The 121896-nt window shown below is 41.2% G+C and overlaps 1 protein-coding gene across 1 annotated transcript; it reads left to right on the forward strand.

Annotated features, from left to right (window-relative positions):
- The first annotated feature begins 33119 nt into the window (after positions 1-33119).
- On the forward strand, positions 33120-121472 carry syngap1b (synaptic Ras GTPase activating protein 1b). Its single transcript, XM_070911490.1, has 21 exons — positions 33120-33455; positions 46954-47059; positions 82347-82438; positions 87415-87536; positions 92187-92340; positions 92759-92857; positions 95621-95860; positions 97121-97456; positions 97608-97752; positions 98979-99123; positions 99276-99512; positions 100408-100609; positions 101317-101519; positions 101973-102174; positions 102551-103144; positions 103924-104367; positions 104653-104826; positions 105129-105340; positions 110686-110758; positions 121101-121164; positions 121213-121472. The coding sequence occupies exons 1-21, from the start codon at positions 33438-33440 to the stop codon at positions 121470-121472; spliced, it is 4122 nt and encodes a 1373-aa protein (XP_070767591.1). The 5' UTR covers positions 33120-33437.
- Positions 121473-121896: the final 424 nt, after the last annotated feature.

Genomic DNA, 121896 nt, shown 5'->3' on the forward strand with positions numbered 1-121896 from the left:
GATGGGGATGATGAATTGCCTCACAGCCAAATGTGTCCTGTAGGAAAGATTAACTACTTTTTTTGGCAGAAAATCTACTACCGCTGCCAACGTGAAAGACAGATGTTTATTTTGTGTTTGTGCCAGTTACAGAGTTTTCAAGAAGGAATGGAAATGCTAAATGATGACTCAAAAGATTAATACCACATCACTGTCTAAGTCCTGTGACATGATATTTTATGATTTAGGATCCTCCTATTGTGCATGTGGCTGACTGGCATACTTGGACACTAATAATACACTAATAATGTTATTAGTGACACCTGTGCTTTTCCTGCAATGACAAGCATCTGCTGTGAAACAGACCAAGTACTGCACAGGTGTGTTACATTAAGGATTTAACTGAAGTAGACTCGGTTGATAGATAAAAATATCGTTTTATTTTCAGACTGGAGCAGACCCCTTTCTGTCCTCTTATTTGCATGCAGAAATGATGTCATCATAAGAATATGTGCCCCCTTCCCATAACCCTGTTTTTTGATATTCATAAAATGTGTGGAAAGCTGGACAGACAGAAGAGACTCTGGGTTGAATTGGCCTCCAGCTGTACGTGCAGCTGCTGGTTTTGACCACAAGGTGGCAGCCACCCCAAACCAAAGGCAGGCGCTACACTGTGCTGCCTTCAACTGTCCCTCTGAAGACGAGAAGTGCAGAAGTGACGATGATAGCCTACACATATTCAAGTGCTTTTGGTTGAAAACAACGCCAAAAGGTACAAATTTGGCTTGATTTGGGTTTTGAAATCAACCTAAACACAGGTGCGCTGTGTTTGAAGCAGGGACAGAAGCAAGAACATGCGTGTCAGACGGGTAAGTACCTGTAAATGAGCCAAAAGTTAGCCAACACTATCCCAAAGTTGCTGCCCTTATTTCCTTTTCAATTAACTGTATGCTGAATACAGCCGCAGTCAATACTTAGATCAAACAGAGGCTAACATGTGTCCACGGCTTCTTAGATATGTTTTACTTTTTCACATCCGTGTCGTAACCGCTAGCATTAACACTTCTACTTTCACCAGACGTTAGCGCTGGGTTGTTCATGTTACACATTGGCTCAACTCGTAATTGCTATTTCTCCCACGTCACCCAAACGCAGCACACTCCAGCTCAGGGCGCCATTTTGGCTCCGCAGCTTCTCCCCTTGATGCAGTTCCTGGTTGGTCATGTGCATCGCAAGTCAGGCATCGCATGATTTCCCCCTTTTCAGAAATGTCTTGAGGACAAGAGTGAATGACGGCAGTTGTAGTCAAGTAGAATCCAACTTTAATATTTATTGTGAATTTATTGTCAGTTCCCCGGCAGCTGTCAGAGAAGCTAGTAGCTAATTAGCTTATTTTCAACAGGTCTGTAAAGCTAGCTATGAGTTTCAAGAGCCGGAACATCAGCTGCTACCCTGTAATAGCATATGGAAGATAACCTGTGGGCCTAACCAGCTGTAGTAATTAAAACACTATACAATGTTAAATCTATGTTACCTTAATTTCTAAATGGGCCCATTAACCTGAGAAGTAACTTACATTTAATTTAATTTGGATAGAATAGGTTGCATTATAATATAAGAAGTAACGTATAATATATAAGCCCAACTCCTTAACAATAGTAAGTAAATTACAGTATGTAAAAGTAATACGCTACGTTTGGGGCATTAGCTATGCACACACACACACACAAACACACACACACTGTACTGAAGCCACTCTACTTTCGCCTGAAGCAGTACAGTGAACGCACTCACTGCAACATTATTATAATATCCTTTTTTCCACTAACTGTAAAATGCATAGTCTAAAGATAGGGTTATAGATATTGTGAAACGTGCGCGCCCACACACACAGAAACACGCACACGTGCGCGCGCGTGCTCAGTCCTCCACCCCCTTCTCTCTCTCTCTCTCTCTCTCTCTCTCTCTCTCTCTCACTCACTCACACACACTCACTCGTGTTTCACCCTCACACCTCAGCAGCAGCGTGCAAATAAACACACACACATACACACACACGCACACACACATACACATATTTCTGCATCCTGTATTTTTTTTTTACGCACCGGGAACCGGGCGCTTTATAAGCGGTCGTGGATTATGATGCCAGTTTTTATAACAGCGGAATATTGGCCTCTCCTTCGGCTCGAACTGTGAATAGCACTATATCGCGTGTTTTGTAATTTTTATTTCTCAGATTTATTTCTAATTTGGTTCCCCGTTACTTCTGAGCACCGAGAGACCGCCGAGACGCAAAGCCTACGTTCAATGCCGTTGGAACATGTCCTATGTTCCCTTTCAAGGTAAGACAGACCACATATTTTATATTTTTTGTCCTCCACTGCATCTTTCTTTTCTGTCCTCCTCCCCCGTTCCTCACCATCCTCTCTCTCTCTCTCTCTCTCTCTCCCTCTCTCCCTCTCTCTCTCTCTCTCGCTCTCTCTCTCTGTCCCTCTGGCACTATCATATGCAATAGGCATATCGAAAAGCACCATAGCCGACAGGTGCATAGAAATAGCCTGGAGTGCCTTCTAGATAGATGCCCACACACGCACACAGGCACGCGCAAACACACACTGGATCCAGCGCAGCGTGTGTCCGTATAGACCTGTGCATGCGGCAATTATAGTATTGTAATAAGGTATGCATGTGTACTGGTGTCACGGTCTACTCTTGCAAGTGCATACCTCCCTTTGAGAGCAGCTGCACGGCATTTATGGGAAAAATAAATGCTGTAATAATCCTAAAATATTCCTATAATAATCCATGTGGTACTCATAAGGAGTTTATGGCGACAAGATAATACTTGTCTGGTGTGGTGTCTCTGATCTTCATCCAATATTAAGTTTATACTGCCCTTGGTTTTATTAGATTCTTTGGCTTAAAATTCCAATAATATTCTTATAGGCACTCTCAATGTAGTATAAGGAGTTTAGAGTGTGCTTTTAATACTTACATTATATTTTTATCTCCTATGAAATGTTCCTTGTAGTTGTCTGTAGTGTAGTATCTATATAAATATATTTGGGATTTTGTCAACAGCCTGAATGGACTGTATCCTGCCTCCTGTGTGCAAAAACTCTGGCCCATATGTAGATGACCAGAACGAGAGGCTACTTCATTCTTGCTGGTCTTTTATTCCCTCATACTCAAGTGTGAGTGGGTGAAAGGCGCTTCAGTGTACGGTAAAGGCAGATTCCCCTTGGTATCACTGCACTGCAACTGTGACTAATGCTATATGTGAGCAGGCGTGCTGCAGTGAGCTGCCTCAAATCTATCCAGTCGAAACGTTCAATTTGCAATGTGTGTGTGTGTGTGTGTGTGTGTGATTAGAGGGGCTAAAAAGCGAGGTCCTCAAACATGATGGTCAGAGTCAGACCGGAGTGAGATGGAACGCCCAGCGCAAAGTTTGGAGGAACCGTGAAGGATTTGGGGTTGTCGTGGTTTGTGTGAGTACCTGTTATCAGGGAGGGTAGATGCCAAAAAACTGTAGGGATTGGGAGGATGAGTAGATGTGAGTGTGTGTGACAGAGAGAGAGAGAGAGAGAGCGGCAGTGTAGTCAGTGTGTGGGCTCAGGAGAGAGTGGAGGTGTGCTGCATGTGACTGTTAGAGTGAGAGAGAGAGTGATGTTTTATGTGTGGATACAAGCACACATTCCCAGACCTGTAACCCCTTGTAGAACAATATGGGTGCCTCCAAAATGGAGACTAATCTCGACGTGAAAAACTCAACTCTCCAGCTCCTGGACTTCACCGTGACCCCGGAGTCATCATCTGAGCTGCACATGAAAAGAGAGACCAAATTTAACTGTGGCAGCCCGCTCGGCTCCTTTTCACTCTGCTTTTTATTCCCTCGGAGCAAAGCAGATAATGGCCAAAATGCCCTCTTGTGCAAGTGCAGCTATAGAAGTTGGTTGCATAATGTTGGTGAGATGCTCTGCCACTGTGTGTGTGTGTGTGTGTGTGTATGTGTGTGTGTGTGTGTGTGTGTGTGTGTGCGCGCAAGCCCACTCTGGGAGTCATTGCCAGGAAATTGTGAGCACAGTGCTGCACCTTCAAAACCTGCCAGCGATGGCACTGAGTACTCTTTCTCTGTGATCGCACAGTGGTGTTTCATTTTAGACATTTTTTTTCCCGTAGCTAAGCAGTGTTTAGTCTTATCCAATTTGGTACAAATGCTGAGGGTTTAGCCGTAAACTGGATTGTAAGGCATATCGATGTGGAGACACACCAATCTGCAGTTAAGTTTGACAGGTTTTAACTTCATGATTGCAGCAGTATTACAAATGGTACCCTCAATGGAGATGACACCTGTAAACCTGTTTTTTATTCTAGCACTGCATATAATTTATATTGTAAAATCCCCACACATGACCCCTTAAATGTATGTATATGTTAAAAAATCAGACATGTTTATATGTATTGGTGCCAAAACTATTAGTCGCTCAACATGAAATGAATCAACACAGGAATTATACACGGAAATAAGTTTCTAGATTCATCCAAATTGTGAGAATTTGCTGGTTTTCTCACTTTTATATCGCAGTTAATTGAATATCTTTTGTTTTTTGGACTGTTGATTGGGAAAGATAAGCCATTTGAAGACGACACCTTGGGATTTGAGAAATTGTGATGTGAATTTTTCACAATTTTCTAAAATATTTTATAGACCAAACAATTATTTGGAAAATTAGCCAGTTGTGAAAATAATAAGCCCACGGATGTATTTTGGCCAACCAGCTCAATACACTCTACACAGATACTCTCTCCATCTCCCCTGTCTACCTATACATTAGAAGCTCCATGGTTACTCGAAGCGATTATGTAACACTGTGTGATATTTATTGCTGCACAGTGACTCAACATCTACAGATAAAATATGTGGTAAGATGGTTGATATTAGTGTGACATTGATTTGCGATGAGATACATACCCACATCACGGGACAGGAGGGAGGGGGTGGGGTGTGTGTGTGTGTGTGTGTGTGTGTGTGTGTGTGGGGGGGGGGGGTGCCCTCAGCGATCTTGCAGATGTATTTGAGCCCACATTGACGAGTGAGTTAAGCTAATGTACCAGGCAAGCCATTTGCAGTCATGCCAAGTACCGGCTCACATGAACAGGCAGTTAGTGGGAGGCAGGCAGCAGCAGCAGCAGCAGCAGCAGCAGCAGAGATGGGCCTTCCTATCTTGGCTCAATCTTTTTTCCTCCCTCATTCGCTCTCTCTTAAACTCACACCTCCTTTCAGTCTATCTCTTTCTCCTTCTTTTCCTTTCTCTCTCTCCTCCGCTGTGGTCGACCCCCCTCGTGCTGAACCACCCACCCACCCACCCACACACACACACACACACACACACACACACACGCTCTTCTACCTCCTCACGGTCTCTTCTCTCTCGCCCTCCATGTCTACAATGGCTGTATCCATGAGTGCAGATGGACACTATGGAAGCAAGCAGCCAGCCACTGAGCTATCCCTGGCCTTGTCGATTTTACAGTAGTTTGATACAGCAGCCCCTGTCAAGCATGGCCATAGTTAAAGAGACAGCACACCACCAATGCACTGCAGCACTCCTCTTCTCCCTCCTTCTCGTTCCCTCTTTCTCCCATGTGACATAAGGGACTGTCTTACACCCCTCCACTACTCAGGCTGTGCCAAGAACCATCATCTGTTAGGCTATTACTGTACTGCATGCGTGAGATTCATCTAGCCCTGCGCACTAGATGATCTGTCAAAAGAGAGAGCCCATTCATTCTCCAGTGGGGCGCTGAGTGTATTGGAGATGCGTTTGCGGCGGCTTTTTCAAGTGTTGTGTCGAATTAACAGCAGAGACGACCAGCGTTGAGCATTCGGGAGAAGTCATTTGCTTTTAATCACACATGTAGGGCTGAATTCTCCAGCCGGAGAGCTTCTCTGCTGGTGTTGACAGATCTTTAGTGATCTGATGTTTTTGCGAATCAAAGAACCCCCTGTCCAAGTTCAGGGACGTTTTAAATTTGCTGGCCGAATCCCCTCTAGATGTGGGAAGTCAGCACTTCTAAATGTCAAACCAGACTGTGCCTTCAGCTTTTTCAAGAGTCCCCAAAGCTTTCTGGTCAAAGACATGCAATGATGCCAAGTCATTGAGGAAATATCACTCATGTCATTATTCTCGCCCGCAGATAGGAAGTCCATCAGCGTTCAGCAGGCCTTCATTTGAGTACACTCACGTAATATTTTACATATTCATCAGCATGTGCAAGGATCCACACAGGGTGGTGCATAGCAGTTGCTTACTAAGTGTGTCTAAACGCGTATTATCTGGCTTCACACTTCAAGGTCTTTGATACCATTGAGGTCAATCAATAGCTGACCTTGCCGCAGCATAAAATATGTCTGTATTACACCAGGGACTGTGACCATGTAGACCCACTGATAATCTAACAAGTGGAAGTACTGATGCCCCCAGTTGAGATCTGCACATGATGTGACATTTCACTGGAGATGCATTCTTTATCACCTTTGGGGCCTTCTGTATTGTGGGCTCTAATAGCGTAGTGCGTCATCTGCATATAGTGTGAGGTAGGCAGGCCGCTTTTACAATCTTGCACAGACAATAATTTCATGGAAATGGCAAAGTCTCTGTTTTTGTGTTCAGTATCAATAGTCTTCAGCTGGTCCTCTTTTCCCTTTTTCATATCTGTTGCCCAACACTAAACTAGCTTTAGTAAAGAATGCCCAGACCCTTATCCTCTAAGAGCCCTTAGTGCTTTAGTGATGCTGGGGAAATCTACATGGGGGCTGCTGAAACTGAGTCGCTGGGAGGTGACTTTTTAGATTCAGCTACACTTTGGTGGGTGGGTAATTCAATGCTGCTGCTGTGGAATGACTCAATGGGTTTGCGCAGAGAGAGAATGCCTTGGCTTTTGATTGATCTTGTCAAGATTCACTCACGGCAAAAAGGTCAGCATGAGCTGCCTCCTCTCTCCTGAGCCAATCAGTGGGCTGCCAATCCGGGATAATGATCTCCCTCTGGATATGGTTGGCTCATAAGGTTTGCAGGCATGATGTCATCCAATCCCATGGATGCCCGTGATTCAGAGCTGTGAGGTTTTAGCCAAAATACCCTAGGCAGTGTGAGAAGTTACCGTACGTATGTCAGTAGTATGAGTCATGGGGTGACCAATGGATATACTATTTTTTTAAAACATGAATTCATTCAGAGGTATGTGTTAAGGTTTGCTCTGCGCTACGCTTGCAGATGCCTATTCAAAATATTTAATTGTAAGATATTGAACTACTGTGTCCAGCAATCTTTTTTCTACACTTGTATTTCCCTTATTTGCCATTTAAAAAAAATGTGAAACCTACCTACCTTTCACACGAAAGTAAACGTTTCCAACCTGAGATGACTTCACCAAGTGTACTTTCGGCCAAGTGATAACTATTGTAATTATATTAAAGTTTTTATCAAAAAGCCTATGTTAAATAATGTTGTGAGTAATTAAAAGTATATACAGCACACTGGCTTGATTTTCCTTTGACATGCACACTTAAAGTAGTATATTTCAAATACCTTTTAAAAATTCTCCTTGAAGTAGCTTGAGGGCCAGTAAAATAAGGGCCGCTACCACAGGCTGTAAAATAATGGCCTCTGAAATTAATAGAAAAAAACCATCTCCGTGCACTGACGCCTGAAGCTGGATTAAACATCAGTGTCAGGCTATCAATCTCTGAATGAGGAATACAGCGCTCTCTGCTCAGTCTAGTATTCGGCATGCTACACCACACTGAGCAAGACTATACTGCACTGTTGGGGTGTTTAATCAGGCACCTGTAGAGCCATTCATTTCAGGCATTTTTCTATTTTTACCTCTTTGTGTTCGTGTATATGTTTGCTTATGTAAGTTTTGTATTGGTGCGTTTTTACAGTGCATGTTTGGTTGCGTGTGTGTGAGACTGAGATGCTGCAGTCTCCTTCAGTTCAGTAGAGAGAAGCGGTCATATCAGGTTATGGAAATTATTGTACAGTACCAGCTCGGCTGCACCAAGCTCCATTCAACTCTGGAATAAGTGTGAAACATATGACCTTCACTTGACAATGGGAATATTCTGGATCCAGCACATTTTCTGCCTCAAATGAGGAACATTTACTTTTACAATTGACCATATTAGTGCAAGTGAACAGTAGTGGTTTCAGCATTGTTGCGAGCAGCATGATGCCCCACCCCTGTCCCCTTGAACATTTGCATTTTTCGTAATCAAATACATAGATGCAAATAGCATTTTTTTGAGGAGTGAAGAGGCAATTTTGGGCACAATGCCATGGCAACATGTAAAAATGCAGGTGTGACTGGTAAAATATCAATGAATATTTTATTTTTACTCAATAATAATTACACAGGGTGTTAGAATGAAAGCATTTTCATGACAAAACTGTCAGGAATAAATGAAAACCTGAAAGTAAAAGGATTGCCATTTTCAGGAAATGTCACTTGTGTGTGCAAGCACGTCCTGTATAGTTCCAGGGGGAACTTCAGGTGTGTGTGTAGATTGCAGTCTGAAATGCAGAGTATTCACCACTAGAGCTGAAACGATCAGTCGATTAATTGAAAGTTAATTAGTCGATGGACAGAAAATTCATCTGCAACTATTTTGATAATCCATTTTTTCAAGCAAAAATGCCAAAAAATTGGCTGGTTCCAGCTTCTAAAATTTGCTGCTTTTCTCTGTTTTATATCATTATAAATTTATCATTATTTTAAATTTTGGACTGTTTGACGGACAAAACCAGACATTTCAAGAAGTCTCCTTGGGCCCTGGGAAGTTATGATGAGCATGTTTTATGAACCAAACAATTCATTGATCTACTGAGGAAATAATCAACTGAATAATCAGCAATGAAAAGGTTAGTTGCAGCCTTACTCGCCACACAAAATGACTAGTCCTGAGCCAACATGTCCATACATTTAATTGGTCACTGTAACATCCTACTCATATCCAAAACAGTATTCCACTGCACTTGATGTGTTCATGAAAGTAACCACAGCTTTGGTAGTTTAGGGGTTTTACGCTATCGCCTCACAGCTAGAAGACCCAGATTTGATCCTTGGCTCTTCCTGTGCAGAGTTTGCACGTTTGTGTGGGTTTTCTCTAGTTTCCTCCCACATTGTGAAGATGTGCAAGTCAGGCAGAGTGGAGACTCTAAATTGCCTGTAGGTATGAATGTTGAGCGTGAGTGGATGTCTGCCTATCTGTGTTCAACCTGTGATGGACTGGCGACCTGCCCAGTGTCCTGCCATCCGCCCAGTGCATGCTGGGATAGGCTGTAGCCCCAGGTGTGCCAGAAAAGGATTAAGTGGGCAGAGAAAGTGAATGAATAAATGATTAACTAGATGCATCTTTCTCTTCATTAGAATATCAAATAAAGAAGTAGAATATTTTAAACATTAACAGTATGTGGGTTTTTGTGATTTTCTGCGTTCATCCTCATGTCCTGCGCCAGAAACCGACATTTCAGACATTTTAGGATGTAAACGAATTTAGAGCCGAAACAATTAATCAATGAATCAATCTTATATTCTTTCCAGCCTTTCAGATGAGAGGACGTGTTGCTTGTGATAGTAAATGTAATTGCTTCGGGCTTTGGACGGTCAGTCAGACAAAAAGGGAGTTTGAACTCAACTTGAGCTTTAGGACATTGTGATGGACATTTCTCATAATTTTCTGTACTTTTTTAGACCAAATGATTAATCGAGAAAGTAATCAGGAGATTAATTGATAGTGAAAATAATCGTTAGTTGCAGCCCTAAACTATTTTCTTTCGGTGTGAGTCATATGATGCAGCCAGCAGTGATCCGGCCTGTGTGCTGTCACGTTTAGAGTAGCAGTTATAGACAACGTACAGCAAAGCTAAATATGCAGCTGCTGCTTCTTCATTATCAATGGTGGCTTTATGGATGCCAGTCGCCTCAGCAGCAGGCTAGATTCAATTTTAATGTACATAACTTATTAAAATAAGTGAAAAGTGTTGGGGTGGAAACTTTGGTAGGAAGCAGGCAGCGCCAGCAGTACAACTGCTGTGTAAAGGCAGCGCTGCATATTTTAGCTTGATCTGTAGCTGTATTCTATTTGTTTTCCCTTGCCATCTAGTATAAATGTTGAAAAGTTGCATGGTTGCTTAATGACAAAAGTGAATACAGGGATTTTGGATTTTCAGTTTGTGAATTCATTTGTAAGATAGATGCACAGAATATATTTGGAATATATTTGAATGTGACTCAGTCTATCAGGCCTGAAGACCACAACTTAGCATAAAAAAAAAATCCTTATGTAAAGATCATTATTCAACATGAAGAGAAGTAACTGTTGAGTGTCAAACAATGACTATTTTCACAGTTAATCATTTTGTGAGTGTAGATCTGACTTTGAAATTAATCTCTTCTTATGCTCATGTTGTGAACAGACGGCAACATTTCAAAGTCCTCTATTACCATTTGAAAGGTTTTACAATCATGTTTTTTTAAATAGATTACGTAGGTTGTGCATTGATTTCAGATGTAGATTAGAGCGATTTGTTACCTGCAAGTTTGACAAGAATGGTTATGTTCACTATATTTGTCTGCATGCCCGTGTGTGTGCCTCTGTGTGTATTCATCCTCGTCATTGTGTGTAATATGTGTGTAGCGGTGTTTTACCTCCACTCAAAGGATCTCATAAAGGTTAGCAGGCTCACTCAACAGCTGATGGTAAATTTAGCCTCCTTTTCACACAGTCCCACACACGATTTGAGTATTTCTCTACTGTATCAGACCATATCCAGGCATGTTACGGCACTGAAGAGATGGGCCATTATTTGAAGGTATTAATGATCAGAATTAGAGATGGTTGTGATGTCGATGTTTTTGCGAAAGAGTTCCAATTTTGTGTGTCAGAAAGAAATGTTAAATTTAGTATTGGATGTCTTTTGTCTGTTATTATGTTCGGAGTTTGGCCTTCCAGAGTAGTGACGAGTTTGTCTGGATGGGATTGAATGTAATAGAACAACAAGACTGTTGTTGTTTTTTAATGGCACTGTCACACAGGTATGAATGGATGGTGATGAGAAGGGCTTGCAGAATGCCAAAACCACACTTTTAATTTTGGGTTCTCACTTCATTCTCCCGTTTAAATATGGAAATCACAAGCCCCACTCAAGAGCATCTAATATTTACTAGTGCCATTTAAGACCAGAAGGAAATACATGTTCCCATCCAAAGAGCACTGCACCAAAGAGGCCATTTTTGGCAATGTAATATTGTTTTTGTCATTCCAGACGAGAACGGTTTACCCACTGTTCTTATTGCTAACATGTTCTGAGGTGTTAAGATTGCTGTTTTTAAGGCCAGACGTGGTAGAAACGTACCACCTTGTGCACCTCTTTTATAAGAGGTCTGAAGTTACATCTAATGAGCTTCTCTTTGCACACACAGTCTTGTGCAAACCCCATTGCTAAGATTTTCTAACTGCTCTCAGCTCTGGCACACGCTGACATTATTTGCGGGTGAGAGGTTGCCTTGCAGATGTTACAATCCAAGTGGATTGCCACCACGTCATGACCCCCATGTCTTGGGGCCTGGCTTTATGTAACACATGCAATGTAGTGGAAATTGAACATATGACAGAACTACTGTATGCTAGGTTGTTTTCTCTCATAGGATATAATATGTTTGCACTCAAAAGGGTCAAAGAATACTGCAAGTGGCAAATGCTGGACTGATATTTTGCATATCTGCTGATTCAAAGGAGAATATTAGATTTCTGGTATGAAAAAGTTATAGGTGGTGTAGTCTGTCAAATGGTGGTGATTTCCAAGTGATGTCTTGCAGAGCTAACATATTGTTCAGTCAGCATTTTACACCTGGGTTAACACTGCTACAGCTTTGCGTGTTGTTTTATTAATTACTCCTTTACGTCAAGGTCTGACAGAGGTCTAACACACAAGACTAGATTTAGAATACGTTAAATTGTGAATGTAGTGGCCTTGTAGGAATTTTAAAAAGCCATATAACTGCAACTGTGGTGTATATTTTAGATTCTGGATTCTGACACCATAAAGAAGAAAAAGAGGTTTGGTTTGCATTGATCGTGGACAGCAAGTATTCCTGGGATGTCAGTTTGTGTCCAGCTATCTTTGGCCCGTCTGTTTTCATCAGTAAAGTCTGCAGGACACTTGTCACTTCAGCTCGCAGAATATGTCAGCAAAGAAAACATCTGATATGATAACAGGACTCTATTATCTGACTGGTTTAATCGAGGAAGGTGTTTGTGTCTGATCTTTCAAGTGATGTCATCACCTCACCCACTGAATAAACCCACCTAGTGGAGAACAGACGTGGAGTTAATATACTGTGGGGAAACAGGAAGAGCTGACTTGCATAAAATGAATGCCAAGCTGTCCCCAAAAGACAGAGAATGCACTTTGTTCAAACACAGTAATCTTCCAGCATATGCTCATTCTTGGACTGTATTTCTGTTGTAATGCAAAAGAAAGCAGGAAATCACAAAACAATGTGAGCCAGTGAATACATTTATGGAGTTCTTGACTCTGCTGGGGTTTGGCTTGATACTTTATATCTTGCAATTTATGAGTGAATTTTTATTTATCCAGGGAAGGTTTGCTGTGCATGCCCCGCCTGCTCATTTTGAGAAGTCCCCCAGCTTCTAATTCATATAGTTACACACTCAGGCACTTTGGAGATGCCTCATGCAGCTGCAGTACTCCTCAGGTGATTACAGAGCAGCCCTGCTGGAACTGCTGGGGTTTAGCCGCCTTGTCCGTCTGCTGATTGTTGATGAGGGGCAGGAGAGCATCTGTCATTTACGATACCCACGAAGAATTTCTCAGGCTCACAGATTTGAACCGGCAAAACTTTCAATCACAAGCGCACTTCTTGGACCCTTCAGGGAGGGGAGAGTGTCGCAGTGAACATGTGAACTAATGGCATCTGGCAGGAATGGTTGCTGCGCACTGGAAGCCCGCTGCTTATGTCTTGTTTGCAGTGAAGGCGGATGTGCTTACATTGGAGGTATACGTCCGTTTGTATTAGTGGCAGAACAGAGCGGTTGGAGGCCTGAGGTGAGCTCTCAAGGAGCTGGCAGTGACATCACTTTGTAGTGTCTGACATCATCAGTAACAGTAATGGGGGTGAGTGAATGAGTTCACAGTGACGCGTGTCTGTGCTCTCACATAAACACACTGATACTTCAGGCGTAGCTGATGTCTTAAACCCTGTATGCTGGCCTGAACACGTGCTAGAGCACTCACACACACATACGCACGCTCACATACATTGCTGAATGAACTTGTTTACATTTAGGCGGTTATGCTTTCTATTTTTTAAATAACGATGCATCAAATGGCAATGTAAAAACAAGGTGACGAAGAGGATTATCACCTGAATCTGCAGCTCCCCTCGGCTTCATGGAGCCTTATGGTGAGTTTCAGCTCATTGTTTAGCTCTCCGGCCCCCTGTCACTGCTCTCATAGCATCGTTTCCACCACAAACAAACACAGTTAGCAACTAGCTGCTAAAGAGCCAGATATTTCCCTCAGGAGTTGCTAAAAGAGAGTGAATATTGGACTCACATTCACCAGGTGGCCAGAATCAGGACTCCAATGAATATTAATGTTGCTCTGTAACTTCTGGATATGTAAATAAGCAACAAGTTCCTCATATCAACTTAAAAGTTGATGATATGTCAGTGTTGTGTTCACAACAAAAAAATCAGTTATTTCAGGTTTAAGTAAATCTGAATCTGAGTAAACTGAAATGACTTGATGTCATTATTAAAGCCATAAATGAGAGGCCTGCTAACGTTACCTGCATGTTTTCAGCGTTGGTCTGAAAGGTAAAAGATTTGTTAGCGTCAGGGCTTAACAAATCCGGATATTTTGCCAACCAGGAACCGATCCAAAATGGAACCGGCTATCAGAACCCAACTCTACTAATGCACACCTAAAAGATTTAGATATAACATTAAAAGTGTTATAAATAGAATAGATAGATAATAGTCAACTGAAGAGAAGCACAATAAAAGATGGCAGGTTTTAAACATATTGTCATATTGCGTTGACAAATTTACGTTGTCCAAATAGTGATGGTGATAACACCAAGCAAAGAAAAATAAACAAACTTATCACTTATTGAAGGTTTTGTTTTACATGTATGAAGAGTTTTGTTTTACACATTACATAACAGTGGAACAGAGTCCATTGCATTGAACATCTTACATTTTCCATGTTGTGATTATAAATTGCTATAAGAATAATATTCTTTTTAATATCATGATATTGATTTCAACCATATTGCCCAGCGCTACTTTCAAAGTGAGAAGTGTTTCTTTTTTTTCTTTTTTTCCTTCTGTGACCTGGCATCAACTAGACAAACACACACACACACACACACACACAAAAAGATGTGTGCAAAGAAACTCTTTAATCCTCAGGGTGCACACACAAAGACTGCTGAAAGCAACAACTGGAAATAAATAATTTGCAAGTGCAATGAAACAAACATGGGCCTCCCTGAGATGATACAAATACCCGCACACTGTTTCTCTAATTAAAAAGAACAGGTCATGAATTACAGCACTTACGTAAAGGTGGCTGCAGACGACCTCTTTCCTTTCTCCAGCTTCAGCATTTGTTGTGAGCTCAATATGTGTTCTGGCAGCTGAACTGCTGCTCTTTACCCATTCATATAATTGTGTGTGTGAGTGTGGGTCTGCGGATTTGTGTGTGTTTGCAAATGTCAGAGTATCTCATGTAGTTTTTTTTTTTGATTGTTTGCTTGTGAATGTGTGCTCATGTGTCTACTCTCCTGGGTGTATGCGAGTGAATGTTCCTTTTGTGTAGAAGATAGGAACACCTGCTCGCCTCTTTCCATACAGTAGACATACCAGATGAGTCACGTGACCCCTTATTAATTTCATCTGCTACAGCAAATCTGCCTCAACCATGACAGAGTGTGGATGAAACAGAGGAGGCAGGTTAAAGAGGCTGAAGGTGTTCCAAATATTTTGCACACTCTGTGTGTGTGTGTGTGTGTGTGTGTGTGTGTGTGTGTGTATCCTTGTGCATGTGTGTTTCATGCACCGTGTACTTGCTGAAAAGTGAGCTGTGAAGAATGAGCGAATGTGTTAGCCCTGCTGGAAGATGTATGCGTGAAAACATATTTTAGTCTCATACACCAATGGCTCTGACGGCCCCGTAGTTAATGGAGTTTGTGAGCATGTGCACTGATGAACTTTTATGGGAAGTGACAGTGCAGTGATGGCATGCCATGTAGTCCTGGATATCTAAGAAGTGTTGAGTGGAAGCTGTCAAAACACCCTGGTTAATGTCTCAGAGTTCTCCAGGTCTTAGTAGACATGGGTGCCTGTTGTTGCGGATGTGGATCTGTTAATGTACTTAACCTCTGCACATTGCTACGGGCTTTGATGTACCTCTAGGGGCTCCTTAGATTAGCACCTGGAACTCCGAGCTACCAGATGGATTGATCAACCCTGATGGTTTCTTCAGGGATCTCGGATGATCCCCTTGAACTTGTAGCCTACAAAATTACCATAATGGATTGGTGATATTGAGAAAGTGGAATGTCACATATCCTCGATATCCATATATATTGATTCGGGCTGAATCCATTGTTTTGTTATCTGTTGATTGACTAATAGATTCACTGACAAATCATTTTTGTTAATTGATTAATTATTTAAGTAATTTTTCGAGCAAATATGCCAAATAACCCCTAGTTTCAGCTTCTCAATTGTGATGATTTGCTGCTTTTCTTCTTCTTCTTCTTCTTCTTCTTCTTCTTTTCAACTTATGTGATTGTAAACTGAACGTCTTTCGGTTCTGGACGGTTATTGGTCAGAAAAAACAAGCAATTTGATGACATCAACTTGGTCTTAAATGGCATTTTTCACAATTTTCTGACATGAGAAAATAATCTGCAGATTAATCGATAATGAAAATAGTCATTAGTTGAAGCCCTGATAATGAAGGTCACTTCAAAGTGGCCTAGAGAGTGACCAGCTGACACTGTCATGATTGAGGCCATTTCAGACCACTTCTGTTCAGTGTCTTTCCTGCCCATTGTCAACGGTAACAGAGGAGGGGCGATGCAACACCCACCCGTGTGAACAAGTCTATCAACTTGTCGGTCTTTGTAATTGTATTAGGTGATTCTGGTGAGGCCTGCAAAGTGCAGGATCAGCATCTTCTGCTTTGAACGGGCCTTTAGAGCCGACACTCTCTCCAGCTGAGTTAAAGATAATACTTAGGTTTAAACTGCTCACACTGCTCAGTTAAACAACCAATCATCAGTTGGTCACCATCAAAGATTAATCAACCGCACAAAAGGATTTATCGTCCAGGACAAGAGATTGTACGAGGGAGGCCTTGTGGTACACGGAGGCACAAAGAGGCAGGAGTCAATATGTATCTTTGAAGGCCAGAACCACAGCACAGTAAAATGTCAATAAAGAATGGCAGTTGCCTAAATTGATGTCATTATCATTTTAGCGGTGCAAAGCTGGTAAAATTGATAAAAAATACATTTTACAATGCTCAGCAGCAAGCACTCAGTGCAGCAAGGCAGTCCACACATAATAATAAGTCCAGGAACACTTTATTCAGAATGCTCCCAATAGATAAATTTAATCAAGTCCATCGATGTTTCAGCTGATGGGATCAAAATGTTAGTGGAATTAATGCAATCTACAGTATCTGTCTATGAAGAGCACGCTGAACTCGGTGTGCAGCTCTTATCTGGAGCATCCTGCCAGGGAAGAAATGCTGGCTGCTCATTCAGCTGAGAGATGGGCCAGGTGGAACGAACCATGTCGGTCCTATGGTCATCATCTCACTGCTGCCACACAAATGACGGTCCGATAGATAAGAGTTTCTGAAAGACGATGAAGCTGCAAATCAGGTGATAGTTTGTGTACCAATATTCACTACATTAACATTTGATTTTCATGCCAAGAAAAATCATAAGCTCTCAGGGCCAGATTTGCCTTTCATTCAATTCTTCGCTCACAACCTGTGTTGAGTTAAAGTCTGATTTACTAAGACAGCAGCTAATTATGCAATCAGAGATTCAGACTGAGTTCTAGGCAGATTCTTTGAGTGAAGGAGAGCTTACAAGGTGCAGTTCAGACATCTGCAAGCCCAGAATAGAATCAAAATGTAGTTACGTTGTTGTGGATCCAAAAACAAGGTTTGATCAAAGTTGCATAATTTAACTGAGAAAAATAATGTTTATTTTATGAAGTTTTGTAAAACTATTGCATCAGGAGTAATACTTCCAAACATCCTTCCAGGGAAAAGGAAATGTCAAATATATACAGGTCATTGCAGTGTCAGCGTCTCACCAAAAGAGTGCAATCACTGTCAACCAACATGTTCCCTGCGTAACCACAACTCTCTGTCCGCACTTGGTTTAGTTTTGTTCAGATGGTCCCATCTTGTGTTCATTTAGTTTATCACTGCCCTCTTTTTATTCCTCATAAGCTGTTATTTTTTGCTGTTGAACTAATTCAGGTCAACCCCACAAACACTTTTTGTGTGCTCACCGTTTGTGTGCCGTCATTTAAATTTGTATAGGATGCAGGTTGAAAGCTGTGCTTCCAGGCCGGTGCACCTGTAAATGACCCAGAAATAACAAGTTTCTTGTGGCACAATGTGGAGGCGCAAAAGATTTAGTAAATGTGGTCCTCAGTGTTGTTGGTTAAATTGTATTTTTGTCAGGCCCTAAAACAGTATTCAGACTTGAGTTTACTGAAACTCCATTGAACTCAGATTCATGAAATTCTTTTTTTGTAGGATGGCACTTCCTTAAGGCATAATGGCCGACCTAATCTTTTCAGCTGTGCAACAAAATGTCTGATATGCAGAGTTAAAAATAATTAAGAGTCAAGAGTCAACAAACTGGTCAATTAAAGGAATGAATATAAAGCAAAATTAGACAGTTGTTGTGCAGCTACGGTAAGAGAGGATCCTTCATCGTGGTGGTGGCTGTCATTACCTTTCAAGATATCTGCAAAACGATTGTTGTGACCCTGGAAGTCACCCAATTTGATTAATCCACTAAGTGCATACGACATGGACTTGAATGATGAGTAATGGTGGCACTGTTACTGGCATGTTTTCTTCTTCTACTGACTTCTACTACAGTTACTTCCAATAATGTACGTCTGTCTTTGATATGAAGGTTTCTAAACTATTCCCTTTACATCAGGTTTTCACCCCTCAGTTTCTCAGTCTGTCTGTCAGCTGTTTGTCAGACGCTGCTGAGGCAACATGAGTTGAGGTGTGTTATGAGTGAGAAGTTTCAACGACAACCCTTTGGGTAATAAGACAATGACACAGTTCCTAGTCTATCTCTGGATTGAGGACAGATGACTATAATTGTTCTTTATCTCTTAGGGACAGCTTGGCTTGACCCGCTTTCAATCAGCATGGTGACACCAAGGAGGGAAACAAAAACACACAGGGGTCAGGGCACCAGGAGCGCGACTACGCTACGCTAACACGCTAAGTTGTGGTTCAGCTCAGTTCGGCTTAATGTCCTGCTTTAGAAAATGTGTATTACCAAATAAAACATAGTAAATGCGTGCATAGCAGAGATTCAACATCCAAAACATGCAGTAAAATGCCTACTTAAAAGGTTACACCAGGTGTGAGGCAGTGCCACTCAGCATTTGAGCACATAGTTACAGTAAATGCACGTGCTTGCAAAGACTAAATGAGGACACAGCAAAAAAACAAAAACAAAAAACTAAATTCTCTTCAGACAGTAGAAGAAAAATATATGGTTTGAGTGTATCCATCACCGGTCATTCACAATCAGGCAAAGTCAACAAGCTAGCTACCTAGCCTCTGTACAGTAGACAGTAGATGTAGATGGCCAGTATGACTCTTCAGCTACAGTTGAGGCCAACTGGAGCACCTCAATACAAAATGATTGGAGTCTATTTTCGTGAATCAGTGGCACAGAATATGGTGAACGGATCAACGTGCAAGGCAACTTCTAGTGATTTCATGGTGCTATATCTGTGCTGCAGTCAGTAAAACAGTGGGATTAGAATGCATACATTATCAGCGGCTGTGGTAAGAACTCAGCGCACCACAGCACTCTGCCGCTTTAACGATTGGAGGTTTAGAATATCTGGCACCATAAATTCAATTACCATGGGAGGAGATGACATATTGGCTTACCGTACCATGTTGCTCTCGTCCAAGGCGAACCCAGTGTAAGTAATGGCTCAATGATATTTCAGTGAGAAGCCAAACTGAACCAGCGGCAGTTTAACTGGAGGACGGGGGCATCTATAAACCTCTCCCTGACATCAGTAGTTCTGCTTTCTCAATCTCCGCTCTGTGCTTTATGGCACCAGCAGATGTCAGCAACAAAAAAAGTTATGTTGTCTTGCTTGAGGGACTTCTATCAGGCAAATTGTTATTTGTTGCTCATGCACAGAAAGAGTTTGTTAGAGAGTTGGCAACCCTGGATTATAAATTATATTTAACAGTTGTATTATCATAATAATGGCATTTCAAGGTTGGAATATAGCTACTACAGTTAACGTGGTGGCGTTAATGAGGTTTGGGAAGACGACTTTGTTTCAGTACACAGCCTTCAGTAACAGGCGCACACACGCACACACACGCACACACACACACACACACACACACACACTGCTGAAAATTGCAGAGTTTTTTTTCCTGGGAAATGAGAGCAGATTTGGGTGAGAAACCCAGTGAAATTCAATTCATTTCCCTGTATTCAACCTTAATGGACACTGGCAAGGAAAAAAAACTCAAACATTGTATGTATTTATCATAGTTTTTCTGTTTGTAGTAATTTTCCCAGGCTTTGTGATACTACTTTCTTCCTCTTTTGTGCTTTGGATTATTGAACGGACCTCAGTCTTATGTTTCTTAGACGAATTGTGGTTCATTGGCTTTTCTGATTGTTGTGGCCTCTGAGAAATGTTTATCAATAAAACGCATGATTTAGTATTTCCGTCGTCTGAAGGGCTTAAACTGAACTTTTGGGGTGCCAACTGGAAATACGTAGTGTTGTAACAGTTGAATTATATATCCTATCTTTTGCAGCGGCAGAGTTACTGCTGCAACTAGTTTAATTGAGCCATCAGACAGAAACACGGCTTTTGTGGTTGCCAATGAACATAAAACAGGTTCAGAATAATTTAAAACTGCACACAATTATGTGGTATTACTTGATATATCCATGTGAGCTTGTAAACACACACACACACACACACACACACACACACACACACACACACACACACACACACACACACTCTCAGAGCTCTCTTTCTCCCCATTCATCTTTATTTTTTCCTCTCAGCACACTGAATATCACCTTCACAGCCAGGTGGAGAGGCAGTACTGCATCTCTGAATGAAGCTGCAGCGGAGAGAGAGAGCTGTCCAGTGTCTCATTTTCCTCCCATAGTGTTTATTTATTCACACCCTGAGTGAAAAGGGCCTTACAGAGCAACCTGGAGAGTTTCCTGTGTAGCCTGTCAGGCTGTTTAGAGCAAAATGCAGGAGAGATCTAAAGTCAGAGAGAGATAAAAAAGATTGTGGACTGGGGAGTTATGGGAGAGAAGATAAGAGCGAGGGAGTGTAAGAGCAAAAATCACAGTGTGAGAGGGGGAGAGAGACTGTTTCCATCCAACCAGCTTTTGTGAATTATGGCACACCGAATAACTTTTATATTCATATCTAACTTAATATCCTAGCTTCTTGTAACCTAATTTTTCCTTTTTTATGTGGAAGTTAAAGATAAAAAGTGATGTGAATGATGACTTGATTACGACAGACTTGGCACGAACAACCTACAATGTGTTGTTCAGTGTAGGCGTACAACCGCACAAAGGCAGCCTGGACACTCTGAAGTCTTTACATATACCTGCTCACCGTGACCTTCCAGAAATATCAGATTCTTCTCCCATGAATGGGACGCTTATTTTGATTTTATGACCATTATCTCTTACATTATTGTATTGTATGTCATGTACTTTATGTTTGTGGACATGGACAACATTGGCAGAGACAAATAGGTTCATAAAATGAATATTTTAACGACAGGCAGGAAATACAGGATGTGATTCAGCCCCATATACCTGATAGGAATAACACACAAGTCGCATTTTATATCTGTGACATTTTAAAAGTTTGCAAGAAAAAGATTTACTTGACATTTTGATAGAGACATTGCAAGAATGAGAGAGCTACAGTTATAGTTAAAAGACATTAGGTACGTGAAGGAGAGATGGGAACAGAGAATGAGGGAGAGAGTGCGAAAGAGAGAGTTGTGGGAGTGAGTGTAAGCGAGTGGGAGACTGAGAGCGAGCGAGAGAGCAGTAGAGAGGGAGATTGAGAGAGAAGGCGGCTGTACAGCTATAACAGGCAAACCCAACTTTGCTATTGGCCTGAATGGTCTCAAGCTGTTCCTGTCATTCATCTGTATTTAGTTGCAAGTTGAGTCTGACTCCGGCCCATTCAGAATCTCCTCACCACATTGAAATGAAGAAGAGAAATAGTCTCTTTTAGATGCACTTTTCAGCTTCTGATTGATTTTAACAATGAAATCAAACATTTGAATGTCTTGTTTTCTGTATATTTTCCATTTAAGCATGTGGCACGTCTTTGTCGCATGCAATATGGTCAAGATTTCCTTTCAAATGAGTTGCATTCAGATTTATGCGAGTAAATGCAAATGAATGACGGGGACATCTTGAGGCTGTTTGCGCTACTACTGGCTGCAGTTGCCATTCCACACAAGCGATGAACATGGATGAACACCAAAGTGCTTAGCACAAAAGTTGAACAGATGGAGCGATTTGTATTTATTGTTCGTTGTGTAGTTATTATTAGCAGTCTGTTTATCCTAACGTGTGTGCCTATGTGTTTGTCTTTGCCAATGTTGGTTTAATATTTCAACATGAATTTAAATTTGGCTGGCAGATCAAGGCATGTCTTTAGAAAAAAGGCCACATGTAAGAAAAGGAGACATCAGACTAAAAGTCAGGTAGATGCATTTGAATTTAGATTTGGAGAGGGAGAGAAAACATCACAGAGATCTAGAAATAAAAATAGAAGAAACCGAGTGTGAGAGAAGATGGAGGAGTGAGAGGGAACGGGAGAGAGGTGAATGGTAAAAATGTGATTCTAGGACAGATAATTTAGTTTTTAATCCCAGATAGGGGAATATCGAGGATGAAAGGGTGGAAGAGTGACAGCGAATATACAAAAGGGAGGGAAGAAAGGCACAGAGATAGAGATAAAAGGTTTATGGCTGGGGGGCGGGGGTAAAAGAGGAGGCCACATCCAGGAAGAAGAAGCCAGAGAGGGAGCCAGAGAGCAAAGGGGTGGGGGGGCTGGGAAACAGATGGGCAGAAGGAGGAGGGGAGAGATGGATGGGAAAGGGGAGGGGAGGTTTGAGAAGAGGCTGCCAGGAGTGTTAGTGTTGAAAGTTGGACTTCATTAGGATTCATGGCGGGATGATGGCCACATCGACCCCCCCCCCACACTCTTTTAGACTTTAGTATTGCATTTTGGTTTTTATCTCGAGGTCTGCTCATGTATGGAGCTGATACCTACAGTAAATCTGTCCACCCCAAGCTACCCTTTGAGGTGTCAGGATGTGTCCAGATTCTTTCAATGCCATATGTAAGCGGAAATAGCTGTCGATGTAATCATTCCTCCTCGCCATGCTGGCTGTGAAGGGATCCCTTCTTACAGTAGCGCAACTCTTAAAGTTCTGTGTAAAAATGTGTTCTAAAGTTCACTTGAGGCTAAAATCACCAGTCTGTGTTTGCCAAATTAGTTCAGTTCAGTTTCCAGATTCTACTGGCTACAACCGTCGCCAGCCTAAACTACTAGTAGCCGCTAATGTAGCCTCAAGCAGAGATGAGGAGGTCTGGTAAACTCACTTCTTTCCAAATCCACCCCCCCAGATTGTTTTTCATTTTGAAACTTGTAGTCTTCAGCCCAACCCGCGCCGGCTCAAGTTACGTCACTTGAGGCAATTTATGAGACTTTGCACAGCTCCCCAACACCTGTAAACACACTTTGATGTATAAAATCAGAGTTCCCTTTAAGGCATCAACATGCTTCAAAACAAAGTGCTTGTTAGATCATAAAACAGTGTATGAAATCGCCCCCCCCCCCCCCCTCACTATACACGTCTCTGACGTTGGCGACAGACAATCATGCCCACTTCACGCAGCGGTTGTCCATGAATTAAAGCTCTCCTTTTTTGTTCTTAACAACTACTTCCGCCACTTTTTGTGTGAACAATTGAGTGCAACGCCATGATGTCCATTGAGGACAGACTCTCCTGAAGTGTGCACTTATGTACCCTTTTTTTTTGTTTTTTTACAATGTATTATGTCTCGCAGCTGGCTTTTCATCCCACCTTCGTGTGGTCATTTGGAATAAGTATAAACACTTTTGCCTTTAGACAGGTTCGAATGACACTTCCAGTGAACTACTTTGTTCCAGCCTTTACAGTGTGGTTGCTTTAGGAGTGGATCACTTCACAGCCAGTATGGAGAGGAGGAGTTATTACAGCGACCAAGTACTCTCTTAACGCACATATGGCATGTGAGTATTGTATTCAGACAGACTTCAAAAAATGTGAACCTATCCAAAATACGTCTACTGTGAGTGTAAAAACACAGATTACTTCCTGCGGAGCGATACACTGATGGTATATTTGGTACCTTTTGATGTGTTTGACAATGTTGCAGCGATTGGATTACTGCATACATACTCAGTGCCAACTTACGCTCACGGTGTGTGTGTATATATAGTTAGAGATGGAAAGAGAAAAGGAGAGGGGGAGGGATGGAGAGACAGAAACAGAGAGAGAGTAAGCGAGTGAGAGGGAGGTACAAGTCAGTATTTCATGGATGGCTGTGTTGCTATGGGAACAAGATGTGGGCTCCCTATTCCCAAAAAAGTGTCCTCCTTCCTTCCTCCCTTCCTTCCCTCTTTCCCTCTCTCTGTCTCTCATCACTTTATTTCTCTCTCTTCTTCTTCACAGCATCCACAGCATCTACACCTCTCTCTCTCTCCTCTTCCCTTTCCCCCCTGATCACATCCCACCACATGCCTCCTCTCTCTCTCTCTCTCTCTCTCTCTCTCTCTCTCATCCTCTCCTCTGTCATCCATCCTTTCCCCGCCCACTCATTCACCTCTCTCTCTCTCCCTCCCTGTCCATTCTCTTCCTCTCTTCTTCACTCTTCCCCAGATTTCCTCTCTGTCCCTCTGTCCTCCCCTCTCCGTCTCTCTCTCTGTCCATCCCTCTTTTTCCCTGTCTCTCTGATCCCTCTGTCTCTTTAACACTCACTTATATTCTATTCTTTTCTCGGTTGTCATGGCAATAGGCTGGGGGCGTGAGGGAGCGAGCGCGAGCAAGCGAGCGGGAGTGGGTGTTTCGGAAGTGACATCTCTTGGGCAGTAACCTTGTTTCCTGTGTGGTGGAGTTGGGGGCGGATTCAAGGCGCTAGCAGCGCAGCAACAGTGACGCCGTGTGGACGCTTTGGGTGAGCAATGGGGAACCCGGGACGTGCCGCGTGAGGGCTGGGTGAATGATCTGATAGGTGAGAATACTCTCTCCACCTCTCCTACTCTATCTCTTTCTCTGTCTCTCTCACACACATACACACACGTAAATACACACACACAGACACACACCTTTACCCCTATCCTTCCCGCTTCTCGTCGAACATCTCTCCTTTGTGGTTGAAGTGGATTCATTGTAGTAGGTGAAATTAAAAACGGATCAAAGCATTTGCCTGGATTCATACAGTAGGTTGACTATATGGGAAGGGTTTTTTTTTTTTTACATATTTATTGCTCTCGGTCTACACACACGGACAACTCAAAACCAGACTTACATGTGGGCATAGACATAGGTAGACACATTTCCTTACATGTCTTTGCATTGTAGTGGCAGTTTTTTACGCTTACAGTAAGACATTATGGCTACATTGATTAGGACGTGAATTTTTACTCCAGAATCCTGAAGTTTTGGCTCTATAGTAGGCCTGAAGGGAGCGTATAGTACTAAAAAGGAGTATAGCATGGAGGGGAGGTATGTACACCAGGGGAAGGTGGGTATAGTACTGTAGTATATATATATATGTATATATATATAATGTCTATTATTATATATTTAAGTAGTAGTCAGTGTGATCTGTGGGTATACTTTGAAGCTGCATCAATCAATTGCTTTGGCCACTTGGGGGCAGACGAAATCCACAACAAGCTGTAAAACCAAACATATTTTCACCGTATAATGTTGCCATGGCTAATGTGTTAGCAAACAGTTGCCTTATTACACATTCAGCAACATTAGCATTTATTTTGAGTTGTGTTTCTGGAAACCCGATGGATCTGAGTCCAATATTTACCTTCCTTTTTGCTTTGTTTTGGTTGCCACCAACTCCTGAGAAAATGTCTGTCTTTTTAGCTGCTAAATGCTCCGTTATGTTCATCAGCGAGTTATTAACGTCGTCTGTCTGCAATTTGGTGCTGAGAAGGTAGTGTACAGTTGGTTTATAAGAGCACTTTTTAGTGCCGTAGCGATCCATGACCTCATGTTACCTTACATAAAAATTATTTCAATTGCTTTTGCGTGGTGAAGAGTATAGTTTTAAAGATTGGGGAAAAGAGCGCTGGTATTGGGTTGGTACCCTGAGTTGAGGTATCAGTATCAGGAGAGAAAAGTTGGATGGGTGCATAGCTACTAAAAAGCTAGCAGAGCTGCGGTGTCAGGTGATAATTCTCTGTTGGATCGTCATTACGAGTGACCCTTCTTGCATTACACATAGATATTTGATCCATTGTTAATGTAAAAATATTGATAAGTGGTGCATAAAATGGCCAAATTAAGAGGTAGATTTAACTTGTATGGTTTGATTTCACAACTGCTCCATAGCTCGAAGTTGACAAATGCACACATACAGACACATAAAGTGTGGGCGTCATGCATGGAAATGTTAGCTCACACACACAACTTCATTCTGTAAATGTACATAATTGGCAAATGACACAATAGTCATCAAAAGGCAGAGGAGGTGACGCTTGATCCGAAAAATGTGCCAAAAATAATGTCTTCATATTCTCTGATTGTCTCTGACTACTCTCCTCTTGTTTTCATAAAGAACTAAATGTCATTGTCACAACACTACAATACACAGCCACTGGGAAACCAGACTGTGTTGTACTGTCAGTGGTCAGACCATCTATTTAAGTGCATTGTCACTACCAGTCACAAGTTTGTTCTTTCTTGCAGCACAGTTGAAAAAGATGTGAAGACATGTCTATCCTCAGGCCCGGGTAAGATGACGAATGGCAGCGTCATTCTGTCTCTGCTTTGGATCATCCCACTCTAATGATGATGATTTGTATGATTTATACAGCTGGGACAGCCATGTTCTGCTGTTTGGGATGTGTATAATCTGCACAATACTTCACTGAGGATTGCACACCAGAAGTATGTTTCAGTTTAGAAGGAAGGAAGGAAAAAGAGCCAGATTAACATCTTAAAATACAGATATATAAATACCATCATACTATAAAACCAACTAAAAAACAACACAAAATGAAGATACTGCCTCATTTGCTGATTGACTGTGACGTATAGCAGATAGATGTACTCAAAATGTGTTTTACTTTGTCATTATTAATTTAGTTTATAGTAGATTCTGCTGTTGTGTAATGGAACAGGCTTATTCAAATTATCATCACAAATAGTTAAACAACAGTTGTAGTAACAGGTGTTTAAGCATCAAATGAACGTGTCAAAGTCCATAATAAACCCAGTATAATTACAAAAACAAACAAACTAGCCTTTATAATGTGATCATTAAAATGACATTAAGTAATCAGCTGTAACTGCAGCAACACAGATGCGACTTATCTCCTACTCAAGTCTGACACCGCCTCCGACTCCACCAGTACCCCTGAGTGATGGTAGCCTGTAATTGGCACAAATAAAGTCACATTTTCAAAATGGAGATCCCTAATTAACGAAGAGATCCAACAGAAATGTCTGGTGTAGAGGTAGTGTCATGATGCAAAGTGCTGTAATGGCGCTGTTGCTGTCATTTTCATAGCTGAACAATTGGCCGCTTGTTGATTGCCTGTAACGCCTTACAGTACTTCATCTTTGAGCTATTTGGGGAGTAGCTGTGGTGGGAGGTGGCGAGGCTTTAAATTGCACTGGTTGGATATTGAGTTTTGAAAGCCAGAGGTCTCACCACCCTGTGAGGTAATCATTGAGTAATTGGTATTGATTAACAAACCTATCAACCCCCCACAGATATATTTAGGTAATTTTGTGCTGTGGAGCAGAAAAATGACACTGATTACCTTTTAATGAAACAACGCCTGATTTCTGAATGTAGATTATTATTATTTATTGTGCTGCATGCTCATGCCAATCCTCTACCATGGCCAAAACTAATGAAAGTCTAATGAGCTAGAGTTTCTCCTTCACAGCATACAGCAGAAGTTGAGGGCATGACCAATGTGCTTGTTCAGCGAGAAGCCTCGTACTTCTGGGCCCCTGTGACCCCGCTGCTGACACTTGACATCCCCCTTGACTCAGCACTGACAGCAGCTTACTGTACTGCACATATGCACCACTCTGACTCACAGCTTGTCAAAGCGCAGCGCTGCATCTATTCTCACTGCCATCCATACATTCATTCTTGGCAAAGTAACATCTGCATTCCGTTGGTATATTTTCCAGTGAGCCGTTAGAAGGCAATAATATGTGATGCTGGTGCAGCCGAGGTCACAGTAATGACATGTGCATGTCTGTGTGGTGCTTTCTTGCCTAGAAAGTAAGATGCTTTGGTTCGCCATGCTTGCAGGAGTACATTATCTGCCCCGGGCGGCCCGGGGATATTGCAAGCTTTATTTTTAGCGCTGTTTTGGAGCTCAGCGATGTGTATAAATCAACATTAGGCCTGTCGGGTTCCAGTAATGACAACGTTGACTAAGGCTGACCAGTCATCCGATTGGTGCAAGGCACTCTTCTTAGTAAACTGCTAAGGATGGCAGAAAAAGGAAAAGAGCCCACAGAGAGGGGAGGAGAGAGAGAGAGAGACAGGAACAAAGACAGAGCAACGAAAATACAGAGAGCAGACCGTAGAGAGTGAATGAAAGACAGGGTGAGGAAGAGGAAGATGAGCAGAGAAAATAGGCATCTCAGCATTTCTGCTTGTGCCAAATCGTTACAGTATGTGTGCACCCTGTACGTACGAACGGACAGACAGAAGAATGAGTCTGCTCATTGAAATTCTGTCCACTGCGCTTCACAGGCCCTTAATAGGCAGCCTCGGGGGTGGAGAGGTAGGCCTACAGTAGAGTAGCGCAGATTGGGCTGCGGATGACTCACGCTGCTATCCTCCAGTGAATATCTCAGCATCATGACTTTGCTCTGCACAGTTGCAAAGTTTGGATTCGAGGGCTTAGGTGCTTTTTGGAGAAAGGGAGAGCACGCCACACAGTGCTTCATCTCTCAGAGGCCCTGTGATAATGACCAACGGTTCGTAGTGCGCTCACTCAGCGTGTATCTCATCTGCTTTTACAGGTTTGCCTTTAAGTCGACACACCCGTCCAGAACGAAGAATCATGCATAAAAAAGGGTGGAATAAGTCAACAGTGATAGACAACAATAGAATATATAGAGATGATAAAAACTTGAAAATGATAGAATTTTGTTTGACGCAAGCTGTAAGACTTTTCAATTTCAATCAATTTCCCTTTGCAACAAAAATATTTTGCCGTGTAAGCTTTGAAGATAAAATTAACAAACAACCTGCTGTGCAGCAAAACAGCTCGGAGCATATTTATAGAGTGTAAAGTCTTGTACCCCACAATTGAAAGCAAAAGGTTTTTATGACATGGATGACACATCCATTCCATAATCATAACATATCACTTATCTACTTCACAGTACCTATTTCATGAGTTTTTTGTGAGTATCCTGGTTTACTTTCACCAGCTAGATGTGACCAACTTTAGAGAACCACAAGTGAAATAAGCCTTTGGACTTTATTGTGTTTTTATTCTTCACTCCACCCTCGTGTGTTAGAGAAACACTCCTCTGTCAGAAAGAAAGGTTTTTTAATTCATTTATATAGAAAGGGTAAAAGTGACGCTTATATAAATATATCTTTAAAAAAATGGATGGGATTAGAGCTGCAATGATTAATCAATTAGTCAATTGAAAAAAAAATAATCAGCAACTATTTTGATAATTGATTCACAGTTTAAGTACATTTTCAAGCAAAAAATCTGATGATTCCAGGTTCTCAAATGTGAGAATTTGCTTCTTTTTGTGGTCTTACATGAAAGTAAACTGAATATTTTGTGGTTTTGGACTGTTGATGACGTCACCTTGTGCCCTACTATATTGTGATTGACATTTTTCACAGTTTTCTGACTGAACGATAAATTCATTAGTCAGGAAAATGATTGGCTGATAAATCAATAATGAAAATAATCGTAGCTGCAGCCCTAGAAAGCCTTGAGATAAAACTGCTCTACAGGGGAAAATAAAAGATAAATCAGCCAGCTGCCAAAAAATCCCTAAATGAATTATGTACTTTTGGTGGCTTACAGAATTTTGTCATCCCACATGCTTCAGTCTTTCACACCCGAACATCCCTTTCGCTTTCTCTCTACTCCTCATGCCGCTTGCGTTTTTAAAAATTGTGCAGACACAGAAGGCTCAGCGGAGGCTATCGTGACCCTTCAATGCAGCACCATCACAGTGGCCTCGAGTCTCTGTCCACCCGGATGATTCATATTACATCGTTTTCCAAAATAATATGATGTTTCTGTATACGTTCAACTTTTTGTGACTGGACGAAATGGTAGCTGAGTGCTAAGAGGGATCATCCCGCATCAGAAAGAGCCCAGATTTTATTCCATAACATCTTCCATTTGTCTGATTGAAGTGCCCTGGAGCAAGACACCAAACCTCTCTCTTCCTCAGCGAGATGAAAAACTGTGTGACCACACGAGAGTGCACGTATGAAAGAATTCAAATGTTTTTTCATGAACTCAGTCTCCACGCTTCACTACTTTCCGTTCCTTGAATCGTCCATATTCATTAGCCGTGCTTGTTTAGGAGCTCATCTATATTTCAGAAGCTCGATTCATAATTCAAACAGGAACACGAAAGATCAACTGTTGTTATTTTTTCCACAATTAGACGATTGCCTGTTTTGTCTGCTTTTCCGCTTTGGCTGGGGACGGAGGAGCGCCGCGGCCGGCAGCTTCTCTCCTGTAAAGAGAGGGGAAGAATCGGGGTTGCGATGATGCAGTAAAATAATCGGTTCTGACATGCTGTAGTGTTGCATTGTGGGCCACAGGTGGCTGTTTGTGGCTTACTTTAAAGAGGAGAGAGTGCAGAGCCTCAGTCAGTCACCTTGTCAAACACAAGTACAAAAGTTCAGTGATCACTGTCAGGGATTCAACTGGAGGCCATAGCTTGGATCTACTATTGTAGTGTATGTGTGTTTTGGGTCAAATAAACATCTTTTTTTTCTCTCCTTGTCTGTGAGTGTGTGTGATTGTGTGAAAATGTGTATGTGTGTGTGTCCTGGCCTTGTAGTACAGCCTGCAGATGTTGTAAGTGTGAATTTGGCTTTTCTTTGGTGCAGGAGGTGTGAACCACTGGGGGAATGTTACTTTAACTGATTCACACACTGCAGAAGTCTTTTTTCTCAACTTGTTTACCCCAGGATTTATTTTAAGAATCACATTTATCTTATTCTTTTAACTTCAGCCAGCACAGTAAGATCACTTGTTTTCAGTGTAAATTAGTTGATGCATCTCCCTGTGTGGACCAGAGCATGTAATCATGATGCTAGTAAGTGGTGATTTGCCTTATAGGGAGATATTGCCATCTTTTTATTTTGGATATCAAGCAGTTTTAAACAAGTACAATTGATTGCCTGTTGGCAATGTTTGATGACAGTGTATTGTGGCTTACTTGTTCCCAGCTATGTTCCACTGGATTGTTTCTAACAGAGTGGAGAGTCTTTGAATTCCAGCATCAGGCAGAATAAAGTGTGAGAACTGCCTCAAGACGTTTGCTTTTGTATTCGTAGCTGAAAACTATGAAATGCTCAGTGGCCTAATCTGAAGCATGTGAGAGATGCTGCTGTTGCCTTTTGCTTCATGGAAAAGCAATAAATAATGTCTAAAGCTTAAACAGAGATAATAAATAAGGAGTCTTTAGAGGAGGGAGAGGAAATGCAAGGTCAGTATTACAACAACAGACGCATCAAGAGAAGCCCTTTAGATTTTGAACAAGTCACAGAGAAAGGAGGTGGAGCAGAAGTAAAATCTTTATAATGCATTTTTATTCTAATTGCATGAATTCAATTTCATGGAAAGAACTGATAAAAGCTTGGACAGATTGTACTAACACGGCATGGACACAGTATTATTCTGTGCCTGAAAGTTAAAACACAAGTTAAAACAGTGCAATAAGGCCTGAAAACTTAGACAGCAGCGAAGAAAGAAAAGACAAAGTGCCTCATTTACCAAAGGTCCTTAGCCACACATTTTTCACTTTAGTCGAAGTAAAACAGCTACCTGGGAAAAAATCCATATTAATGTCTCCAATACTGTGTGATCAATTTCTTAAATTATCCGAGGCACAGAGCCCTCAGATATCATTTTCATTTTTTTCCCCTCACATCTCCTTAAATGATCCTCGGAATCGGGGATAACGTCAAAGATAATTCTTACCCCCGCCGAGCAGATTATAGTTTGGTGTCTCTGTCTGTCTGTCAGCAGGATATCTCAGGAACCTCGGAACAGCTTTCTGTTAAATTTAGTGGACAGGACAGCCTCAGGCCAAGGAACAGATGATTAGATTTCGGTGGTGAGCTGGATCCAGGACTTCTTCAATTAGACAATTATCATTTTTAGCTGTGACTATAAAACTAACACAGATAGAGACTTGATTTCAAATCCAAAGGGCGTGTTTGCAGAGTCACTATCAGAGTGTTTGTGTGATGGGAGCTGAACCCTCTTTTGTTTCACTTTGGAGCGTCTCCAAATATCCCTTTGCTTTTCTCAGCTTAGTGGCGCTTCACATTTGTCTCAGGACCCAAGTTGTAGTCACGAGAAGTGCCTGTTCATTTGTTTTCTTTCTGTCCTGTTTGTGTGAATTGGATTGAGATTAAGAAAACAAGGGCAAGGGAAAAGCAAGGACATTTCCTCTGGAGCAGAGAATTACAGGAAATGATGAAAAGTGAGCTAGTTTTGAGGTGTTTTAAGCCTTGCAGGTGTGGGTGACAAAAAAAGTAAAATGGCGGAGTAGGATTGGAGTATTGCTGTAGGTCCAACACTTGTTCATGATTCATGTCCAGCCATTTTTGACTGCTCCAACTGTTGTGTTGGCTCTTTCATGGGTTGTTCTGAGATTTTGAGCTGTGCATAACCATCTGTTTGGATATTTTGCACTATAGATTTTGCGTTTTGTTGAAAACGAAATGTAACAACAAGAAGTTGTGGTTTTAAGGGGGGGAGGGTTACGTGCTGGCGGATAGTACCTTTAGACAGAGTCAGGCTAGCTGTTTCCCCCTAAGCTAAGCTAGCCGTTTCCTGGCTTAATATTTAAGGGAAAGATATTTCCTTTGAACCAGATCATTTTCTACCTGTTGTGTCAAGGCTTGCTGCTTCATTTTTTTAATGCTGTAGTTTTTTAAGGCCTCTTAGGTCCTGCTCAACAAGTGCTCTATAGATAAGATGGATTTTATCATTATGATTTAACACCCCAGAATCAGGTACTGTTTCTAGCATTGTCCTGCATAGTCTTAAGTAATGTGTGATGACCTCTTTCGAGCAGACCTTTCATCTAATGTCTGATGACACCTGACACTGGTCACAACATCACAGCCCTCCTACCGATGATCCTAACTGACCTTCTCTTTCCTCCCTATCTCTTCTCCCTTCCTACCCCCACCCGCTTCTCCTCCTTCTCTCCTGTCCAGATGCAAGGTGTGCCGTCCCCCCCTCCTATCATCATCACCATCATCGCACCCACGTCCACTCCTTCCACGCTCCCTCCTACGACCGTCCCGCTCACGAACGTCCCTCCTACGATCGTCCCTCCTACGACCGTCCCTCCTACGACCGTCCCTCCTTCGACCGTCCCACCTACGACCGTCCATCCTTCGACCGTCCCTCCTTCGACCGTCCCTCCTACAACCGCCCCTTGCACGAGCGCCCTATCTACGACCGCCCCTCACACGACCGTCCACCCAACGACCGCTGGAACCCCGCTCTCTGTGTGAGCTCCGGAAATCAGCTCTACATGTTGGACCAGGAAGAGGTATTGTACTCCACACACCAGGAATACACTGACACTGATACTGGTTTTGCACAAATGGGACACAAAATGGGGCATTAGTATTAGATAATCACAAAATTTTGACTTTAGAGAGGACCAACCACTCACCAGTTGTGAGCTGGTAAATTTTTCTGTCTGAGTTTAACTGGAAATATAAAGGTTTAACAAACTTTTGAAAATATATAAGTGGAATTCGTGGAATTACGGTACATTCACATCACACATTACAGGATGGTTAACTCTTTGCAATATGCCTTGCTTTACGTAAAAGCAATGTAATGTGTTACAGCAGCATTTCATGTAGGAAATGTGCTATATAAAGGAAGTGCATTATTATTAATATAACTAGGTTTTGGATCTGGTTCCATGTTTGTAAGAAACCCAGATTCATCAAGTTCTGAGTCTAAAAAAATGTCTTAAACCTGCAGTCATTGTTTTTCTTTTGGCCACTTGAGGGCAGTGCAACAAGCTGTAAACATGACCTTGACGTATCACCTTATAAAGTTACCTATTTACACATCCAACAGACACGGAGGAACATTGTCATTCATTTGGGTTTTTATGTGGTGTTTCTGGCCACTGGGCAAGAAACTCTCTGACGTCCTTTTTAGCAGATAATTTCAGTGACTTATTGATAATTGAAGGATTATAGGCAGGTATAGGTAGACAGACAGGCAGGTTCAGGTTCTGGCTCGAAAGCAAAGGCATGAGGCACATGGCAACTTTAACAAACTGACAGGAAGTGAGTGGAAAAGGGCTGGTTAAGTACTGCAGAGCTGATGAGGGACAGTGGAAACAGGTGAGCCGGTGGGCGGGGAAGGTCAGGTGACTGGGACTGGAGGTAAAGGGGTTATTGCAGGTCTGGAGGAAGAGGCTGGATGTGGGAGAGAGGAGACTGGGAGAAGAGAAAAAGACATCTGGTGGACAGGAAGAGAATGGCAATGAAAGGGTTCATCACCAACACGGGCACTGTAGTTTATTTTGAATCATTCCCACATACACCGTCTAAATACTCATTAGAGCCCCCAGTGTGTGAAAACAATGCACTATTTACTCCTTTTTGAGTAATGTTAAAAACTATACCGCTAAGCTTTAGGAGATTACTGAGCCTTTTTTAAAACCTATTTATTTGCAGCCCATTTTTTTAGATGTATGTCTTCAGTAGCAACCAGTTATGCTGACCATTGGTGGCTTTGGTCTTTTCATGGGATTTGTTGATAATTAGATTATTCTTAAATGGTGTAGAAGCTGAAACCCAGAATGCTTTCCTCTCCAGTGCCCTGACTTAATTTTGGACAGACTTTATTGGCATTGTAAACCAGAACCTGTGTGACCCATGTCTTAGAAGCAGAGTATAGAGAGCATCTCCAACCAGAGTAAATGTGTTGTTTCTGTGTTTTACAATACTCCTGTACTCCTTCTGACCATGCTACTGTTAATTAGTTATTAATTAAAAAAACATTACGGATAGCAGGTTTAAAGTGCTTCAGGGTCGAATTTTGCCTTAATGGTTTTATATAAATATAACTTACTGCTTACTTATTGGATAGAACATTAAAGTGCCTGTTGAAGACGTGGAAATGTTTTAAATGAACGCTGTTTTCTTTTTCAGCAGATTTCGCAGGAGTTCTGTTTGCCAGCTGTTTTAACACATTCACAGCTGGGGAGCTTCACAGTAGAAAACTGCCATCTTCTGCTGTTGAACCAGCAGAATATAATTGTTGAGGAATGAGAGAGAGAGAGAGCTCTTTCAGATTTCAGATTACTTGAAATGGGCAGTAAGTTAGTGTTGATTAACTTGACTATTAACACAGATAGTCATCAATGAACCTGCAGCTGGTTGTGAGTAAAATCTCCTCTTGCTCCGTAGGCCAGGAGAGGGTACTGTTCTTCAACTTTTCTACCTCTGCTTTGCAACAAAACTACACAGTTTACACACAAAATTACACAGTTTAAGCCAAGACTGCTAATTCATAACACCACTTATAACAACACCAGAAATGGATCGTGGCCAAGTAAAATCCATAGGTCACCTCCCCAAACTTAGCAGGTCTGTTATTAGACCATATATACGCTGTTATGCTGCAGTTTTTAATTTGCTTTAAAGCCCTAAACTCTGACACATCAGCACTTTATAGAAGTCCAGTGGGCTGCATGTCTGTGCACGTGGGGATACAGTTATTCTGGTGTTTTATCTCACTTTCATTGTATTTTATTGTTATCTGCCTCGCTGTTTGATGTATTTTATGTACTCTGTTTATTATACTGTATGCATTTGTGTATGGTGTTTGATTTAAGAGGCAAATTCCTATGTTCAGCTATGTTGGCGAGTCAATAAAGTAATGAATCTTTATGTGGCCAGTCAAAGCACACCCGTGGCAACTTCACTGTAGTGTGTGTGTGTGTGTGTGTGTGTGTGTGCACGGCTGCCAATAGTATTTCAACTTGTCATCACTCAGAGGAATAGAGCGCGCTATGATCCCGATAAGAGACCTGTACTGCTCTGGAGGGATTGAATGGAGAGCCCAGTTCAATTAATCAGAGCCCTATCCCTGTCTAATTGTGCCAATAAGGCGGCAGCTGTGAATGGATCGGAGGCAGGACTGATGTGCTGATAGCCGTCACCTCGGCGACGGCGAAAGGCGTTAAATATTCATGCCTGCCACTCACCTCATGCAGAGCGGTTGTCTCTCTCTTCCTCTCTTTTTTCACACATACACACACTCGCCCTTCAATTTATTTCCATTTGTTTTAGATGGCTTCAGTGGCTCGGCAAAAAAGCAATCATACTGTACATTTCCACAGTGGAGATGTGGAGGATCAGTGGAGGACCTCGCTCTTTTTCCTTCACCGGTGTTGCTGCTTCGTGCACATTTTGATATCGGCCGATCTTAAATACACACATTCCACCTGTCTGATTTTATGTTTGCGCATATATGCTTGGCGTCTGAGCTCAGCATCACCTGTCCAATCCCCTGCTCTCTCTTGTGTCTCTGCCTCCTCCATGCTCAGTCCGGGTTCTCCTGTTCTCTCTCTCTCTCTCCTCTGTTTATCTAATCCGTCTGTTGTTCCATCTCTTCTCTCTCCCTTCCTACCCAGCCCAATCTCTCACTCTCTGCCTCCCTCTCCCTCCCTCCCACCTTCTGTCTCCATATTCATCGCTACCACACTTCCTCTCTCTTCCTCCCTCTCCATCGTTCTTACCCTCCCCTCTATGTCTCCTTCACAGTTTCTCCCTCTTTTCTGCCCTCACCCTTTCACCTCATCCACTCGCCCACTCTCTCCCCCTTCTTCCTCCTCCCTCCCTCCCTCCTCTCCCTCCTCTCTCCCTCTCTCTGGGGTGACTGGCAGGAGTCTCTGGCTCTCCCTCAGGCCACCTGTCTCTGTCCTCCTCACAGCTCCATTCACTTGCTGCTCTGTTTTTTCTGTTTGTTTTATGAATGACGGCCATCAGAAAGAGACGTCCTCCTAGAGAGCCCGAGGTGTCGCTTCGGGGAACAAGACTCCTCTGTTGCGTCTGGAATGTGTCACTATGAAAATGTGTGTTAATCGTGCGCCTGTGTAGCTCTTGACTCCTGGTGTGTTTGGTTCATTGAACTGTTTCCTAGTGATGGAGTGGAGGCACTTCATAGGGCTAGAATGGGATTACACCCTCGCTGACATGTCAACACCCCTGGCTCTTTTCAATTGCCAAGGATAATAGATATGCTGACAAGATGTGTTGTCTGAGTGCCACGTTTTGACACTGTGTATCCAGGGCAAAAGTTCAAAAAACGCCTGTGAAATTAATAATGACAAGGCAAAACATGCCGCCTATAATTACAGTGCCCTCTTTTACTATTTTACTCTTTTTTTTCTTGATTTGTCATTCAGTACTCACAAGTGAATGTGACTTCTACGCTATCCCCCTTGAGCTTCTGTATGTGATTGGTAGAAAATTCTTTCCAATGCAGTCTAAGCAAGAAAAATGGAAATGTGTTACTTAGAAAACAAGCGCGCATGCAGCCTGAAGCAGCAGAAAATGTTGCTGAGTGTTTCGTGTCTGTGTGATCATATATTAAGCGTAGAAGAAAAATATCGTTATGGTACAAATGGATGCAGACCAAGAACTCAAAAATGACCATAGAGTTGAATCAACACTTCCATAATGCAGTCGCAACAGAAATGTACAGACTTCAGAAACGTACTCATGTATGCAATGATCATGCATTAGATTTACATGAGATTATGCAGCTGTGCTGCTTTTTTCTACTTAACACTTACTCTACTTATCTGCAACTATTTTGGTAATTGATTAATGGCATAAATCAACATTCACATGAACGTTCACTTGCCTCAGCTTCTCACTTGTGAGCATCTCCTCCTGTGTTTTGTCTTATGTGACACTAAACTGAATATCTTTGGGCTTTGGACTGTTGGTCAGACAAAACTGTGAACTTTGAAGACGCCACTTTGGGCTTTATGAAATTGTAACATACATTATTCACAATTTTATACACCAAACGATTACTTTGTTTATTGAGAAAATAATCTGCAGATTAATCGCTGACGGGTGATCATTGTTACTTGTGGCCCTAGTCATAAGTGTTGTGTGTGACTCATCATGAGAATTTTAAACAAATTCATAGACTGACTGATTATTGATAATAGTTCTAGCTCTAATGTAATAACTGGGTCATATTTCACTTATTTTAACGTCTAACACATTTAAAGACATTTGCAGTAGTTGTTAATAAAGCAGGCTGGTTATTGACCTCCTCAATAGCTGGACCACTTGGGAAAATCTGGATTGGAAAAATCAATGCAGGCAATGATGAGAATAAGTAATAAGATTTCTGACTTTTTTTTAATAATCTGTGAGCTCTTGATCTGTGAGTATTCACTCCCTTCACTCCCATCGTCCTCACTGCTGAATCTCCCTACAGGCTGCTCTGCCTCTCTCTGTCCTGTAGGGGGAGCGAGAGGGCTGGCAGTCATGGCTGCCTGCCATCCTCTCCTCCTCCCCTCAGCTCACATTAATCTGAGGTGACAGAGTTTCATATACCACCGCCACGCACCAGTGCCCTGTCCCCCAAGTCATGTGTTCGGGCTGAGCTCCCCCAACTGTGCCAGTGTTACGCAAGAACAACTGATGGGGGGGCACAAGCCTTGTTTAGCCTGCAAGTTTTAAAAGGAGCTGGGGAATATCAACACTGTAACACACTGAGAAGTAAATGTACTACTGTAGCAATTTAAAATAAATAGGATTGTTGAGTACATGTTCCTCTTTGGTAAAAACGCTGCTGTTGGTGGTCCCATTTGCAGCTTTGATACTGAATTTGAAAGCATTAGTGCATGAGCTGGTCTGTAAACAAGCCGCAGCACCTCAGTGGCTTGAGCCTGTAGCTACTGTTGTCACAGTGCATGAAGAGGTACATAGTATGTTTGCTTATGACCCTGGAGAACACATTCAGGTGGCTGTCGTGTGGGCGTTGGAGGGATTAATTATGTAATAAATGTAGGTGGGAAGTGACTCTCAGAAGAGAAGAGAAAGGTTGATTGTTTTAGTAAGATGGCTGACCTGAACCCCTGAGGCGACGTTAGCAAAAAACTCTTGGTATTTGAGAAACTATTACATGCCATTTGAATTAAAATTGTCACTCACTCAGAAATAAAACATTTTTCAAAAGGTCATCCTGTACATACAAGGGTTTAAATGGCTTTTATCTCAGCGTTTGATTAATTCGCCTATCCCTGTGGATAGTGTACATTTTTTTTTCTTCAATACCTCGGAGGCACCTAAAGAAAGAGGGAAAACTAGGCCTAATTTGTCTCCTGCCAACTTACCAGGAGAAACTGCCAGATCTCGATGACCTTAAAAGCAATCCTCTGCCATTTATCAGTTTTATTAAGAAGAATTGTTCTTGGCCAGGTCTGTCTCTGTGGGACGTGGACAGTTATGGGTGGTTTGAACTTTTCCTGTGCACTTAGCATCTACAAGTAATAAACCAGCTAAACTAACACTTACATTCTCATAATTTTGTTCATGTTTGCTTTTGTCTCTTCTCTTTAGTCCCCAAAGTTCTTTTCAGACATGCAAATAATAGCAAATTATCATCCGTTGGTTCTGTGTGTGAAAGGCCAAAAATGGTCAAAATGTCAGCCCAGTGGGCCTGCTCACTGTGTGTGTGTGTGTGTAAGTGTTAGTGTATGTGTGTAATTCTGTGAGTGGGATCACTGTGTTTTTTTTATGAACGCTGTAGCCAGTGCCTGAGGTCAGGAGGAGGAGGAACATCTGTCCGTGAAAGAACGTTACTGACGGTCTGAAGGACAAATTGTGCTTTTGGCCAGCTCATCCGCCTATCATGATGCACGGGACTCTGTGTGTGTGTGTGTGTGTGTGTGCATGTGTGTGTCCATGCTGAGGTGAAATATATTTCTGTATTTGCGCAGGTGCATGGGCAATTGTTATTGCCTTCATGTGTGCGTGTCCTGATGCATGTTCATGTGTTTGTGTGTGTTTGAGTCAGAGTTACGACAGCCTGCAGTGTTTGATTACTGCCCCGTTAAGAAATAATGGATTGCACCGTTTTTGCACATTACACACACTATTTCTTGCAGTCTTACATACACATACACACCCCCTCACTTTTCTTTCTTTCTCACACAGACATGTACTTTCTCTCTTTTTTCTTACACACACACACACACACACACACACACCCATACACCGTGTCCCACCATATTTCCCTGCTCCTCACAGCTGGGCCTGAGGAAGCAGTAGTGACATATGGGCAAGCCAGCCTGCAGCATCGCTCAACTCAACCTGCCAAGCTGAACAAAAACACCCTCCTTCCTCTTCAGATCAATGGCACTCCCTTCCCTCCCTTTCCCTTCCTTCCTCTACCATCATCTCTTCCTCCCTGCCACCCTCGTCCAACGCCACCATCTTCTCCTTTCTCTCCATGCCAGGACTGGCTTCTGTCTCGTGCAATGTGGCACAGTTGTTGGCTTCTTCCTGACAAGCATGTTCATTTTCAATTTTCTGATTGTTAAAATTCAAATCAGAAATGGATCAATTTTAACCCTGCCCATTACAACAGTCGTCATGGATGCTAAAATCCATCAGGCATACAATTTACAATTCAAACTGGATGAAACTGATTTGCTGCACCATTAGTGTACCACAACAGTTGCCAAACATGGCCCAGAACCTTAAATGAAATGCCCAAGTGCAGATTCTTACACTTGCATTTGATTTATTCATGGAACTATAGTGTAGTTACAGGGAGAGTCAATAAAATGTCTGTCATGTTTGACTGAAAACAAAGCATGTCTTGGGTCTGTGTTGCTGTGTCTATTGAGGGGACTGTTTCTCTTGGTTTCTGGATTTAATAATGTAGAGTTTCTGATACTAAAACATACCATTAACTCAGCTGTGGCTGCTGTAAACATAGCATATGAGACACCATGCCATCTACACCGCCAGTCGAGCTGCAACATCTGGTGATAATAGTGGAATTCAGTTGGGAATTGATGGACACATGATTTAGATCAACATTGTAAAAGACAGTAACGCCTTGCTAAGAGTCTGGTCCATCTGGTCTGTGTACCCATCCAACATTCGGTCCAGAACAAGATATCTCGTACATGTTACTGTGTGTGTTTAAAAAGAGCTAGAGTAGATTATACAGTAACAGTTAACCACCATAACGTATTTTAGTTTGGGTAAATAACCCAACAGAAATATAAAAGATAATGCTAACACCGGGTCAAAACATCCTCTTGGGTGGTTTTCTACCCATGGATACTGGGTAAAGTTAACCCATTAATGCGTTGGTTGCCCATTGCCCATTGCCCCCATGGTACCACTCTCAGGATAAACTTTACATTGTTAACCCCACTACTGGCAAGGCTCTACACGCGCCATTATGTTCTAAACAAAGTCAAACAGCATCTGAAAACTCCTCCCAGGACACCTTTCCAAACTCGGAATTGGGGAAGGCTGCATCCGCATTTTCAAACTTTCCCAAACAGATAATCCCACAAGTCCACCCACTTCATGCAGTGTTTGGCCAGGTGTGCAGAAGTGAGAAAGTATGCAGGATTTGAACATGTCAAGCTCTCTACAAATGAGTGAAACACCATGAATGTCTCTGAGGAGATATTGTCCAAAAGTGTGTGTCGTTATCCCAATTGTGCCAATCTCGTCAAGTCTCAAGTTTGGCATTTGGGACAGGTAACAACACCGGTTCATTTCAAGCCTCGCCTTAAGAATTGTCAGTATGTGGTTTGATCTGTCTAGTGAGGTGTAATGGACATTGCAGCTTCCAGGCGGCGCCATACCAGGCCTTTCTACAGTAGTTTATTTTAGTAGTGCTAAATCGTGTTCTGAATTAAAGTGTTCCTTTTGTGTATGAGGCATAAGTGCACCATCTGAGGTGGTTTAAAGTCAGTGAGCTGGCCTAATGCTGCCTCTCTGTGGATGTGCAGGCCTGCCAGCTCCCTGTGCCCACTCATGGCAGCGGGTGTTATGTCACGTCTCCAGCTGCAGACCCAGCGACATCTGACCAATCAAATCCTGCCGCACGCGAGTAAAAATACCCTCCAGGTGTTTCCCCACCACTGGAAGCAGAAGTGGGATGCTTATTGGTGGGCTGGTGTGTCAGGGTGGGCTAAGAAGGTATTCTGGGTCTTTTCCATGAGTCAAGTTGTCAGTGATGAATTGCACTGGGCAGGGCAGCAGTAGGGGAGAGAGTGAGTGGGCTTGTTCTTGTTCAAGTAGATGTGATTAAGGAAAATTACCATATTTAGCTCTGTGTAGTTGGGTGGTGTTGACATCTAGATGGCTCGACAAGAATTTAACTTTTTAAGACTCATGGATTTAAGATCAGTTTAGCTATTTATATGTACAGCTCATGTTAAGAAATATGTGTAAGACACATATGTAAGAAAAATGTTTGCACCTTGTTATTTTGATTCCAGTACGTAAAGAGAAAGAGTTGAAGGTGTTGATATGTTTGGAAAAGACACAAACCTGTGCCTCTGCTCACCAACCATGTATTTTGTAACCATCTCACAACTCATACTGTAGATAAAAGTAAACGCAGCCCATTTGTCTCCTCTGGATTCCATGGCAACAGCTGAAAATCTGGACAGAGAGAAGCATCACTTTAACCCTGCTGAAAATCACCACTATTCCTTCAATAACCGCAAAACCATTCAGTGAGATTACCTGAGGTCTGAGTTTGCTACTCCTCCATACTCCTTTTCCACGGAGTCAGAGCTGGCACAGAGCTCAGTCAGGCATTATGAAACCACTTCGCTTATATCACGTATATTTAGCAACACTATAAAGCAACATGGTCGCATACTGAAGGGCTACAGTATGCAACTGTGGCTTTATTTGCGTTCCTGATCAATGAAGAGTTTGTAGGATGTTAGGTTAATTCAGGTTTACTGTTGCTCGTTGGCATTAAAGCATATTCAATTAGTCGAACAGAGCGCTCGGCCGTTCTCTGCTGCTGTTTCCTACATTAATCTGGCAGAGAGAATTAAAAGAGGGTTAGAGAAAAGCTGTGAGCACTGACGAGACTTGGATTTAAATCGAAGCAGGATGAACTAAGAAGGCTTGAATTTAGATTGAAGCTGGGTATCTGGATATATTTAGTTTTATTTCTGATCTAATAATGTCACGCTAGTATGAGGGATATTCTCACTAGGGTTAGGCAATATTGTGATATATGGCTTATTTACATGGTGCGACCATGTAAATAGCTATCACTTTTATATTTCCTGGTGTGTTCAGCCGTTGTGAGCAATGTTGCAAATCAATTAACAGGACTGCTGTATGGCAATATTGAATTTTCATATGAACAATTTTTTATGTTGTATTTGAATTCAACCTTTATTTGTCAGATATTTTATTTTCTGCATTAGCAGATATTCCTGTTATTTTGTCAATAAACAATAGATTTTCCAGATAATTTACTATATCACAATATACAGAGTGAACAATATATAGAACAATATGTAGAATATAAAACAATATAAGAGTGAAACACACTCAAACACATACACAAATGACAAGTAAAAAAATGTTGCATTGTAATATGTAATATATGTAATATTGCATTATAAAAGTACATGATAGAGGATTAATAGCACATATCTAAGAAATGAGGGTCATTATTAAAGGATGATAGGAATCAAAAAATGTTGTTTGACTTAATTTGACTTAACAACAAACATTGAAAATTACTTTGGTGAGCTTGTAGTTCAAACAAGACAAACAGGACAGGAACATTCAACACAATATAAATTAATGATAAAAGAGCTCATAAATATTTCAATACAAACATGATTTCTGCATGACTGCAATTCCAGTCTATCGTACCTCACAGCACAGTGTTGCCGTATTACAGTGCCATCTTGCACGAAATATGTTATTTTGTTTGACACCATGATTTTTAAATAAAGTTTGGGTCACTCATTGTGCTTTCAAAGCTGAAGTCTGTCCAGTAACTTCACGCATGTTGTCGCTGCCCTCTGCAGCTGTGAAGCAAGTGATGGTGAGGACATCGTCACAGCATGCTACGCTAGCTCGCCAACATTTACCATGATAGCATGCTGTGCCAGCATCAATATAACATGTATCCTACCAAGTACTGGCCAAATCAAAATTTTGACCTGATGGCGGCACTCGATGAAAAGTTTTGACAGATTTCATTAATCATTTAGATTCTTCTTCTGAACGTTTGAAGCTACTTTTGAAGCTACTTTTATGGCAATCCATCCAATGGTACATATGTCATTCAGAGGACCGACAGACGGAGTGACAGAACGCCAGCAAGATAGAAATCTTAATAAATTGCACAACCTCTCATTGCATAATTGCCCCAACAAAAGGGAAACTCTGTCAATTAGCATACACGCTCTGTGCATTCTCAAACTGGACTCATAAAGAATGGATGCTGCTTAATATATTTTTCATCAAGGAGGTTGTATTGTAACTTCACCACGGTAAGCAATATGTTGGTATTACAATGTAGTTTAGTGCACTTTGGTTGCACAAGCAGCAAAGTAGAACGTAATCATATAGGCAGTTGATTTATGATGCTTGTTCGTTATTAAGTTGGATATAGATACTCATATAAACAGGATCCTTATGCTGTGATGTGAAGCATCTTCTGCTTGGCTGTTCTAACGAGATTATTGCAGCAGAGATGTGCATTTATGTGCGTGTGTGTTCATGTGTCTGATGCGATACAGCTGTAGCGTGATAGTGGAGAATATTAGTAGCTTGGAGTGGAGCAGTATCTGCATTAAATTTTCATGTGTCCTCACTTTGATGGACACACATCTGCACATACAAAATAGTAGTAAGATGCAGGCAACACCCACACACAAAGAAAACCACACACCCACTCTGGCATGTTTTCATCTTAACAGAGCTCCTTTTAGAGTGAGTGGCACTCGGCTTCCTTGTGGGACATATGGCTCAGTGTGACCTGCCAGTGTCCTTCACTGTTGTTGGCTTCGCCCCAAAGCCCCCCAGGCTGCACTATCCTGCACTGCTCTGCAGTTAGTCCCACCTTCTGACACTCGCTCTCTGTGTTCACACCAGCTCTTTTATGTCCCTATGTTGCATTTCTGTTAGATGCTAGTCTCAATAGGACACACTCAAAAGCACAGCAGTGTTGTATCAGAACACAAACAAGGCTGCTATCATTGCCACAGACTCCCTGACTTTATGTCAGTAAGGATACGTAGAGGACAGCGGCTGCAATTCACTTTCTAAAGGACTGTACCTATATCCACGTTTGAAGTCATCGCTTTGAATTCATTATTCAGCATTTATGAAAGCTGCAATAATGGATTTTTTTGGCCACTTGGGTGCAGAAGAACACCACAACAAGCCGAAAAACATGTTGCATACACACTCAGTGGCCACTTTATTAGGTACACCTGTAAAATGGAAAACAATCGTCTGCAATGTCTTGTAATGTCTTGCACACCACATTTACGGAAGAATGTTAGACACACATTTCAATATAATGCAGTCCAGTACAACACCACCACCACTAGCTACGATCTCAGTGATAAACATATAGTTGGATTAAAACCTCTCTGAAAAGTTTTAACAAAAAAATGGCCATTATAAGCTTCGTAAAGGGAGAATATATGGCTGAGCTGTATTGTCACTTCTTGCTTTTTACACATCGAGCAACATTTACATGCATTTCAAGTCATGCTTTTCTCCACCTGACAAAACCACGTCTCCTTTCAGCTCTGCTTTTGACGCCAACTCCTGAGAGAAATATCTGGGTCTTTGAGTTGGTACATACTCGACTTTCCTGACTGTCTTCTGTGCAGCTGTTTGGTGCCGGGCAGATGGGGTACAGTGGGTTTATCTGAGCATGTTGGCTGGAAACAGCTGCCTGCTGCTGAAAACTGTGTTAATAAGAGTGAAATTTGCTGGCCATAAAACCAATCAGCTAAAAGAGGCTAGAGGTTGCCAGTTTATTAGGTCCACCTAATAAAACTAATGCAGTCTAATACAACAGCCCAGCTTTCACCTTTCAATGCATCACAGTGTGTTATTTTGAAAGGAAACTCATGAATTTCTGCAGTCACTCTCTTTTATTTCTTTGTGTATTTCTTGGTGTTCTGGGGCCCAGTGCCAACAAAGCACTAGCTTTGGTGTTCAATCAAGATTTATAGGGCTGTACTTTACAGTATACGCTGTATTTTCTGAGTGTAACTGTGATGTTTCAAAAGTTTCTGATTAGTGTGGCACATTCTCCCATTTATTTTCCCTCAAGTCTCACTTTTATGAATTCAGGGACTGTGGGGCCAAATGTAGCAGAGCTGTGAAATGTGGTTTATTTTTTCTATATACATTTTTTTTTTCTTTTCTTTTTGCTTTCAGTTTTCAGTTCCTCCAGATCAGACATAATGTTTCATACAGTGAAGTGCTGTGGAGGATGATATCTTAGAATTTTTTCATTCATGCATTCTAGCCTTGTCTCTTACCAGATAAGCCGCTCTTACTTTTACTTTTGCTGAATGATGTGCTAAGACTTATATGATGTAACTGGTAGCCTGTTTGTTGCATCTGACCCCACGTTAACCTTAAAGATAGTTCTTGGATGAATTTGATCTACTAGGTTGCAGTTGGTAGTTGATTTAATCAAAGGCTTATTAGTTCATTCATGATTTTAGGAACCTTACTGGCACCTATTATACATCTGTTTTGCATTTGTTTTGTCTGTTTGTTATCAGACACTTGAATAACGTCTGTCCGTAAAACGCTAAGATAGATTTAGCCGCGGCTGTTTTCTACAAACTGTTAATGTAGCTGTATTGTGATTATTTATCAAGCCCAATGTGAACACAATGGTGCAGCTGCACTTGTGTGTTCATATTGTATACAGAACTTCAGGATGCAGCACTTCAGGAGTGTGAGTTTGTGTGCTGACCTTGTGCTCTCTCTGTGCAGGTACACCCTTTGCTGATGCGCGAGAGGCGCTCAGAGTCTCACAGGAACAAGCTACTGCGGCGAACAGTCAGCGTTCCTGTTGAGGGAAGGCACCATCCCGAGATGGGTAAGCAGATTAATATTCTAATCAAGGTCCAACCTGCAATTATTTTCTATTTTCACTTTTTAAAAATGACAAAATGGTATCAAATCCTATTCAATATCTCAAGGACGTTTTTGAATATGCCAGCCTGACTTTATGGAGCAATGTTTGGGTGATGCTCTGAATGCGTCTCAACTTTGTTCAACTTCTCTGCCTTCTTGTCCATTTTGATTTTCAAAAACATTATCACTTGTATTACTTTAGGTTAGCTTGCTTAAAATAATAGGATAGTTGCATAGCAACGCTGATGATGTAAAACTCTTTGCATCCTTTGAGCCATTACTCTCTCTGTTGCTAGCAATGCCCACAGCAGCACCCTGTATCCGAGCGGAGATAAAAGCATCCCATCTGATCAGGGCTTAAGGCAGCTGTTTTCTTTCTACCAGATTTATATTCTTTTGTCAGGTTGGGTGATTTATCAGTGATCTCGCTTTGAAATGAAATTCATTTATTGATATCTTGATAATCATGCATATCTTTTGAGTTCTCTGTCTCTTTATTTCTTCCTCGATCCATCTTGAAGTTTTATTTTCGCAGTCATCTTTTCTTCCTCTTCTTTCTCTTTATCCTCTCTGCTTCAATGTTGCTGTATTGTCCTCTCAAACTCGCCTTGGACTCTGTGAAACTGACCCTCTGATAGCTGCCTTCCTCTGTTTGTTTTGCCTGACTCAGTCTCTCTGGGCCCTCTACAAATGTCCCGCTCAGTTTCTCCCTCTTCCTTCACCCTCCACCTCTCCGACTCACTCAGCTATTTTAAGGGCCTCCCTTGCGACGTCCCCCGTCTATGATTCTGCCGTTGCTGCCACCTCAACATTTGTGCTGATTCAACTGGATAAATATTTCCCTCGGTTTTCAAATGAGTGGCTCTCTGACCTCGAAGTGGTCAAACACTGACACATCAGTTGACGTGGTCCCGCCACGCTTTGACATATGCTGACCTAGCAATGCCAGTTCATATTGCCCACGTGTAAGCGTCGTGTAAACACATTCACATATGTTAGTATGCTACGTTACAGGCCATAATGCACTGACACCATTATGGGCCATCTGTTGTGACTACGCCCAATGAGCCAAAAGAGATTTATGTGCCCCAGGCAATTAGTAATTATCAGATCAACAGAAAAGCAAATGAAGGTTGTCATAAGGCCACAGTTAAAGATGAAGTCTATAGGGAGCCACATGACCTATTTCTTAAAGTCCCTGACATATAACGCTGAGCTGACAAAGGTTCAGTGATGATACTAATCCAGTGTGAATAAGTGTTTAGAGTGCACCAAGATTGTTTAATGAGTCATTGTGTGAAAATATATTGTATCATCTATTTATTTTAACTGCAATTGTCCACATTTTCGACTTCATAGTCTGATTGGAGGTGTGTGTCGCACTGGTGCTGCTCAGTGGCCAACAGATCACACTGGGGTTGTACTGGGCAGTTTCTTGTTTTGAATATTAGTATCTGTATTAGTTGGAGGAGCGCTCGTGGAAAAGATCATTCGTTCTCAGTAAGTAAATGAATTGATGAGTAAATAGTTAAATTAGTAAAGCCCATAATCTCTATGGCTTGTGCCAGTGTGCCGTCAGTGGAGATTGCGCCCAATATGAAGCTACCAACAGCAGCTGCCTAGCTTAGTTTAGCACAAACACTGGAAACGGGGGAAACTGCAAGCCTGGCTCTTTTCAAAGGTATCAAAATGTGCATACTTTCTGTCAAAACGCTGCTTGCTGCATCTCATTAAAATCTCTTAATACAACCGTGTTCTCCAGATCTCATCTTTCCAGATCCTCTAATAAGATCCGTCCATCAGCACCTCTAAAGCTCACTTGTTAATATCACTTTATATCTCGTGTGTTAGATTATAGTCCACAAAGTCCACAATCACCACATAGTTATGGGGGGCTATATGTCAGACCATTTTTGGCTGGGCACAGTGACTTCCTGGAGTGGGAGTTAAGCTGACCAGCTGCTGACGGTAGCTCATATTTACCGTGCAGACATGAGAGTGGTATTGATCTTCTCATCTAACTCTCCCAGTGTGAGGTTTGGGTCCAGTGCTGTGTCAACACTGACACGCTTGCTTCCAAAATTTAACCAAGTTGAACTTCGAGTTGTTACCAAACCTCAGCACATCTATTATTGAAGGGGCATGGATTATCATTCACTGTCCATATCAATAGCAGTATAGTATTTAATTTTCACAGCTTTATCTGTCTTTCTTCATTTAGGTAATTCAGTTCAGTATGCATTTAGAGTGTTCATATACCTCTTAACTAGGCTTATATCGAGCACATTTTGAAAACATGTAGCATCATTCATTCCTTTCCGAAGTGATGAATGAATTGCATCTTTCATAAAACTGAAAGACAAGACCTCACTATCATCAATAGATTAAAATTCTGACAGTTCAGAATATTTCCATGTGCTGAGAGGAGATTAAACTGCAGATACTGCAGGTGCTGCAACACCCATCCCTGTGTTTGTGACAACACTAACTCGTCAGCCTTGATTCATTATTCATCAGAGGGGTAAAAACCTACATTTTTCACAAGATATTGATGATTGGAGACATTTGACAACAATCCCAGCTGGATGTCTGATGTAGTGACACACTCATATGGAAGATGTTGGGCTCTACAGTCGATCTGCGATTAGTCAAACTCACAATGCCTCAATAGGTTTTTTGACTCCTCTGTCGCTGTCATAACACATCAAGCGATGCAGATCATTTTCCTTTTTCATTCACTTCTGTGTACCTTTAATGTTCCAGAAAACACTGTAAAGTTGAGGAGGTAATTAACGTATAATGAAGACATTAATTTTGCCGGATAATTACAGTGCAGCATAAGCATTTTATGCAAATATGAGGCTTAATTAACATTTCATGATTGTGACAGGGGAAAATGACTTTCCTTAACTAGACAAAGTTTGTTTTATGTTTGGTTGCAAACTACTGACAATTTGTTCTATTACGAAATGATTGCTTTAAAACTTATTGTATAGGATTATTGTACTTGACCAAAATGATCAAAATTAGATGTTACGCTGCACTTGTTTAAATTTCATAGCATGGAGATTAGATCCCAACCGAACCTGGACTGATTAAGTTTAATATTAAACTGATAATGATGAATTGGCTGATATTTACATGTATTTTTTTTAGCATAAACTCATTACGTAACCAAAGCTTTTGAGAAGGATCCCTCAAATTTGGTTCATAAAAAGTTGTGGCAAAATTATATCCTGCAGAATACGTTAAAGTTCAACAATAGATATTAGTTATCTCTCCCTTGATTGGTAGTATGGCCAACAGTGCAGCTAATTTCCATAGCATTATGAGATGAACAGTCCATATTTCAGTAGATGGTGTTGTAGTTAGATGCACAGCAGGCAAACAAAAAAAAAACATTCACATTCTCCCCCTCTCTCCCTCATTAACCTCCCCAGAATGCGATGTGATAATCCCCATTAATGAATTTGGCCCTTAATGTTTTGTGTTCAAATTGTAAATTGACTTCATCTAAGTCTGCTCTGTTATTGAGAGAAACCTTATTATCTGAATGACTTAGCCACAGGGAGAAAAAATGTTAGCACTACAAAGCTGATTGGTTGTTAACTTCGGCTGAATAGTTTTTCAGCAACAGCAGTTTGAACATACGACGCCTTGTCCTCAGTTTGTCCTTGTAGATCTCACTTATTCCTTTAGCCATCTCAGCTTAGCAGACGATTGTGATAAAGCAGGCTCAGCTGAGCAATTGTTCCAGTGCCCTTTTCAATGTGTGACCTTCATACAATATTTTAACAGTGTATTTCAGCACGGACGCTGCATTCTAGGCGTAAGGCATTGTTTTTTCAGTGTCAGCTCATTTAATTTTTTTCAAGATTTAGATATAAATAATACAACATCAGCATCAGCATGGATAGTAGATCTTGAACCTCCTTCTAACCCTCTACTGTCGCTCTCCCCATCCTGCACTTCCTATTCGGTCTCACCACCCGGGCCTTTACCCTGCTCCCCCCCCTGCTCCGCAGTCTTGACACCATACCACTCCACTCACCCACTCAACAAGGCCTGCAGGCTACATGTTCCCTCCATAAAAGAGGAGGATAAAACAATGACAGTAAATGAAAGACAGAAAAGGCAAATCATGAGAGAAAAAAAAAAAAGGTGTTAGACTTTCGACTGTTGTTAGTGTTGAGACAAGCATCATGAGTCATTCCAATCTGTCAACTCAGGAAGACTAAAACAAAAGGATATAGATGATATCTCTGCATTATTTTAGTTTCTGTGTTTGAAGCCAAACTTTTCTCTTTATCTTTAAAGTAAACACAACAGCTGATAGTTCACATGTAAAAAAGCTACCACATGTTCTTGTAACCAGATAGCGTTCTCTGCTTATACAGTTTTAACTTTCTTCCCCAGAATACATGTAGACGTGGATTCCACATCTAGTTGTTGTTTTGCCAAAATAGACCTAAAATACTGTCTGAGGAGCTTCAAGGACTGCAACAATAAAACACAAAAGTAGTGTTATTTAGCCTTTTTGCAGAGTCGCGGACCAAACATACTGAGGCATAGATGACCAGCAGCTAAATGGATTTGGCTGCTGGTTTATTAATTTTGCACAGCTGGATCTGTGGATGCTTTTTTCCCCTCTGTGTTAAATGTGTCTACTACAAACTTCTTCTTCAAACTTCTGCAGCCTACCGAGGATGCATGTGTTTGTGAGTGCATATGTGTTTGCGTGGAGGTAACGTGCCCCTCATCTTCAAATGTGTTGCTTCTTATGTGGTGCTACTTACTGGCACAAATTCACCCTTAAAAATCTGAAAATGACAACCTACTTTCAGAATGAAACTTATGAAATATCAAAACAGGCATTAACTCAAAATGCCACTAATCCTGTATCCCATCTGTCATTGCACCAACTGTAGTCTGCTAACCTGACGATGCCGTATTCTGACTTTGAATTTACTTGCATAATATTTCTGTTTTCATATGATTACATGAGTGAGCCTTACATACATGTAGACTACACTTTGCTGAAGTTGTCTGTGGCCTTTAATGTGCAGTAAAGTTACCATGTGGATTTTAAGGGCCTTAGTGAGGGTTGGCAAGCTGTCAGGCTGTAAGTGTAGTTATTACATTCTTACTCTGATTACGAACAATCTAAAAAACCTGATTGATTTATTAAGTAGGTCAAGTAGGAGAAGTGACAAAGGGACGTTTTTGAAAGATAATTTACTGCTTAAAAGAAGAGCTGGATTCAAAAATTTAATTTAATTTAAAATCTATTGCCATGTGATATAGACCCGCATAATGAGCTGCTTCAATTCATTTAGAGTGTTATGACAATAGAAGTGTTTTGCGTCAATGTGAGCTGGAGTAGCAGTGTTACTGTGTAGGGTGACAGTTTATAAACCTTGTGATTCCAGGAAAAGTGAAAATCTGCCCCTAAGAGGCCCGGGCTTGTGTTTAGAGAGATTTGCTGAATCATCTGGCTGTCTTGCCTTTGGAACAGCGAATGAATACAAATGGTTTGCTCCAGTGCTGCGTTTGATGGACGTGGACACAGAGGCCTCCTGAAAACAAGTGCATGCACTTTATGAAGCCGCATGTCCGCTGGGTTGCATCAACAGACTGTCTGAGGAATAGGAACTTTGCTAAACTGTTTTGTATGTGTTGAATATTTTACTGAGTTGCATATTTTAGCTTATGCAAACAACAATTATCATACTGGAAATAGAGTTTGTTCTTGCAAGTTGTTGGAATTTACTGTTTATCCAGATTAATTCAAACCAAAGGCTGGTATAACTTGACTTCAATGAAAATTAGTCATTAGATAACTAACGATAAAATAACGACATTTGAATATCTTTGAATTGTACAGTTTGCAATATTTCAAAACAGATTTGGAAACTGCCTGAAGGTTTCATTTTGATACTGACCAGTCAAATACAAAATGATCATATGCTTTGGATTATGGCTTAAATTAACTAGTGGATCTTACCTCTTTCCCTACAGGTACACCACAAATGTGGTGTTGCCTTCCTGGGACTTCCATGTAATTGGAAATGCTTCATAGGGCGCAGAGAGCACTCTGATCAATGTGAAAAAGTATTGCTCTGTCTGTCAGATCTTTCTGATTGAAATACCTCAAATGGTTGAGTGGGTTGCCATGATATGTTGTACATGGTCCACATACGTTTAATCCCAATAACTTTGTTGATCCCCTGACTTTACCTTTAGCGCCACCATGAGGTTGGCATTTGTGGATTGCCATGAAATTTGGTTCAGACGTTCATCATTCATGTGATCCTCTGTCTTTTCCTCTAGCGCCATCATCAAGTCAAAATTTCAATTTGTACAAAACCAAATATTGATATCTCCATCAGCTTCAGCTGTACTTGGTGCTAATTAGCAAATGTTAACATGCTAACACGCTAACCAAAGATGGTGAAGATGTAAATCATTGTACCTGCTTATCAGCATGATAGCATTTTGACGTTAGCATTTAGCTCAAAGCATCTCTGTACCTAAGTACTCTTTTTCTTGTTTTTCTCTAGATGTACAAATGAAAATAAGACCTGAGCTGACATTCATGATGCTGCTGTATCTGTCTAACTAGCTGAATGTAACCAGCAGTGACTGTAGTTACTGTAGGACAGTTGTAGTCTATTCAAGTGGAAATGAAGCCGTGGACCTTATCCAGGTCTGCAGAGGATAAAGAAACATGTTACTTTAGATGTATTTCTTAGTAGTGGAAAACATTACTGAACAGCTTCATGCATCAAAGACTAAAACACAGAAACAAATACAGTTTAACAAGATTGGGGGGGGGGCAGAGCTTCACATTCGAACATTCAAGGTCTTTTCAGTCAGTTGAGATGAGAAAGTCGGGTAGACCAGAGATATCACTCCTCCTCTGGTGTTTGGGTGGGTGGTTGCAGTCAGTCAGATGGAGCGATATCAAGTTTGTCTGACATTATTAGAAAACAGCTAAAGAAGAAGACAGATATTTCAGACTGAAGCGTCTCACCACCTGACTGACAATCAGATCTCCTTCACTTCTTTCTTGAATGTGTTTGCTCACAGCTGGCATTTTGAGATAATATGGCAGGGCACTCTCAACAACACCATGCATTAAGACTTTTATGCAAAACGATATGTAAATGGAATGATTATATAACATGAAATGTCTTTCTGAGTGATACACCCCGTGGGCTGGTGTGACATAACGGACAGCTATATTATCATACCTCAGCAACATGGATAAAGTGAAAAATAGCAAGAGAAAGCAAGCAAGCCCGGCATCGGTTTGAGTGACAGCTGGCCACCAGCTCTGCACACACGAAGGTCTTCAGCTCTCCAACACTGCAGTTCTTAGTCAGCTTCAGGTGTGGTAGTCAGTTTACACACACGCACACACATGATCGGGCATCCTGTCGGCTCTGTAGTCCGTGGGGACTGCTTCTATCTGCCATGCCATGATGAGAGGATTTAAAGCCTCTGTGAAAGGTTCACTCACCAAACGCTACTTCTCTACAAGGTGTTTGAAACAGATGATTTCAGACCAGTCAAGTCGTCTTCCCTGAGTGTTTGATGTGTTTAGGCTGCATGCACCATTAGTGTAACATATCCATGTATCTATATAGTATCATATATAGTATCTGCATTCATTAGTTTTCTATATATGTCCCAGCAACGTTGGCGCGGAGAGATGCTGACATCACATTACTTTGCTCTTTTATCTTGACGGTATGTCACTGATTTGAAAGCTCAATGATCAATGAAGTACCCTCAACCAGGGGTACTTGTAATCCAGGCGTTTCTATTGCAGTTTCCAAGGGGCACCATAATACTTTAAAACCATGTCCTGTGATTTAAAGTTTGTGAAAATTAGTTACCAAGAGAGCAGAAAGTAATGAATAAAATTGATAAAAGCTACCCACAGATCATCTTTTCAAGACCAACAAAAATAATTGCTGGAGCACCACATACTTTTCACGTTTCACTCAGTAACGCAGCACTCACTTATAAGTTGGCACTGTCACTGCTGCCCCTGCAGTACTTTGGCACTACGACCATTTGCCTATATTTTTTGACAGCAACAGCTGGCTCTGCAATACATGTACACACCAATACATCAGCAGGAACTCGGGTGTTATAAATATAAATTCATATTCTAGACATTAAATATTCAGTTGTATTCAGTTCAGTGAGACAAGCATCTTTAGTATATTGTGTGCAGGCCTTGAAAAGGTCTTGAAAAGGTCTTGAAATACATTAATTGACAATACTTTTTAAGGGTCTCGAGCTTTTGCTCGAGGATATCCAGTTAGGTCAAAATGTAAGTAAAGCCAATGGACAGGGGAGCTTGAGTTTTAATGTGCAAATACATTTCACCATCTTACACTTACATTTAACAACAAGTCTATAAGACCCTGAAATCCCCTTTTCTCAATCTGCTTTTTTTTTTATTATCATCTATGGGATTCTATGAGAAAACACAAAGTTGGATCAATTTTGGTTATTTCACATGAGAGATTTTCTGTAATTTTTGTTTTTGCACTTCTTGCTGGTTTGCAGTGGGCAGGGCTAAGTTAGGGAAAGCTAACATCACATATTTCCATGCACCAATCAGGATTTAGCCACATTTGACAGTTGTGGGACTGTTTGTTTATATTATGTGATAACGCCGTCAATCAAATCTAAAAGAAAACAAACAAATTTGGAAAAAAAACAACCAAGGGAGTAGTTATTACCCATCTTAACAGACCGACTTTGTGGTCCAACTTTAACATACAGTACTTGACTACATGCAGTTCACTTTTGGTTTTACCTTCAAAGTAGTTTTAAAAAACTTGCTAAACTGCTTGTTTACAACCTGATTGTGTAACTGCTCGTGTTTCTTGCGCTGTCACACTTCGTTTTAGTGATGTTGCCGTGCTCCCAGATCTTAGCAGTTACTTTGGTGAGTACAATTTTATCATGCCTGATAGAAATGATGGCCAAAACTCTAAATCTACGGAGTAATAAACCAGAATTAGCCTTAAAATTCAGATGTCAATGTAGATATCCTTACAATTCTTATTTTCATTTTTACTATAGGGTTGGCTGATACTTTCCTGTTAGCATCAAAAATGTCTTAATGTCTTCATGACGCGTGCATCACATCGATGTAGACATACATCAAATAAGAAACAGACAGACGGTCATGGCTGCACATACACCACATCAAACCTCGTCAACTCATTTGACGATTTCCCCTGGGGTGGTATTATGGAGATGTGGCACTTCAGTATATATTCCTCTGAGAAATAAACCTCTTCATACAGCTGTTTAATACGTTTAAACTCCCCCAGGACTCAAACTAGTTAGCATCAAACACTCACCAGTATCACCTCCAGACAAGATGGCAGTCATTTTCTCACTGCAGTTTTCTTCTTTTTCAGTTTCAGCAGAAGTGCATGTGCTCACTGACACCCTGCCTCACACTGAGTTACACACATTCACACCTGGCAGATGCCCAGAACAACCAGTCTTTTACTATTGGGCACTTCACAGCTCTTCAGGCAGAGTTTTGGGGTGAAGTGTTATGTTCAGGCTCATCTCAATAGTAGCTGCAGGTGGGAGCGTCTCTAATTCCCTGCCGTACATTTTGCCCAAGTTTTCCGGCTTTTCCACACTTACAAAGTGTGTGCTAGCGTATTATGAGTGAGAGTGCTTTGCATAAAAAGTAAGTGAATAGGTCTGAAATGTGTACATACAATATCGTAGAGTCTCTCCACTGACGCTGGATATCACTCCAGCCTGCATATTACCAACATTAGAAGCCATTCGTTTTCAGTAGTAGTTTTTCTGTCGTTCAGTAACATTTTGGATGGCAACTGCTGTTTTCAATCAGAATATCTCTCTCATGTTCCTCATCAAAAGCTTAATCCAACACTCATCTGCTTTCAAAGTATTAGGCCCATTAATAAACAAACAATATCTAATATCTTTTCCATTCCATATTTTCTCAACATGAGGGAAAGGTGTTAACTGATGTGTCTCACAAATTATAAAATGTGTGCACCAGACGAAGATGAGCTCACATCTTGCACTAAAATTACTTAACGAGACAAAGGTATATATTTACTAACCTGCCGCAAAGTTAACACCATTTGGTATCACCGCAATTTTTCACATATATTATTTATATGCATTATTTTCACAGGACTGAAGATGTAAATTAGCCCAGCCGCAGTTTCTCAGATTTGGACAAAGTGCTGCTGAATAAGATCTAATGCTGGGCTATTTTGATGTGTGTTGCATGTCTAAAAAGCAAAGGAGTGCAAAAGAAAGTATTTTCTGCTGATGAATGATGATTAAACAGTGATTGAAGAGCTGCAAGAGGAAAAGAAGAAAAGGCATCCAGCTCAAGAAAAAGATCAGTGATTAAATTAGTTGTGAAAGTCGGTGTGAGATTTTTGTTAAAACTCTTTTGAAGAGATTATTTCTGTAAACAGGTTAAAAAAAATAGCCTAATGTAAGCTAGCTGAGAACCGTAAATATCTGTACCAATAGATAGATGTTGAGATATTTCACTGGATAAGTGAAAACTTTGACCTGCTGGTGGCACTAGACGAAAAGTATGCAGATCACCAAAGTCCTAATTTATTCTTTGGGCACTGTGGATGTTTGTATCACATTTCATGTCAATCCGTCCAATAGCTGTTGAGATATTTCAGTCTGGACCAAAGTGGTAGATCAACCCCTCGATTGTCCGACCAATCATTGCCATCAGCACCTAGCGTGGCTAAAAATGAGGGAGGTCTGCCCTCTTGTGTGAGCAAAACCACCTTGTATGTTTGATGTAGTAAATTTAAACATCAATTTCAGGCTACAGATGTGATCCAGCATGAACACAGAGAAGCAGAGAAGCACTGTTGACTCATCAAGAAAAGATGGTTTTAAAACGTAGCTTTAATTTATGTATTTCTGTCCTTGGTCTCTCCCAGGCTTTATACAAACCAGCCACCCTCCATATACAATCCCAAAGCACTTTTCTAACCTTTAGCTTCCTGCCAGCTCTCAGTGATGCATCAGCCACCCAGGTGTGAATCATGAATAGCTTGCTAACAACTGCAATATTAGCACTGTGGTGGCACAATGAAGTAGATGTAGGGATGCACAAAAACATCTAGGTGCAACAACCTTGACAGAGCTGCTGGCGAGCAGGCAATACAGCCGCCTTGACAAAAGAGTAAAAATAGACTTGAGGAAGCGGTGGAAAAATGTCCAGGACAAGGTGGTCAGCATGACGACAGCAGTTACCAGCTCTGTGACAGAAAGATACTGCGTTAATGGTGTTACTGTAGATCATTTCGCAGCCAAGCAACTCAGAAGTTTGGGGATGAGCTGAGAGTGGAATACTCTTCTGCCAAGATTGTGTCTCGCCCTAAGTGTCTTCTCTTTTTCCCATTTGTTACTTAAATGGTACATTAATGTGAAATCCACCGTGCCATTTTTAAAGTAAATCTCCAAAACACTCTTCAGTTTGGAAGCACACTCACCTAAATGTTATAATAAACACCTTTGCCAAATATATAATCAAATATATCTAATGCATAGTGTACAAAATATCCAACATTTCCTTCACCTGAAAGCCAGGTCTAACATTATTTATTAATAAAAACATTTTTATTGATATTGAACATTGTTGTCAGTCTGTCACCAAAGGAAAGTTTGTGATTTTAATTATAATGCAATAAAGTGATGTAGATGAATTGCACGGTTCAAAGCTTCACTGAGGGATTCTGTTGAGGGAGTGTTTTAAATTTAGTAAGCTGTTGTTCAAAAGAAAGACAATGATGGGGGATGTTACTGGAATTCAAAGTAAAAACACTCACACACGCACACACACACACACACACACACACACACACACACACACACACTATCTGCAGATGTACTGTCTTTTAAACATTTTTAAGCTACTTCAACAAAAAACATAAATTCCCTGCTGCTTTAGTCAAATGAAACCTACATGTGCTATTTAGTTCAAAGTCATCTCATGAGTTTTAAGATTGAGGTAAGTTTATTGCACAAGTTCAATTCACTTCAGATATTAAGTTTAATCAGCAACTGTTCAGTCAAACTGGGATGCATTAGACTTGTTTTACATTTCCATTTTCTCAGTCAGCAGTCAGTTCTGCTGTTAGTCTTAGTACAAGGGCAACATGCCAGACTGCTCCCAGTGACCTTGTTAAATTGTAAGTGGAAGGGTGTAGGACTGAATTCAGTACTGACCTTCATGTTGATTAGCATAGTTTTCACTATTATAAGAAACAACCACGTCTTAACATGAATTAAAGAAGTTTCCATCAGATGTGTTTTCTACAAAACTACGAAAAGAAGAGTCTGTGGAGAGTTTTAAGCTGAATTTAATGAGTTTAGAGAATCAGCAGCACATTCATTCAACTTATTTATAGTCAAAAGACTTCAAGTCAGAATTATAATTCTGGTCTGAAAATAAAAAGTAGAACTTTTACGGAGAATTAACTTGAAATTGATAAAAAAAACGTACTGAGATTAGATTAATGACAAAAGATTAGTTGATTCCACAAAAGTTCATGTTTGATGTTTTTGTTATGATGAACAAGAGGGACCTAAGTGCAGAACACAGACTCAGGTTTGAATCGATAAGAAAAAGGTTTATTGGCTGGATCTCTAGGGAATGGAGATGGATGGGGTAGAGGAAAAGTGGTGGCTGAAGCGTGGCGGAGCAGGAATGATGGCTGGATGTGAGCGTGGCTGATGAAGCTAGTTTGGAAGCCAGTCTGGATTGCTGAACAGGCAGGCAAGGAAATGAACAGGCAGGCAGGCATGCAGTGATCCTGCGGCACAGGGAGACAAGGCAAACCAGAAAAACACACGCGAGAATAAACTTGAATACACGATTCAAGATGCCTGAGATGTGGTTTACCTCTATGGCTGAAACAACGACCCGGTGATGAGTGGAGAGCTGGGGTAGTTATGCTGTGAGATGATGAGCTGATGTGTAGCAGGGGTGGCTGGTTTATATGAAAATGTAATTATTGTTGTCCGTCAAATTGAAATGATTTGCTTTGATTTCCACTTGTGGCCAAAATGGACAAAGATTTTGTGAGAGACTGGTGTTAATTTCTTTCTTTTTTCTTTCTGATCGGTTCTGTCATACCCGTTTTGGGACATATTATAGTGAGACAGTAATCAGTCGCATCACAAATCATGCCCTACGGTGGTATTAAATTTGGAAGTGATAATTTATGAATTAAAAAAGAGAATGGGACAAGAGAGGGAAATAAAGAAAGCAGCATCACGTATTGGCTCAGCCAGAATTTTATATTTTCCTCGCAGGCAAATCAACTTCTCAGATGAATTATTCTTTATCAAAACAGATGTTTGCACACTGCTGAGATGAAGAGGAACAGCTGGACATAGTAAAGGAAAGTTTACTTTTTTCAGAAAAGAGTTTTCTTCAGATGATGAGCCATAAATAACTGCACATACATGTGCTATTCTGGTGGCTCTGTAGACTGTAATACAAACCGTGTCGCAGAACTCCTCTCCACTGTGCTCCCATATACATATCAAGTTTTGTGACCTGATTTTCATTTATTTCAATGGACCTTGCTGTGAGTGTGCACAGTGAATTCACAATGTATTGATTAGTTAACTATTAGTCAAACTCCTGCAGATGAATCATGAAAAAAAAAGGTTGTTCATTGCACTTTTTATTTTTTAGGAAACATAAAATGCTGCTGGTGAAGCAGCCTTTTTTTAGCTTTTAAACTTATCACCTTGGGCTTTTGTGAGCTAAACTATCCCAGTGAAGACTTTTACCAAAGTCCCTGAGACCAAAAAGGAGGCGGCTGTTAGGTAACACCTGGCCTTTGCTGCCCTATAGACAGTTTCCTAACTCTGCATAATGAACGGACTGACTGTGGGTCAATACCAGGGCAGTCTGCCAGAGAAAGAAGTCCACTACTGATTCCAAAGCAGAGAAATGCATCTCAGTAGTTAAGGGAGGCTGTTGGCTGTGCTGAGAAACGTACCTTTAGACTTTTGTACTGAGCTTGTCTCTGCAAGCTTGTTTAGAGGAGGAGGCACTACAGGAGAACGATCTGTCCCTTCTTATTTTCTACAAATAGCTGGGGGAAAAAACAACGCCATGCATCGTAAAAAGGAGAGGGTGTTCGTGGGCTTTGCAAGATTACTGTAAATGAATGAGATAAATATGATCTCAAGCTTGCCTCCACATTATCAAAGAAGACAAATGTTCTTTGAATTCACTCCCCTGTAAAGGATTTAATAAACATCAAATTTCAACAGTATGCCAATGCCATTTATTCTTTGATTGATTTAAAAATAGATTTAAGCCTTTGCTTTATCACAGGAAATGAATCTGAGTGGAAAATAAAGCAGTCCCTTAGCAAGTGGTGTTCTTTGTGCTCACTATATAGTAAATTAAGAATAACAAAACTCTGTGGAATGAGCCTGATAAAATCTGCAGCCGTGTACAGTTCTCGCATAAATCCAATTGTATCTCAATGACGAATATCTCAAGATCTCCCAATCCCTTTGCACCTACTGGTGTGTGATATTAGTCTGCATCTCCCTTTCACTCTCTTCCCTGGTGATTTGTGTGCAAGTGTGTGTGTGTGTGTGTATATATATGTGTGGTACCATTAGGCTTTCCAGCTTGTACTCAACAGCCTTTTAATTGAATATCTGCACACAGCAGTGTAATGCAGCTTGGGAAGAGAGAGACGGGGGGCCAGCACCAGCTCTGTGTCTCGCTGTCACCTCAAGGCTCTGTGCTGTTCTATGCTGATGCACACAGTCTTCTTCACCCTGAAGTAAGATGTGGCTCTCTCTCTCTCTGTGTATGTGTGTGTGTTTGCTATGCCTCACTCCTCAACACAGAAACCCAGGTTTAGTGCTCATTTCTGCAAGCACTTTGCTTCCAGTATGTCAGCTATATGTACCTGCATGATATGTAATATGAAATATGTCCAATCACCTGTTTGTGCATTCATTTTCTTACCTGGCGACAATGAAACTCAGTACGTCTGAGCCATGTCTTGTACAGTACATGCAGCACAGTATTCCTACAAGTGGTTCTTATCCAATACATATAAATGTGTAGGTGGATGTGACAAAGCCAGCAATATGTTCATGTTGTCGTGCAGGTTTAAAATATGTCAGTGCTCAGAAGCTGTGTGTGTGTGTGTGTGTGTGTCTTTAGGAAATATCAAATACAAACAAACATGTCTTGTTTGTGCTTCACACCTCATGATGGGCGTTCTTTGCAACTTCTCTTGGAGAGAACAAACTTCATAAGGATCTCAGTGTCCTTACACTTTAAGTTTGACTGTGGTCGATGTCATGTGATCAGTTAAGATGCACAGGTCCTGATTTCGCCATCTGTTTGCCCACAGAACAACAGACTTGAATAAAATTGTGATGTGATGTATTGAAGAAACAATTAATCAGTAGTCTTCCCATTAAGTCTCGACGTGGCTCAGTGGCCAGAAGAGAGAGTTTGGTTGCACTCAGGACAGTGACATGTTTTACTCCTTTTTCTCAAAACACGTCCTTGTGTAACAATGTAATGTAATTCCAGAAAAAAAAGATGCATCAGGGATGACTTGACGGAAAGAAACACACAATAAGTCTTCAGCAGCACATAACATCTAAACTGATGGTATCTGCCTAACCGTTCAACCAGTCGGAGTGTAGAACACACTTCCTTGAGGAGATCGTTCTCTCCATGACAACTCGGAAAGATTGCTTCCCACGACGACGCACCTGAAGATTGACTTGGCATTGTTGGATTTGATAGTCACCTCTTCATCTCCTGGCGCAGCAGTAGTTGGCGAGGCATTGATGATTCACAAATGACTTTGCAATAACTGCATAGCAGAAAACAAGAGCTGCAGAGATGTGATTGTGTGGGTGGTCAGTGCACCATTGGCAGGTGGCAGTATTTTAAAGGTTAAAAATGTGGGCTTTTATTTGGAAATGCTATGATTTGAATCTGCAGAATGGCAGTGAAAAAATATGAAATTCAGGGCTAAATAATGAAAAACAGTGACTATTGTTGATGTGATCCTGACGATGGCTAAAACTGGTCCAGAACTGCTGACATTTAAGGCTGTGTGTTGCTGTAAGACGGAACGAGACTTTATCATACCAATCGCTAGTTTATTGTCATTAGAATCAGCCGATGTGATACTGATCACCAATGAGTTCTTCGCAGTATTGTCTCACGTAAGAGACCCTGTAAAAGACACCACTTCACCTCATTTCGTTTTACCCATTTTGTTTTCGAAGTTGGACTCACTACTTCATTAACTTGAAGCAGCAATTCATTACACCTTTTCTATTTTTTACCTCAAAACTCGACGCAAATGCATCCTTTTAAGCACCAATCTTCTGGATGAGTTTCTGTCCCTTGTATTTCTTTCTGAATAATCACAGAGCACCCTGAGAGATTGAAAAGTCCATGTTAACATAAACTGAAAAACAGGAAATTGCAGTCACTGTTGACACTACAGGACTCACACTTGTGAAGTCTTGAATCTTACTGTAGTCTGTCGTTTTTGCAGCTGCAAAACTGGACAAAAAAAAGGCTGTTATATCAGTCAAAAGCCTGTTTTCCTTTAGAAACAAGGCTAAGAGTCTGCAGCCATGCTAGCCAATGTGAACGTCATGGTGGCACTACAGGAAAAGTCAAGGGATCACCAAAGTTATTATGAAATCATGAGTGTCTATGCAAACTTTTGAGGCCACTCAATAGATGTTGAGATATTTCACAGGATGAGTGAAAAGTTTGACCTGCTGATGGCACGGCAAGAAAAGTCAGGAGGCTTCACCCTCTGAGAACCACGAATGTCTGTACCAAATTTCATGGCTACCTATCCAGTAGTGGTTGAGATATCTCAATCTGGACCAAAGTGGCGGACCAACCGGCTGACAGACCAACATTGCCATCCCTGAATCCTCGCTGCATAGCTAGATTATCTCTTAATTCCACTAGCTAGTAGCATGCACAAGCCCCAGCATTTGCATAGCATTAAAATCCTAACAATATTACCTACCTGACTACATCTCGGGTCCTACTGCAGCCAGCATCGCCGTCCCTGTTAGGACAGCAAGAAGTGCCCTTGACGCCAGTGTGGTGGAGTCAGGGGCAGCCATGATGGATTGCACAGTGTCTGAATGACATTTACTTATTTGCCCTAAGCTGTTTTATGATCTTTTTCTGTGATCATCTAAGTCATTAATAATAAATACTGTCAAACTCTCATTGCTTTCCTAATCGATCAGAGCGTCCCTCCTGGCCTGATGCAAGTAAAAAAGAAAACAAATATATACCCATGTTCACATGCCAGCCCATCCCACACTGGCATCCTCTACACCTCATTGTCATCCTGCCTTGGCATTAGGCCCAGCCAGGTGGCAGTGTGCACATGCCTAGTCCTGTCCTCCTTGTTCAATCATCCATCATCCCGTCACAAAATACAAGACTTTCTCTGTGGCACTTCTTACAATGCAACACCCGGCCCGTCCCAGCTTCCCATTCTCTTCCAGCACTTCAGGGGTCTGGCTGTCACAGTGTGTTTCCTGTTACAACTCCTCGGGTTCCTTCATCTGCCGTCAGCCAAAACCTCCCGTTATCTATCCGTCTGAAACATGGAGGCTGACACAAGCTGGGTGTCCACTCTGCGGTGGTTCTCCTGGACGTGGAGCTGATGGTGCTTGGTCAAGTTTGGACTGACAGGGTGGAGGTGGGGGAGGTATGAAAGCACTGGTTCCCATGGAGCTGGACTCTGGGTTGTTAGTAGATGGCTAATGGGGTTTGAGAGACTATGTCTAAAAGAATTTACAATACTTAATGATGATGAATGCCTTTTTCTTGTGGAATAAACAGTATTAGCACCCGTAGTTCTTTCTTCTAGTAATAAAATAAGCAAACTAGCCTAACAAGGGAAAATGAAAATCAGCATGATGGCAGTCATTGACATGTATATTAACCCTGCACCCGGGAGTCAGAACATCAGTAAGCATGACTTTGTTCTTTAGGAGCAGAAAGCAAAACAGGTTACAAAAGAGCAAGAGACCTCACCCAGACAAAATGACTAATAATACAATAATTTTCACTTAAATACACAAAAGAGAACATAGTTAAATCTCGCTGTTGATTTCTACTGGTCTAAATGGTATGAAATTTTCATTGGAGAGAGGCAAGCATCCTGCAAGATTAACAAGATTATAAACCTTTGAACAAAGTCATAATGTAATATTTAATTGATTTGAGTGCAGGGTCAGGCTCAGCAGAGCTCATGTGGTTTCAATAGAGTTGCAAAGCAGGAGAAACCTTTTACACTTTGTCTCTTGTTCGGATTAAACAAACAAAGATATATTGTATTAATTAGTGAGCTTTAGAGGTGCTGTTAGGCAGATATTGTTACCACTGGACAGAGCCAGGCTAGCTGTTTCCCCCTCTTTCCAGTCTTTATGCTAAGCTAAGCTGACGGACGCGGGCTGTAGCCTCATATTTATCGTACAGACATTAGAGTAACATCAGTTTTCTCATCTAACTTTCGGCAAGAAAGCAAATAATTGTATTTTTGGGGACGTTTTTATGCATACATTGTTGTACCTTTGACTTTTTAATCCAAGAACCAGTTATTTTCTCGCACCGTTGCTCACTGTTTGATACTGATGATTCATGCCCATCTAAGCCTTGGAAGTGTTTCAACTGCCAGTCACCTCACATTGTCTATATGCAGAAAATGAAGGGACTTTTATTTTCAGATTCCTGGATGCCCATAATAAGTCCCCCCACTTTGCTACGGCTATGGCTCAAGACCTCTTCAGCAGGGTGGGTGTTTGTCATGCACCTTTAGCTGCAGATCTACAAGCCTCTTGCAGTGTCTCACCATGCACACTGAGAACTACAGCAGTATAACACGATGTGATTAATTCTTATGGGACAGGTTGACTGCCTGACTTGCTTACATATGGATTACATGGGTATGAATTTGTGCATGTACTGGAGCTGTATAAGCTTCCAAATGAAATGTTGGTTTTAAGCAGATTGCGCATGTAGCGACTGAAAAGTGGTAGAAATGAGTTTGCGAGAGACGGCTGCAGGGACTCATGTAGCAACGCAGCATAAGGAGAAGAAAAAGAAGAAGGAGAAGCGACAGATGAGAGGGAGAGGACACAGGGAACAGGCGGAGGAGAGGAAAAGATTACTACCATAGTGCATCAGGCTTAGCCTCACATCCTTAATGGTAACCATGGAAATAATTATAGAGCAGACAGACAGGCTGTGTTGGAGAGAGAGAGAGAGAGAGAGAGCTACAGAGAAAGAAAGAGAGAGAGGGAGAGGAAAAGACAACGGGAGAGGAGGAGAGAAAGAAAACCGTGGGGGGTAAAGTAGCTGAAATGTTTGTTGGAATCCCTAAACCCCGTCTCTGCAGTCTCTGATGTTTAGGAACTATTTGAAGATGGCTTGAGCAGGCATGTGGTGGAGGTTAAACCCACGTGAAGTCAGTTTAACCGCCCTCTTACAGAAGCTGCAGAATAGAGTTTATCATCTTTCCAGCCTGACGTAAATCTCTGTCTTTGATATGAAACTACGTATAGATAGGGGCATCTTAAGGTGGAAAAAAGCATGCATGAAGATGTCCACCACCTGCATGGAGGTCATATCATTTTTTTTATCCACCTTTATATCTCACCAGCGATAAAGGACTCTGGTGCGGCGAGTACAGCTACAGTACAGTGACATAATACAACGATGGTTAAAAAAGTTGCTTCAAACCCACAGTTGTCATGGAAACAGATCTGAGATACCCTTTACCCCTCTGGAAGTGCTGATTGCTTATCATTGCTGAAAGCCCAATCAATGATGATGTCCTTAAGACTGAAATTAAAAAGTGCTTGATGTCGCTTGCATCATTTACACAAAGTCAGATACAACGTACACTGAGACGCAGAGTAAAGTGTGGGGTTGATTTACATAATTGGATATATTGGCAGCCTGGTTATTATATGCATTTCTGAGCAGTATTTATATATTTATGTGGAGAAGCATGTGAGCTCGTGGGAGATTAGCTAGGGTCATGCAAAGGCTTGGGTATAGAAATTAGCATTTTAATTTTTTAATTTCTGATTGGTCATGATTCGCCTGTGGGTGTGTAACAGTATGCACAGGCAGGTGGTACTGTAACACTCTGGGCTTTGTGGATGTATACTGCGTGAGTAATAACATGCTTGCATGCTTCCCACACATTTGCCCCTGGCTCTGAACTTCACACTGTGCTGCGTACATGTGTGTGTGTCAGTAGAAGGTGAGAGGGAAATAGAAAGGGGAGAAAGGAAAAGGAAGAGAGGAAGAAATAGAGAGAGAGGATAGCGGAGGAAAAGTGATGGGCTTAAAATCACTCCAGGTCCCAGTAGGGATCCGTCAGCCCCACCCCTTCTAAACATCTCTCTCTCTCCCTCTATGTCTCTCTCTCTCTCTCTCTTACACACTACTGGAAATAGAGAGAGAGAGAGGGAGAGAGGGAGAGATTGAAGCGCAGGGCATCAGTGTACTGCCGCTCCCTCCCTAAACTGTACTGCTGTCCACCTGTGCAGGATTATCTCCGTCCAGGCAGGAGACAGGAGACACTACAACAACCATCGCTTGCCAGGCGGATTACTTGAGGATGAACCGCCGTTTGGTGGGAAGGAAGACGAGGGACTAAGTTGCCATTATCGCCTCGTTTTTTTTTTCTTGTGCTGCCCGTCAGCTACTGGCACACGTTCAGTTTTTAGGCATTGCAGTTTTGAGACTACTTTATTCTGTGGCGTTTGCTTGTTTCTTGGCCACTCCGCCGGCTCACTTCGTTTTTTCTCTCTTCCCACAACGCTGTGTGGTTTTTGGTGCTTGTCCACACATTTCCGCCTGCATTGGAAATTACAGCTTCCGTTTTAATTTTCCCTGCTTGCTCGCTGGCTGCCCCGTTGGAGGGGTCCGATCAGGACGAAAAGGCGCAGTAGAGAGCGGAGCGCGTCTTCTCAGCCTTTACATTTGGCACACATATAGAGAGGCGGACCCATTGCGCACCGCACCGCTCCTTCACGCACACATGGGCATGGATACGCACGCTCACACGCACGTGCACACACATGAATGCACATCCAGGCACGCAGCTCTTTTCCCTCTGCGTGCACACCTAGCGTTTCACTGCGATTAAACACCAGTTTTCTCTTGAGTCCAAAGCAGAACCGCGTTTACCTCCCCCCCATCCACCCTTGGCAAGTTAATTTTTGACATGCACAAGGCGGACACCCACTAAGGAAACCATCGCAGAAACATTCCCATCTAAAAGATGAGAGAAATTGGCCTCAGCGAATCTTCCGTCGGTCACCGGAATTGCGAGTGCAGGGTCGGGGCGGAGGGCACCGGGGAGAGAGGACAGGGAGAGGCCGGGGAGGAGGAGCTCTCAGCCGGGCTGCCCGCCGCGGAACAGCCGCTGCTGCCGGTGCTCAAGAAGCAGGCTGCTGCTGCCGGGGGGAGGCGGGGGGAGGATGAACAGTGCCTCAGTGTGAAATTATAACACTCAGCTGGCTTTGGGAGTGTTTGTTTTTCTGTCGTTTTACCTCTCACTAATTAGTCTGAAGATGCGAGATAACGAACAGTGGCCTACTTAACAACTGTCATCCTATACTCTTATCAACGTGGCACTTTTGGGTCACCTTAAAGGTAAATTCAGCACTTTGGAGAAGTAAAGTCCTGCAGTTGCGAATTCTACCTGTGCAGTACCCTCTGGAAGGACATCCTCCCACTTACAGGCCATTTACACCACTTTAACTTTGTGTGATGATTACTTTTTCTTGATAGCTTAAAGTGTTTGTAGTTGTTGAAGTCAGATTTACCCAAGATAAGAATAATAATATATTCCTGTAATCTTTATATAGGGACTTCTAGTGTGTCTGTGGTGCTCAGTAGTGAGTTTATGGTCACCATATTGCACTTGATGGTATTTTTTATGTCTTAAATATTACTAGACTATAATATTTCTTTAAAATAGCCTATTATATATAAATATATAGTTTATAGTTTTCTGTGATATTTGTATAGCATTGTACTTTACATTTATTATAAGACCACTATAGTTCTTTTTCTATTACACCTTAAGAATTCACTTATTCTAAGATATATCCAGATACTTTGAAGGAGCCCTGTTTCCAGGTGCCTTGGTAGTGGAGGCTGGCGATTTATCATTTATTCATATACCTATTTGTCTATGAAATATTTAAAGGTCATGGATTGAAGGCCAACATTCATCCATTTGCAACATGGAAGTGTTTTGCTGCATTGGGCTTTTGTAGTGGAATTGATTTCACTGGCTTTGCTTTAGTTAGAGTCCTCTTGATCCCTTTTTTTTCCCTAAGCTAATTTGAGCGCCGACTATCTGAGCAATACTTCTGTCTGGAACTTGAACACGGCCTTATAAACCCTCCAGAGGATGGTCACCTGCTTGTCAGACAGTCAGACAAACACATGTGTGTCATGACACTTGTTGGCAGGTGCCATTTGCAGATACACCAACACGCTCAGTTATTTATAGACGTTAATATCACTGTGTGCTTTTGGAGTGTCGATTCAGAAAGAGTGTCGATGCTCGGTGGAATGTAACACAAACTACGGAGCTGCTACGGTTTCAAACAGACATCGAGACTCAGTGGAATACAGGCTGAAGTCAGCGAATGCATCTCCAGTCTTAGCTGGCGTCAGCTTACTGTGGGGTCACATAGACTGGAAACCCAGAGACATTGTCTCTAGAAGTCTGGACCCAAAGCACAACAAGCCCCACCTGATCTAGGTAGGACACATTTGTCTTCTTATATGACTTTTGTTCCCCTTAAAATCCATATACATATATATATATATATATATATATATACATATATATATATATATATATATATGTATATATATGTCAATCCAACTCATTACATCATCTGATGCAAGCATGTGTTTTATTCTCAAAAACACCCAGTCGAAAAAATTTTGCATGATGATGTTTCACATTACTGAAATATACATCATTATGTCCTCTAAAACTGCAGTTTTGTAATTACAGGAAAATACATTACACTGACAATGATAATGTTTAACAGTGAGCCTTTCATACCAGCAGTTTTGTTTTTTGAGTGGGCGTATCAATTGTACCAATGCCCGATATCTAATTTTGGGCATACTTTCTTTAAATTACTTTAAATACTACAGAGTCCAAGTAAATATAGTAATAATCTTCACCCCATTTGCACCCATCTCTTGTACGATGACATCACTTTTCTCTGTGGGTTTGTCGTCAAGCTCAAGAGCACAAATAGTCCACTGCTTCCCATCTGCCGCTTCCTCACATGCACTGTAATATATTCAAGCAAAAAACTCTGCATAAAACAGTATTTATGCTGTTGCTTTAATGCTGGACAGTTCTTTCAATCTTTCCCAAAGCCAAAAGCTCAATAACAGACTAAAAGAACTTCATGTACAGTAAATAATGTACTATGACAAGCATTAGCCCAGTAAATCAGATCAGACTGTACTGTCTTCTCTTTGCTCTAAAAATCAAATAATTCCCAACGTGAAACACAAGCTTGATCCAAAATTAGACCTTTCATTTCTTCACGTTAAAGCTGCAGTAGGTGCATTTGCAGAGAAGCAGAAAGACACTCGCTCGCTCTCCCGTCCCTTCGCTTCCCACCGAGGCAAAAGCAACCTGCAGGCAGTTGATTGACGCCCTCCTGCTCAAACGTTTACCTCAGCTGCCCAAGACGCAACATTAACGTTGACAGCAAAATAGCAGAGAAATGGCACCATAGATATTACAAACATTCCAACATTATCGCTCTCATTTCACTTCTCACCCGGCATGAGATTTACTTTAGCCTGAATCAAACAAAATGTCAACTTATAAAAATCTACCCCAGACAACTTTAGCATCATAAAAATAGTCCAACAGCAAAAGGCAGAAAAAAATAACTTTTTACTAGTGGCTTGTGGATTCTGAAATTCAAAAAAACCATTTTGCCTGGCAAATCGGCTTTGAGAATACAAAGGATTGTCCAGAATTTTGGTTATCTGCCAACTTGGCTCCTACTGTTCATGTAGAGTAGAGAAGCTTGTGATCAGCAGTCAAAATGTATTATGATTGGACTGTTGGCTGGTGCTTCTTTCTCACTGTGTGTGGTTTGTTTTAGTTTTCAGTTACAGTGAAAGCCCCATCATTCAACTGTACATTTGAGTATCACTGTACTGTATGTTTTGTTCTTTCAGCTGTTGTGTAACGTTCATACTAGAGATGTTTGACTTATTTATGTAACAGTGAGTTCATTTCTATTTTACACCAGTCTTCTGTGTTTTTTCCAGTCAGGGTTTGCATGGCATTTTGTATATTTATACGTAGTGCTGAAATGATTTGACAGAAAGTTAGCTATTTAATATTGCACATCCATAAAGTTGAGGGGGCTCGACGGAGACTGGACAAAGTTGAAACAGTAAAGACAGATATATCCTGACTTTTAGTCCTTCGTATAGAGAGCCGGAGACATGGCGTCGGTCCGGGCTAGCCTCTGTTTCATAGCTTCATAGCTTCTGTAACTCAATGCAGTCACTCATTGAGGGTTTCTTTCGTCTGTGTTTCAAGTGTGTTCCTGGGGTTTACTTTCCAATTGGACTCAACTACAGAACTATTAGAAGTTTAAATGAGGATTTTAACAAAATGAAATAACGATTATGAACGAAAGAAACTAGAGCGCAAAATAACAGGTACATTCATTGTCATAAATAGTTCGATTTTTTGTTCGAAGTTTTGATTTAAACTTTTTAGCTGTGATCTTTCTGTAAAGAGTTGTAAACGTCTACATTATCCAGTCCTCCCTGTCCTGCTGTCATTACAGACACGTCTGAATAGCCGTGGCCCCTCAACTCGGCCCTCTTCTGCCGAAATGCTGGGAAATTATGTCCGTTAAAAGGCTGCTAAAAATAGATCAAATAAACTATGCTATTATGGTCCTTAACCAGACACGTGGAACGCACAAACATACTACAAGGCTGTTCCCAGGCTGGATTTTTAGTTATTAGCGTGTGATTTTGAATTGGAACAGATCCCGTAAGTTCCTGATAAACACCTACATCTTTCAAAGTCACACCAGTTTGTAACACAGACTTCTCTCAAAAAAGAATGAGATTATTTCTTTCAAACTTTAAGAAGATCCTCCAGAGCCACAGAAGACATTATACGACTGAGTAGTTCTCCTCAAGACGAGGAATCCGAACTTTGGTGGAGTGCACCTGTTATTTATCGAGCAAAAATGCCAAATGTTTGCTGTTTCCAGCTTCTCAAATGTGAGGATTTGCCGTTTTTCTCTTTTTTTATGATTGTAAATGGGAGCGTTGGTCAGACAAAACAAACAAGCATGAAATTGTGATAGGCATTTCTCACAGATATTTTATGATGACTCAATAATTGTTAGTTGCAGCTGTATTTATATGCTTCACCATCAAAAGCCTTTCACATTAAGTAATATGGCCGCTCAGCAAATGGATCCTGGCACAGTTAACTTGCAGACTCTAGAAATCACATGCATCATTCATGGAAACATACTGTAGTTATTTGCACACTGTCCATGAGTGATTTGTTCAGAAAGCAGAATGGACTTTGACAGAGAGGTCAAGATTTACAGAGAAATGCTGCTCCGCTGCTGTATGAAGGATTGAAACCGTGCACGTTATAAATCAGCTCTGTGCCAGCGTTGCTCAACATCCACACGCATTTAGCTCTTTCATATCGGTTCGAACAGCCACTGCAAAGCTTTATCAGCTCAGGGAGGGACCAAGACTTGTCCAGATAAATGTTTCCACAAAATATTATCACTGAAAAATGTTCTGGCATTTAGCTACTGCAGGGAACGAAACCCCAAACCCCTTGCAGTGCTAGTGCCTGGCTTTACCTGCTGGGCTCTGGATGACTACATTTATACATTAAATTATGTAATGAGAGTCCCTGATGTAGCCGCTGCATTGTACTTTAAACACGGGAGAGACTGCCTTGCATTTGTAGTCACAGTTCATGGATCAAAAGCAAACAGGGAGCCAACCAGCGTTCTATCATAACAAAGGCAAACATACAAAAAGCCCTGAGCGTTTCAGCGCTATTAAGACACCCACTCCCTCTCCAGCCTCCATCTCTGGCTCTTGTGCTCCCTCCCTCTCTACATCCAACTCCCCCTTCCTCAGTGCAACTCCCCCACCACCCTCCTTCTCTTGTTACCGCTCCCCCAGATGCATTTCCTCCATTTCACTCTCCTCCTTTTTTTCCTCGATCCAGATCTCTCTCTCTTTCTGTCGTCCTGTCTTCACTCCATATAGTCTTGCTCTTGCGCCGTCCCTCCTACTCCTACACGAACACTTACCCACCACCCCCCCCCACACAGTGTTCCTTTTCTGTTTTTTTAACCAACCTCTTACTCATGTGTGTCTACATCCCTCCCTCCCACTCTTTTAACTCTGTCTCTCTCTCAGTTCTCTCAGAGGGTCTAAGCTGGAAGCGATTGCCACCCACACATTCCCTCTTCAGCTTTCAGCTTGACATCAGATTTACATTCACAATGAGCAAGCGCAGCATTTCACATGTTGCTTAGCACATGGCCATACATACATGTGAGCACAGGAACTGGTTGTTTACACATGTGAACGCATGCACCTGTACCATGTTGTACTATATGTAAGCTGTAAGGTTTGGCTCTTTGTGTGTACATGCTGATCCAGTAACCAGTAATCAGTTAATCTTTTATCATGCATGTATGATTGTAAATTGAACATTTTTAGGTGTTGTTGGCTGGACAAAACAAGCAATTGAAGGATGTTACCTTGGGCAATTGTGATATGCAATTATAACTATTTTCTATTTTAATCAAAAAATGATTAAAAAATAATAATTTATTAATGAAAATACATTATCGATCAACGCTGATCGCGTGTGTATTTCTGATCTGACCTTCAGACCCCATTCATGCCCGGTATTGAAGGAACAGTTCGATGCGTTTGCTTTATTGCCGAGAGTTAGATGAGAAGATCAATACCACTCTCATGTCTGTACAATAACTATGGAGCTGGATCAGTGAGGCCATTAGCTTAGCTTATCTTAGCATGAAGACAAAGAAGAAACTGGCTGCGTTCAAAGTTGAAAAATTCACCTATCAACACCTTTAAAGCTCACTAATGAACACGTTGTATGTCATTTTGTACATAAAATAATAAATAAAGACTCTTTTTCACTTCTGTTTGTACAGATTAAAGAAACCAGATACAATGTGTTAACAAGTGAACTTTGCAGGTGTTGGTAGGCATATGTTTTAACTTTGGACAGAGCCAGGCTAGCTGTTTCCCCCTGCTACCAGTCTTTATGCTAAGCTAAGCTAATTGCCTCCTGGCTCCAGCTTCATATTTAGACACTTTTCATCCAACTCAAGGCAAAAAAGCAAATTAGTGTAATTCCCAAAATGTCCAAACTATTCCTTGAACACTGTGTTAAGGTGTAAAGTCACACAGAACACATTGCAGTCGGAAGGCTATTGTATCAGCCAGACCACATCTAAATCTCCAATCTGTACAGTACTGGACACTCAAATAAAATGTCAGACAGTAAATATAGTAGATTTGGTGAGACACTTTTTTCTTTTTTAATTTTTGGCGTGCAGCTGGCCATCTTTCCAAAAGCCAGAGTAACATTTCAGCACAGTGATAGAAAGAGTGAGCAACTTGAACAATATTATTTCAGTACATGCATGACCCCAGCCAGACTGAATCACAACCTCCCATGACATGATGATGCCTCGGTCGGGGCTGCATTTTTCAAGTCTGCTTTTCAAGCCTTTACATCATCTCTAAACAATAGTTACATAATTCCACTTTTAAAATAGGCACTGCAAGCAAATCACAACGAATGTCTTCACACTTTCCGCTAGCACATCATGTCAGTCATCAGCAGTGATCCCAAGACTAGCTTTTAAATGATCTACTGTGAGCTATTAAGTGTGTTTGTGGCTGCTTAACACATTCCTTAAGTTGTGTGTACGGGTTTGTGTGTGTGTGTGTGTGTGTGTGTGTGTGTGTTTATGGATGTGTGGCTATAGCATGTACATTATAGTATATACAGTGCAATAGTGCACAAATACCCGAGCGCTTTCTCTATTCAGAGCTTTGTTGTATAGTATGTTTGAAACTAAAATGTAAGATACTTCGGGGGGGGGGGGGGGGGGGGGGGGGGGCGTTGCCATGGTAACGAAACACAGTGCCTGGGTTGGGATCAAAAAGAGAGTGAGTGAGAAATAGATTTAAATGGACCTGTCCAGACCTTTTTTTTCCCCGTTCCAGGCTGATGCTTTTGTTAACACTTTAATAAACGGAAAGCTTAATGGCTTCGATTAATTTAGACAACCATTAAAGTGAGAATTCATGTGTTAAAAAAAAGCCGTGCCGTTTCTTTCGGGTTTTAATTTGTCTCTGCTCGATCCCCCTGCTGAATCAACCCATCTCACATCCTGCCATAAAGACTGTGGATCAGATGATTTATACACTGATTCTGAATGAGTCTTTGCACAAGCTGTCACCCCTGTTTCTCCACTGTTACAGTGTAAAAAGGAGCAGGTACGGTGTATTATGCTTGAGAAGTGAATTTTGGTCTGAATTCAAGTTGAAGAGCACCATTTTCCAAAATGAGAAATCTGCTCTCGGGCGCCTGCTCTTACCAAATAATACATAATGCAGCATGTGGAGTAAATCCAGGTGCATGTTAAGAATACAAGAGGCATCCAAACACACGTAACTGCTTCATTCTGGGTTCAAATATTTTCCAGCAGCTTTTTGCAAGTCACACTGTCTCATCTACTTGCAACTATCTTATGAGGGCGAAAACTGACAATATCATTTAGAATTTAAACAGGACGTAACTTAATGGCCAGGTCCGAGGCACTCTGACTTTGTTGGATGTAGCCTTCAGCAAAAACCTTTAATGATGTTGTTGTAATTGAAGCCATTTTCTCTCTGAAGTATTTTATAGTTGAAGAAGAGAAAATGTCAGCAGGTGTAACCATCAGAGATAATTCAACATGAGAAACAAAGGGTGATGGTCAAGTGTTGGTAGCCCGTCCACCCGTCAAGAAAGCGATGTGAAGTAGTAATGTTGTGGCTAAAAGCATGTTAATACATTACATGAAGCTGGCATGAATACTTACAGGAGCTTGAAGGTAAATGTAAAGGTAACAGATCCACGTTTAAGTTGAATATTTGTTCAGTGTTTATAAAGCTGCATTCTGATTGGAACACGTCAGGTCTGTTTCTAGAGCATCATCCTTCAGCTACAGGTGGATTGTGGGTCTGGGTTGCTCAGCTACCAACTTGATATAGCAATAAAATGGTATTTTGAGAGCATCATGTTTGATTAAAGTTCTATTGTATCCTATGAAGTTCAATCAGATCTTAATTTGTTTTTCTTGTCTAAGCGTTACGTTTGTTTGGGACAAAATGTAGGAGGGCGACAATAACAAATGTAAACCAATGGGATATCCGTTTAGCAACGAGCAAAAGTTATGTTGATGATCTGTGATAGTTTTGATCCAATAAAATTTTGTTAAAGACACAATTCTAATGTTTCATTTCAGTTGTGCTTGATGCTTCACAAAAATTAAAAGCTGAATCCTAGATTTTGACAAAACAATCTCAGTTGAAGGTCCACTTACTAGCTTTTCAGAGCTTTCAACCATATCTCACAGTCTTTATCAGGCTCAGATTTTGCATGCACTGCAAACACAGATCAATAGATAATTTTGCAATTTGATCTTGAATAAGCTATCATACTAAATCATATTTATGTTTATCTTTACTGACATCAATATTCTGTTTTTATTATTGCTCTGCCTACATATTCACTTTAAATAACTGCTTTAATTTTCATCTTAAATTCTTTTTTAGAGTGACTACAGATGAAAAATGGCCTTTAGACTTATTCTGGCACATTTACAGCAATTTTTAACAATGTGTACCTTCCCTATTAAATAAACCAATAAATAAATGATTGAATAATATACTTTAACATATTAATTTGTTGTTAGTTAATTGATGAATAACAAACACAGCTCCAGATGGAGTCACTGCCGCTTGTTACATTGCCAGCAGTGCAGGAAGGCTCAATGCATGAAGGAGCATTTAACCTTGTGCACTGTCTACCACTGCAGCTGAAGAGCATCTTGTGCTCACAGTAAGGCATTGTGTTGCCGACCTATGTGTCTTTAAATTATAGTCATGATTTATATGCTGTATACTGTAAGTCAGGAGTAATCTGCCCTCTGTGGCCAATCCTATAAATTACAAGAGGAAAGGATAGTAGTGTTAGTATTCCCCGTTCAGATCTCTACCCCATGTGTGGGTAAACAGAAGAAGCTGAATAAAGCAGACAGCGTGATCTCACTGGGAAAGTCTAGAAATATCATGTTTAAGAGGTCAAACTGCATTTAAATCCCAGCACAGCCTCAGAGTCTCTTTGGAGATTAAGAAAGTAAATGCTTACATGGCGCAGGGGATTCTTGCTCAGCTATTTTCTGAATGAAATATAATGTGAACACAAACTGCTGCAAGTGGCTCTGTATAAACATAATGCTTAGTAAGAGAGTTTATCGCTTGTGAGTATTAATCATCATAGAGTTTTGTTGATGATCACTTGATAATTTAACAACATACTGTGACTTTGTTTTCTATAAAATCATCCACTGAATGTATCCATGTTAATCACTGAATACCTGTACATACATTTTTTTTATCTTTTAACTTTCTAACTCACAAAAATGCTGTGGTTAGTAGGGCTTTACCTGATTTTTTGTCCTGTGGCTCCCACTGAACTGCTGAAACAACTTACATGTGAACTGTTTTGGGGTTTTTTTGAGTCACGTTTTAGTGACTTTGATAAACTGTGATGTAGAAACATCAGATTTACAGACAGACAAAGAAATGAAAGTGTGCATCCTGGTCGTGGTTCAGTTCTAACATCCTACTCTCCTGCGTTGCTGTCAACCAAAGATTCGATCACAGTGGACGAAAGTAGAGGAAGTAAAGCTAGCGCCTTGTTGTTTTATTGCAGGAATTACTGTAGAGGGAGATGGCCATGGTGGGTGAATGGTTGGTTAATGGCAGGAAGGAGGGAGAGTGGCTGGTCGACGTGGCGGCAGAGGAAGCAGAGTTAACGGACTAGCAGGAAGGCAGGCAGGATTCCTGAAGAATAGGTATCAAACACAGGTGGAGAATCTACTAGCAGCAACACTAGAGTTGGGGCCTGAGCGTAGCTACCACAGAGACTGGAACAACGATCTGCTGGTGAGTGGAAGGAAAGTCAGGGTTCATATACTGCGAGGAGATGAACTTGATTGTAGACAGATGTGCAGACAGGCGGGAATCAATAGATATAAACATACAATTTCAAACATAAAAAAGTCGGTTTTTCATTGTACACACTTGTACTTTTGTATATAAACAACAACAGCTGCTACTACCTAAAGCAGACAAAGACTTCCAACAGAAATCAAGACTCCCGCCCCAATGAAACCCTCCATTGGAGGACGTAATCAAACATTTGCTTTCTCCAAATTGGCACCAAAAGCACCAAGTGTTTTTTTATTTTTTTTATTTATCACCCTAAGGGGTTAGGATAGTACACAAACTCACAGACTGCTTGTTTTTCTGATCTCACTGTCTATTGCAAAACCCACAGAAACGCCCCAAACTTTTCGTACCGTAAGACTGATGCCAGTTGAGCCCTAAACCAGCATTCTCTCCTTGGCACAATCTTCTCCTCCAGGAGAAACTAATTACTTTGGGAAACAATATATTCTGAGGTGGATCTTGATATCACTGTTCTGAGACCTTTTAATTGAGACGGCTACAGTTGTGATGCATAGATAATGATGGCATAACCTCCAGCCGTGCAGGGCCTCACCCATGATAATTGCTGTTGATAAACACTTCTTGCAGAGTAACAAACACCTAAAGAAACGAGGCGATGAATGAAGAATATTTGAAGAATTCTTCCAAATTCATGAACTGAAACTCATTTAGTCATCTCTAAACTAAAGAAGATCAATTCCTGGAACAGTTTAGCCAATCAGAAGTTTAAAATTCTTGAAAATATACCAGGTCCCAAACAGTAGCATTTTCTTTCTTTTTGTGTCAATCTTCCTGTAAGCGTAGGTTTTAATTTTTACAGATGAAAACGTTATGTAACGCTTATTACAAAACACAAGTTTGAGGGAATCAAAATTAACTTTTCATACAATTACAATCATCTGTCAAAATCACTCTTGGCACCTTTTTAATGGAGTTAGATGTTGAGTTTCATCCCTCTGCTGCAATTTGTCAGTAACCTTTTCATGTAAGATTTCTGCTCTCTCAGATTTAATTTAGAAGACTCTTCCACCAGTCAGTCATCCAGCCTACAGAGTTTGATTTGGTAGTTTTGAAGCTGTGGGCAAAAAGGCACTGGCATAGTTTGATGTCTCGGCTGGGTGACAAACACCTTCGTGGTCATCTTTTTCCCTCCTTGCGTGGGTTGGAGAAAATGTTAGGATTGCAGACAGAAAGACGGTCAGGCTTGTGGTGAAAAGATTGCCATTTGGACAGGTAAATGAAAGAGAGCGAAAGGAGAGGGGCGATGAGGATAAAAGAGGAATACAGATAAAGGTAATATGGAGAAAATGGAGGGTTCTAGATGCCACACATATCTGAAGGGATGGCAATGAAAGGACGGCATGAAAACAAGAAGAGGGTGCAAGGAGGAGAAAGAAAATGAGAGAGTGGAGAGAGAGGGGAGAGAGATCAGGGGCTGAAGAGAGGTAGAGGAATAAATGCACTATTTGAATTATGTAAAATAGCTGCGTGGGAGAGAAGAGGTGTGTGTGTGTGTGTGTGTGTGTGTGTGTCTGAGTATTAGTGTGACAGAGGAGGCTGAGACAGGGAGAGAGCAGAGACAGACAACATGATAAACATGAAGAGTCAGGGTGAGACGGGCTGCAATGCTGCAAAAATAGCCAAGAAATTAGAACAAACCCGACAAATGTAACCAACTTATATTTATATGAGGTTTATCATGCTGTAGATTTTATAGGACCATGCAGCAAAAAAACAAAACAAAACAAGGAAAGGAAGACATGAAAAGAAAACAGGGACAGAACAAGATGTGCAGAGATGGAAAGAAGGCTTTGATATCATCCTGCTGTAGTTCGGAGACGATAAAAGTGTCTTTATTAGACAAGAGATTGTTTCATCTTCATCTGGTGGAAATGTGCAACATGCTGTGGACTTCTCATAACTTTACATGCTCACTGTGGGCGAGGAAGTGCAGGCAAAAGCTAGAATCGTATTTGTACTCCTCTTCTCACCATGCTAGCTGCATGGCTGTAAGGATGACAAGGTCGGTCCGTCTGAAATGTCTCAACAACTGTTGGATGGGTTCCTATGAAAGTTTGTGCAGGCATTCATGCTCCCCAGTGGATGAATCCCAATGACTTTGGTGTTCCTGCTACTTTTAGCTCCACCAGCAGGTCAAAATGCTCTCTTATCCAGGAAAATCTACCAGATGGATGGGTACTAAAGTTTGTACGGACGGCCGTGGTTCCCAGATGATGAATTCAAAAGACTGAATTTTCCTCGAGCGCCACCATGAGGTTCATGTTTTTAAGTGAAATGTCTCAACACCTAGTGGGTGTCATTCATGTTCCCCTCAGGATTAACTGTAATCACAGACCAAATACCTTCAAAACCGACTGACATTCCTGCCAGCTGTACTTTGTGTTCTGATAGAAAAAAGCAGCAGAAACAGAATTTAGGCCAAAGTGTGATATGAAACCCATTCAGTTATTTCAGTTATAAAGCCCTCAAAACCCAACATCATTCAATGGCATACTGCTGTTAAGGTGAAAAATAATGTAACAAAATATCATTGAGACATTAAACAAAACGTGTGTGTTTTCATGTAGCTGAGGTCAGAGAACGACGTCCATCATTGTGTCACAGACGATACTAACTTGTCATTATTTGATAAAAAAGGCAGCATGGACATCTGGTAGCGTAGTGGTTAAGATGCATACTATATGACCGCAAAGTCTGGAGAATAATTTGGGTTCTAACATTTTTACAATTTCATATTGTACAAGCAAGTCAGAGAAAACCATTTATTGATTTATAGCCCCGCAGTTATGTTGTACTTTTACTCTGTGAAACCGTGGGGCCATTTGTGGCTGTCTCAAAAGTCACTTTCATCATACAGTGCATGTACAGGATGATGCCTTGAGGATACTGGTGCAGAGACAGACATACAGTACTGACATTTCATTGAGTTTTTCAACATTTGGTGGGACCAGAGGGACGGGGAAGTGAATGACATACTGGCCAAAAACAGCATCAACATTCCCTCTGGTTTCTGATATAATTTGTTGGTAAACAGGCCAACCAGGTCAACCAGGCCTCCTGTGTTTTGTATCCTGTGTTCTCTAACTACACATTTACACTCTCTCCGTCATCCATCAAGAGTAGGACAGGAGTTTATTCCCTTACTGACCAATTCAGTGCATTAGGTACCGACTCGCTGACGGAAGTCAATAAGTGCTTTGTTTGTTTAATGCTTGCTCCTTTCTATCCATGCATCCCTCCCCTCCCCCTCTCCCCTCAACATGCACACTGTTAACATTCGCCTCATCTGACGTCCAGACAGAAAATCTATCTGTCCAATAGTCTCTCGCCCACTTCGTCAACCTCTTCCCCTCCACGGCTGAAGGTGTATTTGAGTTTATGTGTGTGTAGCAGTAGAAAAAGCAGCAGTGTTGGTGGATGGGTGTGACCCTGCATGGTTTTATTTCTGCCTCGATAACCTTTGACCTCCATCTAGCTCTCATATTCTTTCCTGCCCTCTTTCATTTCTTCAGGCAGACTGTCAATAACTGCTCTGTCGCAGCTGTTTATTTCCACATTGCCTCCGTCTTTCTCTCCCCACATCCCCTCGCTCTACCTCTGTCTCTGCGCCGCCATGTTTTGTCCTGTCCCCCTTGTTTCCCTTCCGCTGATGTGCATTAGTGTCTTACCTGTCAACCTCTTCTCTTTCTCCGTCTCTTAGATCATCGTGCCCGGCGGAAGAGCATAGCCACCGGGAAGCAGCCCAGCATGGAGGTCCCTCCCACTGCCCCCCTTCAACCCTTTCGACAATCCGTGAGTAACCCCCCTTGTTCCCGGCCTCGCTCCCTGCCTCCGACCCTCTCGCTGTCCCTCCTCCCTCCTTCCGCCCTGGGCCCGCCGCACACCTGTGGCCGCCGGGCCAGCGGCACCCCGCCTCACCCTTTCCCCCTCTCCCTAGCTGTCTCCCCCTCCCTCGCCTTGTGCCAGCAGCAGCAGCAGCAGCAGCAGCAGCAAAAGGGCTTCAAGAAAGGGCCCGGCACGCCCCCTTTGCCCCGCTCGTTGCCCCTCTCCCCCTCCCTGTCCTTCACCCTGCCCCACTCGCCTGCCGCCTCCTCCTCCTCCCCCCCCTTCTTGTACTGGGGCGGAGACTGGAGGGCTGCCGGTTCGAGTCCAGTGGCGGGAGGAACGTTTATTGCACCACTGCCCCCTGTTGAGGTATGTGACAGAAACATGGCTGAAGCAGAGACATTGGCTACATTTACATGTATGTTTAAATCTTCAGATAACTGGGTCTTGGTCAGAGAGGGGTTAAAGTCCTACAGCATTTAGCATTAAGAAAACATCTCACTCTTTTCAGATGTGGTCTCTGAAGTCTGTGTAAACTCATAATATCACAGTTTTATTGGAACAGTACATGTTAAAGGGCCATACCAGCCTGCTTGCAAGTTTTAGCTCCTTAAATACAAACTGACTGTAAATTATGTTTTCTTCCGTTCTAGGCAGCCAATGCTTTCCATTCATTTCCCAATGGTTTGAAAATCAGTTAGCGGACTCTTGAAACGTGCTTGAGTTGTGTAATCTGCATTAATGTTTGTCAAAGTTGCTTACATCATTGTGTGGTAATGCAGTTTAAGTGCAGATTGATTTTAAAGTGCTGCACTGCATTTTGTTTGTTTGTTTGCAGAATTAAAACTTCATCATTGAGGACATAAAATAATAGAACTCCATCAATATGTACAGCACAAAAAAACTTGCAAATTCAATCAAGTGAAAGCAGATGAGATGAAACAAACAGAAGAGTGGAAAAAAAGAAACATACAATCAAACACGAAAAGGCCACTTAATAAAAGGCCAAAATGAATAATGTTGCTTTATATTCTATTATTATGCTAAAAACCCACTTCTTAAAAATTGCTTTTCAGGGAATTATTCATTATTTTATGGTGTTTTGTTTTTAGTTTGAAACTTTTTGTGTTTTTATTATAAAGCACTGGTATATAAACAAAGTTTATTATTATTATTATTATGTAATGTAAGAAAGAAACAAAAGTAAACAGACTTGGCGTTCACTATGATGAAATACACAACTCAACCAAGGTTCAAATTGTGCTAATAGAGATTCATCTTATTCAGAAATGAATGAAAACCAGTGGTAGTCTGGAATGGCGGGAAAAATATGCTCCAGTTTGTAAAACATCAGTATGATTTACAAATGGGATGTAAAAGTTAGTGTCAACAAAAGAGAAGTGATGTAAAAGAAATCATCATCATGTCTCTTTTTTAAACCAGAGATAACTTCAGTCAAAGAGGGAGAGCTGGCAGCGAAACACGTTCTGTCTGTGGACAGAAATAATCTGTTTATTGTTTTATTCATGGCAGCAGAAACTCAATCACAAGGAATCAAACGTGCACATGAAAGGGCTTAAAGGATAGTTTGGTGTTGCCCATCTCCCTTCCATTATTTCTGCTGGTGTTTGCACACTGTCGCTGGAGCTGGAAATAGCAGGACTTGTTTTCCTCCCTTCCCAGGAAACTATTTGCTGCCTATTCACTGCTGCAGTATGAAAAACAGCTTCCATACACTTGAAAATCACAGAAGCCACATAATCCATTAGAGTAAAATGTGAAGCCTCAATTTGGCTTGGTCAAAGTTTTTTGTGTTTCATCATTATTTCATAGCGGCTTAGATGAGTTTTTTCATATCAATATTTCAGGTTCTCTGATTGGATGAGTAAGCCTGAAGGGCGGGAGGAATGTCGCAGTGGGAACTTAAGATGTAGACAAAACTTTTCAACAGTCACAGACAGCCTTTGTGATTGTCCTACATTTTCCTTAATGTAAATCAAAAAGCGTATTGCCTTATACAGAGGTGTAGTGGTACCTGCGTATACTCACCTCTGGGCAGATGGGGAGTGGGGGGGTAAACGTAGCCGTACTGCGATATAGAAATACTCCATTACAAGGGAAAGAACTCAGTTGAAAATGTCACTTATGTAAAAGTGTGTATTATATACTGAATTATAGGGCTGCAACTAATTTTCCTGATTAATCGATGATAAAATGTCAGGAAAGGTTCAAAGTTCCTGTTTAACTTCCCACAGCCCAAAGGTGACGTCTTCAAATGTCGACCAACAGTCCAAAACCCAAAGACATTCAGTTTACTCTCGAGTACGACAAAGAAAAACATCAAATCCTCATGTTTAAGAAGCTGGAACTAGCAAATGTTTGACACCTAACACTTAATAAAATGACTAAAACGATTATTTGATTATCAGAGTAGTTGCAGATTAATCAAGTCAATTAATCAACTATAGTAGGGTAGAAGAATAAATACTCAGGTGAAGTACAAGTACCCAAGTACCTCACAGCACAGTGTTGCAATTACATACAGCTACTAAATGTGGACAGTAGCAAATGGGCTGAAACACTAAATGACACCAGTGTTCTCCTTTAGCCTGAAATGAACCCTCTGAAGATGAAGCTTCTCTCTATTACCCCACTTTATTGTGATTCAGGCTTTTCTCTCTTTCTCTCTCTGTATTGAATACTTTTACTTTTTGAGACTTTAAGTGTCAGACGGAGCGGCTAATCAAATCAGATTTAGTCATGCAGGCTATTAGCTGGGAACCAGCAGATGGAGCCAAGTCTTTAGTCATATCCTCAAGACATGCTTCAAAGCCATTTGACTCATGCAAGATGACGAGGTGTCATTTCCCTCCAGTCATTCTCCCACTGAATAATGCTGTTATGCTATATGATATTACTGTACCACCTGAAAGCTGAATGGGAGAAGCTCCTTGAAGGCACAGTGTTGCATAAGAAAAAACATAAACTGACATTTCATGCATGTTTTGGGCTCTGAAGTTACCTTCATAGTTAACATTACAAGGTTTAGGGTGTGAGAACAGCTTTGAAATTTGACATTCATGGTCTACAAATTCAACAATGTCATTGTTTAGATTTTAAAATGCTACTTCTGGCCTGAAAAATACGTCATTTGGTTGGGAAATGTCACATCTTTTTAATGTAGTTTCACTTTTTTCCAAGATATTTGACACATTATGTTGAAATGTTAATTGAACGAGTGAAATTTGGTACATTTAACACAAAGGTCTTGTTTCACTTGGTCCCCCTTTGAATGGATCAGTTTGCAGGACACTGCTGTAAGAACCGGTCACGGTTAAAGTCATGGTTCAAGTCTGTCTGATCGGGTTTGTTGTAGGTTTGTTGGTCCTGCAAACCAAAGGTCTGTCCCAATACCCACACCTGCAGTCCTGAGCACTTCAGTCCACATTCACACATGGCCAGGTAGAAGACAAGTGTGTCCCATGTCGATGAAATACCAACACACAGTACACTTAACCCACATGTGATGTGCATTTTTTCTAATATCAAGATAAATATCAAGATAAAACATGTTATCCTTTTATCAAAGATTTTGAGAAATAGATAGAATAATGTCTTTTTTTGTACAATAGACTTACGGCCTTCTAGATCAGTGGTTCCCAAAGTGGAGAGTAGGGTGCCTTGAACACTCAGGTCAAGATTTATCATATCATTGTTCTTATTGTGCATTTTTAATAACGTTTCACCGCCATCGGCGACATTTACATTCACTACATTTTATGTTAACGTTTTCAAACATTTCAAAACAGAAGAAAAAGAGCAATAAAGTCTCCAGTGTTGAAAACTGTTTAATATGCAGTCATGCTGCAGCTGTGACATGAGGACTCACGGTTGCCGAGTTGACATAGTAACACAACACACTTTCCAGCTCGGGAGTTTTTCGGGAGCTCAGCAGTGAGAACAACTGCGACCATCAGAGCAAGCGATGGAAAGATCTGAAATGGTCAACAGAGCTGCCTATATTATTCAACTTAATATTGATATAATATTATATAATAAAACATTCTTAAAACTGATAAGCATCTGTGTACATATATGCATGTTATATTGGGGATTGGGAGGCTTTGCTGTGGTCTAAAAAAGTTTGATAACTTTTGTTCCAGATAACTCGATTTAATTACTTCATTAATTGTATTTCTCCTCTCAGTTCCTGAATGTAACTGCAATGTAATGCTACTTATTTGTTCCAACAAATCATCTGAGCCAGTATCTGTATTTCCTCATTAATCGGGCGTGTCCTAGTGAGCTCGGTAAACGTCAACACGCTCGCGGTCTGACCAGGCACTTGGAGAAAATGCCACAAATACTTGATTACTCTCAAATACTGCAAGCGTGGGTATTGGGACAGACCTGGTGTTCTCCCTTATCAGGGTCTCAGCTTGTGTTATTTGACCATGTAAGGAAGCTCATGTTGGACAAACTGCACCCCTGTATGAGACTTGTTGTTGGACTGTGTGGCCCACCACTGCCCACCACAGGATCTGTTACAACACTGCAGGTCTCTGTGGCGAGTGGACACGTGTGGGTGTGTGATTTCTTGTTGATAATAAATTTACCTTGTGCTCTCCCCCATCATGCATCATCTGTTTCATTTGTGTGTGTGTCTCCATTTGATTTTGGTGTTACTTAAACACATCTGACACAAACCACACCGACTCCATGGGAATCATCTGTCGTTATTTCACTATCACACTTTATACACGTCAATCTCTCTCCTTAAACCATACCGGACTCTTGTATCCTCTCTTCACCGCTCGACCCATCTTTTTTTCCATTTCACGTCGACCACTTCTTCTTCTCTGTAACTTCGCCCCATGCACGTCCTCCCTCTCCTCCTCCATCTGTTTGCCCTCGTTGTTGCTCTCCTCCTCCACCTTCTCCAGAGTTTCCTCAGCAGAAGGTTGAAGGGCTCGATCAAGAGGGCTAAGAGTCAGCCCAAACTGGACCGAACCAGCAGTTTCCGCCACATGATCCTCCCCCGCTTCCGCAGTGCCGACCAAGACAGGTCAGTGAGAGAGTGATTTGTTAATTAATCTGCTGTGTTCATCTGCAAACTCTGTATGAAATCTGTTTTTGTCCGTTTGTCACAGTTTGTGTAAATGTTACGGCATCACGAACAAATTTGCGTAAAACAATCTAAAACATCCTACTTAAGTGAGAGTACAGAAGTGCCACCAGCAAAATGTGCTTAAAGTATTGAAAGTAAAAGTACTCTTTCTGCAAAATAATGTCCCCTGTGACTGATATATTATTGTATGTGACTGTTGTAGCTGCTCGAGGTGGAGCTGGTTTTATCTTCTTAATGTACAGTTGGTAGTTTAGTTCAGTGGTTCCCAACCTAGGGGTAAATCTGAGGGGTCATGAGATGATTCATGGAGAGGCATGAGGGATAAAACACATTTTTGCAACACAAATTTATAATTTTTTAATGAGAACCACTGGTTTAATCTTTAACAATGGGTTGAGTTCTATAAACTTATATGTGCTTTAATGTAAAATCTTAATCTATAAAGTAACTAGTAACTACAGCTGTCAAATAATGTAGTGGAGTAAAAAGTACAATAGTTCTCTCTGAAATGTAGTAGAGTAGAAGTAGAGAGTCACAGAAAATAGAAATTAAAAGTACCTCGAAATCATAGTAATATCTGTCTGTCATTGTTATAAATTGTTGTTTATTTTACACTTTAGTATCCCACTGCAGTGTCACTTACAATTAAAACACTCAGCACCATCGCTGTTTCTCTGCCGGGGCGATGAGAAAAAGCCCCCCCCCCTCCATGGCAACCAGCAGACAGCCATATGGCGGCTGTACAGACCATAATGAGTCAGTGGGAGATTTGCTTAATTATACCTCCTCTGTATCTTGTACGTAGTTGTAGCAGCAGAAGCACAAAAGCTACACGGCCGAGTTTCGGTTCGGCAGAAGTTTGTACAGGAAAGTTTTTATTCTGAAGGAGAAAAGGAGAATGAATGAAAGAATATGATATATTAAATTTGAAGTCTCCAGTTTTCAAGTAATGCTGTCTAGCCGTCGCAATGGAAAATTCCGCAACACTGTTTAACAATTAGGATGAACTAAATTGTAAGTGTGACAGTTTTAGCCTCTATAGTACAAAAACAAATTACTTTCCTCCTCTTCTCTTTATCTACAGCTCCACCTTGATGAATGGTAGAGATGTTATTAGAGGAATAAATGAGGGAGGATGTTTTTTACCTAAATTTGCCCCCTCGGTAAACCTAAACTTTGATAAATGTCCTCAATGTTTTGTCTAGAGCTGCAACTAACCATCAGTTCATTATCGATTAATCTGCCAATTATTTTCTCAATTAGTAAATTATTTGTTTGGTCTCTAAAATATCACAAAATACTGAAAAATCAACCTGATGTCTTCCAAATCGCTTGTTTCGTTCAACCCACCGTCCAAAAACCCAAAGATATTCAGTTCACTGTCACATAAGATGACGAAAAGCAGCAAATCATCACAAATGAGAAGATGAACAAGAGAAAAATGACTTTAACGATTAATAGATTGTCAAAGTGGCTGCCAATTCATTTTCTGTCGATCGAAAAATCATTTAATCGTAGCAGTGATAGTTCTAAGCTTTAATTTTGTCCATTCAGTTGATCTATAGCTCCCACTTGACAGCTACAGCCAAGACAAACTCAAACTTCAAATGTGGACAAGGTCATCTCGATCATCGAAACACAGGGCAAAAGTGCGTTCAGGAGAAAACTTCCTCTGAGCCAGGTGTCTGCCGAGGTGTGTTTCCACATGATTTATTCATCGGGGAAGGTTGCGGGTGTCTACTTTCCCCGGCTGTTCTGAGGAGACACAGAACGGACAAAAAAGTCAAGAGCCTCATGAAGTCGAGCTTGTTTGCCATTTTCACAGCTCCTCGTTTACTCTGGGTGTTTCCTGTCAGGGGTGTCGGCGAACATCTGCAGCTTTGTTCATTATTATTCTCTTCTTTTTTTTTATCTTTATTTATCCAGAGAGGGTTTGCTGAGCACACATACCCTTTTTCAGCATGGACATGCAGCCATAAATGTGCCTCTGAGCTCCCAAACAGCATCTAAAACTTGCAATGGTATACATTTTTGCACGTTTTTTTCAATATTTACTTTAACTTTGTGTTAAACTTTATGTAAATGCCCAGTGGGTCTCAGAGGTCCCTCCCCTTATAATAGTGTAGGTCACCCTGTCGTATAGCTCTTAGCCCTTACATAAATATACTGTATGTCTTAGTTTTTCAGCAGAGTTTCAGTGTCCTGTGATGACCTAAATGCAATTTAAAGCATTTTCTGTCCTGCAAAGTATAATTTTCTGTATATTTTCATTATCGATTAATCTGTTGAGTACTTTTTTTTCAATTATTAGATTAATTGTTTTGCCTACAAAATGTCACAAAATAGTGACAAAAGGCCTGTCATAATTTCCCACAGCCAGAGACAATGTCTGCAAATTGCTTTTTCTGTCCAAAACCTCAAACTATTCAATTTGCAGTCGTATTGAACAGAGAAAAGCAGCAAATCCTCACATTTGAGATTCAATTGGCCTCACATTGCTGTCACATTAGTTAAACCAGATGAGGGCTGCAACTAACGTCTCTTTTAGTTATCATCTGCTGATATATTTTTTTTAGATTTGTCGATTAATCGTTTAGTCTATAAAATGTTGGGGGTGGGGGGGGGTGATAAATGTCCATCTCAAGACCAAGGGGCAAATGTCTTGCTTCGTCCAACTAACAGCCCAAAAATCAAAGGTGTTCCATTTAAATGAAAGCAGAGTAAAGCAGAAGCGGCAAGTGTTTGACCTTTCTGTCGATGGGCTAATCAACTCATCATTTCAGCTCTACTTGTACATAGTTGTTCAGTTCAGTTAACTGTCTTCGCGTTGGTTGTCAGACCGGCTGTAGTTCACTGCAGTCTGTCATCACTGCTCAGATGTGTGGTTCATCAGTCATGACGTGTTGAATACAATTTGCACGTGTGTGTGTGTGTGTGTGTGTGTGTGTTTTCTTTTCATGTTTGACTCTTCCTGCGCTTCAGCTCCCCACTGAGACCTTCTTTTACCTCCAGCACTCTCGCTCGCTTCTCAGTCCCTCTATCCACCCAGTCTTTCTTCCTCTCCAAAGGATCCACTGTTTACATAATCAACGTGATTTTCTCTGAGAGGTCGTGTCTCTCGATCCCCCCCACCTCTCACCCTTTCCTCTCTGAGTCTTTCCTTCTCTCACATCCTCTCATGACCTCCCTCACTCTTTCTCGCTCCTTCTTCTCTGTATTCCCCTCAATCTGACTCATTCCTTTGGGTCTATTTTTATCTCTCCCTCTCTCTCTCTGAGTTTCTCTCCCCCACGGTCCCCTACATGTAATCAGTGCTCTGTTGATGAACGTTATGATTGAACGTAGAGAAGAGCGGTGCGAGCGCTGCGAGGGGAGAAGCTGAGAGTCGGACGCAGCACGGAGGATATACAGTATCTTTTCTATCTTTCCCTTTTTTTTCCCTTCATTTCCATCCCCCTTTTCTTCTCTGAGGGTCTTCGTCACACCTGACCGTCCCTCCTCGCTCTCCGGTTGGACTCACCGTGTCATCATACGTCTGTCTTAGTGACTGTGTGACTGTCTGCTGAGCTAGTCTGTGATTTTACATGTGCATGCATGTGTGTGTGGGAGTAAGTGTGTAGGTGAGCATGATGGATGGGCTTTAGCGGAAATCCTGTTCACTTGTTTGTGCGAGCCATCTGCCTATGAGTGTCGGGATTAATGATATTATTAAGAATCATAAAATATTGTGTGTGGACTTTAAAATGTTTTGCCTGGAGGGAAAAGACTGGATACATCTGTAAAGACAGCTACATAAAAACTGTAACGCTTTGTGAGAAAATATCCTTTTGATTGTGCTCAATTGCTGACAGGATATACATTTCAAAAAAAGTTATAATCAGCATTTCAGAATAAAGTCATCCGAGTCGCTTTGCTGTCCATTCAGTCTACAGGGGTTTTCTTAAAAACTCAACTAATGAACCCTGTGGCATGAGAAGCTTGATCAGTCTGTCCACTTTACAGCTGCCTGTTAAATAATTTAGGATGGATAGTTTTAAAATGTTCATTATTTTTCATCGCCTGAAGTGTAGGTCTGCTCTTCCTCTCTCTTTGCCTCTTAGCGATAAAAGGTTCATGGCTTTGAGTAACTGATAATTACTTGCTGCCAAAATGTTGACAAGTCAGAAATATTCTAAAGTCAGTTTAGGCAACATTTTAGCCGGACCAACAGAAATCTAAATTATATGTCATGATCTGTCTAAACACAAAAGTGTGGTTTGGTGTTTTTTTGTACCAGGAAGTTTTTCCTTGTTATTACTGCCTCTCCATGTATGGATGTCAATAGTAGAAGTTTTCACCATGTTATATGGAGTTATATGTCTTTTATTTGGGAATAGCTCTTTTTATTACCGTAGTTCAACATATTGTGCAGCACTTACACAAAAGATAAATGTGAAAAGAAAAAGGCGCGGAGGTTTAGAATTAACACATCATTTTCATACATTTACAAACTGTAGTTTCTTGAACACAGAACTGAAGCGTGAAGCCACCTTCAACAAAAGAGTCACTCCCCTCCTCACATCTAACCACAACTATCACTCCTCCCAGGACCCGTTTGATGCAGAGCTTCAAAGAGTCCCACTCCCATGAGTCCTTGCTGTCTCCCAGCAGCGCTGCCGAGGCGCTGGACCTCACTCTGGACGAGGACGCCATCATCAAACCTGTCCACTCGAGCATCCTGGGACAAGAGTACTGCTTTGAGGTGAGAACTGAGCTGCAGGGTGTGGACCAACAACAGCACACACACACACACACACATACACACACACACACACACACGTGCAGTGTACAGAGCAGTAAATTGCACCAAACATGTTATTCCATCCTGACAAGTGACAGTGATGTGAAAGAGACTGATAACTGAAAATATATATTTTTATATATATTTATTTATATTTTTTACATGTGAGAAAATGAAACAAACAAGGACACTGAAATGAGCCCTAGTCCCTACATAATTTGCTGCAGGAGTCTGTCAGCTTTTTTTCCTTCACCTTTCCATTAGTGGAACATGACAGAGGTTGAGAGTGAATACAAGACATTGTTTTGGCGCCTTAGTTGCAGTCTCCATAGTTACTAATGGCTGTGGTTGTTGAATTTACCATTGGCTATAACCTCAGGTGACTACGGCATCGGGAACCAAGTGCTTTGCGTGTCGCTCAGCTGCAGAGAGAGACAAATGGATCGAGAACCTGCAGAGAGCTGTCAAGCCCAACAAGGTGAGGGGAGAGAAAGGGATGCGGTAGAGGAAGAAAAAAGGCTGATCCCTCTGTCTGTGTGTCTCTCTCTCTCCTCCCCGTCTCCCGTTGTTGTCTGTTTTCAATAAGAGCGCACCGCTTCATTTCTCTGTGTGAACTCCATCCTCGTGTCTGTGTGTGTCTGTGTTGAACAATTTAGTCGCTTCTCCAAGCAAATATTAAAGCTGCATGAGGTAATGTTGCAGGGTGGAGGATCCAAACTGCCGCTTTTGAAAAACTTTGATAATATGATGTCAGTAAATTGCACACAGCAGGCTCATGTTTACCAACCGAACATGTCTGTGATGCTTAAAGGACACTGAAGAGGTGAGAGATCAAAGATTGGTGAGCCTCATGCAAGAGCCATTTGTAGAAACAGATTTGTTCTTAAGTGCCATGTACAAGTAACTTAAGAGATTTATGGCATTCACCAATTTTCTCACACTTTGAATTTTCTCGTAGGTAGAAATGAAACGAGTCATGAACAGACTGCTCGTAATACCTACCACATATAATATGAATTTGGAGTTTAAATATGATACTGAAATAAAAAATTAAATATGTATCTAAGACAAATTTAATGCAAAATGAATATTCTGTTCACCACATCATCAGCATGGCTTCCCAGTTTACTGAAAGGTTTTGGCGTATTTCAGCAAAGCAGCTTCTGCAGTTCAACAGGAAAATTCTGTCAGTGCGACAGCTGTCTCAGGGTCAGTGCAGGTCGCTGTCCAGTCTGATCCTCTGTTGCACCTGACGGTGTAACATCACCTACTGTAGGCTGTAGTATTATCCTGTCTAATATCTCGTCCCCTTATTAGTCATAGACGTAAGACGTTTTCTAGCATCTAACCTCAGGTTAAATTACTCCCTCTTTATTTCTGTCACAGTACAGTGCTGCTCTGATGACACATTGTTGGCAACTGTACTATTAATATTTTCCAATTGTTTCTGGTCCTCTAATTCAACTACTGACTCTGCTGAACTTATTGTGTTTCTGTCTGCTGATTTCTTGAAGGACTTGAAGCTCTGCGGAGGCATTGATTACGCTAATGATCAAGTCTCGTGATCATGCACCTCCTCATGAACAGGTGGCATTCCTGAAACAAGCAATTTAGGACAGATTTAGTGAATCTGATTTTAAACTCTTGTATGAACAAGCCTCAGAAAAAAAAGAGCGGCTTAGGATGAGAATCCGGTTCTTGCGTGAGGCCCAATGTCATTGTGTCCATATCTGACCAGATTATCACTGCAGATGGGATCCTCTTCTTTTTTGCAGCTCTGCTGTGTGAGTTAAGCAGATATGATGGTGTATTTTCACATAAAAATCTTTCCTAGTGCAGCTTTAAGGTGCTGTGATTTTATTTCCATCCTCACAGCTTAAAAAGACAACAAATCTCAGCCCTTCATATTGGCTCTGAGTAAAACCAATATCCTAATTTTCACCCAGATTTCATAGTTCTGCAAAATTGTCCCGTATCTCTCCTCTCTGTTATTAAAAAAAAAAAAAAGTGAACAGGCATGCGAGATATGCAGCTTTGATGGCAACCAGGGACTAGGAGTTATTAAGCCAGACTGAGATGAAACATCGCCCGAGTTGAATGCCTCGTCCAGATGCTCAGGCCGCGGGGGTCCTGGCTGAGTCATGGAGCTCCAAGGACTCCACACGGGGGCTCTCTCCAAAATCGTCCCCCTCCTACCCCTAAACAACACGCACTGTGCATCTCAGACCAGATGCATCGACAGAGATAAGACTCACTGCAGAGACAAGGATTATCATTACGCTTCTTAACTTTCTGGAGCTTTTTAATTCCCTCTTTGAGCTTTGATTGTTTGTTTTTTCAAAAGGAGAGCAGCCACTTCAACCTGCTTTACTGTTTTATTAGTTTCTGGGTAGTAAAACCGAGATATGACAGAAACTAGGGAAGATGTAATGTGATATCAAGACAGAGGACTCGAGCCCATGCTGGTGAAGCTGCACTGTATGTGCACTAGCAAACTGAGCCACCAGATGCCCAACACATTCAAACTCAGAGGTTTGGAATTAATTACGCCTTGTATTTGGCGCTGGTTATCAAAGAGCATACAAATGGAGAACTTAAGAACTGTGGATCTAGCTGATGCTCACATATTGAGCCGTCTTAAATAGTCTGAAACAAACAGGGGGCTAACAACAATGGCATTTGAGCCCAATTGAAGTGACTCAACCCCCGTTTGCACGGCACTCTCTCCTCCCATGGGGGATGTCAAATATAGCTTGAGTTTTGTGATCATGATTAGGAAGTGTAGCTGTCTACAGAAACATCACCACCATTGTTTGTCCCTCGTCTTTGCAGCACATGTGCATTGTGTCATTTGTGTCTTTTTACGTTTAAGTGGATTACTAAATTCATCCAGTAAGACCACTCTCCTACTCCTCTCCTTCACATTTTCTGTTTCTCTATCATGCTGTTTTCTGTCTCTGTATTCACATCCAGAGTTATGAGCAATTTATCAAGTACAGCTTACAATCCACAATAGCTCAACCGCCATTTCTTTCCTGTCATTGACTCTGTTCTCCTGCAGCCTGACCTGCTGTCGCCTTTTATTCACACACACGTCTCTTTTTCCATACCTCTGAAGTTTTTTTCTTTGCTGTTTGTCATGTTTTCCCCTGCATTGTCTCATCTTCTCTTGTAAAGCGTTTTAATGATTCTATTATTAGACGCACTTGACCTTATTTGACCTGACTTCATCTCCACGCAGGACAACAGCCGGAGGGTGGACAATGTGCTCAAACTGTGGATCATCGAGGCCCGCGAGCTTCCAGCCAAGAAACGCTACTACTGCGAACTTTGTCTGGACGACATGCTGTACGCACGCACCACCAGCAAGCCCCGCACCGACACCGTTTTCTGGGGCGAGCACTTTGAATTCAACAACCTGCCAGCCGTCCGCAACCTACGCCTTCATCTATACAAGGAGACAGACAAGAAGAGACGCAAGGTGACAGAGAGATCTGTGGGGTAACACGGAGGTCTGAGAGTGGCTAGTTTGTTACAACAAGACAGAAGCTTTGGAGTAATATTTAGTTTATTTTATAGTTTCAGCTCATAGTTTAACCGTCCAACCTGCAACTTTACTGTTTTGGTTCACTCTTGCTCCTCCCATCGCAACGTTTTTGGCCACAGCAGGCCGCTGTTTTCAGCAAAAAAGCTCTAAACACCCTCTGTACACAACCTGCTCAGCACCACACAGTTATCTGGTAAACATAGTGGAGCATTTAGCAGCTAAAGAGCCAGATATTTCCTTTAGGAGTTGGTGGAAACCAAAAACAGACTTCATACATCATGTGGCCAGAAACGACAAATGAATGATTATGTTGCTCTGTAACTGCTGGGTGTGTAAATAAGAAATCATATCAACTTCTAAAGTGATGATGATGTGGTGTTGTTCACAACTTGTTTCTGCTGTGCCAAATTGGCCAAAAGGGGGGAATATGGGAATGAAATTAAGCAGAAGTTAGTAGAAAATCTCCTCCAACAGAAATCAGTTCAACAAAAACAAAGAGATGAGGAGATAACATACTGTAGGGAGGTTCCTTCTTTGTCATTCAGTGGCTTTATAATAAAATAGCCAATATCAAAATGGGGTCTTGTCTGTGGTGGCACTGCTTTTGTCTTTGTCATTTGCTCTATTAACACTGTTATGGCTATGCAACATCCATAGTTTGGGTTGGAGGGAAATGGGAGTGTCTTCAAACTGCAGTGAGTCTGTTCAAAAACAGAGTGCACGCTCGAAAGAAAGACAAGCCAGAAATAATCGTAATTGATGAATTAATCATTGAGTCATTACCATGGATCAACAACCCTATCAGCCCCCTGCAGATACACAGCATTATGGCCATTTTGTGTTATTTGGTAGTAAAAATCTTATTTTTTGCCCCTTAATGTTTTGTGACTTTTAAAATAATACATGTTTTATACAAGATAATGAATAGTGTGTCACAAATATGATCATTTCTATTCTCAGTTCAGTACAAGAGAGCACCATTATAGCAAAACAACTAATTTCAAGCTTTAAGTGACACTCCGGGGATCCACTTTTAGTCTTGCTGCTCATTATGTATTTAGTGCTAAATCTTTAAATGAACTTTTTTTGACATTTCAGATTATTTTTTAAAAATCCGTACAGCGCAACTTTTATGACACACAAGTTTTCTTTGACACAAGCTCATCTCGACTTTATTTTTTTTTCTTCTCAAAGGAAAAGAGCACATACTTAGGACTTGTAAGCATCCCCATCTCAAGCATCACTGGACGCCAGTTTGTGGAGCAGTGGTACCCGGTCATCCAGCCCAGCGTCCTCACCAAGGGTGCTGGGGTCGGAGGGGGGAAGATCATCAACGCATCTTTACGCCTCAAATCCCGCTTCCAGACCATGAACATCCTGCCCATGGAGCTGTACAAGGAGTTTGCAGAGTACGTCACCAACAACTACCGCACCATGTGTGCAGTGCTGGAGCCCGTGCTGAGTGTCAAGAGCAAAGAGGAAGTGGCCTGTGCATTGGTGCATATACTGCAGAGCACAGGGAAAGCTAAGGTAGGGACACTTCTATTTGACTTACCGGGATCTGAAAATATAAAACTGATCTAAAACAAGGCTCTTTCAGTCCTTATGACCAGAAAATCTAATCCTTTTTTATTGCTGCTGTAAACATTGTGTGTTATAATTTAGTTTTCCTGTTCTCCAGGACTTCCTGTCAGACATGGCGATGTGCGAGGTAGACAGATTCATCGACCGAGAACACCTTATCTTCAGAGAGAACACTCTGGCCACCAAAGCCATAGAAGAGTACCTCAAACTGATCGGACATAAGTACCTCAAGGACGCCATAGGTGAGTCAGAACAGTGACATTTGAGTTTGCCGCTGTATAAACTGAAGCAACTGTGCATTATTCACACCAATATGAAATTCATTTCTAATTCAGGAGATTAACTTTTGGAATAGCAAAACTTTTAATTAAAGGAAAAAGCCTCCCCAAGATACTGTTACCCACTTTCTCTTAGCCTGCCTCATTGTTTTTGCTTGTAGAGGGGAATTTTACTGTTTTCCACCATACCCAGACTTTTTTTTTTATATCACTGCACAGTTTGATGATGTATTGAATTATGTGATTAGCCAAGTTCAGCTCAAGTGCCTGATCAAGAGGCAGCACTTCTCAAAAGTAGAGAAATACAGCTTCCTTAAAGGAAGGAAGGGTCATGTAATGTATTGTACACATTAGCATAGCTTCATTAATAAATGTTCTCTAAATGTAAATGTTCTTCTAATCTTAACAGTTACATTGTAGTTTGAGACTACTATGGTCAACGTTAGCATATTCAACCACCGTTAATCTGGATACTTGTAAAGAGGAAGTGGAAACGAGGCAAGATCATTTCGTTTCGTAGTATAAGCAAAATAATAAAAAAATGAATTCGTAATAATAATAGTAATACACTTTGTTAGTATAGCACCTTTCATACATACAATACAGCTCAAAGTGCTTTACATCAAATTGTTTATATATTAAAACATTTAAAATATCTAAACAAATAAATTAAAATTTGGAAAAAACAACATATAAATATAGAATATAATAAATAATATAATATAATATGATAGATATAAGAAAATATTAGAACAGGGTAGAATGATAAGAATACTATTAAAATAAAAATAATTCATAAATTACAAATAAAAGCAAGATGAAGGTGGGAAAATGCATTCATTTTGTCCCCGTGTAATTTGGGTGTGTTGGCTTATAAATAAATGCAACTACAGCTGATCGAAGGTTTGTCTTCTAGCTTGTTGACTAATTAGCCTGCCGCCCAGGTTTCCCAGCTTTGTCTTGGTTTTGCGGCCATTCCTCTTCACCCAATCTGCATCATGTCTTGTGGCAACACCGCATTTGGTCTGTTGAATATGCTGCTGACGGAAAAGTCTCTTTCTCTCTCACAATGGATTTCTTTTTGTATTCTATTGGTTTATGTTGTTGTTGCTTTGTGTATTAACAACACCGAAGGGATCTTGCTGATTGTTTCTACCATTTTGCTGTTACTAATGAAATGTCATTTGTAGGGGAGTTCATAAGGGCCTTGTATGAGTCAGAGGAAAATTGCGAAGTGGACCCCATGAGAACACCACCCTCTGTACTCCCAGACCACCAAGCCAATCTCCGAATGTGCTGTGAACTGGCACTCTGCAAGATTGTTAACTCCCATTGGTGAGTAGTTAGCAAATGCACAAAATAGATAAATAAATCCTTTGTTTTGAGTATGTGAATTCCTCTCTGCTGTTTTAAACATACACAAGATTTCAGATTCTTTCACAGGGAACTGAAGAAACTTCTGAACCTGTATTATATCCCCTTCACAGTGTTTTCCCTCGTGAGCTGAAGGAAGTTTTTGCCTCCTGGAGAGTGCGCTGTGCTGAGAGAGGTCGGGAAGACATCGCCGACCGTCTCATCAGTGGTTCCCTTTTCCTGCGCTTCCTGTGTCCTGCCATCATGTCCCCGTCGCTCTTCAATCTCACCCAGGAGTATCCCGACGAGCAGACGTCACGCACGCTCACCCTCATCGCGAAAGTGGTGCAAAACCTGGCTAATTTCTCCAAGTCAGTTTTACTTCATTTTATTTACAGCCTTTACACAAGTACACTGTTTGCAAGACGGTATCTAAGATGCAAACAGCAAGCATTCAGTCAAAACTCATAATCAATGAAACATAAAAACATAGAAGCAAACAATCTCTTCTTGGGTTACAAGAAAACAGGCCTTTTTGCAGAGCCCAAAATGCTTATAATAATGATATTTGAAGTCGGTAACAACAATAACATAAATACAATAACAACATAAGCTTAGTTTACCCACATTCAAAAGATATTTAGACCATAATAAGACATTAAAACAAAAGGTTTCAACAGGCACATGATTGACTGAGACAATTGGCACAATAGTAAAAGACAGTGTCATCTGCATACAGGCAGAATTAAACATTTGTAACATTTGTTCTCCGATATATTGATATAAATTGTGAATGTGGGCCAAGGACTGAATCCTGGGTTACACGTCCAGACATATATACATGAATTTAGATTGTAATGTGTTCTTGACAATGACTGAAAAACTTTCCCTGTTTTTCCTTCATATTGTGGTAGAAACTTCTAAATGCTCCATGTTTACCGACTAAAAATCAGTTAAGTTAGAAGTTGCTGGACTACAAATAGTTTATATACAGGACACGCTGTGCTTTAACTCCAGTGTGTCTCAGTTTGGTTTATTTCCACATAACCACATAGTAAACACACATTTATTTACATTCATGGATTCACACTAAATGTGTGTTGTAATGTTTGGTCTTGACAAGATGGCAGTGGACATGAAGGACATTTATGTGTAAAAAAAACAGAACCTTAATTAAAGAGTTATCGCAGATCGTGACTCCAGTTGACATTTCCTTTTTTTTCCCCCCTTCTCCTCACTGGCCTTCCTTCACTTTCCCACCTGCAGGTTTGGCAGTAAAGAGGAGTACATGTGTTTCATGAATGAGTTTTTAGAGATGGAGTGGGGCTCCATGCAGCAGTTCCTGTACGAGATCTCCAACCTGGACAGTGTCAGCAATGCAGGCGGCTTTGAGGGATACATCGACCTCGGCAGGGAGCTGTCCATACTGCACAGTCTCCTCTGGGAGGTCATGGCTCAGCTCAGCAAGGTGAACCCAAACACAACACCTCATTTGTGCCATTATAAACTGCAATTTTACATCGTATTTTGTTCCATAATAGTAATTCTAATGGTTATTTTAGGGACATTATTTATGTAACATCAACATTTTTGTCCCTTTTTATTTCGTTTTTAGATTTGTCATCTTTTTGCACAGGACGTCTCTATCTATCAATTATTCATTTTTCTTATTTGGTAATACTGCTGTATTTTTAATCACTCTGGCATACAGGGATTGGACACCTACATTGTACCCTCTCATGTAACTAAGGTAAAAAAAATAATAATAGCTACACATGATGATATAATGCAGTCCAGTACAAAACCACCAGTAATTACGGCTTAAATCAAATCAAATTTCCATAGATGGATCAACACCTTTCAGAGCAGTTGCATTGCATTGAATAGCATTATAACATACAGGTTGTCATGTTACTATGTCCACCCCATGACTGAATATGTCATGAATTTCAACAATTCAGACTTATAAAATGTCTCACTGTTCTCTTACGTCAAACTTTTTTTTGTTAAATGAGGCTGTAAGTCATTAATCAGGCTTGAGCTGTCATTAACTTACAAGCGCCAGGTGAGTGGAGGTGGATATATGGCATTTTAATCGAACCCTCACATTAGGCAACCCAAAATTTAAATTATTTCTTAAATCCCCAGCTCAGGTTCTTTTTCTTTTAACCACAGGATGCCATCATCAAACTGGGTCCTTTGCCTCGCCTCCTGAATGACATCAGTATGGCCTTGCGTAACCCACACCTCCAGAGGCAGCCCAGCCATCAGACAGACAGGGTGCAGGAGAGACAGACAGACAGGCTGCTGTCACGGCCTAGCTTCAACAGGGGCATCTCGTCCGAGTTCCAAAATCTCATGATGAGGGATCTTAATAGGTAGGCGACGTCTGTGATGTGATCATAACAGCTCCAGTAAACAGCTGATTTCATCATCAACTGCTTCAGATAACTTCATTGTCAAATTCTTTTTGCAACTAACAGTTATTTTCATTATTGATTAACATGTCGTTCATTTTCTCTATTAATCTGTTAATCATTAGATCTATAAGATGTCAGTTTCAGATAACTTCAGATGTCTTCTTTTGTCTCCAAAACCCAAAGAGATTCAGTTTGCTAAAGTACAAGATAAAGGAAACCAGTAAATATTCACATTTGAAAAGCTGCAACCAGAGGATTTTGGCATTTTACCTTAAAAAATTACGATTAATCGATTATCACAATTGTTGCAGCTTATTGAGGATCGATTAATCAAAGAATCATTGCAGGTCTAATTATTTCTTGTACTCTGTCTTCAGCTATTGTTGGTCTTTACTTACTGCTGTTCTCCAGCTCTATAGATATCACTCGCTTGCCTTCCCCTACCTCCACCGGAGGGGTCATGCCATCCCGCTCCCAGATGAGTTTTCAGGACCGTGACCACCCGCACCGAGCGTCCTCCAAAGACATGTTTTATGTATCACGCCCTCCCCTGGCCCGATCCAGCCCAGCCTACTGCACAAGCAGCTCGGACATCACGGAGCCAGACCCTAAGGTGAGTTTTATCACACTGACATGGGGAATCATCATCCCATCCACTAGGTCTATCTTTATCTAAGTGAGGTTAGTATGACGTGCATGTTAGTCATACTTAATAGAATCTGCCATCGTGTGATCGAGGCTGTAGTATATCATGACATCTGCTTTTTTTCCACTGATTCACCACGCAACTCATCCTAGCGGTATTTCCTGGGAAATACTTTGAGGCATTCCGATATCCAGGCCTCGCGGTAAAAACACCCGCACCACCCTCACCCATATCATCCGTGGCCACCTAGCATACATAATAACAGGGGGCACACTAGCCTCTCATATCCCTTATTATCTAGGTTCTCAGTGTCAATAAAAGCGTATCTATGATGGACCTCCAGGATTCCCGAATGAACAGCGTGTCTAACCTGCAGTCGGTGGACATGCTCAACTCCTCCCAGGCCTCCATCGCCGGCATGGGCAGCTTCGGAGGGCTGAGCAGCGGAGGCGGTGGCGGCCTGGGGTCGGGCCTGAGCAGCCAGCTGCGGGCCGGTGGGAGGTTGTCAGCTGGCTCTGGCGGCTCCAGCATGTCCGGCGGCCTTCGGCTGAGCCAGCTGAGCCAGATGGGCACCACCACCGACTCGCTATCCCAGCAGCAGCAACAGCAGGCCGCCGCCATGCGCTACCCGCTTTCCTTCCAGAATCCCCTCTTTCATCTGGCGACTGCTGATGGGCCTCAACAGCAACAGCTCCATCACCAGCACAGCCGGGCTCAACCTCCAGCACCCCTGCTCCTGGCCCCAGACCCTGAGCCCTCTCACCAGGCCTACATCCCACAGTTCGCCCATGGGGGGTTCTCTCGCAGTGAGGACCTGTCCACCCTCAGGACCAGGGACGGTCACCTGGGCCAACCCAGCATCATCCACTCACACAGCTACAGTGACGACTACAGCAGGGCTGAATATGGACGCAGGCAGATGTCCATGCAAGTGCAGGTACATGAATGTTCGTCCTCATGACGTCTTAAAGCCACTATGTGGACCGTTTTACGTCTCTTTTAAACTGATGGACTTATCACTTCAACTAATGATTGTTTTCATTGTCATTTAATCCGCTATTTTTTCGTTTAGTGTATAAAACGATAGTGAAAATATCCATCACAGATTCCCAAGAGCCCAAGGTGACATCCTCAGGTTATTTGTTTTGTCCGACCAATGGACAATGGACCAATAAAGCAAAAATTACACAACATTGTATAGTTTCAGCTTCACAGTTTTTGTCACAGGATTTGCTGGTTTTCTTTGTCAAATGTGATAATAAACTGAATCTCTTTGGGTTTTTGACTGTTGGTCGGACAAAACAAACAATGGGAAGACGCCACCTTGGGCTTTATGAAGTTGTGATCAACTTTTTCACATTGACATTACATCTCTTTCATCTGACATTTCATAGACCAAAAGATTAATCACATAGTTGGCAGATTAATCAATAGTGAAAATAATCATTAGCCCATATTTGACAGTTAGTTGACATGAGACAGACAGGAAACATGGGAAGAAGAGGACAGGGATGACATGCAACTGAAAAGACTTCAAACTCATCGATCCATCACTCAAACTGAACTCAAACACGCCCAACCGTCTCTAACCTTTTTAACGCAGGGCTATTTTCAGTCTGAATGCCCACGACGTTCGCAGCGGCATCATCTGCACCCAAAAGAACTGAAACAAGAAATGAAAATGCTAACTTATTATTAACTTGTTTTCTTCCTAAGGATAACCTCCAACAGCAGCAACAAATGATGGGCATGACCTCCCAGACTGGAACCTCTCACTCCTCCCTGGCCACCACGCCCCCCTCCACAGTCCAACCCATGCGCCAGAGTTCTGTTGCCCCGCCTCCCACCCGCGTCAAGTCCCAGACCTCCCATCAGCTGTCCGTCAGTGCGGCTGCTGCACCTGCCGCTCCGGCTAAAACACGACCGCAGAGCGGGAATCTCCTCCAGTCACCAGAGTCCGGCTACGGCGGTGGCAGGCAGCACGGATCCCGGCAGCTGTCCGTCAAAGACAACACTGCCCCGGGCCTGCCCCACCAGCAGAGCTCTGTCAGAGAAAGCCAGAGTCCACAAGGGACCACGAGTCAGAGCACTCAACAGTCACCGCAGCAACAGTCTCAGCAACAGCAACAGCACCTGCTCAAACCCACCATGAGCAAACAGGTAACATCTGCACACTCTGAATTTGATTCTCTTTATTCTCTCTTCTTTTTTGGGTTTTCTCTATCAGCACCTGTGCTCATGCCAACAATATGTGTAAGATGTCAATTACTGTATATGTTTGTATGTGTAGCTCATTGACACTGTCAGGAATAAGGGCTCGAGTCCCACCAGGGGCCGGCCGTGCTCAAAATGTATGAACTTATGCGACACTTTGCATAAAAGCCTGCACATCATCCACTTAAGAACTCATGTTCTCATATTCAGTGTGCTGGCCTTTCTTCCTAGGGCTCCCAGTCTCCATCCACCCTCAATCCCCCAACCCCAGCCAATGAGCGAACAGTGGCCTGGGTCTCCAACATGCCTCATCTGTCGGCTGACATTGAAAGTTCTCGGATTGACCGTGAAGAGTTCAAACTGAAGGAGTACTCAAAGAGCATGGATGAGTCACGCATGGACAGGGTAGGTATCACTTTTATGTTTTTGTTCATGCTCAGTAAAATGCAGAGGAACATTGTGTCATGTCTTAACACAGACGTCCAGAGGTCTTTAACAGCCTTCCACCAAGTGTTCATAAATCTTTTTCAGCGTTTGCTATATGCACTGTACATCAGCTTTCCTGCAACTGCCACTCTAATTTGGAGCGTCTGGTTTTCTACTGTCCGGAGTGTCGTGTATATTGAATGTGTATAAAGAAGTTTCAAATCCACTGGAAACCAAAGAAACATTTCTAATGTAGCGTTCTCGCCGTATCTCTGCCTCAGGTACGGGAGTACGAGGAGGAGATCAACTCCCTGAAGGAGCGCCTGGTGATGTCCCACAAAAAGCTGGAGGAGTATGAGCGGAGGCTCCTCACGCAGGAGCAGCAGACCAATAAGATCCTCCTACAGTACCAGAATCGACTCGATGACAGTGAGAGGAGGCTACGGCTACAGCAAGTGGAGAAAGACTCCCAAATTAAAGGAATAATTAGCAGGTAAATGGAGGCTGTTGTTGGGATGGAGGGCAAAAGACAGCTAAGAAGTCATGTGGTCTTTTATAGGGAGGCCATTGGCGGGCCACATTGACTTTATTTGTGTTTATTGTGACGCCTTTGGTGAATAGACTAGCATGAATTAAAATGCATCATCATACTTCTGAGGAGTAAGTGGAAGCAGAAGTCTTGACACAGTACAAGTTTAGCATATTGGATTCTATTTAACAAGAGTGAAACATGAACTTGAAGCAGTGATGTTTTTTTCCTAAGATACATATATTGCATATTGGAATATGACTCTATTTACAGGGGTTGTTATCTTGCAGAGAATATTGGAGGGTAGGAGGTTGTTTCAGTTTCATTAAGTACTACAGCCCTGGGAGAAGAGCAGGGAGCTGTACTGTATATTGGAAGCCAAAGCTGCAGACATGTAATGAGTGACAAATTAAATGAGAGACTATTATAAGGAAGACAGAGATCTATATCTCCTTTGATAAGCATGTTCCCTTGGCGGTTGGTTGTTTTCAACTGGACGAGTTAAGCTGGACAAAGGAGTCTTTGATTGTCCTCTAAGCTCTCGTTGTAGCAAACCTGCTATCATAACCTCAAAACATGGTTTACTTGTTATTCAAGAGCATCATATTTGGATGACTGTGGAGAACTCCAGCTGAGTCCTAATTTATTGAGTGCTTGTGTGAAACTGTAATGGTGTAGTTTTGGGAGTGCAGTTTTTATTGATCAGCCACAAAATTAAGTAGTTGATGGGAAAAGAGTGGAGTATTGATCGTATCTCAGTTGTATTCAGGCACGAAAACCAAATGTTTGCTGTGTTCCAAGGATTCCTTGAGCATCTTAAGTGTTACTGCACATTAGCAATGCTGCCCAAATTTAGTTTTTATTTATTTATTTTCATTGTGGAGAGAGTTCAGATGAAAAGGGCTCTGTAAGGAAAAGAGCGCAGCATTTTCTTGTTCACATCTTATGATAGTCTGTGGTCTGCAACTGAAGGGTGGATATCTGTGACAGAGAATATTGCCACTTCTAATCCACTCCAGGAAAGAAGACATGGAATGAAGACAGAGACAGTCCTGCTCGACTTTTATGGGAAAACATCTCTAACGCCCCTAACCTTGTACATAAAACCATCCTTAAAACACTCTCCCGTATCCTTGTGCTGTTGCACTTATCATCAGCCATTTTTATGAACACAGCTTTTAACCGGATCTCGGGATCACTTCAGATGATTCCACTTAGCTTAATTTTCAATTGACTCTCCCACGAGATTGCATTGTAAAAGCACAAGAGGATTGAAAATTTGATAACTTCAGAAACATGTCTGCACTTTTTAAAAGCAACACACGGCATTGTTTTGGACCTTCAGGCACAGGACTATGGAAGACCATGGTTTAATATTAGCTCTTCCATTTTAAATCAAGGTGTGAACCATGTTCACTGAAGGACTGCTGATGTATCTTTCTACAGAGTGAACATGGGGGCCGATACCTCTCTCCTTTTTTTACATTCATATGATGCTATGGTGTAATATGAAGAGGGGAGGGAGTCACAGACTATGATGAAGATTCAAGCGTATAGGCATAAAGGAAACATGCCACATAATAGATGAAACTTTATCAGAGCACTTAAAGCCAAACCACTGATTATTGCTCCCCTGGAGTATAAGCTTAAAGCGAATACAGCAAATCTGCTGCGCACATAAAGCAAAGTGTGCAGGAAACGTGATATCTCTGAGGCTGACACTTTGTAATTTGTGTGACTTTTATCATCTGACCACACAAAGATGAATTTAAGTAGCAGATCTGGATGCTTCCGAGTCAATTTCACTCACAATTCACTGAGCCAGACCATGTCATCGGATGCACTGCAAGACTTGTGCATCGTCTGGGACGCATTTTAATTTTAATGCACATATGAGCAATGCAAAGAGTGTGGATGCCAAGAAACATGGTTTCATGGATTGATTGGACGCCAAAATCTTAGTGAGATGACAAGTGTAACCATAGCCTTATGTTATATTTCATCTTAAATTGACTTTTATGTTAAATTTTCACATTCAGATATATTATGTTGATGCAAATACGAGCTCAGGTTCTGCAAAAAGGAGCGTATGTGGTCCTGAATTCATGGCTCCTGTGTAGGCTTGAAAAAATCTCTTTATCTGCAGAACATAAACACTTGGTGTTGTGTTTGTCCGAGATTTTCTTTTCAGAGAAGCCTTAATGTTCTGTGCATAAACTTTAGCCTTTAAACTCAGAGCAAATTCAATATCTGTCATTAGACCAGATACACTTTTTGTTCTCAAGAATCTAATTTAAACCAAAGCCAAATATTGAGTTTTTTTGGTTAAATCCACTGAAAACACTGAATCCACTTTACCTGTAGCACTTGTATCTATATATTTTCTTTAGGGTAGTGATCCCATTAGTTGGCTACAGGCTCTCCAATTCTTTTCTTTTTTTTTTGTCAAAATATTTTAATGCTAATTATAAATATAAACTATTTATCTTCCCCAAGCTGTTTGCTGTGAACTGAACAACAGATATATAAATAGGAGAGATGCAGTGAGTTTGCAGTAGAGGGGGGAAAAAATGAATGGTCTTAATTGTTCCTGTCATAGTAATAATCTATTTTTAACTATAATCCATAGCATATTAAAGTCTGTGATGCAAGAGCCATAACAATAATAATATATGAGATATATATATATATATATATATATATATGAATTCTATTGAGAGTGAGATTATTTTAACTTTGCAATAGCTAACTTTTTAGCAGGAGAAGCGCAATAATAGATACGATATGTCTACGTGTGCTGCAGGATCCTGCTGAGGTATGTTGTATGCATCTTGTGTACATAAAGAAACAGTAACTTCCTGCCAAAATCTTTTACCAGGTGCCATCCACAGTATCTAAACAGAGAAAAAAAAATAAAAAGACCTGGAATACTGTAAAGTGCAAAATACCACAGAGACAACATGACAACTATGACGTGACTCTTTGACAACAGTGTGTTCTGCAAAGTGTGTTCTTAAGTTCTCAACTTGTTTTTGGCTTATCTGTATGGTGTTTGTGAATTTATCTGCATTTTAAATGAAAGACTGCAATGGATATTATTTATTAATTAGAGCGAAAAAGATTTTCTTCTCTCTGTATGACTTTGCTGTATATGCTTGGTATGACTTTTGACTTGCAGTCCGTCATTGGTGGTGTCCAGTGACATGGTGATCAGAATAGTTGTTTAAGAAAGTTAGACAGTACTGTCATTTAACTTATGCAGTTAACAGTATGATTTATTATTAAAAGGGCAACCATATTATTTTCTTTTTCCCTCTCCAGAGATATAGATAATATTCTGGTGTCAGTATATCCGCCTCTCTTTTGTAGCAAGAATATATTGATAGGCTGTATAGATTGTACAACGGCAAAAACTTCTGTTTAAATCTTGCAAATGAATTCATAGTGGTGATGAGTTTTGGCTTGATGTGTGTGTGATCAATATTGGTCTGATTGACATGGCTTGTAGCAACAGCCAAGGGTTTATAGTCACTTTTATACGGACCTGTGTCAAATAGTTGCAAATAATTCTTAGTTTGTTTTAACCAGATGGGTGGGGGTCTGCCGCGTCAACACCAATCAGACGTTGAGAGGTAAGTTTTCAGTCAAAGACACGCACTATATGTTGCACTCGTGCTGGCAAAAAAAAGAAAGAAAGAAAAGAAAGTATTTGCAGCTTCTGTTTGATCCAGGTCTGTTGTTTCTTTCAGTTGACTTTACATTAACTTTACATCCTTTGTCTCCTGCCTTTTTTCTCTGTAGCAAAATATTCAGACATTGTGACCTCATGTTGGTAGATACACACATTGTTTTGACTACGTGTACGACTTGACCTCAAAAGCACACTACTTGAAGTACATCTGGATAGAAAAAGCTTAATTATTTGTGTTTTTTTAGTAACATATCACCCACATGAATCATTGTCTGCCTCTTGAAGTCATGTCAAAATCTTAATGCTGTATACCCATGTTACATTCCATTGTTTTTCGGGACAGTGCTTATATTTCTGTGTGTGCTTACAGTATGATTGATTCCTTTCTTTTCCTATTCTTCTTCTTTTGTAAAATAACTCGACACTGTACATTATTTATGGAATAAAACATCCAAACACTTATGTTTGAAACTTCACCTGTGGATTTTCGTTCTTTATTGTCAAACATGTGCCTCTCTGTGTTCTGAATAAAACGATATGAATGTGCTGAAAGGAGCATTGAGTGACACGATATGACTTGATTGGTGGTATATTTATTCTGCACGGAAACATGGTGGCGATTAAATGTTCCTGTCAAACTATTTGATTGGCTTAGTGGCCCAATGAACACACAAGTGACAATCTTCCCGGTCGTTTCACCCAAACAACTTGAGATAAATTTGCAAAGTTACTCCTTCGTGCACTATCATAAAGGGATAATATTCCAGCAAGCTTATTTCATGTCAATAAATTTCAAGGATGTTTATGCTGCTGCTGTAAAAATCTTGTAAAATGGATGGAAAATCATGAAAGCAAATCCAATGAAATCATGTGAAGAGGTCTTTTTTTTTTTATTCACGCTAACTTCTATTTGGCATGTTATCACCACCATAACAATATTCACAGAGTAGCCAGTTGACTGTGTAACTGCAAGATAACCTTGTGTGAGAAATATCCTTGAGTGACCCTATCTGGAGTAAATCCCTGGCACTTGGATAATCACGAGAGCTGGGAAACCTGCACTGTCCGATGGCTCATGAAAACTGCAGCAGTAAGCTCGCTCATATCTGCGAGCGAAGTCTTTGAAATGATTAGTCAAAGGATTTTCCACCAGTGCCTCGGTTAGTCCATGTTACATAAAACGGGCAATTCCCTGGGGATGATCGGGATCTGTTACTGAACCATTCACTTCACATAGCCGAGTGTAATTGTCCACAGTTGGCCGTAATTGCACTTTGAAAACACCTTAAAATGGGTAAAAATGCTTTGATGAATCCCATGGGGGGGCGAGAAGAAAAAAGGCTCCACCAGGGAAAATTGGCCGTGCCTTAGAAAGCAAGGCTTGGCTTACTGCTGCTCAACATTTGCATGGGCTTAAAAAAAAAAAAGATTGAGCTGCCTATCAGGTTTGGGATTTAAGATACAGGTAACCAACATCTTATCACTGTGGTGTTGTTGAGACAGATGTTGGAGACGCACCTGCTCAACTTCTTGTTAAGTATCATCTTGAATTCATAATACTCCCTCTCTTTCTGTCACCCCCCCCCCCCCCCCCTCTCTCTCTTTCTCTGCTTCCAAGACTCATGGCTGTGGAGGATGAGTTAAGGGGAGGACCCGTGATTGAGCCAAAAACCAGGATTTTCGCTGATCAGGTCTGTGAGACTGCTTCTTCTCTCGTCGAGTCCGTACGATGGCCCGTGCTATCCTCTCCCCCCCTCCTCCACCTCTCTTTTTTCCCCCTGCTACTGTTATTATTTTGTCTGCTGTGTGTATGTGGTCCCTCTGATTGTCTTGCCCCGTCCCTGACCTGTCCCTGTGTTTGGGTTTGACTGCCATCTGTCTGCCAACATACCTGGGAGCTTTCAAGATCAAAGAGTGTTGCCGTTTGAGATGTCTGACTCTGCTGGGTTTGTGAGCATATCTCTTGGTCTGTGGTGATGATGATGATGTTGCCAGTTCTGTTTTTGCTTGTGTCAAATGTTTCTGCCGAGCATGTCGGGGTTGAAACTCCGTGAACCTGTTTCACACATGATGTAGAACCAGACTTACACTCAGGTTATTGAACAGCTGAGTCCCAAAATGCTGCGTGGTGGTGGTGGTGGTGGTGGTGATGGTGGTGATGGTGGTGGTGCTGTTGTGTCTTCAGGAGCTTCTCTTTAAGTGCTTTTCATTTCATGCTCTCAACCCACCCCCTTTCTTATTCTGTCAAATTGAACTAGCCCACCTCCAAGCATGAGTCATGCTGTAAACATAGTGTGTGCGTGTCAACATATGCATAGATATATATATATATATATATATATATATATATATATATATGCATTTGTGTTTGAGGAGAAATGCTAAGAATGGAAGAGGTAATGAGAGCCACTGCTCAGCTCACTCATGCACACAGACTTGGACATTTGTCCAGATTAGTTCCTTTTAAGTACAACCCAGACGCTCCCACATTCAAACTGAAATAACCCTTTTTTTAGTTAGTGTTTCCGCTTGCAGCACAGCCAGAGATGGTAGAGCACTAAATGAGCCAAATCCACCCTGCATATCAAATAAAAAAAGTAAGAATTAGATCATAAGAAACAGGTAAAATTCAAAAACGCTATAAAAAAATAAAACTGGAAATAACATTTAAGACATAGTTCAGAATATTTTCCAACATATAATTAAGTTTTCCCCTTATTAAGTTTTCTCTCAAAATAGATCCAGAATGTCCCGAAAAATGACTTTAAAATGTGATTAAAGAAGAAAAACAAGAAATTAGCTTGAGCTCCTGTTTCTGTTACTCTCCAATAACCACTGTGTGTGATTATCACCAGCATTGGTGGAAGAAGATCTTTTACTTAAGTAAAGTAAAAACAGCAAGGCCACAGTGTACAAATACACTGTTACAAGTAAAAGTCATGCAGTAAAAATTGTACTTAAGGTATTAGTATCAAAATATACTTAAAGTATCTAAAGTAACAGTACTAATCATGCAGAATGGCTCATTTGAAAACAATGTACAATCATTGGATTATAATTATTGATGCAAAATTCATCATTCATTTAATGTTGCAGCTGGTTTTCCCATACATCTATTGCCGTGAGTGGCATGTGACACATTTTAATGCTAATCCTAGCCTTCAAAAAGCTAATTTCTGTGTGTGTGTTCAAACAGTAGCCCCACTTTATGTGTTCCTTCTTTCATTTGGTCGTATTTGTGAACTTTTGACAATGAATTGCAGGAAAAATCAAAGAAACGCCTCACGGTGGATTTAGTTACCCATCAAAAGGGAGGGAAAAAATAATGAAACATGCTCGAGGGAAGAGCTGACAGAAGCTTCAGAGTGTCACCATGATGGCCTTTATTACAACTAATGTGACAGTGATGTATTCTGAGAAATCCCACAAGGCTATACATTCAGAAAGAAATATAAATCTATATTTAGCATTAATAATATGAGAACAAGTCATCTCTATTCCAGAGAGTAGTTATCAGGTTTCTGTCTAAGTTATCAATGTAACCTGCAAAAAAAACAATTATTTTCATTATTGATTTATTTTTTAGATTCATCAATGAATTGTTTGGTCTATAAACACAAAAAATACTGTGATAAATGCCCATCACAGCTCCTTAGAGCCCAAGGTGACGTCATCAAATGCCTTGTTTTGTCTGACCAACTGTTCAAAACCCAAACATCTCAAATTTAATTCAATGTTAGACAAAGAAAATCAGCTAAACTCGAATATTTGACATTTTATTTGGGGTTCCAGATGGATAAAGTTTGCAGCGTAGGATGCTGAATTGAGCCACAAGGTGTAGGCAATTAGGAAAAAAGTATGTGGGACTTGATTTAGTGCAGATTTTAACAATAACAAATAGATAAAACTAAGACAGACTCACATTTACCGTAAAGAAAAAGAGTTTTAGAAGCCCAATGAGTCATGGTGAGAAAGAAGGTGTTGTGCTTGTTTTCTGAAGCTGAGAACAGTATTATTATTCTGTTTGGAATTATGCCTTAGGATAACATTACACTGCTGTTACATAACATTACCTTACAATTTTGTGGTGACCTTATGGATTTTATTGTATATGTTGCTTCGTGTTTCTCCTCATATGTTGCCCAAAACATTGGCAGGTGAATTTAACAAAATATAAGCTTCAGTACTCACAGAGAGGTCACGTGAAGGCCTGTTGATTTAGAGTTTCCGTGTCATATTCAAAATTCTAATCATGCTGCAAAAGTCTGTGCTGACAAACAAAATGACCATGTTTTAAAAGCTAATTATTGTGTCCGTCTCCACGCTAACAGGTGATATACTCAAGACTTTCCCTACACACTTAGCTTCACTTCATTACAATTCCTAGGTCTTCTTTTTTTCTTTCTTCTTTATTGATCCTTCATTTAATCACGTCCGAACATTGTAAAAAGCAATGCTTTGCATGTAGGCAGCATCGTCCAGCACTAACACATGATTTAAACTGATGAATGAGGCCGTGAAGACCTACACGCCTTTACACTTGGCAGCACATCTACGATTGAGTGAATTATTACGTTGAATTACTGATACCAAAGTTTATTAAGTCAATTAACCAGGAGGAGTGGAGACTTTTCCATAAATCTTAGTGTGTATGAAAAAAGAAACTGAGTCTTTAGAACCAAATTAATTAATTATTTAACAAGCTTGTAAGTCTGTGAAGAACCATTAAGAATTAAAGGGTCAGCATTTAGCAGCAATGTATGGCTTTATATCCACCAGCGACAATTTAAACTTCAATACTGCCTTGGCTAAAATGTTTATTGGATTACAGAAGTAATCTTCAGTGTGGTGTTTGAAGGAGGAATGTACAACTCCTTCATTTCAACAAAGTGAAATCATAACCTCAAACACTTCAAGGTTTTATCAAATCATATGTCCTGTGTGCTTCCAGGTCGTGAATTTTTTTTGGCTTTGCTGAAGACGTCTTTACCATATTTGTACCGTATTTAAGATATTTAAATAGTTTGGTATGTTTCTATTAAAAGGGAGAAGTCTCATTCTGATGTTAAAGCAGCTGAAAGAAAAATCAGAGGAAAGACTGAAAAATCAAAAGTCATTGGTCATGGTCATTGTCACAAACAACACACAGCCACATGAGCGGCTATTTTAGGCTTTACTCAGCAGAGCTTTGAGCTAAATGCTAATGTCAGCACGCTAACATGCTCAGGATGACATTGCTAACCATATGCTAACTTAGCTGGTATAATGTTTGGAATGTTCCAATTTCACCAACTTAGCTTAGCATGTTAGCAAGCTGCAGTAATGCAACACAACATTGAAGCTGTTTTAGAGAGTTGTTGATTTAATTGTTTGGTCATTTTGGCAGATGTAGTTTGTGGTATATACACTGACAGGTGTTTCTATTATTTTGTCCATCCCATTTATATTAATGACGCTGGGCTAAATAACAGAAGCAGCTCTCTGTATGATGCAATGCAGTTCCACAGCACCACAAACTACATCCTCCAAACATGTCATACTGTTGAATTAATGTACTTCATAAATAATTTACTTGTATGCCTGTGAAAAAGGTATCAAATTACATTCTGTGTTATTAAAAACGTCTTAAAACCCCTCAAATTTAATTCGGAGCACACTGCAGAAACCCTGTGTAGATTTGGTGAAACAAATGTTCAGCAAAATGGGTTGAAAATATAATAAAACATGTTAATCCAATAAATTACATCACATTATTACAGTAACAAATTATGTATTTCAATAGGGGTGGAATATAGTTTATTTGATAATGTAATAACATTGACTAATAATTTAAGAAATTGAGTTAATACATTATGAAACGGTATTGAACAGCCCCAATGCCAGTTAAGTCAAATCATCAAGACATTTTATTAAACTTTTGACAGTATCTGGCAGTTACTGCACATTATCGTTTTTTCTTTACCATTAAACTGTTTAAATTGATCATTTATAGAGAGCCCTTCTTTAGATTTTGGGAACGTTTTGTTTGCTCAGCAGCTACCAGAAAGCTGTATTTAATGAGGAAACGGCTTCCTGAGCTTGCAGTGATATTAATCACATCGATGTTTCATTGATATAAGATCTGATTGCGCTCTTTTATCCGTACTCATTGCTGCAACTTCTTGAATGTCGGTCCTTTCTGAGTGTGTGTGGTGTGGTGTTACAGTAAAATGCAAAAATCCTATTCTCGGTTGTTTCTCTGTGTGTTTTTTTTTGGATATAGTGTATTAATGTAAATATATTTCTGGGGTTTCACACGTGTGTGTATATTTATCTTCGTAGAGTAGATGATGCATGTTTGATATAAGCATGTTCTTTTACTGTCTTCTTCCCTTTCTGAACCAGGAAACATGCAAGATTCAGCTTTCCAAAGTCTGTTGGATTAATCCGCTGCTTTCAGATGCAGATGTCGTTGGGAGTGCGCAACTTAACGCCTCTTTTCTTTCATGTCTTAAGCATGACTTCTGTTAATGATACGCCGCATGGCACGCTGCTTTAATGCTTTCAGGCTGTTGGGTTGTCAGATAATGTTGTGCGGGTATGGTTGCCATTATGTATGTGTATGTAAATGTGCGTTAGTGAGCATTTTTATGTATATTTATGTCCTTGTTTTCTGTTCACTTTTTGTTGCGCATTGTGTACGTGTATTGTTTGGGTGGCTGTTGATTCCCTCAACCCTCACTGCCCTTCTTGATCCTCCCCACTGCGCACTAGCCTTCCCTCCCTCTTTTGCTGTCAGCTTCCTCCTCTTGCCTCCTTCTCTCCTCTCCTCTCCTCTCCTCCTTATGTTGATGAGATACGGTGATTTCTCTTAGGGGAGGCGTCAGTCCATCCTAGTGCAGCCCCGTCTTGCGCCTGTCCCACCCCGAGTATCCAGGTAATAAACAAACCGGCAAACTCTCACTCTCCATCCATAACCTGCTGCCTCTTTTTCCACTTCTGCTGTTCTCTATGTGCGTCCCTGTCCATACGCAGCACCCTGTGAACTCACTGTAAGCCAACACACTGACAGGCCCGCTCACGGCTCCATTTATCTCTCAGAAAGAGAGGCCTGTCACATCGTGTTTGGACAGAGGTTACTTGAAGGGCACGCCTCTATGTTGAAAGAGTGACAACAAAACATTTCAAAGATTTAAAGCAACTTGGCAGCGAGAGGCGTTCCTCTGAAATATGTCTGAACTGTAGCACCCATAAATCATGTAATGCAATATCAGTAAACTGCACACAGCAGCAGGCCGACCTGCGATCACGTCTTTAATGACGCGAATAAAAGATGCTTTTCCTATCCCAACGTATCCTGTAACACTATCAAACGGTAATATTAGCTAGGAAGTGGTTGAATGCTAACGTTAGCTGTTGTCTAAAGGTAGCCAATGGGTTATCAAATATATTGATTTATCTTGAAATATGGCCTGATGATTTCCTCTATCCATTGTCTTCTCAGTTGCTGATCAATCGGAAAGATTTGTCAGATTCACTACATTTATATGACTTGCAACCTAGAACACAGCAGTACGGCGTTATCCTGTTGTTAACAGCATTTTAGCTTCCCGCCCTGAACGTGATGTCAGAGGAAAATGGCCGCCGTGTGAATATAGTGCATTGTGTCGTTAGCAGTGGGGGGTCATTTTTGTAAGCTAGCTAGCTAGATAAGTAAGCTTACTTCTTAGCGTCGTAACAGTTGCAGTGAAGACCCGCTAAAGGTGGACAGTGTTTCGTGACTTCTCACGAGAAGTGGTGGAGGCAATGTTGCACGAGATGTTCGGTCCGTTACTCTGACGTAGTTTGGTAACATCACTAATTTTTCTGCTCCGAAAGGCTTTAATTAGCTCAGGTGTTTTCTCATACCGGAGAAACATCCATCCACACACCAGACCTCTTTGGCAAGTTGATGAGATCAGACACGTGGGTGATGATTAGATGTTTGGAACAGGCCTACTTGGTGCCAAACTATATAATCAAGGAAACTAATCAGAATTGATAATCCAGGCCGTCCCAGTCAGTAAGGATGGGATGTTCGTCTCTGTTACAGCCTCACCTTTTGACTTGGGCTGAAAAGATGTTTGCATTTTATTTTAAAGCTATTTTCACATGCACATCTTGCCTAATGCAGCTTTAAAGTCTCTTCTTCTCTGTGTAATTTATGCACAGTGCCATGATTGGCATTGTATGAAGTACGCTTCCTTCTCCTTCACCACACAAAAAAAGTGACATTTTCTTTGTTTTGCCAGACAGAAAGAGGTGGTAACCTGCTATGCTTCTGTTGTCACCCTCCCAACACAATAGCGTGCCTTCTTGTGTCCACTGGTGACAGACTTCGAATAGGGAGTTTATTTTATTTTAGTTATTTGAGATGAATTAGGTTGCTTTTTCACTTTATGTTGACCGGTGAGCATAAAACATGCCTTGGCAGAAATATATAGAAACACTTAGAGCTTTCAAATGTCTTTTCAAAACATTAAACATCAAATGTTTTATGTGAGACTGTTGCAACCCTCCACAAATGAAAATGCCACTGCTTGTTCACACACACAATTCAGTCATAACCAGCAAATCCACAGACATATTCCAACACTATACACATATACAGAGACCTGCCTGTAACACCTTGCTTTGGGTAAATCATTGAAATGCAGAGAAATATTAAATACCATTGATTCTTAAGCTATTTTCAGATGTTGGCATTTGCAAATATTCAACTCAAATTTTTATCATATTTAAGTCACCTAATTTGTTCACTTGCCCTTGATTAACTTTGAATATACTAAATATTATAATCTTAATAAACAATAGTCAACTGTAGAACCACTGAAGGGTTAGGATCATTATATAGAATATACAGTATTACTGTTAAACTTATTACAAACAGGATGCAGATTCCCTTCTTACGATTTTGAATTAATAAACGGATACTATAAATAATTTTTAAACAATTTTGAATGCAAAATTGTTACTTTCTGCCAAGCAGCTACTCCAAAAAAAAAATCCAAATTAAAAGAGAATACACACAATCACATGTTTTATGGTTCCACTGACTTCTATTCAGATTTGTGAACTAGACATTTTGGGCCTGTTTACTGGTTAAATACCAGACTGAAAACAGACCCAAACATGGATTTTTTAAAAAGAGATTAAGTCTCAGTCAGAAAGTCTCAGTCAGGAGTGTGCATTCTCTTTTATTATAGATTTTTTTTTCCTCTCACACAACACATTTTAAACCGCTGTGTTTTCCTACACACACAAACGCACATTTCCATTCAGTTTTGTCATCCCTCCCAGCACGCCCTCAGACAAACAACAGGAATTGTGGGAAATCTCCGTATCTGACCCAATCCTTCCCTGAAGAACACTGATTAATGTGCACATGGTTTTTTTTTTTCTGTGTGTGTTTTTCTGTGTCTTTCAGTGAGTCTGTGTTTCTGATATCTATGTGTTTTGTGTATGTGTTTGGCACCTGGGCACATTTATTTGGTTGAATGGTGGCGCAGGCCAGTTGTTGTGGTGTGTCTGAGGATGTGTGACAAGTTTTTTGTTTTTGTTTTTGCGTCAGAGTTAGAGCTCTTCACCTGGCAAGCTAGTCATCTTAAGCCATACTGGGGTTCCTTTAATTTAACAACTGCCATATATAAGTCGATTAAACCAACACTTACAGCAGGTTTTTATTTCGAATGTGGAGGTGAGAAATATTTCACAGTTTGCTCTAGGCATCCACGATTCAAATTGATTGGAGATTGGAGGAGATGGGTAAGAACCTGTGTGTACGATACTCTATCTGCATCATTACTATACACCTAACATTTCAGTACGCCACTAAATGTTTTGTGTTTCTGTCTCCAGTACAACAATTTTCATTAGCATAAAAAAACACTCTCACACCAAGCTGTAATTTGAATGCACCAAGTAATCAAACACTACAGCCCCCAGAGAGTGAAGCAAGTTTGGTAAGTTAAAAAAGGATGTCAGTAAACATTTTTGCCATGTCTTTGTTCAGCTGCTTGATTCCTGAGCTTAATAGACATGTGTATTGGTCTACACATGGATATTAAACCACCCTGTTGGTTGTGTTTGAGACTAATGAAACTAATGAAAGTGTTAGTGGAGTCACATGTTACTGGCATCCTGTAACCGTCTGTAACCATAGCAGATACTGTAGCTGTTCATAGCACCAGTTAGCAGCTGAGAATGTTTTCATTCATTTTGGTTCTGATTGAGAAGAGAAAAGGCCTGCTAATTCACATCAAATTTTGGGGGTTTTCGTTCTTCTTTTCCCTTTTTTTTTTTCTTTTTTTAAGTGAAATGGAAACACCACTCACAATGGACACACCCATCAGATACAGCTTACCCAGTGATAATTTGCTTTTGCTCCTTTTGATTCATTTTCTCTACTGGATGCAGACCAAACTATCCCTCCTACTTCCTGTCTCTCCCCTCTACAGCACGTCATTCCATTCATGTTATAATACTTCATACTTCTTGTATGTGAGCATTAAAATGGTATTCAATGTCATACACAGTTTCCAATGTTTGATAAAGAAACAAACCTGAGTTAAACTATTGCACATACTGCCACGCTCTGTCAGATGGCTCTGCCCTCGTTATACATTTTTCCGTGAAACAGAGTCTCTGTAATTATGTCTAGACACCACACAGCAAATGTGCCAGGCAAGATAAATCAAGTGCAATTATTTCAAGAGGTTCTACCCAGGTCTGATGGTAAAACTGTGATTTCCAGCTTTCAAACTGCTTCCATATTCAAATCATATTGCAGTAGCTCTTGGATACATTAAGCACCATTATGAATAGAGTCCTCATAGATGTCTATTGGCACAATAACCCAATTGTTTTCTCTCCTCACTGCTCCTACACAGATGTCAGTGAACAAGACTGGGAGTGAAGGCTTGCAAACAGACCTTGATATAAACGTATAAAGAAACTAGTGTTGCATTGCTGTTATTCTGCGCCAATGTAAGTAAGAAACGATGGCAAAAACCAAACTTTGACTTAATCACTAATCAAAAAAGCTCCAACCCAGGATGAACACCCATGCAGCAACTCATTGCTATGTGATCAATGGGTTTGGGTTAGACATTTTGGTTGGTGAATTTGACAGAGGTTTGGATTTCCTGCCAGGCTACAGGATGCACTTATTATTATTATCTTGCTTTTTAAAAAAATTTGGCTCTGAGCTCTTTGTGGCTTGACGTTTTTTTTGCATGTTAGTAACAGGCTGACGCTACAGTATGTGCTGTTAAGATATTTTTGGAAGCCATAGTCTTTAATCTTTAGTACTTTAAGCTCACACATTTACATAGAAACTTAGTCGATATTGAACCTGATTTGTACTCATTGGCAAAGAATGACTCACTTGACTTCCTGACTTTTCCTGACACCTGTCACCCGACAAACACCCCTTGCTACTCATCCAAAGAGGATCAGGACCTTTTGACCTCAAGAGTTTTAATCCCCCTTCATCCCTTCTTTCCCTGTGTCCCTTTTCCTGTGCTGCCATTTCTATTGGTGTTCGTCATGCATCAACTTCGTGACTCATTTGGCTCTCTCTCTCTCTCCTCTCTCTGTCCCTCTCTTTCTGTGTGGTTCTTCCAACCCCTTACCGCTTGTCTTTTATTTTCTAATTCCTCTTTACTTTTGCCTCTGCCATTGCTTTTACATGTACTCATCCCAAACCGGTTCTTTGTATTTATCAATGTTGATGTTTTCCACTTTCCGCACAATTCGATCGCATCCTTCTGTGGTGATTTTCCTCCCTGTCCTCTTCCCATCTTTGTCTCACTATTCTTACTTCCTCCCACACTCTCACGCCTCCTCAACATGTGATTTTTTTCCCCTCTACATGTCACATTATCTGCCTTGATTGGACACCTCCTTTACAACTCCTCACATTCCTCCCATCGTTCATTGAATGGCCTCTCTCCTACGACCATCTCTCCCTGCTCCCACTCCTCTTTCCCCTCCCCTCTCTCTCTATCTCGCTAGGAGGACCAGCTTTCCTCCCTGGGTTCTGCAGACCCCGGTGTGAAAACTGAAGGTGGAGGGGGAGGTGGTGGAGGCGGAGGAGGAGGAGGAGGAGGACAAGGAGGAGGAGAAGGAGGAGCGGTAACCAACGATCAAGGCCTCAGAGTCTCTTCCTCGGCCATTTCCTCTGACAGCTCGCCCCACAATGGAGTCCTCCCCCAAACTGTAGACCCTCCCTCTCTGCCCACTCCTCATCAACATCCTAGTCAGAATGGAGAGCTCCGTGGCAACCAAACATCCTCCCCCATGACAACCTCACAGGCAACTGGAACCACGGCAACAGCAACTACAGGCATAGCAGAAGAAGGGGGAGTAGGTCAAACACAACACTGAGCCAAATCAGAGAGAGATGACACAAAGGGAAACACTGTCCCAGTCTTTCCCCTTTAGCAAGACAATGCTTTGAAAAGAATTTGCCGTAGATATTCTTATTCCCCGGGCAAGAGAGAGAAGAAAAGTGTGCGAGAGACGAGTAGTTATCATACAGCTACTGTACAGTGCATAACACGTGAACACACAACACAAAGGGCTCTTCAATGGACACTTGTTCTCTTGACGCTCACATGGAGCTTCAGTTAGTATCACTCTTGCAGGACAAGATAATGATACCTTATAAGATACTGTTTGAATCAGTCAAACAAAGCATTTGACGTACATACCAAGCCGACATGTGAACATCTGCTCTGTGCTCTCATTGCCTGTCTGTGGCCTCATGAGAAATAAATACATGTAAGGAACAAGCACTATAGAACGTCTT

This window comes from Enoplosus armatus, chromosome 9, assembly GCF_043641665.1.
Source record: "Enoplosus armatus isolate fEnoArm2 chromosome 9, fEnoArm2.hap1, whole genome shotgun sequence".
NCBI lineage: Eukaryota > Metazoa > Chordata > Actinopteri > Centrarchiformes > Enoplosidae > Enoplosus > Enoplosus armatus.

Excerpts from the sequence above, each read along its gene's own strand:
- syngap1b (XM_070911490.1), top strand. Across the intron at positions 82,439-87,414 it reads TTCAACCCTTTCGACAATCC|AGTTTCCTCAGCAGAAGGTT; the intron begins GTGAGTAACCCC and ends CACCTTCTCCAG. Across the intron at positions 104,368-104,652 it reads AACCCACCATGAGCAAACAG|GGCTCCCAGTCTCCATCCAC; the intron begins GTAACATCTGCA and ends CTTTCTTCCTAG.